At 35.5% G+C, this 144179-nt stretch overlaps 14 protein-coding genes across 23 annotated transcripts in view; 6 read left to right on the forward strand and 8 right to left on the reverse strand.

Moving 5' to 3' along the window:
- The first annotated feature begins 5934 nt into the window (after window positions 1-5934).
- Window positions 5935-8665, forward strand: LOC110723479. The gene is made up of 4 exons (XM_021902834.1): window positions 5935-6487; window positions 6639-7154; window positions 7319-7942; window positions 8055-8665. Exons 1-4 carry the CDS (start codon window positions 5935-5937, stop codon window positions 8663-8665), a joined length of 2304 nt encoding a protein of 767 aa, XP_021758526.1.
- Window positions 8666-8876: 211 nt separating this feature from the next.
- LOC110723480 (protein MAIN-LIKE 1-like) lies at window positions 8877-10211 on the reverse strand. The gene has a single exon (XM_021902836.1). The coding sequence runs from the start codon at window positions 10209-10211 to the stop codon at window positions 8877-8879; it is 1335 nt and encodes a 444-aa protein (XP_021758528.1).
- Window positions 10212-11724: 1513 nt separating this feature from the next.
- Window positions 11725-16290, forward strand: LOC110723708 (PAP-specific phosphatase HAL2-like). The gene is made up of 4 exons (XM_021903056.1): window positions 11725-12389; window positions 13729-14398; window positions 14932-15264; window positions 15923-16290. The coding sequence occupies exons 1-3, from the start codon at window positions 12230-12232 to the stop codon at window positions 15233-15235; spliced, it is 1134 nt and encodes a 377-aa protein (XP_021758748.1). The 5' UTR covers window positions 11725-12229; the 3' UTR covers window positions 15236-15264; window positions 15923-16290.
- Window positions 16291-16606: 316 nt separating this feature from the next.
- On the reverse strand, window positions 16607-18320 carry LOC110723481 (probable disease resistance protein At1g15890). Its single transcript, XM_021902837.1, has 2 exons — window positions 18251-18320; window positions 16607-17772 (listed from the first exon to the last, which is right to left on the reverse strand). Exons 1-2 carry the CDS (start codon window positions 18318-18320, stop codon window positions 16607-16609), a joined length of 1236 nt encoding a protein of 411 aa, XP_021758529.1.
- Window positions 18321-22287: 3967 nt separating this feature from the next.
- Window positions 22288-25315, reverse strand: LOC110723547. Its single transcript, XM_021902896.1, has 2 exons — window positions 25172-25315; window positions 22288-23582 (listed from the first exon to the last, which is right to left on the reverse strand). Exons 1-2 carry the CDS (start codon window positions 25182-25184, stop codon window positions 22480-22482), a joined length of 1116 nt encoding a protein of 371 aa, XP_021758588.1. The 5' UTR covers window positions 25185-25315; the 3' UTR covers window positions 22288-22479.
- Window positions 25316-25502: 187 nt separating this feature from the next.
- LOC110723709 (probable disease resistance protein At4g14610) lies at window positions 25503-28711 on the reverse strand. 2 transcript variants are annotated; one of them, XM_021903057.1, is made up of 3 exons: window positions 28313-28711; window positions 26505-27651; window positions 25503-26057 (listed from the first exon to the last, which is right to left on the reverse strand). In XM_021903057.1, the coding sequence occupies exons 1-3, from the start codon at window positions 28323-28325 to the stop codon at window positions 26015-26017; spliced, it is 1203 nt and encodes a 400-aa protein (XP_021758749.1). In that variant the 5' UTR covers window positions 28326-28711; the 3' UTR covers window positions 25503-26014. The 2 variants fall into 2 exon arrangements, with proteins under 2 accessions (XP_021758749.1, XP_021758750.1); XM_021903058.1 differs by lacking the exon at window positions 25503-26057 and adding an exon at window positions 26066-26208 and having other exon boundaries at window positions 28313-28710.
- Window positions 28712-33609: 4898 nt separating this feature from the next.
- Window positions 33610-37149, forward strand: LOC110723710 (putative disease resistance protein At3g15700). Its single transcript, XM_021903060.1, has 2 exons — window positions 33610-34716; window positions 35397-37149. The coding sequence occupies exons 1-2, from the start codon at window positions 34659-34661 to the stop codon at window positions 36887-36889; spliced, it is 1551 nt and encodes a 516-aa protein (XP_021758752.1). The 5' UTR covers window positions 33610-34658; the 3' UTR covers window positions 36890-37149.
- A 156-nt stretch (window positions 37150-37305) lies between these two features.
- LOC110723711 (probable disease resistance protein At1g12290) lies at window positions 37306-40049 on the reverse strand. Of its 6 annotated transcripts, none has more exons than XM_021903062.1 (3): window positions 39690-40049; window positions 39326-39388; window positions 37306-38687 (listed from the first exon to the last, which is right to left on the reverse strand). In XM_021903062.1, exon 3 carries the CDS (start codon window positions 38677-38679, stop codon window positions 37525-37527), a length of 1155 nt encoding a protein of 384 aa, XP_021758754.1. In that variant the 5' UTR covers window positions 38680-38687; window positions 39326-39388; window positions 39690-40049; the 3' UTR covers window positions 37306-37524. The 6 variants fall into 6 exon arrangements, with proteins under 6 accessions (XP_021758754.1, XP_021758753.1, XP_021758757.1 ...); XM_021903061.1 differs by having other exon boundaries at window positions 37306-38699; window positions 39690-40048; XM_021903065.1 differs by having other exon boundaries at window positions 39812-39826.
- A 308-nt stretch (window positions 40050-40357) lies between these two features.
- Window positions 40358-43246, reverse strand: LOC110723712 (upstream activation factor subunit UAF30-like). 2 transcript variants are annotated; one of them, XM_021903068.1, is made up of 3 exons: window positions 43133-43246; window positions 42775-43051; window positions 40358-40770 (listed from the first exon to the last, which is right to left on the reverse strand). In XM_021903068.1, exons 2-3 carry the CDS (start codon window positions 43039-43041, stop codon window positions 40645-40647), a joined length of 393 nt encoding a protein of 130 aa, XP_021758760.1. In that variant the 5' UTR covers window positions 43042-43051; window positions 43133-43246; the 3' UTR covers window positions 40358-40644. The 2 variants fall into 2 exon arrangements, with proteins under 2 accessions (XP_021758760.1, XP_021758759.1); XM_021903067.1 differs by having other exon boundaries at window positions 42775-43246.
- Window positions 43247-66258: 23012 nt separating this feature from the next.
- LOC110723714 lies at window positions 66259-68835 on the forward strand. The gene is made up of 2 exons (XM_021903069.1): window positions 66259-67030; window positions 67842-68835. The coding sequence occupies exons 1-2, from the start codon at window positions 66655-66657 to the stop codon at window positions 68354-68356; spliced, it is 891 nt and encodes a 296-aa protein (XP_021758761.1). The 5' UTR covers window positions 66259-66654; the 3' UTR covers window positions 68357-68835.
- Window positions 68836-77113: 8278 nt separating this feature from the next.
- Window positions 77114-98494, reverse strand: LOC110723715 (trafficking protein particle complex II-specific subunit 130 homolog). Of its 2 annotated transcripts, none has more exons than XM_021903071.1 (21): window positions 98125-98494; window positions 96675-96904; window positions 95332-95513; window positions 93629-93812; window positions 93175-93265; window positions 92309-92469; window positions 89684-89773; window positions 89435-89596; window positions 89036-89097; window positions 88841-88931; window positions 87829-87992; window positions 87472-87679; window positions 83954-84499; window positions 83660-83872; window positions 83158-83533; window positions 82859-82949; window positions 82710-82794; window positions 80609-80798; window positions 79155-79450; window positions 77633-77723; window positions 77114-77532 (listed from the first exon to the last, which is right to left on the reverse strand). In XM_021903071.1, exons 1-21 carry the CDS (start codon window positions 98186-98188, stop codon window positions 77357-77359), a joined length of 3753 nt encoding a protein of 1250 aa, XP_021758763.1. In that variant the 5' UTR covers window positions 98189-98494; the 3' UTR covers window positions 77114-77356. The 2 variants fall into 2 exon arrangements, with proteins under 2 accessions (XP_021758763.1, XP_021758762.1); XM_021903070.1 differs by having other exon boundaries at window positions 77633-77726.
- A 1107-nt stretch (window positions 98495-99601) lies between these two features.
- On the forward strand, window positions 99602-102624 carry LOC110723482 (protein FAR1-RELATED SEQUENCE 6-like). The gene is made up of 5 exons (XM_021902838.1): window positions 99602-100144; window positions 100347-100861; window positions 101041-102226; window positions 102333-102398; window positions 102484-102624. Exons 1-5 carry the CDS (start codon window positions 99602-99604, stop codon window positions 102622-102624), a joined length of 2451 nt encoding a protein of 816 aa, XP_021758530.1.
- Window positions 102625-133550: 30926 nt separating this feature from the next.
- LOC110723716 (peptidyl-prolyl cis-trans isomerase CYP37, chloroplastic-like) lies at window positions 133551-143085 on the forward strand. 2 transcript variants are annotated; one of them, XM_021903072.1, is made up of 12 exons: window positions 133551-133847; window positions 134769-135017; window positions 135118-135207; window positions 136923-137018; window positions 138577-138684; window positions 139399-139448; window positions 139662-139764; window positions 140298-140351; window positions 141421-141579; window positions 141666-141788; window positions 142509-142558; window positions 142672-143085. In XM_021903072.1, exons 1-12 carry the CDS (start codon window positions 133683-133685, stop codon window positions 142790-142792), a joined length of 1368 nt encoding a protein of 455 aa, XP_021758764.1. In that variant the 5' UTR covers window positions 133551-133682; the 3' UTR covers window positions 142793-143085. The 2 variants fall into 2 exon arrangements, with proteins under 2 accessions (XP_021758764.1, XP_021758766.1); XM_021903074.1 differs by having other exon boundaries at window positions 133764-133847; window positions 134761-135017.
- Window positions 143086-143866: 781 nt separating this feature from the next.
- Window positions 143867-144179, reverse strand: part of LOC110723548 — a 1295-nt gene continuing 982 nt past the window's right edge. The window contains exon 2 of the mRNA XM_021902897.1: window positions 143867-144133. Coding sequence (XP_021758589.1) covers window positions 144117-144133 — 17 coding nt within the window. The 3' untranslated portion in view covers window positions 143867-144116. The remainder of the gene's footprint in view (window positions 144134-144179) is intronic.

The following is a 144179-nucleotide window of genomic DNA, read 5'->3' on the forward strand; positions in this document are numbered from 1 at the left end:
CTAAAACATGTTTAAGAGTTAATAAAAGCTGATCGAGTATTCAAGGTTTGGAGAAATTGGAGGCATATGTGCGGTTAAAATTGGAAATTTGACTACTCAACACCTAAAGAGATCATATACTCCCTTAGTCCCATAATATAGTTTTTGTTTTTCTATTTTGGAAAACCAAAATATTATTCATTGTTTTTATTTTTGGATAGCATAGAAAGACCATTATACTTGGCCCTCACTTTTTTGACTTTATTTATTATACTTCCTATTTTACCCTTTAATTGTGCACATATTTTGTACTACTTTTTTTCCACTTTCTTTCTCTAACTTTTGTTTATTATTGTACTTTTCGCTTTTATTGATGTACTTTATCCACTTTCTCTCCTCTTTCTTAAACATGAACTATATTATGGGACAGTGGCGGATTCAAGAATTCTAAATAGGGGTAGCATAGAATAGTAAGGGGAAAAAAATTAGAAAAAAGTTCTATATTATATATTAGTATTATCGTTTAATAATTAGCCTTTAAATTTTAAAAATTCATTTTGGTCGATAGATTCTATTACTTTATAATTTTTATAAATGAGAGTCCTTCAAAAACGAAAACTTATGTACAAATATAAGTAAAAGTAATCAATAATAAAAAAAAATTAAATAAGTAAGAAAATAAAATTAAGATAAGAGACCTGTTTTATGTATAACTGGTCTCTTTTCTTTTAAAATAGAAAGTATGTTAAAGGAAGAATCTAAGAGACCTGTTTATATATAACATATCTCTTTTGTTTTAGTATGGAAAACAGGCGGGTTTGTTGCTACTTTTTATAGCAGCCTCAAAGAGACCAGTTATTTACGATAACAGGTCTCTTTGAACTCTTTTTTTTTTCCCAAAATTTTTATGGGTAGCATGTGCTACCCCTTGTGCCTTAGTGGATCCGCCACTGTTATGGGACGAAGGGAGTAGTTACAACAGAGTTCTTTCTCTCTCTCTCTTTTTTTTTTAAGGAAATCACAAAGTTATTAAAGATTTCATAAAAGAATACTTCGTAAATTTCAGTTTTTTTTTTTTTTTTTTTTTTTTTACACTACAAAACGAAAGATGAGCAATAAGCTAGGAGTATGATATAGTCTAGTATCTTTCCTTCCAAGATATCATGAAAAAGTAAAAGTTCAATTGCAAATCTTTAACAAGGTATATTTTTTTTTGAGACAAAAGATGCTATTAAAGAAAAGCAGTATTGCAACCTAAACACTAAAAGACACACACCAAGTACTATTACAGGAAGAACGATGAGAACAAAATACTGGCATGATCTTGCAGCAAACCACACTACAAAAAAATAAATGAGAATACGCAACCCTTGAGATTGCAACACTTACAGAAATGTTACTTTTAATAATCTAACGCAACAATATTTATTTGTTACCTTAAACTAAAGTAACAGAAAAAAAAAGTGTTGCTCTAGACTATATAAGGCAACAATCACTTAAAGTGTTACCTTTTTCTTGTCTAAGACAACAAACATAATAATTGTTGCATGAAAAGGTAACAGTAACAAACCTATTGTTTGAAAATGTAACATTAATATCTATGTTTCCATCTATTGCAACATTTATATTAAAAAGACAACATAATTTAAGATGTATATGTGTGTGTGTGTGCGCGCGTGCGTGTGTGTGTGTGTGTATTTGTTGTCTTTGTAAAAGTGTTGCCTTACATATCATTTTACCTTGGCTTTCAAAATTGTTACCTTTGAATAAAAATGTAGCCTTAGCTACATGGCAACACTTTTTTTATATTAGGCAATGGTTTTACACTGTTACCTTTGCTTTATTTTGTTGTAGTGCCAATAACTGCGGAGCCCGAACAACCAAGAAAACCGAATCACTTCCAAACTGTGGACCAAGAGAAGCCAAATGAACTGAAACAATCGAGATGGACTAAGAGCGCAAATCACAAACATTGAAAAGAACCCAAAGTGGTAGATAGAAACTGTTAGGAGACGAAAGACCCTGAAATATACACCCTTTTGCTGTGTGACACCATTCCACTCCTAGGGATCGAAAAGCATAACTGCATCCTAGGAGTCTGGTAATAAAACCTAAAGAGTCATATAATGTAACGACTCTATGAGAAACCGTGCATCCAAATGCAGGTTCTCCTCTTGCAACTCCACCAACAGAGAATGCAAGAAAATGGAGGACTTTGCTTAACCCAAACATCAAAGATGGGTAGCCTCCTTCAAGATATTGATTAACAACGATAACCGACCTTGTCATCACCCAAACTAACAAAGGGATGATTGAAATTGCCTGAATGCCCATATCATCCCACAACCTAGCAACAAGACCTGCAAACCAAACTCTTCCCTTAAAACCACACTCCTCCTGCAAACTCCATATGCAGGGAAAACCATCCACCTGCGCAAATAACTTTCCCCCTGGAAATCTGTTTTAACTACCAGGGGAACACATCCACACCCAAAACAAGGCTACAACCCGGACCACCAACCCAACTAATAAGGGATTGTTTAATCTTACAACCCTCAAAACCCACCAACAAGGCTCCGAAGACTATTGTCGCAACAAAGATTACATATAAAATTTTCAAAATAGTCTAATATTAACTTTATGGAAAAATTTTGAATCTTTCATATAGGTTATAATTATTAATTGTAAAGTTACATTATATATATATATATATATATATATATATATATATATATATATATATATATATATATATATATAAAATTAAGTCATATTAAAAAGAGTTAACCATGAATTTTAAATATTTAATGTTCACTTATGCATGTATACCTCTAATACAATCACACATTAGGATATATTCCCTCCGCCCTTTTTATTAGAGTCCACTAGTCCTTTTCCCATTGTTAGAATCTTTCCTTTTTTAGTAAGTGCTTTTTTTTTTTTTTTTTTTTACAATTTTAACCTCATTATCCTAATTTAATCCCCAAATTATCCTCAATTTTTACTATTTTTTTGTGCCAAATATTTTTGGCATTTATTAATCCACCAACATATGTTCTCCCTCCTCATTCTTCTTCTTCTTCTTCTTCTTCTTCTTCTTCTTCTTCTTCTTCTTCTTCTTCTTCTTCTTCTTCTTTCTTGGTACTTTTTCTTCTTCTTTTTGGCAATTATTAACCTCTTTTTTTTTTTCTTTCTCTCACTTGTTATTTAATTGCACTTAGGCCTTGTTCTTTTGAGCTTATAGGCAGAGCAGAGCAGGGGTCAGCAGAGCAAAGCAAATTAAATTTCAGCAAAACAGAGCAGAGCGGATTTCAGGATAGCAGAGCAAAACAAAGCAGATTTCAACATTATTATTATTATTATTATTATTATTATTTATTTATTTATTTATTTATTTATTTATTTTTTTGAAAGAATTGTTATAATTATTAGAAATTATTAATTAATAATATTATTAAATATTAATTCTTAATAGTTTGAATTATTAAATATTATTATTGATAATTATTATTAATAATTATTATTATTATTATTAATTATTAAAATTATTTTTAATATTAATAATTATTATAATTATTCAAAATAATAAATTATTATCATCAATACAATATTAATTATTATTATTAAATATAAATTATTTTTGTTGTTATTATTAATTATTATTTGAAAATAGAGAGCATAGCAGAACCGAACAGAGCAGATTTCTTTTGAGCAGAGCAGAGCAAAGCAGGGCTCAGCAGAGCAGAGCAGCTTTAAAGAAAGGGGCCTTAATGTACTTTGATACTTCCAATCACATGGTTTAAGAAAACTAGCTACAAAAACCTTAATTCCAGTGAAAAATAAGAAATGAGATGACGAAGGGAGTAACTAACTATTTATTACTCCCTTTATATATTTAAATAAGTGAAATATTTCTCTTGTAAAGTATGTTAATGAAAAATATTGATTGATAATATATTTAATTATCAATAAATAAAACTTATAACAATTTAATATTAATAAAATATTAAATGAGACGATTCCAACAAGTACTCACAAGACTATATTTATTCTTATGTATGTATAAGGGCCTATTCTCTTTAGATTATTTTCAGTTCAGTAGTTCAGCTCTAATAAGTTCAGTTCAGTTCTTAATTCCTTCTCTCATAAATATTCAGTTCAGTTTAGTTTAATTCGGCCCAGTTTAGTCAATCAGAACATGCCCTAAATCACAAACATTAGTCAAAGTCAATTAGATGAATAATGCAAAAAGGTAAAACGTTTCACTTATTTAAATACGGAGGGAGTATATGCATCCTAAATAGTAGTATACTCGTAGCTTATTATTAGAGAAACACTTATTTATGTTATTATTTATAATAATTTGAGCTATAAAGAACTCTAATAACACGCATTAGTATTAAATTATACTTTAGATGGTATCATCATTATACCAAAATACTTTTTCTTTAATATCAATAGATGTAAAAATGTTTTTGTTGGTATCGATAGAAGATACTATCGGAATACCAATATCGTGTTATTAAAATCATACATAACTCAAGTTATGGGAGAATAAATACTACTTCCTCTGTTTTTTTCACTTGTCCTGTTTCTTTTATCACAATAGCCAATACACAACTTTAACCATCAATAACTTTATTTTTATAAGTAAAAATTATAAAATTTGCATATTGTGATAATACTTATTGAGACGATTCTAATAAACCCTACACATATATGTTTTCCTTGCATACTCCGCATTATTCACAAAATACGGTGGGATATAGAACTGAACTGCTATTCGTCGCTCCCATTTTACGGGGTAACGCTCCCATTTTGACTTGAATGGACAATTATGCCCTTTATGCAATTTGTGTTATAAAAAGGACCTTGTTCCCCATTTGGACACATTACATGAAACGGTCCCCTCACATTACGACCTTGCTATCCCGAGCCTCCCAAAATCGGTCCCCACGACCTTAAAACCGAATCGGTCCCCACGACCTCCTTAATTTCTTTTATTTAAAAAAAATAATTAGTCGTAAAATTTTTCGACGGGTCTTGGGTCATGAACGGCAAGTGGAACATTCGTACGCCGGAGAATGCGTCGGAACATTCTGTAAGTTTTCTGTTTTTTTTTATTTTCTGCAAATAGGATATCCGCCTAAAATTTCCGAATGTCCTAGGTACATGCGCCTAAAATTTCCGGATGTACCATGGAACATCCGGAAATTTCAAGCGGAAGTAGAGATCCGCCTGAAAAATCCGGATCTTCCATGGTAGATCCGGAAATTTAAGGCGGATCTACCTAGGGACATCCGGATATTTTAGGCGGATGTCCCTTTTTATTTTTATTTTTTTAAAAAATGTTAAGTACGTTTAATTTTTTTTTAATGTTAATTAAGTTTGTTTTTTTTTGTTTTTTTTCGTGGTCTTGTGATTATTGTTGTGATTTAGTATTTGATAATTAATGTAATTTTTTTGTATTAATATGATTATTATTAATAATATGATTATTTTTTGTAACATTATTATTATTATTATTTATATTATTATTATTATTATTTAAAATATTATTATTATTATTATTATTATAGTTGTTGTTGTTGTTATTATTATTGTTGTTGTTGTAGTTGTTATTATTATTATTATTGTTGTTGTTGTTGTTGTTATTGTTGTTGTTGTTGTTGTTGTTGTTGTTGTTGTTGTTGTTGTTGATATTGTTATTATTAATTAGTAGAAATATAATTTTAATACTATTATTATTATTATTATATTATTATTATTATTATTTAGTAATTATGTTATGGTATTATTGTTTTGTATTTGTTGTTATAATTGTTTATTATTATTTTTAATATTATTATTAATATTGTTATTGTTTTGTTATTATTATTATTATTATTATTATTATTATTATTATTATTATTATTATTTTGACATAAACCATGTTTTGTTTAATTTGTATAGGATATGGAATCTGAGGAAGGCGGTGACGGTGTGAATTATAGTGGGAATTTTGTCACGGATACGTTTTTCCTTACATTTGACGATGCAGTTACATGGGCTGATGGTGTTTCCATAAAATTGGGATTTATATTGGTGAAATCGTCTTATAACAAAACCAGAGATGGTCGGCCGTTTTGGTATTTGCGATGTGATCGGTCACGAAGGAGCAAGCCGAGAGATTTGGAGAACGCGATACGGAAGGACACCAAAACCAAAGCTAATGGTTGTCCATTCTACATCAAGATATATTATGAAGTCAACACCGACAGTTGGAAGATCATTGCGAAAAATGATCACACCGGGACACGTAACCACCCATTGATTGTGTACCAAGAGGGTCACCGTAAAGTGAGCGGATTGAGTCTGGGTGCAAAACAGGTTGTGCGGGACATGACAAAGTCCAAGGTTGCTCCCCGTAACATCATGTCCACTATTGCCGAGCAATTTCCTGATGATCATCCAAACATCCAACACATTTACAATTGTCGAAATGACTTCAGGATGGAGATGTCCGAAGGTAAGAGGAGTTGTTCAACAATTTCTTCATCTGGCGAGAGAGAGTAAATACATTTACTGGGTCACGAACGATGATCACAACGTTTTGCAACATGCATTTATGGTGCACCCGATCATGGTCAACATACTCCGCACATACCCACATGTCATAGGTATGGATTCTACTTACAAGACCAATCCATATAACATGCCTTTCTTTGAGGTAGTAGGTGTGACACCGACAAACCAAAATTTTCTAGTTGGATATGTTTTCATGCGCGACGAGTGCACGGCTAGCTATCGGTGGGTGTTGCAGAGATTAAGGGAGTTGATTGGGTTTGATAAAGAGCCATCTGAATTTATTTCAGACCGTGATCTTGGGCTATGTGCGTCTTTGAGAGAAGTCTTTCCAAGGATGTCACATTTACTCTGTCTATGGCACATCAACAGATATGTGCAGGATAAGGTGACGAAGATGTTCGGAAACAAGAAGGTTGGTGTTAGTTTTAGAGCTGGCAAATGGTTCAAAACCGTGAATGCAACAACACAGGCGGAGTATGATCATGCTCTAGCTGCCATGCAAGTGAGGTGTGGAAAATATCCGGCAGTCATTCAGTATGTTCAGAGAACATGGCTTTGTCATAAGGAGAAATTTGTGAAATTTTGGACGAACCAGGTTCTTCACTTTGGTAACACCACCAACTGAAGAGTTGAGAGCCAACATTCAGCAGTGAAAAGTTGGTTTGAATCATCCACAGGTTAGTTGTATTATTTTATTAGTTGTTCTCGTTGTTACATAATTGTAATTATAATAAAAAATTTAAATGTATTTACTAATTTGAATCATTGGCAGCTTCTTTGGATAACGTATGGGCCCGAGTCCATTTTGATATCGGTAATCACATCATACAAATTCGTAATGACTTGGAGGCATCAAGGTCTAAAATTGGTCAGATGTACAGACAGTTGCCACTGTCACGTATAAATGGCAAAGTGTCTCAACATTGCTTGAAAGAACTGGACAACGAGACGAAAAGGATGCGGGATTTGAGTTACCAGGTCCATGAACGGTGTGGATGTGCTATGCGTGTGACCCATATTCTTCCATGTGCTTGCCAGATACATGATTCGATAATTGCACAGACAGGATTGTATAGCAACCAAATTCATTCTTTCTGGAAGACACTGGTTATTGGTGATGGTGTTAACATTCCTGAAGTTGTTAATGATTCGACCGAGGAGGCTACACATTTTCGGTCCCTAATTGATGAAGTCATGGAAAGTGACCCGGCCGTACGTCGAAATGTAACGCGAATCATTGAAGAGGAGCTACATCCGGATCATACACACCTTGAAGAACCACATGTCAACCTTAACACTCGTGGTCGACCGAGGAACAATGACACCATGCGTGATCGTAGTTATTTTGAGCATGTGGACCGTCAACACACTCAACGTGGTGGTGACCCAGAACCAGGTAATATAAAATTTCTATATGTAATATTAAAATTTCTATATGTAATATTAAAATATGTAAACTTAATACTTGTAGCTTTACTAATAATTTATCTTTTAATTTTGTGTTGTAGATCTGAGTGACATTAGTCAATGCAGGTATTTGAACTTGCTTCCAGGCCCAATGTTGTCGTACATTTCGTCTTGGAAGGATGTCATTGGTGATGGGAACTGTGGCTTTCGTTGTGTTGCCGACTTCTTCTTTGGCGATCAGGCGCTGTGGTTTGACGCTCGGGAAACAATAGCAAACGAGATCGCTGGTTATCCTGATTTGTACGAACGGATTTACGGGCTTGGGCGACTTTGGATGAACGTAGAGCGTATTCGATGGGATGGTGGGGCTGTCGGGGAGCGGCATTGGATGGTTACAATTCAAGATTTATTTCCTATTGCTACGTGGTTCAACGCAAGGGTGATTTGTCTAAGGGTAGGCCTAGTACCAACTTGCTACTACCCATGCATCACAGTCTTATCGCTGAGGGCACACAACGGGGTTCGGTCACCGACTCGAGAGTTTGTGATTGCTACAGTTGGTGGATCACATTTCATCCGTCTTGACCTTGTACCTGATTCACCTCTTCCACCGATCGTCGTTTGGTGGACTGAACACCACGAGGATAGTGTTAATGGATGGGATCAACAATATCAATTGAGAAGGGACATGTGGGATGCATTAGTTAGGTAGTTTGTATTGTACATTCACTAACTTTGAACATTTGTAAGAAAATTAGAATTATGAAATTAATTTTAAATGTATTTGCTTTTAATCTAACATGATATGCAACAAAACATAAAATATAAAAATAAATAAGTGTCTAGTTTATACATTACATTTAAAAAAAAAAAAAGTTCATAACATAATTAAAACCACTAACACAACTTCTAATAAAAATAATCTAAAGTCCCATTTTTGACTTCCAATCAAATACAAGCTGCTCAGTCATTGTTCGAGTCTCACTCGACATTTCAGGATACTGCATGTAACCAGGCGCAACCGAAGGAGCTGCAGCACTAAGCCTGGTGAGGGCACCTAAAACTACACTCTGAGATACCCCAGGGACAAACCTCTTCCACATCACATCTGTCATCTCGGTCGGGAAGTCTACCCGATACATCTTCAAGTTAGTCGGCCTCTTGGCCTTCTCTGGCCTGATGATCTCGCGGGGAATGCCTTGCACGAAACCAAGCTGGCGCACCACTCTATCAGGCATGTACGGTTCAATGATGTTACGGTACTGGATGCAGCCAATGAATAAAGTGGGGGGCACTCGTAATGCAGGATCAGCTCCGTACGGTAGCCAGTTCACCTCACGGTCAGTAAGCGCATCAATTCTAGTACGAAAAGATAACAGGCGCTCCAGGTTCTTGCTATGACATCCCGCTCCAACATCCCAAGTAGACGCACGAGGCATTTGAAGGTCCCGGGTCAAGGTACCCTGCTGTGGCCGAAAGCACGGAAAATACTCGTAAATCCACGCTTGTAGAAGCGTGAGACAACCAGCAATCGAATCAACACCTTTCCGTGATGTCGTGCCCAATTGCCGATACAAGTAGGCCAGTGCAGCTGTTCCCCAAACATACTCGTTAATAGGGACATCCATGTAACATAGCTCGTGGAGGAAGGAAGGATGCGTACGGTTACCACTCTTGTCTACAAACAGTCTACCTCCAAGCACTAACCACAAGTATCCATTAAGCTGATCACTAAACTCCCGGTCAACCGCCAATGTCGACTCAAAAATCTTATCAGTCAACACCCCACTACCCTGCCAAATGGTCTTTGTGCCGCAAATCTCAGACAAATCATCTGGAGTCATATCCATGGTGATCGAGCACGCGTCCCGTAACACGTCCGTGCTAGGAGTAATGGTGACCATATTGCCTGCGACACGTAACCCAAGTATGTTGTACACGTCGTGCAACAAGATCGTAATCTCCCCAAATGGCATGTGAAAGGTGTTCGTATCTGGCTGCCACCTCTCAACAAAAGCAGAAATCAACGGCCAATCAAGTCTTTTAAACATCAGGCCGGGCAAGTGAGACAACCAGCTAGCATCAATTGCCGCGAGGTCCTTCACAGATTGACGACCTCGCCAAGTGAACAAGTCAGAACATAACTTTGTCCTACTCAAACAGCGCAAAACACTATGCTCCTGCTCGATCCAGATATATCGTGCCACGTGACCGCCAAAACTAGGGATAACAGACCCATCCTCAGGCCCACCCGACATCGGTTACTGCACTAACCATGCCTTTGCAGAGCTGGTAGTAGGCTGACTCGATCCACTACCAACAAATCTCCCAAACTGACCCCTATATACCATATGGTAATCTTGAGGGTCCTGTTCTTCATCCCGTTCACCAGCATGACTAGCCGAGCATTCGTCTTCCTCGTCAGATATGGGTGCTCCACTTGTAGAGTACAAGGGCCGACTACTACGTACCAGACTGTTGGCCTCCCGACCAACCACTAGTAGACCCGTATTGCTGCTGCTCGGGCTGAAGCGGTGCTGAACGAGATGTCTGTCTCCTAACAGACGCATTCAGACGTCGTGATATTGCATGTCGAGCACCAGAACCCTCGATCTACATAAAATAAATACAAAATCCGATCTTAGTAATAATAATAATAATAATAATAACAAAAAAAATTAAAATTAACAACAACAACAACAATAACCATAGAAGGCCAAGAATAACAACAACAACAACAACAACAACAACAACAACAAATAAAATTAACAACAACAACAATAACCATAATAACAATAACAACAACAACAACAACAACAACAACAACAACAACAACAACAATAACCATAATAACAATAATAATAACACTAATATCAACAACAATAATACTAATCATAATTAAAAATATTAATAATAGTACTACTAATAACAATAATAATATTATTATAACAACAACAACAAAAAAAAATAAATTTAACAACAACAATAACCATAATAACAATAATAATAAAAACCCTAATATCAACAACAATAATAATAATACTAATCATATTTTTAAAAATAATAACACTACAAAATATGCTAACCATAATAATAACAATAATAATAATAATATCAACAATAATAATAACAATAATAATAATAATAATACTAACCATAACACTTCAAAATAACAACAAAAATAACAAAATCCAAAAAAAAAAAAAAATTAACAACAACAACAATAACCATAATAACAATAATAATAAAAATCCTAATATCAACAAAATAATAATACTAATCATATTTTTAAAAATAACAACACTACAAAATATACTAACCATAATAACAACAACAACAATAATAATAATACTAACAATAACACTTCAAAATAACAACAAAGATAACAAAATCCATAAAAAAAAAAAAAATAAATTAACAATAAAAAAATTAAAAAACCATATTATTAACGGGGAAAAAAAAATTTGGAACTTCCGCCCAGAATTTCCGGAAGTTCCAAGGAGGATTCGGAAATTCCAGGCGGATCCTCCTTGGAACTTCCGGATTTTTTGGACGGAAGTTCCAGGTTCCGTAATTAAAAAAAATCACCTGCTCGCCTCCGTCGCCGCCACCTCCGCCGCTGCCTCCACCGCCGCCAAAACTCCTCCCTCCGAATGTCAGCCTTATTCTCCTCGAATCACCCATCTTTTTTGTGTTTTTGATGATTGTTGTTTTTTTTAAAAATGAACAAAAAAATTTGGAAGAATTTTTTTTTCAGAATTAGAGTGTTTTAGAGAGTTAGAGAGAGAAGTAAGAAAGTGAGAAATGTTGGTCGGGAAGTGGAAAAAACCGTATTTAAATGTTAGGGGTTAAATTGAAAATTCAAGTCAAAATGGGAGCGTTACCCGGTAAAATGGGAGCGACGAATAACAACCCCTAAAGCGGATCAAGTAAAAAAGAACGGAGTATTACAATCTTATGCCAAAAGAGTTAGGCCACTTTGCCACACTCACAAACAAACGGAAGGTGCATATGAAATCATTCTTTTCAATTTTCAATAATACTGTATAATTTACGAATGAAAAACCAACCAAAAAACGCAAAAACTCTGTTACAAATTCCTTTCTTATGGAAGAGAGATTAATGGACCAGGAACTTCCACCCTCTCAAAAGCTCTAAAATCCCTTCAATTTTATTTTTTTTATTATTATTATAATTATACCATGTAATTCCAATTCCCATCTCCCAATTTCCCTCATTTTCTCTCTCCTCGATTTTGAATGAACCTGGACAAAAAATGGCGGAAGGTGAGTTTTTGTTTTCCAAGGAATTGGATGTTGCTGTTCGAGTTGTTCATTTGGCTTGCGCTTTATGTCAGAGAGTTCAGAATAGCTTGCTTTCTGCTAATGCTTCCCAGGTCAATTCTAAAGATGATGATTCTCTTGTCACCGTTGCGGGTAATTCTCTTTTCTTATTCATATTTGTATTTTTTTGGTTTTTATGATTTGGGTTTCATGAATTTTGGCATGAATTTGGTGTTTTGTTTGATGGGTATGCTTCAATTGTATGAATGTTTTCTGGGGATTTTTGTATTGTTTTGGTTTAATGATTTTAATGGCAATGTGGGTTGATTATGAATTTTTGTATGATGCTGTTATGTTTTAATAATTTACATTTTTGATAATTCTGGGTCCCCTTTAATGGAGTGTTTGATTAAATAATTTTGATAATGTTGCATTAGTATTGATTGTTTGATAATGGTGTATAAATGATTAAATGTGGATACCTTTACACTTCTTTAGTGGAGAATTTGGTTAGATTTTTCTTACAACTTTGATAATCTTGCATTTAGTATTGATTATTTGATAATGGTGTTTCAATGAGAATACCGTTAGATTGAATGTCTGTTGTACATTATACATACAATCTGAGTGTACTTAAGAAATGATTATGGTTTGAAGTGTTAATTTTATAAAGGTTTATACTTTGAAGGCTGTTATGAATTTCTTTCAAATTCACCAATGTAAAGAAGTAAAGTATTCTTTCCATGATAAATTTTGCATGATTAGCCAATTAGTGAAATTCAATCTGCCGAAGAAAGTGATGTAATGGAGTGTAAGACTCACAATTGTTATTGAAGTATCTCTAGAGGGCTTTTCAGAGAAGTCCTATATATGTCTCTGGAGGTTACTTTCTAACGAAAAGAACAGAATGGCAACTCATAAAATGACTATGGTTGATGCTGTGTATGCCCTGTCGTGCAGTCGTATCAAGTTGTGAATCAGAATTAGAAGTTTTCTGGTCTAATTATAGCTTGGTAAAAAAAAACATAAATTATAGTGCAAGGTGCACCTAAGGGATTTTTTTTGCTCATTAAAATCTTGAAATGAGAAAAATATAATATCAAATGAGCAAAAAAACCACCCCTCGGTACACCTACCTCTATGGCTCTATGTGCGCATGGATGTATATAAAAGGTGTTCCTTAGTGAATTAGAAAGATGTTCTGCCACTAGCTTTTTTAAACACTAAATCATACGTAGTAGGAGTTTTATTTATTTATTTTTTTGAAGATTGTCTTACCTTTGCTTGAACAGCATTGGTGTATCAATGTCAGTAGTTTCTTTTTTTTTTTTTTTTTTTGGTTATGTTTTTGCAATCAACTATGAAGTTAGTTTGGTTTTGTAAATTAATGGATAACCTTCACACTTGTGTATTCATTCAAATTTGACTTTATATTCGTGTTATGCTTTGGGCACATGAATTTGATGACAGATCGGCATTACTGCATGAACAGATTATAGTGTACAAGCTGTTGTTAGCCAAATACTGTCAGAATCTTTCGGAAGCCAAAATTTGTCCATTGTTGCTGAGGAAGATGCACAGACTCTCTCAAAGTCTGACTTATTGCAAGCAGTGGTGAATACGGTGAACGAAAGTTTCTCAGAAGCTCCTAGATTTGGTCTTAAAGTGTCAAACATTCCTCTTGCCCCCAACCAAGTGCTTGAAGCCATTGGTCGATGCAACTCTTCTGGTGGTCCTAAAGGAAGACATTGGGTTTTGGACCCTGTTGATGGAACCCTGGGTTTTGTACGTGGCAATCAGTATGCTGTTGCCCTAGCATTGATCGAGGAGGGAAGAGTAATACTTGGAGTCCTGGGGTGCCCCAACTACCCTGTGAAGAAGGGTCTAGTGAACCACCATCATCAACTCACACCAGAAATGTCCTCCGCCTCTCCTGATATGTGGGAGAAAGGCTGTGTAATGTATGCAAAGAGAGGCACTGGTAAAGCATGGATGCAGCCATTAATTCATGGAGAATTGAAGCTTAACTTGTTTGACTCTGCGAGAAAAATTAAAGTTTCCTCTGTTAAGGATCCAGCTCTTGCAACATTTTGTGAACCAGTGGAAAAAACCAATACCAGTCATTCTTTCACAGAAGGGGTTGCTCACAGTGCTGGACTTAGGTGGGTGTATTTGAGTGTTTGTGTGTGTTTGACTACCAAAATAACATTCTATTTTCACTGATGTTCTCATTGTTTAAGCCTTGAGGTGAAGTTTATCTCATATCAATCATGAAATGTGAAGTCATGAATATAGTAAGACCTCTTTCTAGATTGCATGTCCATATATAATATGAAGTATGCAATTAGGCATGTTCTCAACCTGCTCGCACATTTAACTTAGTATTTCAAGGATTGGTTTGTATTCTCTTTTGTGTTATCTCGTTTGTCCTGTGGTTATATGCACCTCCTTTCTTCTGCTAGATATGAGAATAATTTTCCAAAACTTGATGCTGTAAAGTGTCAGTTTGGCTTTAGTGGCAATGTTATCAATGCAGTTAAATCATACACATGTAAAATCTTAACTTGGCTCATACATGAAAGGCTTGATACCTCTCTGATAACTGTAATGTGACTAATGTCATCATTGTTTATTCTTCAAGTTCTACAGTTTGTATTTGAACCTTACAGCTCCAATTTAAATAAATTGTTTTCAGGAAGAAGCCTTTGCGTGTATATAGTATGGTGAAGTATGCAGCCATAGCTAGAGGAGATGCCGAAATTTATATGAGGTTTGCTACAGCTGGTTATAAAGAGAAGATATGGGATCATGCTGCTGGTGTGCTTATCGTACAAGAGGCTGGTGGTGTGGTAACTGATGCCGGAGGACGCCCACTGGACTTTTCAAGGGGAGTGTATTTGGAAGGTCTTGATCGTGGAATAATTGCTTGTTCTGGAGCTGTATTACATGAGAAAATTATAGGTGCTGTTGATACTAGTTGGGAATGCTCTCTCCTCTGAAGCCTGTGGGAGTATCATCATTTAAGAAGGTAATATGTCGTAGTTAAATCCTTCTCTTTGATTTCTTGCTACTTTGGTTCATCTTTTAGCCTCAGCAAGTGGATTATGGCTATTTTTTATATAATCAGGGATTTTATGTCAGTGAGGCCGAGGCATTCATTTTACTATATGTTGGAGTGTTGAGAATGTGATAGTCCCTTACCTTTCGTATTGACCATAAGAATTACCAACCCTTGTGAGTGGGTAAAAAAGAGAAACTACAAAATAAATTCTTAGCACACTTGTGACTAATCATAGTTTTAACATTGATGTAATAATACATTACATTGTACTTTGTTCATTCTTATTAAGCACAATTTTATAGTTCATTTGTCTATATATTGTCAGCAATCTTCTTGGCAAGGATTTGGAGGGGGGAATGAGTTGCTTCTTTTATGGATAGTGTATTCATTGAGTCTGCCCTAGAGGTTGGATAGTGTATTAATTGAGTCTGCCCTAATGCCTATGAGTCGGTAGTTTGGTCACTGTTGAGGCTGGATACCAAGGCAATGGTGTAGATAGGCTTCAATTCCACTTCCTTTGCTTGATTATCGCCTCCTAGAATTATTCATGCACATTTCAGTTCCTATAGTTTCTATTGTAATGGGTGTTAGCAGCTGAGACCATCTTTCAATGCCTTTCTTACAGCTGAACTGCAATTTTGAAGTTTCTGCCGCTGCTTCTTCCAGTGAACTCAGGAAGGATGCCCATGAAGAAAAAAAAAAAAAAAAAAACTTCCTGCAAAGACCGGCCCAGCAACTAGTGCACTTGCTTTTCCATTTTTTCGCTTCAAACAGGCGTCTATATTTGTGGAACTGCTCTATATTTTTTCCTTGGCATCGAGTTGCACCTGTTGAATTTTGTTGGCTAAAAGAACAGATTTATTACAGTTAATACATTAATTCTCTTTGCTGTTGTTACCTGTTCTAGACCAATGTTCTAATTGGGGATGTATTAAGATGGCATACATTGAATAAGAAAACTCAATTTCAAAGAAAGTTTGAGAAATTCCTTCACGACTAATTTCTAGTTGGGATTTTTACTGCAACGGAGCGAACATAGACAAAGAAGTGAACATGAGATAGAGATACTCAATATAACTGCAACCTCAGCCCCTTTATATTTCATAAACTTTGTCAGGCTCTTAAATTAGATATGAACGTGTAAAACACCTACTTCAGAGAATCAGAGTTCAGTGTTTTTACTATCAACATAAGCATGAACTTTCCTTTCAACTTAACATACAATTTCATTAACTTATCGTCATTCTTCATATGTTACTGCATACCAAAGGGGTTGTTAGGGTATAAACTAGAACAAATCTTCGATACATTATCCTTTTAACATCTCATTGAGACTATTCTCCCAGGCGCCAATGTCATCTTCTCCTCTCAAATTTGTTGCCTGTTCGACAATTTTGAGAGGCACACCCATACATTGCTTGACAATTCTATGGGCTACTTTTTCTATTGGAGGCTTAAGCTCGAGTGCTTGTTGCACCTGCTTAAATAGATACAAAGCTTCATCATCCGGAAGTGGATCTATTGCTATTATATTGTTCTGGCACCCAATTTTTCGACACACATCAGGAGACCGTGAAGTGATGATCATTTTCCCTGTTCCTGCACCAAGAGGAATTCCTACCTTATCTTCCGAGAAATATTTCTTCAAGCCGTCTAATATCAGCACAAAGTTCCTTTGTCGCAATGCTCGATGCAAAAAAGCTGCCCTTTTTGGCAAGTCCTCTTCCTTCAAATCAATTCCTAAATCTTTTGCTATAGCACCCTGCAAATCATATTCATTTTGGTCTTCAGTTACTGTAATGAAGTAAACATGTTCATAATATCTTAACAGCTGATTATGAATGTTTTTCATTACAACAGTTTTTCCTATTCCTTTGATTCCATGCACCCCAATTCTAGTAGCTCCATTTCGTCGTAACCACGTAATAATTCTCCTGCTATTCTCATTCGCAGCCTTGCCCACCAGCTGTGTTTCCACGAATTCCACTCGTTCTCTAACAGGAGACAGTACCTCTTCAAAGACTCCCGAACAGTAAAGATCATCCACCTCTCGAATCAGTCTCTCAACAAGATTACCTAACCAAGCTCGATATAAGAATTTCCAGAAATAACTAGTTTCTCTCAACATATCTTGTAGCAACAACGTTTCTAACTCATTGCATTTGGTTCCAGCAGAAGATATCCAATTATCAACTTCTCTTTTTCTCCGCCTTCCTGTCTGAAACTCTTGATCTTCAACCTGCATTATCATATCATCTAGTCTTACATGCAACCTGTCCCTTCTTTCATGGAGTGTTTGCACGTTGACGTTGAGATTGTTGTAGAAGTGGATCCACCGTGGTAAACTGCCAATGAAGTCCAATGCATCCTTAAACGAATCAATCCCATCTAAGATCTTTGTCAAGTCCAAGCGTTCTGTTCTTAGCAAACAGACTACTGTAATTAACAGCAGCAGCGCCGTATATACTACATTCACTGCAGAAGAAAGGAGCACACATTAAAAATTCCCTAGTCTATTCTCTGAATTTGCCTGTTCATAATTACTTCATCCAGAATCGATCAGATTTCATAATCCCAAAATTAGAGAAATCCTCACGATTCTTTTCATATAATGGCGTATAGAGAAATCCAAATACTATCTTAGGAGATGTGACAACTATAAACGTTACAAATTTACAACTATCCCGGAAATTTGATAGTATACGTGACTAATACTTGTGTTTAGATAAGTGACCACCCCCTAATGTTTTAAATTGCAGTTACTTTTATTGAATTTTAATTTCATATTTCACAATCAACTAAATTAAAGACAATCAATGTATTAACTTCCAAAAACCAGCATCTTGTAAACTATAAATCTAGATAGGTTTAGCCTCATCAGATATATTTCTGTAAGACTCGGGTAATTTATTACTCCGTACTAATATTATGAGAAAATCTCCGAAAACTTTACCAACTAAACTAGCTATATCGGCTATCTCATAACATTTTGCTTTCACTACAACTGTTGCAACAATCAACATTTGGTCAAGTTGCAAAATTTATTGCTGTTAAAGTTTTACCGATAGAAAGTTTTATAAAGGAGTAAGAGAAGATGGAGAAATTGATTATGTATATTGCTCCGGTAACATGGCTTATATAGCCAAGAGTTTTACATATAATGCCACACAAGTTCACAAGTCTTTGGACTTGTGTGAACATTGTGAAATCAAATCAAATAATTATAGGCATTCATATTTATCTTCTAACACTCCCCCTTGAATGCCCATACTTATTATACAGAAAGGTATTTGTTGCCTCATTAAAAACCTTGCTAGGTAAAACTCTTATGGGGTAAATACCATAGCTAGGGAAAAAGAGTACAACGATATAGTATTATATGCTTTGGTATACTGCCTCGTTAAAAACCTTGTCAGGAAAAACCCGGTGGGATAAAAACCTGATCGAAGGGAAAAAGAGTGCAGTACATATAATACTCCCCCTGATCTCAGCATAGTTCACGAAGATGTCGCATTCCGATTTTGTGAACTAACTGTTCAAATTTCTTCGAAGGAAGTGATTTGGTGAAAAGGTCGGCAAGATTTTCACAAGACTGAATTTGCTGGATATTTATTTCCTCGTCCTTTTGCAGATCTTGTGTGAAGAACAGTTTTGGGGCAATATGTTTCGTATTATCTCCCTTAATATATCCTTCAGTTACTTGGGCGATACATGTTGTATTGTCTTCAAAGATGATGGTTGGGTCTTCTGTTATTGCGTTCATCCCACACTCCTTTTGGATATTACTGATCATCGACCTCAGCCACACACATTCCCGTCCTGCTTCATAGAGGGCTATCAACTCTGCATGATTTGATGATGTCGCGGTCAATGTCTGCTTTGTTGATTTCCATGATATTGCAGTGCCGCCATAAGTGAATACATATCCATTTTGTGACTTGGCATTTTGAGGATCTGATAAGTATCCAGCGTCTGCATACCCAATGAGAGCAGCATCTTGTTTTGGTTGGTAATATAAACCAAGGTCTTGTGTCCCTCGTAGGTACCGGAGTAAGTGTCGAACTCCCTTCCAATGCCTATATGTTGGTGCATTGTTGTGCCTGGCTAACAAATTCACAGAGAAAGCTATGTCGGGTCTAGTATTGTTAGCTAAGTACATTAAGGCTCCAATTGCACTTAAGTATGGTACTTCTGGACCCAGAACCTCTTCATTTTCTTCTCGGGGTCTGAATGGATCATTTTTCATATTCAAAGAACGAACAACCATTGGGAAGTTGGTTGGGGTTGCTTTGTCCATGAAGAAACGTTTCAAAACTCTTTCTGTATAGTTTGATTGATGGACAAAAATGCCATGACTCAAGTGCTCAATTTGTAGTCCAAGGCAAAATTTAGTTTTCCCAAGGTCTTTCATCTCAAATTCTTTCATCAAGTATTTTGCAGTTTTCTCGAGTTCATTTGGGGTTCCGATGATATTTAAATTATCAACATAAACTGCAATGATAGCGAATCCTGATTGTGATCGCTTTATGAAAACACATGGACTAACTTGGTTGTTTTTGAATCCTTCTCTCATAAGATATTCACTCTGACGGTTGTACCACATCCTTCCAGATTGTTTCAATCCATAAAGTGACCTTTTTAGTTTTATGGAAAGCAGTTGTCTAGGCTTGTGGTTTTCTAGTAGTTTTAGTCCTTCAGGGACTTTCATGTAAATGTCCGTATCGAGTGACCCATACAAATACGCAGTCACTACATCCATTAATCGCATTTACAGTCCTTTTGTGACTGTCAAACTTACCAGAAATCTTAATGTAGTTGCATCAACCAGTGGAGAATATGTTTCTTCATAATCAATCCCTGGAATTTGAGAAAATCCTTGGGCTACAAGTCTTGCCTTGTATCTAACTATTTCATTTTTCTCATTACGTTTTCTTACAAATACCCATTTGTATCCAACGGGTTTTACACCTGCTGGTGTAAGGGTTATTTTCCCAAAAACTTCTCGTTTTTCAAGTGACTTTAACTCAGCCAGCATTGCCTCCTTCCACTTTGGCCAATCACTCCTACGTCGACATTCTTCTACAGTTCTTGGTTCAACATCATTTTCATCAGACACGATGTCGATTGCGATGGAATTTGCAAATGTTTCATTAACGATAACATCTTTCCTATTCCACTGAGTCTTTGTAGAGACATAATTCATTGAGATTTCATTGTTATCGATGTTTTGAACATCTTGTTCATTCCCCGTAGGGTTGTCTTCTTGTTCGTCCCCTTTTGGATTATCATCATTTTCTTTACTTTCATCCACATTTGGTTTTTCTTGACCTTCTGACGGGGGAACATCATTAGTCTCATTTTCTATTCCATCCAATCTTTTCAATTTTCTTAGCTTAGAATCTTTTGAACCAAGTGGTCTTCCACGCTTTCTGCGTGCCTGAGATTCATTTTCTATGGCCTTATTACCAGTTGGGATTTCAATACGTGCAGGGGCATTTTCTGCTGGTATATGTGATTTTGTCACCTTCTTTGTGTCTACAAATGCATCAGGCAATTGATTTGCAACACTTTGTAAATGAAAAATTTTCTTAACTTCTTGTTCACACATATTTGTTCGTGGGTCTAACATCAACAGTTGTGTTGCATTCCAAATGAGTTCAATTTCTTTCTTATGTGGGTCCACTTTCTCTCCCCCTAAGGCTGGGAATACTGTTTCATTAAAGTGACAGTCCGCAAATCTAGCCGTAAATAAGTCACCAGTCAATGGTTCAAGGTATTTAATTATAGAGGGGGATTCAAACCCGACATAAATTCCCAGCCTTCTTTGTGGACCCATTTTTGTTCGTTGGGGTGGAGCAATGGGAACATATACAGCACAACCAAAGATTTTTAGATGTGAGATACTTGGTTTCTCGACCACAAACAAGTTGTAGTGGTGAGAATTTATGATAAGCTGTAGGTCTCAATCTAATTAGCGCTGCTGCATGTATTATAACATGTCCCCAAGCAGATGATGGAAATCTTGACCTCATTAATAATGGTCTTGCAATCAATTGTAATCTCTTAATTAGTGATTCAGCTAGACCATTTTGTGTATGAACATGAGCTACTGGGTGTTCAACATCAATTCCAATTGACATACAATAATCATTAAATGTTTGGGATGTAAATTCCCCAGCATTGTCAAGTCTTATTTTCTTTATTGTATGATCTGGGAATTGTGCTCTTAATTTGATGATTTGGGCAAGTAATTTTGCTAAGGCAACATTTCTACTTGAAAGTAGACTAACATGTGACCATCGTGTAGAGGCATCAATTAAAACCATGAAATATCGAAATGGTCCACATGCTGGATTAATTGGCCCACATATGTCTCCCTGAATTCTTTCCAAGAATTTGGGAGATTCAGTAGCAATTTTGTTCATAGATGGCCTTATTATTAATTTTCCAAGTGAACATGCAGAGCATGTTAATTCATCTGATCGGGGAATTTTGACATTTCTTATTGAATGTCCAACTGAATGTGCTATTATTCTTTGCATCATCCCAGTTGTTGGATGTCCTAAACGATCATGCCATAAAATAATCAAATGTTTGTCATCTAACTTCTGGTTAGATACCATATTGATTTCCACGGGTCGTATGTTTATACGATATAACCCCGAAGAGTATGCTGGCAATTTCTCATATATATGTTTCTTGCCATGTTTTTCTGCCGTGAGGCATATATACTCTTTTTGACCTGTTGTCATTGTTTCTAGATGATAGCCATTTTGGCGTACATCTTTAAAGCTTATGAGATTTCTTCGAGATTTACTCGAATATAAAGCATTATTGATTATTAATTTTGTTCCATTTGGAAGCATTATACAAGCCTTTCCAGATCCTTCAATTAATTTAGCTGACCCGGAAATGGTGTTTACATTTGCTTGAAATGTGAAAAATATTTTCTATCTTTTAAGATAGTATGTGTTGTTCCACTGTCCAAAAGGCATTGATATTCGGAACTAACTTCAGGTAGATCCATATCTTCATAAAATAAATTTGAGATTAGTTTAGAATAATATCATACAAACTTTTATTGATGATAGAGATTTAAAGTACATGACTAGAAATTTAAAATACAGGGAACTAAGAAAATACATTAAAATATAGCATATGTTACATTAGTAAATGAGAAACCTAAGTATTGTTGTTTTCTCCAAGAATGAAATCATTTCCAATTTCAGCATTATCCATGAAATAATCAGACACATCAAGGCTGGGACAAGGAGCATTTTCCTCATTAACATAATTTGCTTCTGCATTTTTCTCTTTGCCTTTTACAGAAGCATGGTAAAGGTCTACCAAATGTTTGGCCGTTCGATAAGTACGTCCCCAATGTCCTGTCATGCCACATCTGTAACATGTGTCTTTTCCTTTCGAAGGAGTTTGTTTGTGGCTTCCAGATGACTGCCCCTTCTGTTTTTCAAAATTTTTGAAATTACTATTTCTTTGATAATTATTTCTACCACGACCACGGCCGCGTCCGCGATAATTTCCACGGCATCTTCCACGACCATTGTAATTTCTACGTCCACCTCTTCTTGTAGCATTTGACTCGGGTGGATAGGAATTTGTTGCATTTGCCTCATGATGAGTGGCCAAAGACCCAGTTGGTCTCAGGTTATGATTTTTCAACAAAAGTTCACTATTTTGTTCCGCAACAAGCAATATACTCATTAATTCATTGAACTTTTTAAAACCTCTTTCACGATACTGTTCTTGCAACAGTATGTTACTTGCATGAAAGGTAGTGAGTGTTTTTTCAATCATCTGTTCATCTGTAACCGGATGATCACAGTATCTCAATATAGACACTATCTCATGTATGGTTGAATTATAATCAATTACAGATTTGAAATCCTGGAACCGTAAATTTGTCCAATCAAATAATGCCTTAGGCAGGAGCACCCTTTTGTGGTGTCCAAATCTTTCATTAAGGCAATCCCATAATTTTTTGGGATCTTCAACCATCATGTACTCAGTTTTAAGGTCTTCATGTAAATGATGCCTTAACAACACTAAGGCTTTTGCCTTATCTTGTTCAGTGATAGGTTTTTCAACCGTCATTGCAGAAGAGGTAGCATCAGTTGTTTGACCAGAGGGACTTTTATTTTCTTTAACAGTGTGCTCCAAACCTTGAGCTTTCAAATTCATCATTGCATCCACTTTCCATTCCAGAAATTTCTTTCTAGATAAATCTAAGATGCTGAACTGTCTTTTCATAAGGTCTCCCATTTTAGCTACAACAAATTTCGTGATAATTAGATTATAATAACAAATTATATGTACAACTCACATGTTTAGTTCTTCCATATTTATAATTAAGTTAATAAGACACGTGATAATTAAATTTAATAATAATAAACCATAAATAATATAGTCTTTTCTCCCCCTTGGTTTATTATTGTGAGTAATTATATGATTAGACAAAAATTAATCATGTTAGTTGCAAAAAAAACAGCAAAACGACAACAATGACAGTAGTAACAATAATTATAATGATAACGGTAATATTATACAATGATGATTAATAACAACAAACAACATAATAAAACAAAAACAAGCTTTTAATATACTAAAACGACAAAATAAGTGAGTTTTACTTATACATAATGACAAAAATTAATATTGCTACTAATAGAACTACAAGTGTCGTAATTAGAAGGAAATATTGTTTTATTTTCCTTAAATCTTCTTCAAAAGTGAAGTTGTGGGTGTTTTGGTTGCCGTCGTCGGGGAACATATCGGAGAAGAAGGGGGTGAAAAAAAAAATTAGGTAATTTTTGGATAAAAAGTGGGAAGAGATAAAGGATTTGTGGTGAAATTGGGGGAAAAATCCGTCTTTTATAGAGGTAGGTTTATCCGTTGCTGTTCTGTACAACTGTAAAAATATCATATAATAGTCTAACGTAGTGGCATAAAATTATGGTCCATATATTTATAATTGTAAAAGGTTATCACACTGGGAATGCAAGCCATAGTGGTCCGAGAGCCCTAATATCTATAAAATATCATGGGTTCGAAAACGGAAAGAAACACAAAAAAGTATGTAAAAGTAAGAAAAATAATAAGTATAAAAAAGCTGCATCTTTTTGTTAATCTAGTTAATAATAATATGCATGCAAAGCTACTACTTAGCAATTATAATAACTAAGATAAAAATTTACGTAAAATGAGTATGTAATATCAACATGGATCAAACAAAGAAACATCAACATGAATAAACAAAAGATGATAGTAGTAAATTCACAAGTAAGAGAACTTTCACCGTTGTTTTTTGAGGTATATATAGTAAATGTTTGAGTTTCTGTTATAGAGGATCCCAAATATGGGCAACTATAGAGCATACTCCTCGAAACAGTTGAAAGTAGATAGTATTATTTTGTTATAAATTTTTATAAGTAGGTATAAATATACCTGACTGAAAACTCGTGCTGATAACGTGTTAAAGTTTTACCGATAGAAAGTTTTATAAAGGAGTAAAAGAAGATGGAGAAATTAATTATGTATATTGCTCCGGTAACATGGCTTATATAGCCAAGAGTTTTACATATAATGCCACACAAGTTCACAAGTCTTTGGATTTGTGTGAACATTGTGAAATCAAATCAAATAATTATAGACATTTATATTTATCTTCTAACAATTGCCTGTTACTCCTTACAAGACATAAAAAGCAGAGAATTTAAATGGGAAATCAATTGAACCAAATCTCAACTCCAGAAATATAAAATGAACAAAATCAATAATACAATAAATAACTATCAATTAACTAAAACTTTAAATAAGAAAATAAAATGCAAGAAAAATAAATTGGTAAAGTACTTACGATATCCAATCATTGGAAGGAATCTGTTACCTGTATCTTCCCAAAGGGTTGATGAGGAAGAGAGAGAAAGAAGAGAAGCAAAAAAATTGAGTTTGGAGTTAAAAAAATAAAGGTCAAGTGAAGTCGTACACTTTTGGTAGAAGACATGAGTTTAAATTATTAACTTTGTTGGGAGAGTCAACCTTTAAAGTCTCCTGTCCAAACTTGCCTATACTATTTACTAGTACGTATTTCCTGGAAGTTACATCAACAATTTAACTTTAGGGAGATGGGTGGCCAGCGATTAATGGTGACAATCTAGTCGTTTAGATATGGTTGAGTTTTGCATGTTCTAGATGATTTAGCTCTGATTTTATTAAAATAATAAATGTTACTCATCAAAATGAATCCTCTTAGACTTACAATACAATTATGTATCAATTACATTCCATTATTCATCTACATTGTCAAGAGTGAATTCACATATCAGACGATGTGTCCAGCCACTCATTTACATCAGGAGCTCCTCTTAGTCGGACAGCCATACCGATGATTTTCGATGGTATGCCATTACATTCCTGAATTATATCGCGAGCAACATTCCTAATGTCTTCAGAAATAGGAATATCTGCTGCTAGTTTCTCCATGAACAAATTCTCTGAGTCCTCTTGAGACAGGGGTTCCAACACAACAGTTTCTTGACACAACATTCTTTTACAAACATTGAGAAGTCATTATTAATTTCCCTTTGTTTCCTTCCAAAGGGATGCTTACATCCTCGAGAGCAAAGTCTTTGGGTAATCCGTCTAAAATAAGAACAAATTCTTTCATTGAACTGTATGCTTGGCAGCTGCCCTTCTGATTTCACTTCCTTCTGGTCGTGGTAGGTGGTTCGCCTTCATTTCTTCTGCAATGCAACCTTCAAGTCCATAAATACTGAAGTCTTAATTAGGTACATTAACATAAAAAACACGACATAAGATTCCACCAGATTTCATCCTATTTTTGATACAATTGCACCCTTCAACTCCCTTCAACTCAATTGTGACTAGAGGTACCTGGCAACATGAGATAGTGAAGTTGAAGAACACCACTAACTGCGTGTTTAGTTGGCAAAACAAATTATAGTAATCTGCAATGCAACCTCACCCCCCCCCCCCCCAAAGTATTTCATGTATTCTCAGTCACACAATAACTGATGTAAAAATTGGCTATGAACATTTAAATCACATACTTCACAGTATTGCGCTATTGCTGTCAACATTAACACAAACTTTCATGAAAACATTACACACGACTTAGTTAATATTGTTATCATTAAGGTACAATATAGAAAAATTGTTTCTAGTGTTACCCTTTTAACATCTCTTTGAGATTATTTTCCCAGATGCTAATGTCAGCCTCCCCTCTTAGATCTGTTGCCTTGTCGACAATCTTAAGAGGCAAACCCCTACATTGCTCAACAATTCTTTGTGCTACATTTTCTATTGGAGGCTTTAGCTTGAATGCTTGTTGAACCTGCTTAAATAGATTCAAACCATCATCATATGAAAGCAGACCCATTTGTACTACCTCCTGGCACCCAGATCTTCGACACACATCAAGAGATCGTGAAGTGATAATCATTCTCCCTATCCCAACACCAAGCGGAATCCCTATCTTATCCTCTGAGAGAGGTTCCCTCAAATCATCTAATATCAAAACAAAATTTCTTTGTCGCAATGCTCCCAGCAACAAAGCTGCCCTTTTTGGCACGTCTTTTTCCTGCAAGTCAATTCCTAGAACTTTCGCAATAGCACCCTGCAGAGTACATTCCCTATGATCCTTAGGCACTTCAATGAAGTAAACATGATCATAAGACCTTAAAAGCTGATTATAAATGTTCATCATAACTGCAGTTTTTCCTACTCCTTCAATTCCATACACCCCAATATTAGTAACTCCATTTTGTAACAATGTCATAATTTTCTTGATATTCTCTTTTGCAGCATCACCCACCAATTGTGTAGTCACAAATTCTGCTCTTTCTCTAACAGGAGATAGTGCCTCTTCAAATACTCCTGAACTGTGAAGATCATCCATCTCTTGAATCAATCTCTTGACAAGATTTTCTGACCATACTTCATATAGAAATTTCAAATGACAAGTTTCTCTTTTCATTTCTTGCAGTAACTTCTGTACCTCGGCGCATTTGATTCCTGCAGAAGCTAACCAATCATCAGCTTCTCTGGTTCTCCGCCTACCTGTCTGAAACTCTTGGTCTTCAATCCACATTTTCTGATCACTCAATCTTTCCTGCAACCGGTCCCTTTTTTCTTCAAGTGTTTGCATACTGGCATTGAGATTATAGTAGAAGAGAATCCACCCTGGTACATTGTAAATGAAATTCAATTCATCCGTAAATGGCTTCATCCCATTTGTAATCCTTTTCCAGTCCACCCGTTCCCTTATTAGCAAACGGGCTACAATCATCACCAGCAGCACTGAGGCTATGACACTAACTGCAAACGATAGGAACAATTTACTACAACATAATAATTCCGTTCACAACCGATCAGGTTATACTTATAAGCCCTCAGATCAATTAACATACTCCAGCAGCTTGAGCCAATTCTATTGTATATAATACAAAGTATATTGAGAAACCAAATACGACCTCCATTTCATATTATTTGCAACTATGTGAGATACTTGTATAAAATATTCAAATGTTGCAAATAATATGAAACGGATGTATTAATAATCTATGGAGTAGTATTAGAGAATGTAATTACTTCTTTTTGAATATCCAAAAATAACATAAGTGACTTGTCAATTTCAAACTAAGGGATTAAATTTTACCTTAGATTTTATACACAAGCACTAAAGTTCTGGACTTTGTGAAAAAAAAAAAAAAAAACTCAAAAATTAAGTGAACGTTGGACACCTGATTATTCCTTATAATCATAGAAATTTAATTACTTTTTGTTATAGAAATTAAGATAAATCAAAGATCCAACCTTTTAACGAGTTTGTTTGTGAGTAATTAAAGGGTAATTTTAACAAATATAATTGAAGCAAAAGCAAAATCCAAATCAAAACTCCAGAACCTAGCTAGATAAACATTGTAATTAAAAGGAAAGAGAAGTTTAGATGCAAGAAAAAGAGGAGAAAAGAACTTACGATAATCAATCATTGGAAATAAATTTTATCTTCATAAGTGTAAGAGAATTCAGAATTTCAGTTTCATGGAAGCTTGATTTTGACTAGCTTGGTTTTAGTTGACTCAAGTTTGAAGACATCTGTATTATTTTTGCTGCTCATTATATGAACAAATGAACAACTGTTAAGATTTTTTTTTTTTTTTTTTATTTTGGTAGTAAGTGTAAAAAAAAAGTGTTAAAATAACCCCGGTTAGACCCAGTGAGGCTGTAGGGTGGGCAGCAAAATATCCAATTAGGCTGATCCGAATCAATTTTTTTTTTTTTGAAATACCCCGAATCAATCTAATACAGAGTACTATGTATAATTTTTTTAAAATTTTTTTTTTGAGGAAGAGGTAGTATGAACTTTAAAATAAAAAATAAATAAACTTTAGGATAATTGTTTTAATTTTTTATGTTTCAAAAATATTTAATATGGAATAGTTAGTGAGAAAAATATTTTTTAAGTTGGTTTGGTAGGGGGAGTCAAATTACAATAAAATAATGATACAAGTAGAGCTTGTGAAAGAAAAAATAATAATAAAACACTTTTTTTATTTTGTAATAATCTCAATAATGCTTTAAAGGGGAAATTTTATAATTATAGCTAGTGGAGTGAATCATCAAATGTCCCGCCCGATCGACGCAGCCAGAAAAAGTGCGAGCTTGGATGGGATGAATCCGGAATCTCATTGAATTGATGATGGTGGTTAGGATAAGGCTAATTACCAAAAGTCTCATCCTTTACTCTTGGGTCTTTTCTCTCAGATGAAGCAACAGGCATCGGTCCGCAAAATGTTGTGTGAAAGAATCAATTTCTCGGCTTAAAAACATCTATACTAATCTTTTAAAAGGCGTTTATAAAAACGTCCATGCGTAGACTCTTCCCAATTACGCCACGTCACTTCACTTCACTAACAATTCATGATGCCACGTAATTCACAAACACTTGATAAGAGGATTCAAACCTCAAACCACTTACAGCAAAATTGACTATTTAGCCATCTAAGCTAATTATCAAACATGTTATATATATATAGTCCTCTTTGTCACAACAAGATTGACGTTTTTTTGCTGATTCAGGTATAATATTTCATGTTAAGGCTTTAGTCGCCCCGAATTTTTATTATGAAATAAAGAAGTATTGAAATTATTATGAAACTGAAGAAACAGTAAAAAAAGAAGGAAGAGAGATAAGATAATTTGGGGGTATCATAAAATTGTATTAGCTCATCAATTAATCATACAATTGGGCAATACAACAGTGTATTAGAAATTATTACAACTTGTAGCAAACTTTGGAATTTCTAATAGAATGCCTAACAAACTTATATAAAACTTCGTGATAAAATTGATGATCAACGTCAATCAAACAATAAATAGCAGCAAATCAATACTAAAGAAATCGAAAGAAATTTCATTGAATCAAAAACTTCATCATACAATCTTAGGATAGATTTTTACGGAGGATTTTGAGAGAGAAAATCAAGAAGAAGAAGAACATGCTAAACTTGTGTTTCTATTTTTCTGAGAATTACTACAAAATATTTTCTAACAAAATTCGTCCACCTCAGCTTGACTCTAACAAACTTATGCCAACTCAGCAAGAGTTTGTTATGACATTCTTCTGGAAACTTCTCTGCTGCTCTAATTTAACTTCTGCTGATCAGCTAGCTAAGCACAACTACCTTCATTACCCCCTCCAAGCTAGAGGGTGATTGAGAATCAATCATGCTTAGCTTGTTGCTTAAATCATGATGTTGAGGTTGACATAAGGGGCTTAGTAAGGAGATCAACCAATTGATCATAACTCTGAACATAGCTAAGATTAAGAAGACCATCTAGGACCTTCTCCCTTGTAAAGTGACATTCAATCATTATATGCTTGGTCGTCTCATGAAAAACAGGATTTTTAGCTATGTGAGTAGCAGCCTGATTGTCACAATTAAGCTTTACAGGCTTCAAATTATCAACCCCAAGTTCTTATAATAGCCTTACTAGCTAAGTGATTTCAGAAGGTGCAGCTGCCATGGCCCTATATTCAGCCTCATAATATGATTTAGATGTGGTGCCCTACTTCTTAGACTTCCATGAAATAGGTCGGGTGACTGGCCTAGCAGCATGATGTAGCTAGTGATAGATCTTCTGGAGTTGGGACAAGAAGCCCAATTTAAAGCATAATTGCCCTAGAGGGTGAGATGTTGAGTGGCATGTAGCAGAATGCCTTGACCAATAGTTCCAGCAACAAACCTTAGAACATGATGTAAAGCCGAGAGATAAGGCACCCCGGGCTGCTATGGGAACTGACTTAAAGTTTAAAGAACATATGAAATATCAGGCCTGGTATGTGTAAGGAAGTTTAACTTCTCAACTAAGCACTTGTAAAGAGAATGATCATGATAAGAATCACTATCATCTGTCAATAGCTTGAGATGAGCAGGAAGTGGAGTTTTGGCTTTTTTTGAGAGATCCAAACTAGAATCCCGCCCGTAGAAGCTCTTTAGTGAATTTTCTCCAAGTGAGGATAATTCCTTGAGAAACATAGCAAACCACAATGCCAAGAAAAAAGTGAAGTTGCCTTAAATCTTTGATGCTGAAAACATGATGCAGATGAAATTTGAGGTCCAAAATGACGGCAATATTAGAACTAGTCAAGATAATGTCATCAACATATATTGCAGCAATTGTAATCTCATAACCAGACTTGTTGATGAACAAGGAATAGTCATTCTTATATTGTATGAATCCTTTTGAAAGCAGTTCAACATTCAGTCAAGAAAACCACTGTCTAGATGCCTGTTTAAGACCATAAAGCTACCTTTTAATTTTACAGACAAGGTTATCAGGATTTGGGATTCATTCAGGTACTTTCATGGACACTTCTTCTTATAGGTTTCCATGTAAGAAAGCATTATTGATATCCAACTAGTGCAATGCCCGTCCTTTGCTGACAGTAAGAGCCAAAAGACACCTAGCAGTTGTCATTTTCACAATAGGAGAAAAAGTTTGCTCAAAAACTATCCCATACCTCTAAGTTTAAACCTTGGCAACTGGCCTTGCCTTGAACCTTTCAACACTTCCATCAGCCTTTAATTTCACCTTAAACACCCATTTACACCCAATGGCCTTCTTATCCTTTGGTAACGTGCTTGACTAATTCCCATGTGCCATTGGAAACTGAAGCATCAATCTCTTTTCTCATAGATTTAACCCATGCTGGATCTTGAAAAGCTTCTCTCAACTACAAGGAAATCTAGACTGAAAATATAGGCCCTTGTTGTTTCCAACAAGTGTCCATGTGTTTCTCTCAACTATACCATTCTGTTGAGGGGTATTTGTGCAGTTCTTTTGGTTTATAATGCCATGAGAATTATAAAACAAAAGCATGTTACCCTCATTAAATTCCTTAGCATTATTTGATCTGATACACATAATGCTAGTATGAAACTGATTCTGAATAAATAAAGCAAAGTTTTGCATTATTTTAATAGCATCAGACTTATTTTTTATAAAAAAAAGTCCAAGTGTTCCTTGAGAAATCATCAACTACAGTTAAGAACATACTGTAACCATCATGAGTGACCAACCTGAATGGTCCCCAAGTATCTATATGAAGTAATTCAAAACAAGCAGAAGTTTTGCTATTACTCTTTTGAAAAGGTAATCTAGTATGCCTTGCCTTAGGACAAATCTGACAAATGCTATCACAATCAATTTTAGAAAAGAACATACTATTGATGACATGATGCAGCTTATTGAAAGGCATATGGCCCATTCTCAAGTGCCACAACTTAGCTTCCTCTGAACTAGACAAGCATACAACTCCCATATTGTCAGTCTTGTCCTAGCCTGCTACTTAAATGCTTGTGAATCTGCCATAACATATAGTCCTGACTCTAGCTGACCAAGAACCAAGGAAGTGTTCATGATAGGATCCTGGATTATGCATGTGTCATGAGTGAACTTGATATCACAACCAAGATCTCTGCATAGCTTGTGAGTGGATATTAAATTAAATTGAAATCCAAGCACATGTAAGACATTTCTCAATTTAATTTCATTTTGAAAATAGTTCCTATATACTCAACCGTCACTAATTGCTTTCCATCAGCTACTGTAAGTCTGTAATGGAGTTAGGATACTTTATGTATTTGTGATAAGAATAAAAATAATTAAGAGATGAACACATTTGATCAGTGGCTCCACTATCAATAATCCACTTGGTATTGGAGCAGAAGGCAAGTACCTGTCACATGTGCTAAGAAGATCCTGAGATCATCTGATTCTGTGATGACTGTGTTGAGATTTTTGAACCTGAGTTTGCTGCTGTTCCATCTTGATTCATTATCTGCATAAACTGGTTGTATTACCCCACTGGAATATGTGCAGGTTCATATTCATTTCCTAGATCTCCACTATATCATCATCACCATAGACAATGGATGCAATCTTTTGGCCTTTAAATTTGTTTTGACCAAATCTAGATGGAAATCCATGAATCTTAAAGCACTTTTCAACTGTGTGACCAGACACCTACAATGATCACAAAAAAAGTTAGAGTTTCTTTGAACTTCTAGTGCAAAATTGTTCTTCTGGTACTGCCTCAGGTGGCCGAAATTTGTTGAATCCAGCATAATATACAACTGGTTTCCTTAATTCACTTGCTGCAAATGCCATGGTGTTGCTTGCATCAACCATGCTTGCTTGCTTGCCTTTGCTTCAACAGTCTATAGGCCAAAGAAGCAGTAGGAAGAGGTTGCATCATCAAAATATTGGTGCTGTAAGAATTTCTAACTGATATTACTAGTGCATCCAGCACAAATGCATACTAGAATAGGATTAAATCCATTAATCTCATCCCAAAGTGCTTTAATCTTTGTGAAAAATTCAGCCACAGAAGTTGAACCTTGAGACTATTCATTCAAATATTATTGTAATATATATAGCTAAGGTCCTGAACTTTGAGAGTATATATCCTCCAAATCCTTCCAGATCTCCCTAGCTGATGTAAAGTATATACATCAACAGAATGCATAATATAACTAGTAATCATTGTAACGATCCCATGCTTGAACCTCAGAACCAGTTGCTGGTCTAGGTAAACTTCCATCCACAAAAATAATTTAATTCTTAGCAGAAAGAGCTATATCATCATACTTCTCTTCCATTCATTGTAACTTTCTCCATTAAATTTCTCAGTTGTCAGAGAATTAGCAGGATTCTCAGAAAGATGTATGAAATACATACTAGAAGGATCATTTGTTAAGGTAACAGTAGCCATTTCTCAAGATTTTAAAGAAAAAACTCAAGAATTATAAAATTTAAACAACAAAGAACACCAGAAACTGATTGAAAATGCAACAATAATCTTCGGAATCAAACGAAATCAAATCAACAACTCACCAAATGAGGAACAATTCAGGAGGATCTATATATCCCACTTTGATACCATGATAAAATTGATGATCAACATCAATCAAACAGTGAAATAGCACAAATCAATAGCGAAGAAATCAAAAGAAATTTCATTTTATAAAAAACTTCATCATACAATCTTATGATAGATTTTTACAAAGGATTTTGAGAGAGAAAATCTAGAAGAAGAAGAGCATGCTAAACTTGTGTTTCTATTTTTCTGATAATTAAAATGAAAAGGGAAACTATTACAAGTATTTATATTCTGTTACTACAAAATATCTTCGAACATACTTTGTCCACCTCAACTTGATTCTAACAAACTTATGCCAACTCAACAAGAGTTTGTCATGACATTCTTCTGCAAACCTCTTTGAGATTCTGGGATCGATTCTCTTCCCTCGCCCTTGTGACTCTCTAAAAAAAAAAAACTCACTTTACCAACAGAAGGTTAGAAACCAACGTAAAAGAAAATTGGTAAAACATAAGGTTAGAAACCAACTTAAAAAAAATGAACAACAGAAGGTTAGAAAACAACGTAAAAGAAAATTGTTGAAATAATCACAAAATGGAGGGAGTAGTATGTATTTAGGGGCTTAGGCGCTTGCTCCTCTATTTGGGTTTTTTCATAAAAAATTTCATGTCATTATCTCCAGGAAACGAATATGGTCGGTTTCAAAAACAAAAAAAAAGGAAAATATAGTCAAAGGGGGTGATAATAAATAACAAATAAAAAAAAGAAAAAAAGATTGAGACTTAAAAAGTTGACTACTCCCATTTCTCTATTCAACCCAAGTAAACTTGGTTTTTATGAGTTGTACACTTGTACATCAACTTCTTTTGACCAATTTCTCGCTTAAATCTCCTACTCCTCCCCATCAAACTTCATAAATTTGGATTCAGATTGTCCAATGATTCCAATGATTCACTTCACCTTTGTTTTCCTTGCATTTATTTGCATTTTTTTTGGTAAGTAGTTCTTCAGTTTTGGATTTGACTTCAAATAATTTGCCTTATTCTTTGCTCCTTATTTAGCTTACTTAATTTAATTTATGTGATAGATAGTTTGATTATATCATTTGCAACTAATCTGCTAGCTAAGCCACCCGTGTATGTGTTGATTAGGAGTTTGTAATTGGATTATTGCCAAATTTGACTAATGGGGGTGTTTGATTTTGTGACGAATGATCTAACTATTATGAACTATGATTTGTAAAAACTAATTGTATTATCTCCTTCATTTTTTGATTAAGGATCTTCGTGTTTGCATTTGTGCAACGTATTCAATATACACTTTGACTATTAATATATTTAGTTACGCATAAACAAAATTATTGTTTTGAAATAAAGTTCTCATTGAAACGGATTTGACAAGATCTCACAATATTTCTTCTATTCATTAAGATCAAAATTTTTTGAAATCGCAAACGTGCCAAATAAAATCTATGGGATAGAGGAAGTACATCTTAATTACGATGCTAAATTTGATTCTTCATGCTAAAGACATTTAAACCTGCAGCTAGCATACAAGCTAGTCATTAACAAATTTCCTAGAAAATTTAATTTTGTGATCTCATTGTTTTGTTAGTTAACATTTATGAAATGATTATATGATCTTCTTCTGTTTAACTATTGAGCTTCTTCTGCAGTGCTTTTTTTGATGGTATTTTTAGTGCCGCTGTTGCTAGTTACATCAAGGTTATTCAGAAGGTACTGCTTTGAGTCGCCAAGTATCACAGACGAGACAGAGTCTTTGAAAGATGAATTCGAGTTCCTAATCAATTTAATGGGCTGCGGTTTTTTAGTGCCGCTGTTGCTAGCTACATCAAGTTTATTCAGAAGGTACTGCATTGAGTTGCCAAGTATCACAGACGAGACAGAGTCTTTGAAGGATGTATGGGAGTTCCTAATCAATTTATCGCGGTGGTTTTACTTCTACAAAAACCACAATGCCAACGTGCAAGAACTTAAATACAAAAGGAATATGTTGTGGGGAAGACGGAATGATCTGATAAATCGAGTTGAACATGAAGAGTCTAAGACTGGAAGGACTCGAAAGGAAGAAGTTGATGCTTGGTTAAATCATGCTGACCTTAAAATTACTGATTTGGATCAGTGGCTAGAACACATAAAGAGAGAAACTACGCGTTATAAGTACTGGAAGTTTCTGTATCACGCGTGGTTAGGAAATCTTCTTGAGCTAAAGAATCAAGAGGTGGAAGAGCTTCACGATAGAGGAGATTTCAAAGAGGTGCTGGTTCGTGTTAGCAAAAAAGTGGAATATGCAACAACACCATTGGTTGGTATTGCAGTAAACTTACATATCAATACAGTTTTGGAATGGTTAGCAAGGGGATCCTCTCATATCGGGTTGTATGGTATCAAAGGAATAGGAAAAACTGCTGTTATGATGCATATATATAATGAGCTTTTAAGAGGCGAAGCAAATGTATACATGATTCAAGTACATGAGGATGACACAGAATTTGATCTGCAGGGTGAAATTGCGAAAGCTCTAGATATCAATTTTCAGGAAGAAAACAAATTGAAACGGACAGCTTTGTTGTATGATGCATTAATGAAACACAAAAGGAACATTGTGCTGATTTTAGATGGTTTGAGTCAGCCTTTGTGGGAGGAGGAGGTAGGGATACCACTTGATTGGATTAGAGGGCAGCTGATTATCACTTCGCGATCTCTAAGTGTGTGTAGAAGATCAGGTTGTCGAGCCATTATAGAAATGGACCGACTTCAAGAAAATGAAGCATTAGAGTTGTTTAAGCAAAAACTTAAACTTGCATCAGAGCTTGAGCCCCCAGTGCAAGATGTAGCTGGGGAAATTGTTCGTCGATGTTGGGGCGTGCCTGGCAAAATTGTTGATAAGGCCAGAGAACTGAGAGGAGTAGATGATGACATTAGGGTCTGGAAGGAAAATCTCAATGACATGATAGACGCTGTTCGTTGCAGGATACCCAACTCAGACCTCACAGGAATGACCAGGAACCAGCAAGTGATTAGGATGTCCCTTGACCGGACTCGTGTACGTAGTGCACCCTCTATTTCCCTTTCACTACCTAGCCATTCTTCATCAGGTACTCGAGTATTCGGGGTGGGTTCAGCTAGCCGGATTTTTATAAAATAATGTCTGAAATTTTTGTGTTGTACCAACACTGAAGTGTATTCTATAGCATCAAAGTTTCATGCTTTAACAAACAAGTGTTGGCCTAGTAGTAAGGACAAACTAAGACTGTTTTGATTTGAAAGAATTGGTAAGAAATCATGAGAAAAAAGAAAACTACCAATTCGTTCAAATCTTGATTGCAGTCTTCCAAAAACGAAAAAGGGAATTTAAGATGTCTTCCAAAGCTTAATTATGGTTACCAACACTAGAATGAAAAAATTATAAGGAAAAAAAAAATTGTATAGAACAAAATCAATATTCAATTAATCAATTTCAAGAGGGAATTCTGTCTTATGCAATCGAAATTTTGAATGAATTACCAATCCTGCATTTATAACAATAAAGAATTACAAATTCAAAGTATATCATACATTAAATTTTAAAGAGGAAGGTATAGCAGATTAGCAGCATAGGAGATAGTATATTAACAAATACAATACTGTCAAAAAAGTTATTATTTGAACTATAATCAACCAATATTAGTAGTTTTAATACGTAGTACAATAAGACACACTTGTATTAGAGTTGATATCCATATGTTAGACAAACACATCGCGTGTTTATAGGGCTAATACATCTTTATGGCAAGAGTGAATTCACATATCAGATGATGTGTCCAGCCATTCATTCACATCAGGAGCTCCTCTTAGTCGGACAGCCATATCGATAATTTTCGATGGTATGCCATTACATTTCTGAATTATATCGCGAGCAATATTCCTAATATCTTCAGAAATAGGAATATCTGATGCTAATTTCTCCATGAACAAATTCTCTGAGTCCTCTTGAGACAGGGATTCCAACACAACAGTTTCTTGACACAACATTCTTTTACAGACATTGAGACATTGAGATGTCACAATTATTTTCCCTTTGTTTCCTTCCAAAGGGATGCCTACATCCTCGATAGCAAAGTCTTTGGGTAAACCGTCTAATATAAGAACAAATTCTTTCATTGATTTGAATGCTTGGCATAGCCTAGCTGCCCTCCTGATTTCACTTCCTTCTGTTTGTGGTAGGTGGTCAACCTTCAATTCTTCCGCAATGCTAGCTTGAAGGCTATAAATACTGAAGTCTTGAGGTACATTAACATAAAAAACACGACAAGATGAGCATAATCGGTTAAAGATATGAGCCATGACAGCAGTTTTCCCAATTCCTGCAGGTCCCTGAACACCAATCCTTACAGTTAAAGGGCTGATGAGATGCTCCCAAATTTCATCCAACTTTTGAGCCACAACTACCCCCTTTAAGTCACTTGTGACTAAAGGTCCTCCACAATCTCGGGGTGCATCAAGTAGAAGTCCCGTAGTAAATGAACCTTGCTGTACAAGATCGTTTACTTGATCGATTTCCTTTCCTATACAACTCCCTAACCATGCACGAAAGAGAAATCTTGGCAAATAACTCACCGTGTTAATATCATCTTCAACTTTTTTTACATCAGTAACTTTAGTCCTTACCCTCCTCAACCAATGGTTAACTTCCCCTTTTCGCTTCCTGCCACTCTGATGCTCAGTGTTTTCAAGCTCTATTACAACATCAGCTTCTCTACTCTCTAAGCAATCCGTTTTCCTCTTAAGAAGTCGGAGATGATTTTCAAGGTTCTGATTATAGTTAATCCACTCCGGAACTTCACCAATAAATTCTATTATTTTCTTCCCAGCTTTGATTCCGTTCCATACAGTCACAGGCTGTATTGTCCCAGTAGCAGTTCCTGCTAATAACAATGTGGACAACTCTCTTACCATTGCAGCACCTACAAGTCAGTCTGTCAAAATTCAGGACGATAAGTCTACATGGACTAAATTTTGATATTCATCGAATTTTTTGTTCTTATAATCATGTAAACTTTACACTATAGTTATCCATATTCAAGCAAACAACTTGTGGAATGACTTGAAGTAAATTCAAAACCTAAAATTTGGCCCAACTACAGAAATTTAAGACATAGCATTACAGAAATTTCTATACTTCTTCCTTCCTTAATAATCATTGAAGATTACATTAAGTATAGAATATCGACTGATATTATTTTAGACAAAAATCCAAGTATAATTTCCTCTTAACTCCATGCCTCAAAGTCTCAAACCCTTCATTATCGAAAACCAGTATATAACAACCAATTAACTCAGCTATACTACAGCAACAGCAGTCTCGATCTCTCAGAGACCAATCAGACCATATCCTCAGTCATCTATATTCTAGGTTGTTTATCAAATAAATATTCACAACTTTTTTTACCAATATAATTGGGGATTAGAAATACACAAGCTGATACAATCAAATTTGGTTCTTATTTCATAAAGATGAACCTATTAACTAGTTTATGTATGTAATGAACTACACAAAATGATAATAAAGTGTAAAAGCAAGAAATATAACTTATTAAATTACCAGATTAACCAAATAATTTGATGAAGAGAATTCCCAAAAGCCTTTGCTAAATGAAGAAAGCAACTGTAGAAGATCACATAAATTTTTTTTAGCATAATTATTAGTTAAGCAAAAATACATCATTTTTACAAGAACAACCAAATCTTAGAGAAATTCAATCCACAAAATATAAAAATAAAGAAAGTCCTCTGTAATAATTTCCAATACTTAAATGTTATTAAATAATTAACAGAAACAAAAATTCATCAAGTATAAGCATTAAAATGTAAAGTAAAAGCCATAGATTATATTTATTACATTAGAAAATGATAAATGAGCAGAAGATAAAATTAAAATACAATCAAAGTAAATATAATATGCTTACAAGATCTAGTGTTGAGAGTGAGGGATAGCTCAAGTGGTTAGAGCTTCCCTCCCGATTCTAGGAGGTCTTGGGATCGATTCTCACCCCCCCGCCCTTGTGGCTCTCTAAACACCAAAAAAAACAAGATCTAGTGTTGAAGTTAAGAAGGGAAGTAGCTTGGCAAAAGAACAAAAACCATTTCTGGGTAAGATTCAGAAGTAATGAAGTTTTCTCTTGTTGAAGTTGACTTGAAAGTCTTCGAAGCTATTCTTTGTGTTGGGTGGAAATTTCGTCCCAATTACTAGTGGGCTTCCCCAGCCACTTAGAAATTTCAAGTAGTGTTACTTTTTAGTTTATCCCATGCCTACAATTTGGGGGGTGGGGTGGGGGGAGGGGAAAAAGAAAAACGTTTGAGCGGATTTTATAAAAATGTATATTGAACACGTGTTTTGTATACAAAAAATTTATTCGTTTCATTTTATATAGTATACCATATAAAGTCAATTTCATAAAAGACAAAAGACAAGTCTTTACAAGATTTGGAATGACTAAACTTATTGTATACAATACACCCGTTGCATACAAGACGTACCATGATTTTTGTTAATGAGCTTTAGTTTGTTAAGTAACTCTTGTAAAGCCATACATCTACTTTATGCTAAACTCATTGTCAAATAATTTGATCTAGATTTAGCAAACACATAGTAGTATTTAATATACACCCAGACTTGCATACATTCAAGAGGATTTCCAAAGGCGATCAAGTTGCTTAAGCTTGCATATTACACAATTCATTCAAAAGTTAAGCCATTTGGATTGAAATGTGGAATAAAAGCGCAATCTAGTACATCAAACTGGACAACTAAAGCGATGCACAAAAACCTACATTACAGGCTCCATTATCAACCCCCTAAAACTTAAAAACCTAGCATATTTCATCAATGTCTTTCCTCCATCCGTAGGCATGGTCAAGCAGTCAAGCGGTCTTAACAAAGTGCACAGACAGCAATTTTGCAATCTCCAGGAAACCGACTCTATCCTTCCCGCTAAACAACACTTTCAGCTTCTCATCACATATTATTTCCTTCTTATTCTCAGGATTCTGCGAAAAAGCAATTTAACAATATAAGCCCGTGTAAAGCAAAGGCCATGAAAAGATCAAGTACAGACTACGAGATACTCAAATCTTAATTTTAATAAACCTTTCTGAAACCAATAATCATAAAGAAAGAGGGTTGCCCTGTGGCAGTAACATTGAAGAAAATAAACATCAATTTTCGCTGACAATGACAAGGAGAGTTCCTAAGACAGACATTCACCTCCTACAATCAATCAATAGCAGCAAAATAACATGCATTTCAAGTGATATCATTAACCTACTAATCAGAGAAAATGCAAAAGCAGATGACGATCAAGCAAACAGGGCACAAGAAGTCAAAGGGAAACACAAGCCTCAATACATTCCAAACAAGTAACTACATGGATTATTCTGAAGATTATAATATGTCTAAAAGAAGACAACTTTATTTTCAGACTTTAGTAATACATAAATGATAATTGATACATATTATCAGAAAAACACATTCACAAGCCAGACTGAAATGCAAAAGAGAAGGCTGAAAAGAGAAGTCAAGTTCCAAATCTGTACATGTTCAAACTTAAGAATGCATCAAATTGGTCAGCTATATGAAATTATATCCACACAAAATCTTGATAAACATTTTCACATGGCAGAAAATAGCAATGGTAGACAACAAAACAACTTCAAGCCTAAAATTACTATTGTTAATTGAACTATATTTGCATCAGAATCCTAAATTTGAAGAACCAAGCTACGTCCTCCATCAACAATTAACTTAGCTAATTGTATCATACGCACATAGATCATGTAAAAGTAAAATATATACTACTAATTGATTCAACATGAATTTGTTTGAATGAATTTTCAATCAGCAATCACAAACAGCAGAGAGTGTTTCAATCCTTCAGAGAGCTATATTGACGCTATAAGCATAGGCCATATTTAAAAAAAAAAAAAAAAAAAAAAAAAAAAAAAAAAAAAAAAAACTTATATTCAAATAATTTCAATATGCTGATACACCTGATACTTCCAACAGGGATAAGAGGAAGTTACACCAGATTGTCAAATAAATTGTATGATTCCAATAAATTTCCTAATGGTTATCATGAAAATACATCCACACAAAGCATGTCAATCAGCCAATCCCTCAAATAACTCTACAGTCACCATTTCCATCGACATTAATTCAAAATTGAAATAATGAAATACATAGAGATTATCTAAAATGCCTACAACATTGTTTGTTTGGTTGAAAATCTACCGATGTGAGACACAGCTCTCTTTCCCATCAACCTTCCAATCAACTATCATATGGTTGCATATACGTAGTAAATCTTATGTAATTTAAGAGGAAACGAGCGATTAAAGGCATTCTATGTATAGGAAGGTTCTGTTTCACAACAAGCTTAGGCTTTAAATAAGCAAATATACTGAATTATGCCCATGCTGTTTGCTACTCACATTATCAATCCAGTCAGCTACTATATTTTCATATTATGTACATGATGATGAAGTAATAATTCGATATTACTCGCCAGTTTTCAACATCGACGCAACTGCTAGTATTCATGAGGATGACAGCCTTAAATCCATTCATCTTTGAATGGAGTACTATATATACATATCTAATGAAGAATATCACAAAACACAATCAAAAGCAGCTAAAAAACACCTCCACACTTCTCCCACTAAACTAAACTATAAACCCTCACATTCTCCTCAATTAACAAATTAATACTTAAATATACCAACAAACAATTTCAAAGTAACATCCAAAAACCCTAATTATCAAACATCACGACCAGAACAACAAATGGCATCCATTATGTAATCATAAACAAGACATAATGCATAATCTTCCTAATCAACATATTTAACCATCAAAAGAAAACCCTAAAACCAATTAATCATCAAAGATCAAACAAATTAATCAAAATGTGACTAATTTTAAGACAAGCAGCCCTAAAACCCTAATCCTTAAACCCTAAACCCTAAACAAAACTTAATCAAAAAAAATGAAAATACCTGAAGATTGTGAAGCTTGATGTAATCCCAAATCTTCTTAACAACTTCAGTTCTAGAAGCTTCGTTAGAACCAATGAATTGACTGAGAGTAGGAGAAACAGGAACAGGCTTCAAAATACCCCTAGTAGCGTTAGCAGCAGAAACGGGCTTCGATTTTTTAGCAGCAGTAGTCTTGGTAGCTGAAGATTCAACGGAAGCAGCAGTGGAGGCCTTTGCGGCCGCCATTAAAGCTCTGCATTTGCCTCCGATTGTCCTCAAAGTCGCCATTGATGAAGAGCTATAAAAATGGTGGGAAATGATGAAATGAGAGATGAGTTTAGAAAGGAAGAAGGAAAATGGAGGAGAGAGAAAATGGTACCTTTGATTTGAGAAGAATAAGCAAGAAAAGAAAACGGCAGAGTTGTAGAAATGGAAACTGGGTAGCCAAGAACTGAATGAAATGAGGGGTTTAAGTTTAACAGTTTGAGTTTCAAAAAAAAAAAAAAAATACAAGTACTAGCGTTGATTGTAACGGTAATGGATTTAATGTGGGCTAATGGCCCATTATGATATGTGACTTAGAATTCCTTTCTTACAAATACTTATGATTTGGCCTATTATTTGATTTTTTACCGTTTCTCAAACACAATTTTAAATATACTCCATTCGTTAAATATTAATCGCAACAGTAGGTTGTTCACAAAGTTTAAGAAATTATATAGGGTATGTGTAGATACCCATTTGTGTCTCCCCAAAACCAAACCCGGTGATGAGTACCTTTCACGTCGAAACATAGTCGAATGAAACGAAAGTGTGGAAAGCTCTAGTGTTGCGGAAAGTTTTATTTCTTTTCTCTTCTCCCTGTTTTGGAAAACTTTATTTTAAGAAAATAGCCAATCCAATTTGGTTGGTCCATGATATGGGTCCAATAGTGATGTAGTTGGAAGGGGCTTGCAAAGACCTTTCCAACGATATATTATAAGCCCAATTCCGATGAATATTGAGGAAGTTATGGCCAATTTACTAAACTGGGCCCGGTTTGAGCTTTATGTACGGCTCAATGATCTAGGGGAGGGCCTAATATGATTTATCATTCCTAATGCAATTAGGAATGGTTTTAGTCTTCTAGAATCTTCTAGAAGGTTCTTTTCATTCCTAATTCAATTAGCATTGATAAATTGACTTTGTTGACTTTTCAGAGTTTTAATCAAGATCAAATAGCATTTTCGAAGAAATCATATTATTTTATCTTCTAGTACGGTAAATTTATCAGATTTTTGAAAACGCGTTGAAATCCAGTTTGGCGTCCAACCCCAGGCCTTGGCGCCAGGCGCTAGCCACTTGTGCCTGGCGCCAGCTAGCCAGGGTTGGCGCCAATCCTGTTTTGCAATCGTCAGACTCTGTTTTGTTAAATTATCTTTTTTGGCTGATTTTCTCTATAAATATCGTATTAAAAACTCCGTTTTCATTCATCATTCATCATCTACATCTACCAATTCATCAATTCTCAACAAACATTAGTTCTTTAGAATTCAATTCTTTCTTGTTTTTTCATACAAAATTCCGCATTCACAAGATCTAGAAACACCTAGCCATATTCGAAGTTGCCTTCGCCCTAGGCGTGAAACGTTTTAATTTCTGAGGGTTTGGTCCCAAATCTCTATTTCAATTAGTTAATTTAATTGTTTTGTTTATTATTTACCTTGAAGTTACTAACGTGTGTATTTTGTTATTAGAAAGAGGTACGAGGCATCAAAGTAAGTACTTCAATTGATTTATTGATAATATGATGTAGATATCATGTTTACATTGTTATTATGATATTCCTAGTATCATGTCTAGGATATTTTTAATATTAAATATGATTGCTATGATGCCTTTTATGTTCTTCCTAATATTTATGATTGTTAGTATCATGTTAGGGTTAAAGCTTTGATTTTTATTGCTTAGTAACATGTTAGGGTTTGTTATTAATCTTGTTAGTATCATGCCTAGGATCTTGCTACTATTATGCTTTAATATTAACATGAACATGATTATGATTATAATTGTTATAATTTATGATGATTATGAATATTATTATTATTATTATTATTATTATTATTATTATTATTATTATTTTGATAATGATTATTTTATTTATGATTATTATTATGATTATTATAATAATTATTATTATTGATTATGTTGCTTGATACATTATTTATTCTTTATTGCTTGATCACGCCTTTTATTGCATGTTTAAAGGGAATTTGGTACTTGTAATCACGCTTAATAAGATAATTGATAATCTTGTTTAGGGTTAATGTGATTATAATTCAAGTGATCGCCAATAATAGTATATTTGTGCATTAATATTCAACCAACATAGATTAAACAGGTTTAGGGTTATCCTATTGATTGCATGTTAATCAGAAAGCGCACATGAATACGAGCAGAATAAAGTAGAGGTCTATTATTAGGGCAGGTTCAATCTCTTTTAGGTTGGATTTGTACCTTCATCCCCGAACCCTTATTTGGTTCATGACCTTATGGAGTTGACGATCTCTTGGATCGTTTAGGGGTGTAACCTTCACCTCGTGAATGGTTTACAAGTTCCTAAAAAAACTTGTTGGCGACTCTTTTCTCTATTTTCTTCCCTTTTGGACGCCACCGTACTTTAGTGTATGATCACAGCGGGGTTCGAGCTAGTGGGATTTAAAGGATTGAAATTATTCCCTACAGTTTTTGGCGACTCCACTGGGGAGGATTTCTATTTTAATTCCTGAATTTGTTTCGACAATGATTTAGAATGAGTGTATGAGACTTGAAAAGTTCTAAGTATTTCATGTGCGTAATTTTGATTAACATTATTGTCATATGCATAAAAAGGTTCTCATTGGAAAGACCATCCGTAATGAGTCAAAAATATAGGATTTTACACGTAGGAAATTTGAGGAATGTCTTTCACAACTAGGACTGAAATAACACCGCGCGAAACTGGAAGATTTTATCGAGCACAGAAAGCTGCTGAGGCATGTGGGAAGTAGCGTCAGGGGCTAGAGCTTGGCGCCAAACTTTTAGCCGTAGTGCCAGACGCCAGTATTGGCGCCAGGTGCTACAGTTAAAAGTTGGCGCCAGTCTCTGTTTGCTGGCGCCAATTTCCCCCAATACCGAGCCAGAAATATGCGTTCTAATTTCGACCGGTTTTTCGTATTGTTTGCTCGATCCTACTTCCTGATTGAATTTTTTCTCACTTTTCTGAAACCCATATGTGTTCTACATATGGACATAACCCTCTGGGAATTCATGCTCCATCTACCCGATTGAACGCTCCTGGCAACAAAGGGTACATCCGAGATGTTGAATTCACCAAACCATGGAAGTGAGTTTTTTCTAAAACTCGCGGTGTCCCATCCACTTGCGCCAACCCTTCACGGTTAGGCTTCCGCGCGGTGCATCCGGACAATTAACCATGGACCCTCTATTGACTAAACCATATCCCGAACTTTAGAGAGCTAGAGCCATGGTTAGGTTACAAACTCATTGCATCATATTGTGCCTACTTGACTAATTGTGCATTATTTGTTGTGCATATACATTCTATGTTTCTCTTAACCATTTGTTGATTTGTGTTGAGACTAAAATTAATGACTTAAAGAACTTTGCCTATTTAATTAATTAATTTGAGTCAATAAAGTTTTTTTTTTTTAATCGGAATTGACCTAGTACGACTTTAGGCATACCCCAGTTGACTAATAATACCGAAAACAGTCCCAGGCCGAAGCTCCAATATTGGCGCCAAAGTCTGAGCTGCAGCGCCACATTATAGTGTGTAGCGCCAGATATTTACTAAATTTTCTGGCGCCAATCACCATAATGCGACACCAGTCCTGTCGCTTGGCCGACAGTTCGGATTTTTGGTCGAGTCATCACCTAGGGTCTAATTAACCAGTTTGCTAATTAATTCGGTTAATTTTCGCTGTCAATAACACCTTGTTGAGTCATTAATCGAGTCTTAGTCACATAGTCTAGCCACATGGTCATGACACGAGTCTCAACATGTCACCTACACTCACTAGTCTTAGCACACACTTTGAGTACACATCACCATGACCATGTCCTAGGTTCATGCATGAGTCGGTCTTTTTCTGTCATTTGAGTTGGGGGTACATTCTATTCCTAATTCTTCATATCCCTCCATCTAAATCTTCTTTCACATTCTATTCCAATCTTTCTTCACTTCTTCCATCCATTTGTGTTGAATCGAGTTTGAGTCATATGATTGACAAACAAAAAATGAGGGTGATGATGAAGCGAATGACACAAGACAAGAGGCGAGTTGCAACGACAAGATTTCATGGCCTCTTTTTTCTATTTCTTTTTCATTTTTTCCTTTCCCCAATAAGTCTAGCATAGGCACCTTTCTTTTCCCTTAGGTTAATTTTGTAGATTCTTTATTTTCTTCTAATAAAATGAGCATCTATTTCCTTGCACATGATCATCACATTGCATTGCATCAATAAAAAAAATAAATAAAAAAAATAAAAAAAAAAAAATCCATGTCGAGCTAAACACAAGGTATACCAATGATTTGAGGCACCCCTTGTAGCCACATCATATCTCCTTTCGCCTTTCTAATTTACAAATCCTTTCTTCATAAACCACTTTGAGCCTCGTCTAACGATAGACCTTTCTTTTTTTCAACCTACATTTACCTAACCTTGGGATGGGATGGTGTGTAACTTATGCAATTCTAAGCTTGAGTGAATTCAAAAAAATTAAATATAAGCAAAAGCAAATATAAATAAAAGTGTACAAAAGGGCAAGTGTTCCAATGTCTTTGATATGAAAATATCTTCGATAAGAACACGTCTCATATTGCGTCTCTTATCGAGTGCTCGGTACCGTGCCTGAGAAACATGAATGCCAAGTGAGTGATAGACCGCATGATCGAGATTGCTCACACTTATAAAAATGAAATAAATGCTAAAGCAAAAGAAAGAGCTAAAAAAAAGAGTAGAAACTCAAGCATAAAATTATAAAGATTCAAAAGCGAGGTTGCACACCTTGGGGGCTTATCTAGGGTCTTGAGCCTTTATCCCCTTTTTCTTTAAACCTTTAGCCTAACCACGTTACAACCCTTAAAAAGACCTTTTTGAGGTATACACACTTGTGCGAGGTTCGGCTAGAGCTACGTTCGGCCTGATTCCTAATGGATACGTAGGCAACCTCACATCGAGGTGCGGCCATAATAAACATGCATTCATATTCACATTCACACACTTGCACCATGATCATATCAAGGAATCTCCAATGCTCATCCCTATTCATTTAGAGCTAGACTTGGGGGCTTGATCCCTACATCATTAGCTTACCTAGCCTAAGAGTCACCATCATGTAACTCTTCTACAAATAATATTCTTTCCACACATTTAGCTCTTGCGGCCTAGCTTTAGTGTCACTATCACACATCACAGATACATGACCAAATATATTTCCTTTAGGAACCCCTTTGTCATGAAATCTTAATACAACGCTGAAGCATGCCTTGTCACATCACTCATCACTCATAATTGTCATTACATAGAAGTATGAAGTGCTTAGCCTCCGTGCCTAAGTTACCCAAATGCTTTCATCATTGAGTCAACAGTTGAGATAGCCTAGGATGGGTTAATCCTTGCACTTTGAGAGATAGTATCAAATGACATTTGACTAAGCTCATTCAACATGCACCTTCACACTTCGATTCTGTTTTCGCGTCTTTCTTTTTCGGGAGAAAGTCGGTACCCTCCATAAAATTGACAGAAAATTTAGTGGGAGAGAGAAATTATAAAATATTATTGGGTCCTTTTCCTAATGTCAAAGTGTTGCAATTAATATGAAACGCGTGTAATAAGAAAGTGTTGCGATTAATACGAAATTATAAAAATTAAAAAAAATGTGATTTTAATATAATATTCAATAATACAAATTAAACAAGATCGCACATGATTATATTATTTCTTATATATTAACGGTAATTTATAATCAAAGTTTTCAAATCTATATTTTTTTTTAATTTTTTTTGGAGAAAACAAATCTATAGTCATATTATCATGGCAAAAGCTAACGAAGGCTCCGAGGGCGTTGGATGGATAAGCTAGCTAAAAGAAGAAATATTGGATTAAAATGAACATTAATTACAACGATCGACGCATGATTTTGTCATACTTTCCCAAATTAATACCATTTTAAATAATATTTTAAATGTTTATCCAACATTCCGGGGACATTCGTTACCAAAATCCTATTATCATTGTAAGTTTGTAAATGTTGAGTGACTAATTATTAGTGATATTATCGCAAATTAGTAATGTTATACCATCTAGAAGGACCGAAAGTCCAGAACAAGGTAAGTAATTTCAGGTAGGGAGTAAATTGTGTTGGTGAGGAGTGAATTGTGTTGTATCGTGGGCTGATGAGGACGGTCCATATAAAATAGCGTATGTTTGTGTGGGTAGCTGGGCTTATAAAGATTGCGGCCCAGAAGATTATAAGTTGAACTGGGTTGTCAATTCTTTGGATCCATTATGGCTGATTAGAAGGACAATAGTAGAGGTGATCAAAATTGGTTTGGGCCCGATTTGGCCCGAAATAGAACGGGTTTGAGCAAGCTTTAAAGCGCTTCTAAATTAAAAAGCTCGAAATCGGCTCGAAAAGCCTGCTATTTTTTGTGGGTTGGGCATGAGAAAATGTCTTAAGGCCCGGGTTGTAATTAATTTGATCACCTCTAGTCTCTAGACAATAGCTTACAAACAATCATCGAACAATGATAGGAATTGTTTGTCAAAAAGAAAGGGAAGAAAAAAAATCAATTGACAGGAAATGGTAGAGGGTGTTGGAATAAAGAAAGGGAATTCAAGGCGTTACTTCCCATTCTTAATTTCTTGAATAATTTTCATAACACCTCTTTTATGTGGAAGTTTAAGGAGATTAATCACCTCCGTTATACTCTTTTTGTAACTCTTATAACCCCTCCCTTTTATGAGAATGTTAAAGGAGATTAATTATCACCATCAATTTGATTATTCATCTCCCTTGACGTTTGATGGGATTCTTCTTCTATGTTTTTCTATAAATAGAAGAAGTCTTTATTATGTTACATATATTAAAAAATACATATAAAACACAAGCTAAACACATACTCTATATTGGGCATAAGTTACTTGTCTCCAACCTTCCACCCAAAAGTGCCTTTGAGTGGAAGTGGTGTGTTAACCTTAGGGAACGTGCCGACGAATACAATAAAGCACCCCGGTTGCGTCGGAATTTCGTTTTCAAGCCAGTGAATTTGCTTCACAACACACCGTACTCTTCCTACTTTTGTGAGATCAATTTTTCGGTCTTGCTTAATATTTTTATACTATTTGTAATAGACTACTCCTTTATTTACAACAATTTGAAAACGAAATTATGTCTATTGCTAATAGTATTGTAAAGTCTCTTCCCGACCTCTCTAAGTTGGAACCTCTTGATGGTAACAACTGCAAGAGGTGGTCACAAAAGCTACTAATCTTTTTTGAACAAGTGGAAATATATTATGTCTTGAATGAAGATGTCATTGAAATATTGGAGAAGGCGGAAGAAGCTGCCATAACCGCAACGGATCCCATTCCGGCGGCCATCACGGAAGCTTTAAAGAAAAAGGAAAAGGACAACAAGCTTGTTCGTGGTCATCTCCTCAACCATATGAACAATACTTTGTTTGATTTGTTTGTCAATTTCAGGTCAAGCAAGGCCATTTGGGACTCTTTGGAGAAAAAATATGGAGCAGATGATGCCGAGAAAAAGAAGTACGCAGTGGGAAAATGGCTCAATTTCAAGATGGATGATGAGAAACCTATCATGTCTCAAGTCCATGAATATGAGAACATGGTGACCAAAATTCTTGGTGAAGGCATGAAGATGTGTGAGACTCTTCAAGCCAATGTCCTCTTGGAGAAATTCCCTCCCTCTTGGAATGACTACCGGAATTCTTTAAAGCATAAGAAGAAGGATATGACTCTTCAAGAGCTTATTAGTCACATGAGAACCGAAGAGGCTAATCGCCTTAAGGATAAGTTTGAGAATTTATCTCTTAATTCTTCTAAAGCTAATCTTGTTGAGTCTTCTTTGAATGTGTCTAAAAACAGGAAAAATTCTAAGAAGAAGGGAAACAACAAATCCAAAAACAACTTGACTCCAAACAATAACATCCAAAAGCCAAAAGGTGCTTGCTATGTATGTGGAATCATTGGAAACAAAGCATACCAATGCAACCGAAGGCATGGAGCAAAGAAAAATGACCACACCTCCCAAGTCAATGTTGTTGAAAAGGAAGAAATCATTGCGGCGGTGGTGGTGGAATCCAACTTGATAGAGAACAAAGTGGAGTGGATTTTGGACACCGGAGCATCTAGGCACTTTTGTGCTAATAAGGCCTTGATGACCGAGTTTGAAGATGTTACTGACGGTGATCATGTCTACATGGGAAATAGTAGTACCGCCGGAGTCCTTGGCAAAGGAAAGGTCCATCTCAAACTTACCTCCGGAAAAACTTTATTTTTAAATAATGTGTTGTATGTCCCTTCTCTTAGGAGGAATCTTATTTCGGGAGGCCTTCTTAACAAAGCCGGCCTAAAACTTGTCTTTGAGGCCGACAAGATTATATTGACTAAGAATGGAGACTTTATTGGGAAACGTTACCTCAATAATGGCTTGTTTGTTTTGAATGTTATGAATGAGAATGAGAGTACTTCTTTTGCTTATATTGTTGAGTCTTTGGATGTTTGGCATAATTGTTTGGGTCACCTAAATTCCTCTTATTTGAAAATGTTAAAGGACATGAATTTGATTAATTTTTCAACGGATGACGAACTTGACAAATGCCAAATTTGTGTTGAGGCCAAACATACTAAGAAACCATTTAAGCAAGTAGTCTCAAGAAGTACAACATTACTTGAATTGATTCATTCGGATTTAAAGGACTTTAAAAAATGCACTAGTAGGGGTGGAAAAAATTATTATATTACTTTTGTTGATGATTTTTCTCGTTATACTAAGGTGTATTTGCTTAAAACAAAGGATGAAGCCGAAAGTGCATTTTTAAAGTATAAAGCCGAAGTTGAAAATCAATTGGACCTTAAAATCAAAAGAGTTAGAACCGATAGAGGTGGTGAATATGGAAAAGATTCTTTAAAAGATTTTTGTGAGGCCAATGGCATCATACATGAAACTAGTTCACCTTACACACCCCAATCAAATGGTATTGCCAAAAGGAAAAACAAATCTTTGAAAGAGACTATGAATGTCATGCTTCTTAGTTCAGGTTTATCCGATAACTTATGGGGAGAGGCGGTTATTTCCGCTTGTTATGTACTCAATAGAGTGCCCCATAAGAAGTTGGATAAAACCCCCTATGAACTTTGGAAGGGATATAGTCCAAATTTTAAAATTTTAAAAGTGTGGGGGTGTTTGGCTAAGGTGCCTTTTCCGGATTTTAAAAAATCCACTATCGGGTCTAAAACTATTGATTGTGTGTTCATTGGATATGCTCATAATAGTGCAGCCTATAGGTTCATGTTATTAAGTGATAGAACAATTTGTGAAGCTAGAGATGCGGTATTTTTTTAGCATATTTTTCCTATGAATAAGTCCTTGTCTTCTAATGTTAATATGCATGCTAGTAAGTCAAGTATGAATGTGCCCCTTGTTGATTCTATGTCTATTTCTAGTCTCCCCTCTTCCTCTACCAAAGTGGTAGAAGTTGAACCTAGGAGAAGTAAGAGACCTAGAGTAGAGTCTTCCTTTGGACCGGATTTCTTGACTTCTTTTGTTGTAGAAGACTTTGATGTGGATTCTTTAAGTGAACATGTTGTATCTTTGTTTCTTTTAGAAGAAGACCCTAAGACTTATGATGAGGCAATGAGGTCCTTAGATGCTAGTTTTTGGAAAGAGGCCATTAAAAGTGAACTTGATTCAATCATGACCAATCATACTTGGGATCTTTGTGACTTGCCTAAGGGTTCTAAACCTATAAGTTGTAAGTGGATTTTCAAGAAGAAACTTAGACCGGATGGGACCATAGAAAAATTCAAGGCTAGACTTGCCATTAGAGGTTTCACCCAAAAGGAAGGTATAGATTTCTTTGACACCTATTCACCCGTGACTAAGATTGCCACCATTAGAACCTTGGTAGCCCTTGCGGCAATTCATGACTTAGTGGTTCATCAAATGGATGTCAAAACGGCTTTTCTTAATGGAGACCTTGATAAAGAAATTTATATGACTCAACCGGAGGGTTTTGTGGTGAAGGGACAAGAACACAAAGTGTGTAAGCTTAGAAAGTCTCTTTATGGTCTTAAGAAAGCTCCTAAGCAATGGTTTGAAAAGTTTGATAGTACTCTTAGGAGTTGTGGCTATGTGGCTAATTCTTCAGATTCTTGTTTATACTCTAAGGAGTTTGAAACATCTTGTGTTATAATATGTTTATATGTTGATGATATGCTTATTGTTGGTACTAACCTTGATGTGGTGAATAATTCTAAGGCTATGCTTTCTACTAAGTTTGAAATGAAGGACATGGGAGAAGCCGATGTAATCCTTGGAATACGTCTAAGGAAAACAGGAAATGGTTTTGCCATGAGCCAATCTCTCTATGTGGAAAAAATTCTCAAGAAATTTGATTCTTTTGATGTGGTGCCTTGCAATACCCCATATGATCCCAACATGAAGCTTTAGAAAAACAAGGGTCCTAGTGTATCTCAAGAGCTCTATGCAAAGGTAATTGGTTGTGTGATGTTTCTAATGAATTACAAACGACCTGACATTGCTTATGCGGTAAGTAGACTTAGTAGATATACTCACAATCCAAGTGAAAGTCATTGGGTTGCACTTCGTCGGTTACTAAGGTACCTTAAGGGTACTATGAATGAATGTTTGCATTTTTATCGCTTTCCTAATGTTTTAGAAGGACATTGTGATGCAAATTGGGTAACCGATAATGATGAAATATCCTCAACTAGTGGTTATGTTTTTATTTTGGGTGGAGGTGCTATTTCATGGAAGTCCTCAAAACAACCATGTTTAGCTCGCTCCACCATGGAATCTGAGCTTATTGCTCTTGAGTTGGCAGGTCATGAAGCGAAATGGCTTAGGAACCTCCTAGCTGACATACCATTGTGGGAGAAGAGTTCATCACCGGTGTCTATACATTGTGACTCTCAAGCGGCAATTGGAGTGGCCAATAATAGCAACTACAATGGCAAAAAGAGACATATTCGTATGAGACACAAAGTGTTGAAGAAATTTCTCAAGAATGGAGTGATTGCATTGGACTATGTGAGGTTCGAAAAGAACTTGGCGGATCCTTTGACGAAAGGATTAGCAAGAAAACAAGTTGGTGAATCATTGAGGGGAATAGGACTTAAGCCACATGATACATTACATTTGTCCTAATTCCTATGGTGATAATGCTTGTAATGTTTGACTTTGTTTGTGAGGTTGAGTTGTTTAACTCTTAATGGGTTCTTGTGCTATTGAGACGCACACTAAAGAACTCACCTATGTGGTTGTGAAGATTAGCCATCTTCCATGAAAACTTTGGCCGGTTTTCTAGAGCCTCCACTATACCTAAGGTGAATGTGCTTGGCTATAAATAAGCACATCTCTTTGCGGAGTTCAAGTAAATTTTGGAGTGATGTATGTGATGTGAGGGTCTTGGATTAAATCTTAGAGTTTCAAGGATAGTCCACTCTTTGATTAAGAGTCTAAGGGTTTCAAGGTTAGTCCACCCTTATACTTGTAATCCATTGCCTCATCTCACTAAGCACTAGATTTCAAATTACTCATGTAATATCTAAGTGTTAAGTATTGATCTCATCTTATGCCCAATATATTGCTTATCTTCTTCTTTGGTTTTTCTTCCCTTCTTTTAGTGGGGGATTGTTGGAATAAAGAAAGGGAATTCAAGGCGTTACTTCCCATTCTTAATTTCTTGAATAATTTTCATAACACCTCTTTTATGTGGAAGTTTAAGGAGATTAATCACCTCTGTTATACTCTTTTTGTAACTCTTATAACCCCTCCCTTTTATGAGAATGTTAAAGGAGATTAATTACCACCATCAATTTGATTATTCATCTCCCTTGACGTTTGATGGGATTCTTCTTCTATGTTTTTCTATAAATAGAAGAAGTCTTTATTATGTTACATATATTAAAAAATACATATAAAACACAAGCTAAACACATACTCTATATTGGGCATAAGTTACTTGTCTCCAACCTTCCACCCAAAAGTGCCTTTGAGTGGAAGTGGTGTGTTAACCTTAGGGAACGTGCCGACGAATACAATTGAGCACCCCGGTTGCGTCGGAATTTCGTTTTCAAGCCAGTGAATTTGTTTCACGACACACGGGGGCGCCCCAATTGCTCTTCTTGAGAAACAAGAAAGTTTCTCTAGTGGCAATTGTGTAATAAAAATGATTTGGTAATTGTAAACAATTGGTATTTTAAGAAGTTAACCATGTTGTTCAACCTTCCTCTTTCATCTTTCACCTCCACCTCCACCTCCACCTCCACCGACAACAAACACCAACACCTTCCTCTTTCGGCACCGGCAACAACCACCGACACCATCTTCTTCCTCTATCGTCTAAATCGTCTCCACCTACGACAACCACCACTATAGGTGGCGAACACAGGCGGCTTCGCCGCCAATTCAAAATCAAATTAAAAACCCTATAAGAAAGGGTAAAATTTATGGCATGGTCAACCCAAAGGGTAAAGGTGACCATCCTCCATTGAAGCTTCGCCACCAAAGCTCGAATTCCTCCATTCAAACTTGAATGCCTCCATTGAATGGCGGCTTCGCCGCCGGAGTTTAACGAAAACCCCTAAAGAAAATAGTGAAATTAAGGGTATGTTTAACCCCTAATGGATAGGTGTTTGACGCTTGTGAACCTCTCTCCTCCATTGAAGCTGCTATATACACCACAACCGCCGCAAACAGTACTGCTCTGGGTTGTCTTTGTTTTGAGAAAAACAAAACTGGATCTCTATTCTCTATTCCAAGTTAAAACAGTTTACTTTCCGTCATAACAACAGTTGCCAGGGATAATATGCAGTCATAAGAAAAAGTCACTTATACCCTCATATTCCTGCAAAAATAGACCAATTTACCCCCTTGAGAAACGCTCCTTGTTTCTCAAGAAGAGAAACTGGGAATTACCCCCGTACTCTTCCTACTTTTGTGAGATCAATTTTTCGGTCTTGCTTAATATTTTTATACTATTTGTAATAGACTACTCCTTTATTTACAACAGAGGGTGTATTATATTTTGAAAAAGAAATGGGCTTTTATCTTTCTTCGTATAATAAGTTCAAAAATTATTCTTCCGTTTTATAAGGATGTTCATATTTACGTAAATTTAAGCAAATTGTTGATTGAAAATATCTTTAATCGCACACTATTAAATAGTTAAAAGATTCCAAATGAGAACATCATTGTAACATGGAAGACATAATATAATGGTTGTAATTATTTCAATGGTTGTAGGTAGGGACTCGCTTGCAATTTTCAAGTCTCTAGGTATTAGCCTGACCATTTGAACTAAAAAAAATACAATTAGGTTGGCCAATTAAGCAAATTGAATGGTTCAATTAATGAGGGAAAAGAACAATGTCTAATTCTTGCTACCTACTCCATGTATAAAGTTTTCCATAATGATTTTAAAGGTTAAATCATATAAGCAAGTTGTAACATAAGTTGGCCAAAAAGAAAATTTCACAGTAGTGACAAATATAGCAATAATGTCCTAAAGTTTTCCATCAACAAATGGGATAGGCTTTGGTAATTTAGTGTTTTATCTTTTGTTAGGACTTTCTATGTTTCTATAGGTGACTTGGTTGCCAATTTGTTAAATTTGTCGCTACATTTTTAGTCTCATGAATCTATTCAAACTTTTGGAACTTAGTGACAACATGTACCGAGTACTTGTATAATTTCAAAAAAAAGTCAAACCTGAAGATGAATGAAACTATATAAAAATAAAAAATAACACCCCATTCCACTAATCTTATTTTGAAATTGAATAAATCAACTTACATTTAAACTATTATTTTTTAAATGTACTTCATCTTCCGCTTTTTTTTAATAAAGTATTTTGACTTTTAACATTATTTACTTAATTAAATAAATATCATAAGTAAGAAATTTATTTTCTAAGGCATTTGAACCTGACCATGAAAAATAATATTTAGTAGATTATTAATTTCAATTCTGTTGTGATATTATAATCTATTGGCTGTATATATAGAATTATAGATTAGTACTTTAGAGCTCAATTTTATTATAACTAAAATAGATTGAAGAACGGCTAATGAAATGTATTAGTAATCTAAATAATGCTTTAAGCTTGGAATTTTGTGAGTTAGGTATACACCAAGTAGGTACACTTTCAATACTTTTAAGCCTTAAGAATTAGAATACAACGGATGATTGATTTATTATTATTATTATTCAATCAAAGTTAGGCAAACCAGCAGGAAATTACAATTTACAGTCAAATGTTGACTTTGAATAAAGAAAAAAAAAAAGATAAAGTTCAATTTTTGTACGAAGTAATACAGGTTTGGTTTAATTATGTTCATGCCGCCAGAAGGAGGAGATGAATTATGCTAATCATACTGAAAAACTTACATCATAAGACTACATCCCAAACTAATTGGTTGTAAGTTACCGTTAGAATAACTATGATAACTAATTTGTTGCTCGGGTGATGCTCCAGTTTGTTAATAACTTTGAACACAAAATAGAGGAATTTCGATAAAAGTAAACATAGTTGAGTTAGGATTATTCCAAGCATAATATAATTGAAATATAATAGATAAGATGGTAAGATTTTTCTACATGTAACTTAGTATGTTTATGAGTTTAAACTCTATAATAAGCTTTTTTATCTCATAAAAAATGTATGTACTTGAGAGGAAAGTGTGACATGTTTATAGTACATATATGAGAAGGGTGTTATGTGACAAATATACTTACGAACGTTTATCATAGATAAGTTAGATATAATATCTATTAAAAAAAAAGTTAGATATAATATAGTTTCCTCGCTGTTCAATTGTGTTGATGTATGAGGCACAGAAATATTGATGTAAACATACCATCATTTTAATTATTACTGTACTACTTAATACGAGTAACATTTTTATTATTGCAATACAATAATGGCAATAACAATTCATTCTTGCTGCGTTTATTAGCATTAAATAGTTTACATTATTGATACGTTATATATCGGAATAACAAAAAGAACACATGTAATAGAGTCCAATAACAACTTATCAGATCAGTACCTAATAGGCGCATATAAAAGAACAAACAACAAATTAAATACGTTATAATATGTAGATTCAATAAAAAAATAATAATAAATGTAGTTTAATGAAAATCTAAACAAATTAGAGAAAGTCAATTAATAGCTAACCTAAGATTGTCCAATTCAAGAAATTAAACTAACCCTAATGAGAGAATAAATATAGGGAGAAGAGAAGTTCTAGCACAATACATTCTTCTAAAAGTTCTTACTATAATGCAAAAAATAGAGTAATAATACGAATTAGTTATACATTATTCCGTCGTAGATGAAATTGAAAATATCCCGTCGTAAATGAAAATTAAAAATGGTGGAGCTGAACATACATACACTCAAAGTTGAGGATTAAAAGATACTACAATGAAAGTACTCCAAACAGTATGAAAAGAATCAAAGATAATGGAGGCAAAACTAAAAGCAGCAAATACACTAGTGAATTGTTACTATATTAGTGTACTTTTTAGAATCCAACTAACAATTTAAAAGCAAGAATAATATAAATGTACTCTATTATCTAAACAGTTGATAAATATCTTCCTTTTTTTTTGGTGCCAGATAATTTTATTTACTTTTGGTAAATTATTTACAACCTGCTTCCCTTTACTCACCCTTAAGTTGCAAACTTTAAAGCCTATTACCGCGTTTTTTGGCCATTTATATGACCCACCTTTTATATGTATGTGATTAATGTGAATGCAACACTATTTCCAAAAGGCTTTTAACTAATAACGGTCCATTGACGTTGATTATCCATATTATTTCTTTATTTGCGTTTTTTTTTTAAAAAAAAAAAAAGAAAAAAAGAAAAAAAAAGTGGTGTTTATAAAATGAAGAAGCAAAAGAAATTAAACAAATGTTGATTGAGTTCAATTTAGCTAAGGTTGTATGAAACGTTGATCTTTCTCAGATGGATATAGTAGTGGGATTGGTATAAAAATAAAAATTGATCTTTATCGATGATGGTTATGTAGTAGGATTGGTACAAATTAAATAGATGTTGATCTTTATCGATTGGTTGGGTCATGAATTCGTGGCTATCTAGTAATCTAGTTTAATTTAGATTGAGAAGCAATAATCCCCCATTTATATCATATAATCATTTAACAAAATCTTAAAATATCAATGCACTACTTATCTAGATTTGAAGAGCAGTTGAATTAATTATTTAGTGCCTCCTAAAGGCCGAACAATATAATTAGAGGCACTAAGCTAGCTAGCTATTTAATCACTAAATTGGGAATGTCATGAGCTTTTACTGCTACATATGTAGCGTAGTAGATTGAAGTTAAATCTTTATGCTTCACAATTAAAGTGCTTAAATTGCACAAGGTTTGTATAGGAGATATCAAATTTATGTATTACAATTTACAAATGCATTAAGTTGACACATATGAAGTATATACTTAGATTAAAAGATTATCTAAATTATTGCATTAATTGTACTCAAATGCCATGTTAAACTTGGCCTAATCTAGTACCCTAGCTAGAAGTAATAAGGTTTACATACATCTCCTAACCTACAGGCCAAAAGACCGAGTTTCACTAAACTCACTTGAAGGATATAAACCTTCACAAAGTATTGACTGAGTTTGCTTCACCATAAGTCCACTCATCTACGTGGCATATTACATTTGTAATATGTCTGGTAATTTATACAAAATGTCCAAAAACTTGTATCTAAATTTTATAATTTGAGATGTGTAAAAACCTATATAAAATGTCCAATAGCTTATATATTGTCTCACCGTGAGTTCAGGCTCACCAATACCTTCTCTTAAATCTTTTACCCCAAATGGCCTTGCCTGTGGGTTAGATCGACTCATGAATGATCGATATGGCAGCTCTTCTTACCTACCAAAATGAAAATAATCTACTTTGTACTTTATCTAATATTGAAGGATAGACTACAAGGGGTATTATTGGCATAGACATTGAGGCACAATGCTTATACTTCGTATAGGAGAAAATGTGGCTTCCATATAGTTTCACATGATGATTGGACTAGGTGTAACACTGATTTGAAAATTTTAGTGATTAATAACAAGATATTAATTAAATCGAATTGAACCACATATTTATATCCTCACGAAGTCACGATCATTATTGCAAGTACTTAAGTCATCAACCTTGCTACATGGTAGGGGCATCTAAATCTTTAGACACAAGCGACTTAACAGCAGTGACGATGACTAAGCACCAACAATTAGTAACCTCATCAATCAGTTAATCAGTCTATAAATAAAATTAGGATCTTGCTAACAAACACCCTCGGGGCATTGAATAAGCATTTAAAATATTGCCTAAAATGATATTAATTTGGGAAAGCATGACAAAATCACGCGTCGATCGGTGTAATTGATGTTCATTTTAATTTAATCTTTCTACTTTTAGCTAGCTTATCCAATGCTCCCAAGGGCGTTTGTTAGCTTTTGCAATAAAATTATTACTCAACTATACTGGTCCAATAAGTAGGATATCCATTCTAAAACCAATTCTAATAATAATAATAAAAGTAGTACCTCGATCACCAGTCTTATATGTTAGTCATCCTTTTTTCTGGCTAGTCTTATTACTTGGCCGTTCTTTTTTCGGTTTATTTAGTATGAGAAGACTAAGCTTAACTCACATATTTGTTCTTTTCCTAACAACTATCCAACCTGATTTAATATGATTAGACTTAAACCAAATTATATAGGACTAATTGATTATACATCATAAAATTTTATTCAGCAACATATCCAATCAATCAAAATAATACGAAGTATTTTTTTGTTTTTATTAGGACTAAATACTTATCTCTGATCAAACTTGATCTATACTAAATTTATCATTCTAAAACATGTATAGTTGGTGCTATGGCAATTTTCACTTAAGTTTAGCTAAACCTTATTTAATAAATAACTTTTTTATTGGCTTTTGACTTTTTCATTTGATTACACTATGTATCCGAAAATTTAGTTTGATAATTGGCTATTTCAACCAGTTCAAAAGCGGACTTTAAAGCTAAATAAAAATGTTTATGAGTAGCTTTTGGCTTATAACTTTTCAAACCTAAATTGTACTATTACGAGTACTTCATAATTACTCGTGTATCCCATTATCAATAATTTTCACCGATCATGCTCATACAAATCAAAAGACAAACCATCAACAAAAACCAGTCAATTAAATAATTAATCAAATCAATCAATCAAATCAACTAATATGGAACATACAACAACCATCAATAGGTGACAATGCCATAGTCGAAACTCATGTACTTACACTAACTCGTAGTAAACTAGTAAGCCCACTAGTTTGTTTTGTTCATTCTTTAAAAAAAAGTCAAGGGTAGTTAGGTGAATGTACGATAGATTTTTTTGGAATCAAGTAAAGTGGCCATGCAATTGTACAAATATGTGAATAGTACGTAGTATTTAATTTAGTTAGAGAAACGTCCACTTCTATTTGAAGGCAACCGATTTAAACTCGTAACTATTGAATTAAAGACACTCATAACTCAATCTTTATTTATTTTTATATAATAAAGTGTATATATTTATTTATTAGATGTGATTTGATTCCTTAGGCTTTAATTGTGGTATCTGTCTCACAAAAAATAAAATAGAGCTTAACAATCACACTTAATTGATCTATACTAGAATTCTTCAACACTTCTCTTATTATAGTACTAACTACTTCATTTCCTTGAGCATAATGCATATTTCTAATTATGCGAAAGTTCTCTTTTAATGGAACGTACATCAATTAGCTTTATAATTAGGCTAAATGTTAATTCTAGATCTGGCTTCTTGTTGAAGAATTGGTGATTTACTGGTATCATACAATTCCTTGATTTGTCTGCCTTTCTCTATGTGTGGTGATTGATGTGCATCCATCCTTTTAATGTGTTTGATTCGTATTTTGTCGGTTTCTAGCTAGCCTAGATCGGCTTAAAATATAATAACACGTTTCAATTTTTAGTGAGTTTGATCTCGAAGTTTATTGGTTGACTTTTATGCTGAATATCTAGGCATTGTTCTAATTAATCACCTTATTTTTCCATGATTAAGTAAATTAAGGGTCTACTCACATTTACTGAAATTAGCTGAATTGAACTGAACTGAATTGGTTGGAGCTGAACTGAACTGAATTGAGCTGAAATGAATATTTTATGAGAGAGGGAAATTAGAAGCTGAACTGAACTGATTGGAGCTGAGCTGAACTAAACTGAAATAAAGTAAATGTGAACAAGCCCTAAGTTTACAAAAGATAAGTTCATATTAGCGTTCTCAAGTACTAATCAAATTCATAAAATAGGCTCTAATGGGTTCAAATGATTTCAATAACAAAAAGGTAAATAAAATGCACCCTCAAACTCTTGTACATACAATGTTTTTTTTTGTTTAGTTTTGTTTTGTTTTTTTTTAATTAATTTATATATATATATATATATATATATATATATATATATATATATATATATATATATATATACGGGGAGGTTCCGCTAAAAACAGAGCTTATGGTGAAAACTAAAAACAAGCAATCTTAGCCATTGAAAGTTCACTAGATGATCTGATGGTGTGAAACAACCCAGAGGTCACTATATATAAAAATAAGGTAATTATATCAAGTTATATTAATTTTGATGACATTTACACCGAGGCCACTATATATAGAAATAAGGTAACTATATCAGTTTTTACAATATTTACTTAGAGGTCACTATATACAAAAATAGGGTAATTATATCAATTTTGACCACATTTACATAAAGGTCACTATATACAAAAATAAGGTAACTATATCAATTTTGACCACATTTATACAAAGCCACTATATATAAAAATAACGAAGGTCACTATATATAATAATAAGGTAATTATATCAATTTTGACAACATTGACCACATTTATATAGAAGTCGCTATTTACAAAAATAAGGTAACTATCATCAGATTACTTCTCCTGCTCCTCCTTGTCATCAGATAACTTCTGCGCTCATTAACAAATGATGCTTTCTCCTGCTGTTCCTTGTCATCTGAACCTTTCTCCTGTTGTCCTTTATCCTCTGATTGTCCCTTCTCCTAATTCATTGAAATAATACAGCACGTCAGCACCATAATCCTAATCAACAGCATTCACAGCAACAATATAGCATAATACAAAAAGTAAAAGAAAATCGAAACAAATTCACACAAATTCTTGCAGAAAATCCAAACAAAAATTTCATTTCAACTCTCAAGATCTTCCATTGAGTGTACATTTCTCCAACTACTTCAGATTAACAGTAAACGCAAACCAAATTCGATAAACAAAGTAAAAAATACACGAAAAATCGCAACGAAAACTCAACCAAATAACAATTAAACTACTAACAATAACAATAACAATAATAATAATAATACTTAAAATCGAAGTATAATTTCACGAATTTTTCGAAATTTAGTTACATAAGCAGTCATCTTTGGCCATGGTCCTTCATCGAATGCTTTCCGAGCAGCAGATACTGCTCTGTTCACATCTTCGGCATCTCCTTCAGCAACATCAACAATCACTTTCCTAGTCCGATTAACAACTAAAACAAAATATCGTTCAAATCTACTCCTATGAAAATGTACTGAAGTCGAAACTCAAAAATACAAATCAAATCGATAATTTCCACCAGAATAAAAACGAGCAAATTTACGATAAAAAAAAATAAAAAAATTCAGAAACGAAGAACTCAAAAAATACACAAATCAGAAACGAAAAACAAAAGCAAAAGCAACACATCATAGTAGCAAGATCTCAAACTAAAATCAAGCTAAAACCTAATTTACACAAAATACAATAAATTACACAAATGAATCTCAAAGAATGTTATACGAAGAAATTAAGTTAAATTTGAACATAAGTACCCAAACCTAGGCCTGCTAATCTCTCTCCTCCTCCTATACTCAACAGTTAACCCAAACCCAAACAATATGCAATATACACTGGAATTCATATCCAACAAGCCACAACCTCAACAAAACCTTCGTTTTCTCTTCGTCGCTTAAGTTCATAACAATAATGTCAACAAATACAAAATTAGAATCGTGAAATTCAAATGGAACAAGCCACAACTAAAATTAAAATCGAAACTCAAAAAATTTGAATTGAAAAATTAGTTTGATTTTAATAAAACTTAGAAAATACAAAATTAAACATAATATAGAACCACAAAATAACATTATAGCTAAAAAAACAACAATATGAAGAAATTAATTTGAATTTAAAAATAAATTCACGCTAAAATAAAGAAAATTAATCGGATAATGTAAAAATGATATAATTAGCGAAATCAAAATCGATTTACTTACTTGATACTAGATCGTAGACGATAATGATAACGAATTTGATGAAGAATCGAAGCTATTACATCATTGTGATTTTGAAGTAGCATGAAATTAGAAGAAGAATCGAGAAATTTGAAGTAATGGAGCTTTGAACAAGAGAGAGAAAGGAATAAAGTATATAGAGAAAGTTACGGATAAAGGCAATAAAAAGGACGAACATCGCGTGTTTTTTTCCTCTAATCTCAGCCATTGATTTTTGTGGACGGTGGAGATTATATGTTTTCAGTTTTTAATTTAAGCCTTGTTTTTACATGATCCACTCCCTATATATATATATATATATATATGGCTAGTCACACAAAACTTTAAACAACAAATAAATCATATTAAAAGTTTTTGCTTAATTTTAAACTAAAAGCCATTCCCCTATATCAAAAACTACAAATTTTTATATGTGGTTGGTCACACGTCATAATATTATTATAGGAGTTACTCGATAGTACTACAAAGGTTATCGCGTCATTATTATTTTGTCTTTTACAACTAGCCAACCATTCAGGCTGATTCAAAACTGTTTTTAAGAAGGTTTAGAAGCAAATACTATAAGACTATTTCAGTTTGATACAATCCATTTTACAGGTCTAAATCATTATTAGAACACTCCCTAAATTTTAGGCCAATTATCTTAGATAAATTTAGGTGAAGATATTAGATATAACTATTTATATTAAGAAAATATTAAAATAAAGTCCCTAAATTAAATTTAAAAAACAATTAGGGGCAACATATTGTCGGCGCAGCAGCATCAAGTATAGTAATTACTGGGAGAGTGATAATGCGAAATTACCGGAACTCAGATTTATTCCACACACTTCCACTTCATTTTAATTGACTTTCTGCCCCACCACTCTAACAAACTCTTCCCTCTAATTTTTTTCAATTACTGATAACATAGGCAAGGTTAGAAAATGCAATGAGTACTCAGTAATGACAATTATTTTGTGCAACATTTTTAAATTATACCTTTAATTTATTAAATAAGAGCAACTCTAATGATTGTATCTAGAGATTTGCTTGCAATTTCGAATAACTCTAGCTAACAGGTTGATCATTGGAGCTAGAACATAGAGCTAGAATATGCAATTGGGTTGGCCAAGCTAACTTGCTTGAAAAAACTAGTCAAAAAGAAATTACTAAAAGTAAATTATTAATTATGATGAAAAAAAGATAAATTAATAAGGTTTAATAAGTTTAGATAAGTTTTAATAAAATAAGATAAATTCAAATAAGTTCAGTTAAGGGAAAATAAGTTCTTATAAGAGTTATCTAGTATAAATTACAACTAAAATAAGGTTTAATAAGTTCAAATAGGTGTGTTCTATTCCCCCGATTTTCACGTATCTGAACTTACCTAAACTTATTATACCTTATTAAAACTTATTTTAGTTGTAATTTATATTTGGATAACTTATTTGAACTTTTCTGAATTTATCTAAATTTATTACACTTGAAATAAGTGAAAATAAAATAAATATAATACTATCTTTATTTGATTCAATTATATTGATTACATTTGAATATACTTATTTTACGATAAAGATAAACTATTATTTAAAATTAAAAGTACACCATAAACCCAACTACAGTATCTAAACACTAATCCACATTCAACAATATTTTTTTTTGTTTAATTTCCAAATTTTGAAACCCTTATTTTCGTAGGTCCTCCTTTTGCAATCTCTCCTTTTGCACGTACTTGAGAGTTGAAACCACCCTTAACTCTTACGGAGTAACACTTAAAAAAAAACTCCAATAAAAAAAATAAAAAAAAAAAATAACCAAAAAAAATCCGAACCTATTTTCCCGGTAACCCTTGGAAACAATCCCCTCATAAATTGCAGCCTCTTTAACACGTATATAATCCTTCCCTCCCATCAATCACTTCTATTTCACACACCCTTTCCTCACTTCCATTATTCCCTCTCTCTCTCTCTCTCTCTTCAATCCTCCTAAAAACAACCGAAACGCGTCGTCTTACGTCCTTTCCCCATATCACCCGCTTTTAATTCTGCGCAAAAGCTGTCTTCCAGAATCATCATATTTTGAACCCCCACCTCCTTACTTACTTATTGCTCCGAACTTTGGACTCTTTTTATCCGATAGCTTGGACCATAAAATAAAATTATTTACTAATTAACAAATTACGTAGCAATCGACAATGGGTAAAGGAAGCAGAGATTGGTCACAGATCTATGCAATCTACGGCATGGATGAATGGCAAACATTCTTGTTTCTATTCTTCCATGCCTTGATCTTCGCTTCATTCTCCGTGTTCATCCTTCACTTCTTCGCTCCATTTACGAGCGTCCTCTCTGCTCTTCGGGTGTTCGCTCTGCTGCCCCCGGGATCTGCGAGGTTTGTCGCCGGCTTGATCGGGTCGGTGACGGCTTTGATCGCGGTGTGCTTGCTGTTTGCGGCGGCGAATTTCTTGTACTCGGCTGTGCCGTTGCGGTGGGAGATCTCTCAGCGGATGATCTCCGCTGTTACTGATTGGTCTAATGTTAAGACTGCTCTTGATGTTGGTTGTGGAAGAGGTAGGCTCATTCTTATATGTCACTCTTTTATTACTCCTTCCGTCCCTTAATTAGATTATGGACGCTAATTGTTATGTCATGGAGTCTTAAAATGTATTTAAGGTTTATATAACTTTTGATTATATGTAAAGTGATGGAACTCATAATCATATAATTTTTGCTTATAATGGTATGGTTTATGGTAACAAATTAACTATAATCTAGTGAGTGCCTTTCTATAAAAATAGAAAATACTGGAATTTTTTTATTTTTTTTATTTTTTTTATTTACAGTAATCTTATTTGAAATATAGAAAAAATAAAATTTACTTTTATCTTTTGTAACAGTATACAATGTTAAATTCAAATAATTCAGAAAATCATTTACTGTATTATTTTCTTATCTTTATTCAATCATTAAATGTAGTACTAGTATATGAATAGTACCTTCGTATTAAAGTCAAATATGTGACGGATGAAAACAAAAGGTAAAAAACTAAAAATGGATTATTTAATCTCAATTTCCGAAATACTTTTTTTTTTTTTGAATTTTGATGTTACCTACTAATTAAATATATCATTTGTTTGTCTTTTATTTTTAATTTTAAGTACTTCGTTGTCAATAGTGAAATTTAAACTTTAACAATAGAAATGGCGTGATTATAATTTATAAAGGTAAAAAAAAAAGTCATTAATTCTAGGTAGAAAGGGTTACGCTAGAACCATAATTATGGGACAAAAGGAGATTAATTTATTTAATTAATGCATACAAATTCCCTTTTACTTTTTTTAATGAGAACAAAAGTCACGGAAAAAAGTTTAAATTTTTACAGGTATTCTCCTAAACGCGGTCGCTTTACAACTAAAGAAGCAAGGATCATCAGGCCGAGTAGTAGGACTAGACCAAAAGCGGTCCATAACGTTACGAACGTTACGGACCGCTAGTCTAGAAGGGGTCCAAGAATACGTCACCTGTCGAGAAGGTGACGTAAGGAGACTGCCCTTCCGAGATGACTACTTTGACGTGGTCGTCTCGGGGGCAGCGATAAGGCGGGCCGGGGGAAAGGAGGAGCGTGAGAGGGTGGTAGGGGAGATGGTAAGGGTGTTGAAGCCAGGTGGGGTAGGAGTAGTGTGGGACCTACAGCACGTGCCAGAGTACGTGAGAAAATTGCAAGAATTACGGATGGAAGAGATTCGGGTATCGGAACGCGTCACTGCATACATGGTTAGTAGTCATATAGTGTCGTTTCGGAAGCCTTGTTATCAGCAATTACAGAATATGGTGGGCCCTGTTTATTCTTATGCTGGGGAAGTCAGACTTGACTGGAGATGCCACAATTTGTGTTAATCTTTCCTTAATGAAGTATTAGTACTTCCGTCATTCACTTTTAGTTGCATCAGTTTGATGAGAAACTATTACGGAGTTTTTTTTTTTTTTTTTACTTCTTTTAGGATTTTGGGGAGGCGAAGCCAATCCAAGATTATTAAGTGAGAATTTAGGGTGAGTGAGAAATAGGGGAGAATATATTATGATGCTCTCAATAGAAGGGATTGTGAATATTGAAACTTGAAAGTATATATACTATTAGTATTAGTATTGATATTAGTCTAGTACTAATTAATCTCCCAAATAAAATAAGTCCTACTTGTGTGTAGATGAGTTCTCTTGGAGAAGATGGTAATTCTACTAGAGTGGATGTCTTTAATTACTGGAGCTCATGTATACTTTTGATACAGTACTAATGTTTTGACTTTTACATTTGTAACATATCGTTTGAGTTAATGTATACTTTTGATATAATACCCATATTTTGACTTGTTGTATCATTTTATTTGCCACACTTAATTTATGCATTATTAACCTGTTTAATGTTGAATAATTTGAGGATAAAAACATGATCACGTAATTCAACTAATCTATTACATCCGTTACACATTATTTGCAACGAAAGTAAATGTTATTGTAAAAAGTTGTGATCTGCGTTTTACAATTATGAGGATAAATGAAGAAGTTCCCATACTCCAAATATAGAATGTAATTATTTATGGTCATCCTTTGATACAAGCTTTTATACAAGTAAATTTAGTAGAAAACTCATTTTGTAACTTAGAAATCATGAGATTGAGCCTCATCTACAATATTTGTATAGGAATAGAGGGATTTTGTTATTACCACCCTTTGTATCTCAAACGTTGATTAGTATATGTAGATTAGTTTAACATATGGAGGAGGTAGCTTAGTGTTGGTTCAATATGATTCTATCTACTTAAAAAAAGCTTTACATAACGTCATTCACTTCAGCTTAATTTCAGTTCAGTCTAGCTTCAATCAGTTCACTTCCGCTCCTAATTTCCTTCTCTCATAAAATATTCATTTCAACTCAGTTCTGTTCAGCTCCAATTAGTTCAGCTCCTATCAGTTCAGTTTATTTCAGCTCAGTGCTGTAAATTTGAACAAGTCTTATAGTCAACTCTTTGCAAAATTTAATTTTTTTTTTTTGAATAGCAAAAATATTTCATTAATTAAAAGTCATACGACATCTACAATAGAGATTCGACGTTAACAAATACATAAGATATTGAATCAAATAGAATTTTCCTTCATAAAAAACTACGATCGTCGAGTAGATCTTGCACTGCGGAGCATCTCCCGCTTATATCGCTGAAAATTACAGCCTTGTTGGAGAGACAATCTAACGATCCTTTGTAGCCGTGAGGATGATTTCCTTATGATTCATTTGTTCGTATTCGAAAACTTGATAACTTTTTCACCAACGAAATAATTTCTCGACAATTCATTAGATCTGCTACCATGGATTCAAACTAAGAAATTTCTTCCTCAAAAAGAGGAGATAAACCTTGTCTTTCGAAGGAGGTCGAAAAACCCTTGTCTTTCGAAGGAGATCGGAAACCCTTTCTTTCGAGGGAGAAAAGTTCCTCCCAAAAGGAGGAAGTATTATTATAAACCTAAAAAAACAATAAAGAAACAAGAATTGGGGCTTTCCACCGATTAAAATCGATGGAAGCCCCTTCAAAATTCAACAATGGAGGCTAGGGTTTTGAAGAGAGAAAGGATTGCAAAATTTAATTTTATGTGATTATAATATGGAATACTTTTTATTTATCTATTTTTTGTTTAATTTTTTTTGTTATATAATTTCTTTTTTTTTAATGTATAAATAAGAATAAAAATCATTAAGGTCATATCATTTCTCATGACAAATACATTATTTGACAATCTACATAATCAATTGTTAAAACTATTTAAGAAAGATCACCGACAACGACTTTGAACAAATAGTATATAAATATTTATCATCACTCGAATCTCCGAGTAATATAAATTTGTTAGATAAGTTAATTTTACTCTTAGAACTTGCACAATACATTAATTTATAAGATCAATTATACAATTTTGCATGATTGGATGCTAACTTCAAAACCTCGTTGCGTTTTCCGACCAATGATTCAATGAACATGTATTGTATAATAAACAAATCAAGCAAAATAGCACATGATGTTGCACCTATAAAAATATTAGTTTTGCTCCAATAATCTTTCCAATCAATTGTACCAATAACTTGGGAAGTATTACTTATTTATGTTAGTTTAACTAGTTTAATCTTTCACTCATCTACAAGGTGACATAGCTAGACGATTTGAGCACCATATATAATACACTAGACATGTACAAAAACACTTGTTTCTTTAAAAGTGTGCAACTCTGGTCTTATAATAGATACTTGGAAAAGAATGAAAACTACGAAGCATGCATGTAATTTGTTATAAGAAAGAGATAGACAAACGTTCATCTTTGTTTTCACACTTAATATTTCAAGTTTAAAGTTTAATAACATCTAATAAAATAATTTCACGGCTAATAAGGATGATGATAAATACAAAGCTATTAAGATCACGAAAAACAGCCTTGTATAAGATCGGGAAAAAATAGTTTTGTATTAAGATCAGGAAAAAATTGAGATATGTATAATAAGATCAGGATTATAGTTTAGTTAGTACTAAATGGACTAGCTCTAAATTTCTCAAGACAATATTTATCACACACGTCTTTTTTGAAAAAAAAAACTATTGGTCAATAATATAATTATCCCTTTCAATAATTCATAGGTTTTGTTACTTGGATAGCACCTTCATACAATCCTTGGTTTAGAATTCTTTGATTGACACTGATTAAAATTGACATGATTGAGCATGTCTTATTGATGACTTTTATATTGCTTTAATCAAAATTACAATTATCATTGAATTTATAGATCTCATAGGTTGGCTATGAATTTCAATCAAAAACACAAATCACAATGAAAAAAACATTTCTAAATTTTATGAAAAAGTTACTCCTTATTTTAATTTTATTTTATTATGTGTCACAAAAGGGTAATATTTCTTTTGTTGCTCATAATAAGAAACAGAAGTAACACACTAAGGGCCTGTTCTCATTGACTGAACTGAGCTGAACTGAACTGAGCTGAACTGAACTGAACTGAAATGAATATTTTATAAGAGAAGGTAATTAGGAGTTGAACTGAACAGAGCTGAACTGAACTGAATTTCAACGTAAGACAACATGCCCTAATTTTCTAATTATTATGGAAATAAAAATACAACCCAAATAGTTGGCACAATATATATGTTGGAAGTCTTGGCCTTAATTTGTGGGGGAATAGAATGAAAAAAAAAAAAAAAAAAGATTTGTCGACCCAAATTTTGGAGCAGTTCAATACTTCAATATATGTGTTGCAAAATAGACTTTTTCATGGGATATCTTTGATGACTTTGAAACTAGATTTAGATAAATTGTTTGACATGGTCGAGTTAAAGATTATTTGAAAGAATGATCACGTACAATATACGAATTAAAGAATATTTATAGAGTTTGTTTGAATTTTAATTTGAAATATTTCACACGCACTCGTAATATACTTTAGTGTCACTTTACTTTCAAATTCTGAATCAACCATATTATATAAACAAACAATATCCCTTGATAATATTAATAAATGGTAAAAAAGAGGCTTGTTTTGAATACCTTTAATAAATTTCAAATATTAATGTTGGACTTTTGGGGGTTTAAATGGATGTAAATTAGTACTGTAAGACTTAAGAGGCCTTAATATAATGACATTAATGGAGTTGGGTTGACTAAATCTATGAGAGGTGCCGGTTTAGTAAGGTCGTTCATCTTAATAATATATATATATATATAATGATATTTTGATTGGTGTGGGGTATTGATAATTTGATAGTGAAGTCGTTATCCAAACTGTGTTTATTTGAATGTGGAAAATAAAATTAGAAAATTGTTGGTTTCAGCATTTAATATTTAGTGGTGAGACTGGTGACCATTCTTCTCTTGTTACTAGAGTGTCATTGTTAGCAAGAACTACTTGTCTATGTTATGTCTTTCACCGGTCATCCAAACCCGTAAATTATGGCACAAACTAATCCTACTTTATCAATGTCATTTTCATTAATAACTTGCCTTAAGTAAGTGTGTTACACTTTAATTATTAGACTAGTGACATAAGTCACTCTCAAACAATATATCTCGACGTTCAAAATATGGTAAGATTCATTGGTCATGCTAAAATGTTATGCTTAGATCACTCACTAATCACTATTACATAACTTTGATTGCCTTTTACAAGTATGATTTATGACAAGAGGTAATTAGTTCATGAAAATCAATTTCTCCAAAGAAAAAAAAAAAAAAGTCCATCATGGAATTAACTAAGGCAAATGTTAAACATAGCCCAAACCATTAATACATGTCTAGATTCTCTTATATTTTCAATAAAAATAATAATCTATAGATTTAATATTTATTGGGAAGAATAAAAAACAACAACCCAATAAATAACACATACCCACACAAATATGTTTATTGGATATTGCATTGTGATAATCTTATTGCCCACAACCTGTTTGATGAATTGTCTTTTTTTTTTTTTTTTTTTTTTTCCTGTTAATGAAGTAGTGTGTATAGTGGTTTGATGAATTGTCTCTTTTTTTTTTTTTTTTTTTTTTTTTTAATGAAGTAAATTACGATCATGCTAGTTGTTTTAATACTTGTGATTCTACCCTAACCATATCGTCCATGTGTTTGTATACATTGAGCTAGAAGAAGAAGCTAATAGTATGAATAATGCACCGAGAGACGACATTGAGCTAGAAGATAATGTAGTGTATTTACCCCCTAAATCCAAAACGAAAGGGCGACCGAAAACGATACGTGAGAAGGGTGGAAAAGAATTGGGGAAGAAGACTAAATGTTGTTCCATATGCAAACAACCTGGTCACACTAAGCCCACTTGTCCTAACAAGGAAAATATTTTCGGCTTAAAGGAAACGGATGCATCAAGTATAAGAGCAAGGAAAGCAGTAGATGAATTAGGGATAAATCCTGTATTTACTTTGAAGTTTTAGTAATACTTCAGTTTTTATCTTTTTTTTTTTTTTTTTATTATTTTTTATGTTTTGAGGACCAATCTCTGTTGTTGATTCAAACTTTGTCAAACTTTTGTAAGCCTTAAAATAATCGTGTGCTTTTTTTATTTTTCCCTTTCTTAAAAAAAAATATATATTTTAATATGATTTACTGAATTGCTTAGTTGCAGTACAATGAATGTATTTTATTTCCTAAAACAATGTGCATAATAATAGTAAGTGGGTAGGAAATAATAATTTAAATACATTTAATGAGAATTGAATGATGGTCTAATTACCAATAATAAATTTGTCATAGATTCCATTGGAATAAGATATTTACCATTAATTGGAGGAATTTGCTAGTTTTTATGCATAGCCCTTAGGGCTATGTATAACAAAATCAATTAACTAATAATTAAGAAAATAAAAATAATTTTTCTAAATTGATCAATGCGTTAATACTCTCTGACTTTGACAAAACAGAATAATACAAAAGCATATTAATTATTTCTTGCTAGGTTATACTGTAATTAATTTCACTTTTTCTTTTTAGGGTCTGTTCTCATTGACTGAACTCAACTGAACTGAATTGAGCTGAGCTGAACTGAATATTTTATAAGAGAAGGAAATTATGAGCTGAACTGAACTGAACTGAATTTCAACGTATGAAAACAGGCCCTTAGTCCATTTTATTTGTCTTATATATTCCACTACAAACAAATTTGTTTTGTCACAAACCCTCACAATACAATAAAATAGTATTGTGAAAATGTGAAAGATATGAATCGAATCATATGAGTAACTTTTACGAAAATAACTTGCATACTTTGTAAAAACAGATTCTTTGTACGAAGTAATTTAAGTTTTATACCAAGAATAATCTATATATAATAGAATCTCAAATAATATTTTATTTTATGGGAAAGTTTTTTTTTTTTTTTTTTTTTTTTTTTGAAGATTTGACACTTATATTCCGTAGTAAAATAGTACTGTATTTTGTCATAAATGAAACTTTTGTAAAGACTCAACATGGGTTATAAAGAAACTACATATATTATTTAGATACATAAACTTAACGATTATTAATACAACTTATTACACAAACTTAATACTTGATACATTGATTTATAATGATACAAACTTACAATGTCTACAAATAGCAACGTAACACAACGATTTTCTTAATTTGTTTTTAAAAATACTAAATATAATGATTCTCGGAGCCTTGTAAAGTTATTATATTCATACATGGATAACCTTTTCTAATTTATCATCTAATCAAAATGATCATTTTGTGTAATACATGGGTTAACAAAACATCATACTAATTATCAATTATGTAAAGAAAGTATACGTCAAAGAATCAAAGGCATACGAAATAATGTAGAAGTAAAGGCAAATAAATAGAAGTCGTTGGTAGAAGCTTTAAAAAGAACAACACCTAACGTCTAGCAAGTTATAATAAATGAGGACCATCATCGCTAACATGGGTGACTATTTTATACAGCCACAATTATTCCACGCATGAATTCACATGAAAATTTCTAGGGAACCCGCCAAATTTTGCCATCTGCCCTTTGCTTTAATCACTCCAAAAATCTTGTTTCAAAAAAATAAAATAAAAAATAACTCCAAAAATCTCTATCAAACAAAACAAATAAAAATAGAATATTGAAGAGACCTTTTCATTTTCCTTTTTTAATACGATCATGTGAACATGGGACATCAAATAATGTCTATCCAATGCATTCATCAAATCTAGGACTGCTACGTTGCAAATTCTTTGGAGGGAAACTATTTTGTTTTCTTGTTTTGGAAGGCAAGAAGAATAAATTATTAGGAATCCATCTTTTATGGAAAGTATATAAATTAGAGTTATTACAAACATTAATAACTTAATATTATACAAAGTGTGAAGTTAAATAGCTATTATTATGAAGTTTAATTTTTTATTCGTATTTAATTATATACTAGTATTCCGTATATATTAATGACTTAATGTAGATAGTTTGGAACAAAGAGAATAGATAGATGGAAAAAAAGACTCCTTTGAGGAAAGCCGGAAGATGAGAAGAGGGGATGGATTTTATCCTAAGACCATAACAATGAGCGCCAAAAAAAAAAAAAAAAGAGTATTTCATTTATTCTTTTAATATTGAACCATATTGACTTTTACACTATTTACATGCTCTCCTTTAACTACAAGTTGCGATTTATAAGTAATTAATAATATAATCTATTATCATGTGAAATCTTGTTTAAATTGTCTTTGAATCAATTTTTTTTTAAATTATAATTTTTACGTATTACTCCCTCCGTTTTTAAATACTTGCTCCATTTCTCTTGGACACGCATGCCGATGTTAATTTTTGATCACTAATATCTTTAATTATCAATAAGTATAAATTCTAACAATTGAAAATTAGTAATCTATTTATTGAGATGATTCCAACAAATACCCACAAGACTATATTTTTTCTTATGTATAAATCACAAACATTAGTTAAAAGTATGACAAATGAATAGTGCAAAAAATAAAAATGGAGCAAGTATTTAAAAACGAAGGGAGTAAAAGTTAAACATATTATCGATCAAAGTTGTGGGATATTAGTGATTGTAGCAAAAAAGGCGTGGGATATTAGCGATTAAAGTTGTGGGTTGACATACATGAAAGTCAACATGATACAATTTTAAAAGAATGAAAGTACTAAGATTTTTCCACCTCCAACTTATATCAATATATATACTATGAGTCTGTTCACTTCAACTCCTAACTAGTTTTATCCCCGTGCAAATGCACGGATTTATAATAATAATTAAAAATTAAAATAAATTAATTAATTAATAAAATTCAATTAAAATGGAGTTAGTTTAAATGAAATGGCTTATATGCAACATTTTTTATTTTTGAATTTGAATTCATATCATGTCTATCCTTAAAATTCTCATGTTAGATACATTATTTAAAATATTTTATAAATTATTGTAAGTTTTTTTTCATTAATTTTTTTTATCATGATATTTTAATAAGGGAAAAAAAGAAATTTTAAAAAAAAAGCTAAAAAATATTTGGGCGGGAAAATTTTTGTTGTGAATGTGACATGTGTACTTAAGGGATAACGTGATTACTTTAGTATATAGTGTAGATTTTCTTATCTTATAAAATATTAATTTAAACTCAGTTCAATTCAACTCCAATCAGTTTAGTTCAGATCCTAATTTCCTTCTCTTATAAAACATTCATTTTAGCTCAATTCAATTCAGCTCCAATCAACTCAATGCAGTTTAGTTTAACTCCTAATTTCCTTATCTCATAAAATATTCATTTTAGCTCGGTAAATGTGAATAGGCCCTATCTCAAGTATTTCGTATCTAGAAGAGTAACAAGACTCCATTATTGATAAATACTTAAAGAGTATAGTTTTCACATCATTTAAATAGACATTGTATTTTAAAAATATGTTTTTAATTCAGGACCTATCTGTCATTTATGCATATACTGATATACTCTACTCGTACATTCTGCAATATTGAATAACGGCAATTTTTTACTCTTTATGTAGTACCTTTTGAATGTCACACAATCATTCAAAAATTGCAAAGTTATACATCAAGAGATTTCAGGCATACAATAACAAAATATATACTGAAATACGTAAAAAAAAATAAAAATATCCCCTTGCTTCTTTAAAACTGACTTAAAGAGAGATTACAATGCAAGTTACAAAAATGTTCCTCATCCTAGTATGTGGTGGTAATTACAGATTGTACAGACAGGGTACTCACAATGCTGAAAATTTTCTAGTGCCTAGTGATCAATACTGCTGTGAAAGAATTACAATCTACTGATTTAAACTACAAAAATCAATCAATAGTACAAAGATAAACACCCTTTGAATAGTTACGCTGGGATACAGTATGAGGAGCTTAGAGCAGGAGGGAAGACACAGACCAAATGCGGTGCAGGTGGATTACTACTTATATTTGCCTCGTCAATATCTGGCAACCCAAGATGAGGGGGGCGTACATACCCAGCCACTAAGGGTATGCACAAGATTGAGATGATAATTCTTGAGCCTGTATATATTACAAGCATATTAGTTCCTAATAAAAATGTCGAATCCAAATTATATCGAGTTCACTTAAGCATAGAGTTTGAACTTTTGACTGCCATTACCTTGCTTAGTAGAGAGAGAGATATGCCCACGCTTTCTGCCAGCAATCATCCAGTTTTCTGAATTCGCATCAACTTCGTATAATACTTCCTCCTGCTGAAGACAAGAATGATTACACTGCTTATTTAACAAACAGAACCTAAAATAACAAATTTGACAGCCTCTATTCACACAAATTTCAGTAACATGTGCGAAGAAAAGACAAGCCAACAATTACAGTTGCAGTATCAATTACCTAAGCTATTCATAGCCAGCTAAATTCGAGAAAATGAGCCTAGGCAAATCCAGAGAGGAGACTCAAGCAACTTAAAAGTCTAAGGGAGGTATTATTGCAATACCACTTGGCAATAACAGTTACTCCCTACACAAATACAGTGGTTATTTATCTCCTCTTCTTCACATGCGCTTCAACTCATTACTACATAAGGTCACAACACCCTTCCTTTGGACAAACTAATAAGGTTTATAGCTTTCATCATTTGGACATCCATTAGCAGCTAACATTCTCACTCAACAGCATGATTACGGGATTAGAATAAAACAAGCCACTAGCTTTGATAAACTCTACTACCCAAGCCAACTCTAGGAGTTTGATGTCCACTTGAGATTATCTAAATCACCCTTTATATTTGCGTACTCTTTTAAAAAGGTGGTTGTACATTTTTTTTTTGAAATTTATAGCATGCATTCTGTGCATATAAAATTATAAAGCTATTAATTAATCAATCAAAGCCTTGAAATTATAAAGCTATTAAGAGGTAAGAAAATGGGCCAGGGTTGCCCCTAGAAAAGGAGGGTTGTGAAACTTGCAATACAAACCCCCCCCCCCCTCCCCCCCGAAAAAAGTAATAAGTAAAAATTAAAAAAGATGGAGTAACTTCCTGGACTTCAAAAGATGATTAGATCTATCTCATTTTCTCTAATGTGAAAACTGTATATAAGTATAAATGTCCCTTCAATCACCTAGGTAAAACTAGTAAAGATCTAGACTAACAAGGTTGCTAAGTAAGTGAAACAGAGGGGAAAGCTTTGTGTGGAAAAACTTCCCAGTAGTTTAGTTAGAGAAAGCTAAAAACTAAATATCAGCAGATCAAGACACCAATCACACAGGAATAGGCGTATGTTTTATCACAAAAGGGACAATACTTTTTATCACAAAAAAAAAATAAAAAAAAATAAAAATTAGAAAAGTGACTATCAATCCATCCATACTTCATGTGGTGATGTGGGCACTACTGGCACAGAGCTAGAGAATACAATTGAGTGCTATAAACTAGTTTGAACTAGAGAAAATAAGTCACAAAAGCATGCATGGTGACAGTGGGGAAGCAGACACTAGAATAGTGCTGACATAAAAAGTTGATGGCAGGTGCAGTTGGCTCTCATAGAGAAACTTTCCAAAATATGGAAAACGTGATGTATTATCCAGGGAAATATGGAAAAAGTGATGTATTATCCTGAATTGTATACTACTACTATGTTATGTAAGATACAACATTACCAACAAAGCACTTAATGACTCACATTGCTTTTAGGAACCATGTCTTCTGCATCCTTTAACCTCTCAATCCTCCAATTCACAGTAACAAGCTGGCCAACCCTAAGGCTATCTGATGGAAATGGGAGAAAGCCAACTGCCAGGCATGGGTCCAACACAGGTCTTTGTAAAACAAGAGCACTTTTAAAGATCAAATCCTGTCCTACACTGTCAGTTGCGGAAGACTTGATTATGACAGGCATGTGTGCTCCCATGGTTCTATCTCCATTAATTTTATAACTAATATTTAATATACTTTCTGCACCGGATGCCCCAGTATCACCTGCAGCAAGAGAAAATAACAAACAATTTACCGAAGAATTAGATGAAGCACATGAAATATTAAGAAAGCAGTCAACTGTATATCGATGGTTAAAAAGTAATCCAATTAAGTGATTAACTGTGTTTGCAAATGCTGTTCTTCAATGCAAGCAGAAAAGGCCAGGTGGGGACTGCCCAATGCCCATTTTTGAAGCATATTTCCAATTGCAGACATAAGTTTTTATAATGAACAAAAAAGAGATGTGATAGGGAAAAAAAAACACCAAGAACGAGGGCTAAGAACAAAAAATACGTGCCCCAAAGCTATCATGAAACAGTTTATCTACAAACACAAGTATCACTTAGAACCAAATAAAAGACTCTAGTTATACAGAAACATAATTTATTTATTTTTTAAACTTGTAACCTAAACGAGAGGAAGCTACAACCTCTATTGGTTTATTCCTTTCCATAAGCACTGCCAAATGGCCAATGGAACCATCTTCAACACTTCAACAAGCCTACCTTTCTCATCCCTTATTTCTCCAAGCCATAAGAACATTCTTCTCAAAATAAGGCTGGACCTAGCTTAATGATTAGTGCCAAAGAAAAGAACTCAAGGATAGAAGAGTAAAAGATGATTAAAAAAATCTTCCTCCTTAGGACACAAACTACAATGGAATGAAAGAAATCCCTTGATTCCCTTCCCTAAATTAAAACTTTGATTATCCCGATATTCTCCAATCAATCAATCAAAGCCTTAAACACATAAGTGGGGTCGGCTACATGAACCAAAAGTGATTATTCTGTGTAGTCATCAACTCTCAGCATATGTAGGCACAAATTATTAGTTTTAACTCTTTCATCCACTCTCCTCAGTTTGAGAAAAGTAAAAGGTGGATGTCAAACAGTCTGTTAGTCACTTTGTGTATCTGTTTGTGAAAACCTGTATGCTAGCTTTTTCCCTTTGATAGACACGTATACCCAAAGATTAGCCTTTTTTAACCACTTCCACCTACTCCTTGAAAAGGATAAATCAAAACATCCTAACAAGTGGACAAAAGCACCAATTGAAGAGTTTGAACTCAAGCAGTCAAGCCCTTGATATAGATTGTGTAGTATAGCCAAGTAACAAGTCATGCATTACCATCAATATCAAGCATAAAAATTCTCATAATACCTTCGACATTCACGGAACCAAAGCATATGCTGAACAACATGCTAGCTTTTGAAGAAGGAGAAACAGTGAGAGGAAAGAAAGCTGAAGCTGGTCGCCCATTATTCTGACAGTTGTGGACGAATCCATCTTGAAGATCCAGCCAAGCATCATGAACACTCAAAGTAGCCTTAACTTGTGAGTGCAGAGTAACCTGAATAGATACAGAAGCAGTGTAAAATATTTATCTATTTGTCAACTACATGCATAATTTAATCAAAGCTTAATTAAAAAAACAAAATGTGCTACTGAAGTGGAATATGAATGTCTTCCATTGCCTGGAAATTTTTTCTCCGTCAAGTCAAACTTAACAACAATAACCTAAAAAAGAGCTCAATATCATTGGCCCTTGAATGCAAGTCGAATAGTCTTCTTATGGATAAGTTGGAAGGATAAAAAAAGAAGAGTTGATCTATATCTTGAAAATTAAGTATAATAGATACTCCTCCCTCCCTTCAAAAATATAAGACACCAAACTTTCCACAGCTCAAATTTTGACCATTATTTTTGCTGAAATTGTATGATACAATAATATCTATTTTATAATAAAAGTAATTTTTTTTATTCAAAGCTACCGTCAATCAGTGTTTCATTAGGCAATGATACTAATGTAGCACTATTATCATTAATTTCACTATCTTTTTAAGCAAAATATACTCAAGAGAATTAGATAAAACAGCCCACCCCTCCCTACCAAACCTTCCATGTTACAAAGCACTATCCTTGCTTGGCAAAAGCATTCTACTAAGAACAAAGTCAACAGTCAACAAGAAAGGAGATGTAAAGGTACCTTGAGTAAGGCCCTGCAATGCCCCAAACCAAACAAACCAACTTCTAAGCATACCATAAATAAACACGTAGAAAATACTCAATAATCCCTGTGATAATAGACCAATCTTCAGAGGAACAAAAGAGACGAAGTTAAATTCAAACTCTTTCTAACTATCAATCTCAAAGAAGCCCTTAAACAATCTCAGATGATCTTTTAAAGAAATCCAAAACTTATTAATTATACCCATACCAAACACTACTTTCTTAATCTGTTCCCTAAAAGGGTGCTCTAAACACTTACTATCAGCATGAGATACATGACTCCACATCAAAGCTAAAATTATTGGATGATCTTCTGATAGATATTCAGAATTTTAAAGAGCAATAGCCTGGTGGATCCTCACAGACTATAGCTTTTGACCCTTCTCACTAGTACATATAAATACAACTTTTAATATTCACCACCTTAAAAACCAAATTCCACTCTTCAGCCTTCATTTTCTCAAACAATATCACCTACTCCTTTTCCAACCACATCCATACCTCCAAAACCTTCCACTATGCATTCCTCCACAGCTTCTCCTCCACGAGACCATCAACACTATCCTGCATATCTGATGTTTCCATCTAATCAAGAATCCCTCCATCACAACATCACCAAAAATAAAAAATTGCACATTCCAACTTTTCAACATCTTATACATAGCACAAGTCACTCATTAACACAAAAGCATAGAGGAATAGTCACAGTTTCAATTGACTAATTATGAAAGTTCACTTCATTATTCTGATACCTGAGTTTAAACACTATCATCAAAGAATTAAAAACCGAAAGTACCAAAGTTAGGCATCCACCATGCACTACAACACTCCTTTCCTTACTCTCAGGTACACCAGGGCAGCTCATCTTTGTAATTTTTTGTTGTGTTATAATGTGACAAATCGCTCGTCAATTCTGAGTGAAACATCATATTTACTCTTTTAGAAATATAGAAAATAATATTGGTCAACATTGAGTCATTGACAATATTTAAAGTAAAAATTTAAATGTCGGAACAAAATAGAAAATTTACTTTAGCACAAATAACAACAATATGGCAATACATTCATATACATTTATTTGTAGCTTGTCATTAGAATGATTGAAAGTACCCCATTGCTAATGTAGCATCAAAACTATTCGAAACCACTTAACTACATAAACAATATGCACTTTTCAGCAACAACATTTTCAACAATTCATGAATAAGATTAGCGATTTGTCTAGAGATAGATTAATATCAACAGTAAATACCTGGAGAAGCAGAGTACCATCATTGCATTTGTCAATGACACGTGTGCTCACATGAAAGGGATCAGTAAAATGGACAGCCAGAGTCCTACATAAAACAATTTTGTTAAGTATTGTATCACAAAAAGATGCAACAACACCTACAACAGTACCTATCAAACGTTTGGTTGTGGGACATTCCGAATTCAAGTTTAAGAGCCATTGTCCTCATCATATCCACAATGCTCAGCCTCTGCGATGCCGCTGAACAATTAATTAAGAAGGAAAGTTAAATATAGCAGAAATAAGAAAAAAAAGTATTCAACAGTACTTCAATTTTCTGGCTCCGCATTAAACATGCAGGGTTTATTCCCTCAGTCTCATTTTACTTCCCCATTTGGCCCAAAAGTTCCACAAAAATTGGTCAAATGGAGCAAGTAAATTACGGTAGAAGGAGTAGTTAACATCATACCTCTGGTAATTCCATCACTTACAGCACGAACTGGAATCCACAAGACAGAAGTTAGATCACTTGCCCAGTCAGGCAACTGAATCTTGCCATCCTGCAGGTTTAATTGTGTAACATCTTTGACAAGAGAGGATGGAGAATTTTGTTCCCCAGAGTATCCCATGTCAGGTATACTTTTATGAGCAGTTGTGTATCTATCCATTTCAATAACATGAGATTCTTCAACTTCTAAACCTGGGCCAGTGTCAATGTGCAAGACACCCCCTTTAAGGGGGTAATCTATTGGTCTTACTATTATTCCAACCCACTGTACTTCATTTATCAGCAGAGGTGATGAAACAGCAGGAGTAAGATCAACCAGAGCTCTGGGTTTGAATACCTACATGATAAAAGAACTCGTCAGAATGCTCAAATATATTCATGATCAGAGCTGAGTCAATGGTCAGCATAAGTTAGGAGCATGAAGCAGAATTATCTTGAGACCCATATCAACTGAGGTGTATACCTTTAAGATAGGTCTAGTTGGCTTTTCATAACTCATGAAATCATCACTATCTGCAGGAGCACCTTTGGAGAAACTATGAGATCTAAATCTCAAGTGTCCAATCTGACCAGTAAGGACTCCTAAGACATATGAACCTGGTTTTTGTGGCGGCAGGGTAAGTGTAATAGTGTTCCTTCCAGGCTTCAATATTGTCTCGGAAGAGATACTTGTAGCCTGAAAATTCATAAAACTAACAAGTGAATCCTTCACTATATAAATTCACTTAGTGCTACAAGAAGAGTTGACCAAGCCTACCTTAGCACCTTCATCAGCATTGTGAGTTTCCATCAGAGTAAGATTTAGTGATTCTAGGGTAATGTCATCTGGAAAGCCACTCCACACAGTCACCGACAAAGTACCAGGATCACCATCACATAGCTGCAATGGTCTCCCAGCATTCCCAGAAAACGTAATTAAAGATGACACATCAAGTGGAACTGGGTGCTTCATTTCACTATGTGCAAGGCCAATGACTTCTGCCTGAAATGCTTGTCTTTCTTTGGTTGAGAAGAGGCTTTTATCCAGAGACAATAGCCTTATACAAGATTGCAAATAACCAGCTTCATCCTTGAGAATCTTTTGACACTCGGCCAAGTTTGGAAGCACTTCAGCCAAAAGATCTTGCCAACCTTCACCGGCATAAAGAGCACAAACCTTCTCATATGAATTTGCGGCTAGGTCATACTTTCCATGTTTATGACACACAGCAGCAATTTCACCATCAAGGACAACTCCATGTCTTCTCCACCAGGAAAGATGGTAATTTTCGGCAGCTCCCTTTGTTAGTTCCAAGTACTTTTGCTGCCATGAATGAAAAATGGATGAATTTGTACTCAGTATATAGAGAAATACTCAAATTGGCAGTCTCAACTCTTTAGGGTTTCTATTAAGCCAAAACTAGAGTCCTTTTTAAAAATTAAATGCAGATTCTCACGAACTAATCTTACCGATTTTCATGAAATGTGTATTAAATACTAAAGTAATCAATTATTATAAGTTATATGTGTTAAAGTTGACCTTTCTCTCAATGTCCGTAATTAAAGTTTCTTGGGGCCTTGGGAGTCACCTGGAATGGGAGATGGGTGGGAAAGTTTTAAGGAACAGCAATTCTGATTTTTTTTTTTTTGTCAATTTGAATTGAGGCTATAAGTTAATGGAGTAATAATGTACTCCTCAAAAGGGAGGGTAATAATTACCCACTAGCTCTAAGGCCCCTCCCTCCCTTTCTCCATTATCTCTTCTCTATCATCACCCTTTTCTCTAATTTGTCAGTCCCAAGGCGAAGCCACACATTATTTCTTGGAGGGAAGGGGGCAACAATAGGAAATCTCCATGTACCCAAATCATAAATAAATGCTGACAAAAATAAAAAATCATTTTCAAAAAAAGTTACTAAGATTTGAACCATGACTTATAGTCATCAATAACCACTTGTTCATACAGACGATTCGACAACCATCATGCCAAGAGTTATGCCAAATGTAAAATTTTAGAAAGGAGAGGTCAAGGCCCTCTTCTTCTCCTGTTTGTCACACTATATTCTTCCCCACTAATGCTGCTATAAATCTACCTAGATTATTATGAGAACTGAGAGATTAAGGGCAAAAAAGAGTTTGCAACACAGGATTGATACCACCAAAAAAAAAAAGAGTACATATTTAAAGTCATGACATGTCCTCGACGTATATCTTCTCTCCACTCCGCTCTATCAAATGCCATATTTTCCTCAATCTCCAAAAGACTCATATCACTCTCAATCACCCTCCAAGTTTTCTTAGGTCTTCCCCTAACCCTTACTGCCCCTATCAATTTGTCACTCTTCAAGCCTCCTTACTGTCAAAGTGTCAATCAATCTTCAACTTAAATGGTCAAACCACCTTAAGCGATTCTCCCTCATCTAGTTCTCAAGTATCTCAACAGATGTAACCCCTACTTTCGTCCTAATCACTTCATTACCCAATCGATCCTTTCTTGTAATGTATAGCCAGTTAGCCACAGATCAAACCCACTATATGCATCTTCACCACATTCATTTTATGACTTTGACAATGCTTCATAACCTAACATTCCTTACCATATAATAATGCTAGCCTAATTGTCTTGGCAGTAGAATTTTCCCTTTAATATGGGGCAGGATCACATAAAAACATTGTAGCACTCTTCCACTTCAACCAACCAGCTTTGTTTCTATGAGCATCATTTCTATTCAATTTCCCATGCTTTTGAATAATGGATCCTAAAATCAGAAGATATTAGAACCCTACACAAATATCCCATACAAGGTGACCGATCCTACCAAGTACCAATCTATTTCTAATTTCGCAAAACTTACATTTCAAATTTCTGTCTAACAGCAGCACATTAAGCCTACTTTCATTCTTGTACTTTTTTACCTTTTTCTTACATCGATTCACCACATCAACACTCTCTTCAATTGTCTTAATTTATGGGCAAATAATAATCATAAAGGACTTTTTGGAACGAAGGTAGTATGTAGCAAACACAGCAAGAAAAATCAACAACTCCAATGCCAAATTAATGTTTTTCATGATTATTAAGCCTTTTCAAACAAGCCATCCACACACAAAGGCCCTTTTACTTTCCCAAAACCTAAGATCTCCAAATAAAAATATCAAAAATTGAAGGAGAGGAATAAGATTACTCTAGAGGATTCATGATTTAAATAATTATAAAATACAGCTAAAAAACTTGGAAATGTATACAATTCAACAATTCCCATACCCCTAGGCCCTACCTATTCCAACCCATAATATTGGGTATCCATTTTAAAGCAAATTTTAAAAGCCACATAATTCCCATTAATCATAAACATACTAGGGTTCTTATATGGAGGGGGGGGGGACTAGGGTTCTTTTCCAAATGCCAAAATTTCCAAAATGGACCAAGAATTGTCCTAAGCAGGAACAAAGCCAATATTTGGGACAAAAGGGCATCTGTAATAGTGATTCCTTCTCTGAAAATCATTCATTGCCACGGGTAATTAGGTCAAAGAGGAAATCACCAATATTTTTCCCACCAAGAATATGATTCTGGCCAACAGTGGCAATAAATCCCTGAAACCAAAGGCCCCCTACTTTTCAAGTCCATGGACTAAAAAATTCTTCGGAGTAGGATGTACTCTATTCTTTTCATGCAAACAAGAAAAAGAAAAGTCCCTCATAATTTTCTCCAACTTTTAGCAAGACCCCAAGAAATCCTATAGAGAGTTTCATGTTTTTTTTCTCTTCTTTTTATATTTAATTTAATCTCATTACAGCAGCACATGTCCCAGTTGTCGGGGCAAATGATGAATCCCTAGAAAGACCCGGGTCAGAGCTCACCTAAGGAGGGGGAAGAGGGTGGGTGGGCCATACTAAATTGTGTCAACGGAGGAAACAAGTATATAATCTCGCTGTCCTATAATTTTTAATTTTGGTCAAACCCTATTTTTTATAAACCCCAAAATGTTTGTGCATTTCTAATATTAATGTCAATTTTTTAATTAATGAGATCGCGTTGAATAAATTTTTAGTAGAGAAAAATGAGAGAACTCATAGATTAATAAGGGTAAAATTGGAAACTCATAAACGTCAGCAATATCTAATTGAAGTCTTGCTCAAATAGTTGGATTTTCTATACAAAGGATGGGGCAGATGATAATAGAAAGTGATTCAGTTCATAACACTACAAGATAGGATATTTTGCTATCTTCAATAATAAAACAGAACTAAACCAATAACAGTTGCAATGACGTGAAGTATGTAATATGATACCTCAAAATCCTCAATAGATGATAGAGATTTCCATAGATCGGGATCAGAGATTGTTTTTCGCAAGGCATGTTCAGCAGCAACATGGATTTCTGCCAACCTCATAGGTCTATCAATAGAGCCTTCAAAGTTTCCTGGAGTCAAATAATTACGTGACATGGATGGTGCAGGTGTTTTGCTAGGAGGGCTTGCACCTCCTGAAACATCTAAGCTGTAGATATGCGTAAGGTTTTACTTAGAGAAACAAGAAAAATAAAAAAGACTTCAGCAGATAGATAAGAACGTTAACTAAAGCTATACATATAGTTCAATAAGGTAACAAGTAAGGTAGACAAAATTTAACTGCACTCATTTACCCACCCTTCATTCAAATTAAGCTGTGTGCCAAACATTTCAAACATATTTCCAGCAGATAGAGAAGCCCTCCTTCTATTAGCTTCACGGAGAAGAACACAGGGCTCAATAGGCAATTGCTTCCTTTGAATACCAAAATGCTTCACTTTTTGACCTGATTGAAGAATCATCTGAACACACCAAAAAATAAGTCAAATATTCTTTTCAATTCTATCTCAACAAATAACAAAGAAGACCTTCAAGAAAGTATTTTCTTTCAGAATAGACCAAAAAAATTCACTAAAAATGATTCAGACAAATAGAAATTATAAGCATAACAAAAAGAACATTAACAACATTTTTTTTAAAAAAAATAAGGAAAAAAGAAACAGCAACTACAAATAAACAGGCAAATGCTATATAGAGCCATTCATTGTTTCCCTGGAAACAATAATGACATCACGCGAACATGGATACCCAGCCAACCTGGAAAGAACTCCAGTAAGCTCAGCCATTTCCTGAATCTGCTGTCTAAGGATTACCTTGACTTGTTTCTAATCTTATAAGTTGGCCATTTGCATTTTAGTTTTATTGTACTTTGTTCAGTTACTCTGGACGTCGTAAATTGTTATTGTATAGCCCTGTCGTTATGACATTATCTTACAATAGTTCAACTTATTGAAATTAAAATAATTTTCCTCAAAAAAAAAAAAGTGGTCACGTTTTAGATTTACTTGCTTTTTAAGATTTAAACCTTGAATGCATAATATTAGTCTTCTTTCTATCTACCCCTACATTATTAATAGTTTATTTTTTATTTTATCATCAGCAAAAAGCAATTTTAATTTCCAAAAAGTTGGAAGAAGTGCTTCACTTCATCCAATATGTAATAATTAACCCATTCTTTAGAACTCAAAAGGAGTAGACCATGGGATTGCAGAAGCTCTTCACACAAATAAAATAGGCACTAATAAACCCCTGAGCAATTATAAGTCATAAAATAATAACTGACCGTCAATAGTAGCAACAGAAATATTACCTTTTCTTTCTCTAGAACTTCTGAAGCAGCATCAGGTGGAACCAAAGGCCAAACTGCTGGTTTGGGCCATGGCAGCATGCTGAGGGAAGCACTATTTGGTGGCAACCAAAATAAGTTAAGCAGCAGAAGACAGTTCGAAGGCACTATGCCACCCAGAAATAATTCAAAGTATCTTTTAAAAACCTAGCAATTTACCTATTTGCAGGACTTCTCTCAATATCTGTCCCATATCCTACTAAGTACGCAAGCCTCATAAACTGCCACAATAATTTACCCATGTCAGATAGAGAAGAAATTTCTGTTGGAAAGGGAAAAACTGGTAAGGAGGAATAGATCCACAGACAGACATACATACAGCCACAGGCATATAATTATGCATTTGAATAAGCAAATGAAAAAAAAAAAAAAAATCCAACATACTTTGCAATTTTACATAGGTGATGTGATTTGATAACTCCCTTATCTATTAAACAGTAACTCTTTTATGAAAATAGAGTTTAATCCTCAACCAAATATACTAAGATCATCAGATGATACAACCCCAACAATTTTCCTGATAGAGTAACCATACCCATAAGACTTTAGAATGTCTACCTTGACCCGGCACAATGAAAAGAGATCACCCTGAAGTCGGTAGAACTCCTTTTCTACATCAGGGGCTACTAGTCCATCTTTGTAGTTTGCAGCAGTGGCATTGAGCAAAGCCAAGCAAGCAGTTATTACCCACACCTCACGCAAACAGAATGGCAACATGCTCTGGAAGAAAATAAAAGGTTCAGTAATGAATTGAGAATATTAAGACTTGCTTGAAAGCTTAACAATAAACTAGATGAAACTTTGTACCTCATAGAGTGCCAGTGCCTTAGAGAAGCTTATGATGAATGAATAGCCCCTAGATGCTACCTCGAAAGGACGACTTAACTTGAAGAGAAGCTGCAAAAGTCAGCATAAATCTCTGCATAAGCTATCAATATTGCTTGACAATGACAAAAAGAAAATAAGTAAAAGCCAAAGAATGAATGGTCTTGTGTTAAACAATTTCAAGGATGTGAATTTAAACAGAATCAAAATATATATGGATGATGCCACTCAGCATAGTAGTTGCATGGTATCATAAACACTATCCAGTCACATTCTATAACAGAATGAGAGAATCACGAGTAAGCCCAAAGCATACGCTCAAAAGACAACAATTATACAGTACTACCACGCAAAGAAGCCCAACACCAATTTCTAAATATTCTTTCAATCCCCTCAAGCCATGATACACAAGTCCACAACGCGTTAATTTAAGAGTACCCACAAATAGCCTACCTCTCCTTATTGGCAAACCAGAAAATTTTAAGACCGATACAGCTTTAATTTTCTGATTAAGTTTCAAAACAGCTTGTCCTCTAATGTACACTAATCTACGCTGAAATATATTATCTGTTTCTTAAAATAATGCAGCTTGCAGGCATGTAGAAAGAATTACAAAAAACACCCCAATGGGTTAATATGCCAAACTCTGGTAGTCGGGCGTCCAAGAGACTAAGCAGCGGCAACAAATCCAGAAACTCAAATTTGTGAGCTCACACCTCTTGAATTCTCAATCCTCGGAGGATTTATATTGAATTAACTAAAGAGAATACGTGGTTTTCACAAAAATTGAATAGTTGTCTCATACCAAGGAATCAAATGGGCAACTCTAAGAGAAGCATTAGTTGCTGTCATCTAAATATTTATAAAAGTTGTATTTCACTGCGTCAACAGATACTCTATGATTCACAAACACTATATGGGGGAAAAACAAGTGCATGACATTAACTTATTATAGAGGGAGATAATGTTTCCATATGGGTCATGTTTGTGTTTCGTCTCTTGTTCGTTTCTTGTTCACCAAAAAAAATTCAGAAGCTAATAACTGTGTAATATGACAAAAATGTCAAAATGGGCTGTGTTCATCTTGAGTCAACTTCAGTAAATTTTATATTTATGTCAGTCTTGGATGTGTTGGTATCATGTCAGAGAATGCTACTTCGACTTTCAATGCTTCTTATGGTGTTTTTATGTCATTTATCTTACATTATCTATAAGGCTAAAAACATAAAGGTGCTCATTCTCATGTAAAATTATAAATAACGTTTGTGCTCTATATGAAGTACACACATTACATGCATGAGTTACATCAAGTCTAAGGAATAAATCCAGCTTACTGAGATACTAAAAACTTATCAATTCACCCAAAACACACTTTATAAACAGGAAAAATAAAAGCTCTTGACCCACTTTTTAACATCACTCTCCAACTCTTTGAATTCTATGCATCATAACAGAGCCCCCAACCCTCTCCTTGTGGAGTGAGGAAATGAAATGATACAATGAACGCAAAACTTAAGGGATACGCATTGTGTAAGGGTAAGAAGAGCCTCAATAAATAACAAGTGATAAAAGGCTGATTGAGTATGTATTTATGTATTACTACTAATTGTATTGCTTATATCTTTTACAAAATGACTGGATAGAGAGAAATGGAAGGAAAGGAAGAGAAGAGAAAGTGAGGGAATTGTCATCCCTTATTTGGATAGCATATGGAGAAGGGCAGGGGGAGGGGATTTGAAGGTTCCATTTTTCTTCTCCTTAGATAAATCAAATTCTTCCAATATATGAAAGATTTGGAAAGAAAATAGAAGATCACTCTCTTCCTTTCCTTCCCCGTATTTATACTCTTCTCCCCTCGCTTTCCCTTATAATTGCCATTCAATTATTCAAACATAGTGTTTAACGCCTAGGATTCTTAGCTGATAAATTAACCCCCACCCTCCACCCCCTCTATTTTTGATAGGTAATAAGTTACAATATAATACATTCCTGAAGATTTTTAGGCATCAATACATATTCATAACACAGAAAGGGGCAAAATGCTTTCTTTCTCAGAGCAGATTTACCAAATTTTATGCAGTAGGGCTTCTAGGAGCAGCAGAACAAAAATTTTAAAAAAAATGGTCCTATTCGATTCAATGGAAAGAGGATAGAAAAGGATGCAGAAATGACAACATCCAGCAATATCAATCATTTTATGACCAGAACCTGGACAATCTCAGCCACAATCAGAATAGCTTCAAGACATTTGGCTTAAATGAAGTCCATCACTAAAGGTCTAGATGGCAGCATTAAGCCATCAACTTAGATAACAAACAAAAACAACAAAAATTCAATATATATGCTGCATTGTCATATGCAGCTTTGTTCGGTGAAATCAGGACAGCCTAGCACTAAGCAAAGGGTTCCAAAAACAAAGATATTATGTTACATGGATTATCCAGCCAGGGTATGTGTGACCTAAATATCAGGCCTAGGAAAAATTTTGCCTTTTTTTTTCCTGAATTCAAGTTTCCAAGTATCAAACTCATCTTTCAACAAGGAAATTTTGCTCTATAACAGTGTCCATCTCATACAACTAACAAAATGAATAAATCGCTTTCATACCTTTGCTTGACATGCAAACAGATACTGACGGAATTCAAACTCTCTGAAAGAATCATCCTGTACTATTTGTGCCAGTGGTTTGATTCCAGGATTTAGCAGTGCAGCTCGATCATCACCTTGGTCCATTCCACCAAACTCCTTTCTCTTTCCACTCACATTTACTGCATAAAACTTAGTGTTAGCATAGTATTTTTTTTGTTAAATATGTAGAGCATTATTCCCTAGAATGGGGAAATAGTTGTGTCAACAAACACAAAACTGCATACAGGCAGGAAAACTTTAGCAAATACAGTAGTAATACGAATTTGATCAACAGAGAAAAAAAAACTCTTAACATTGAAGCAGTAAGGTTCTTCATTCTATTATCCAATTCATACAAAATTGCCCTTCCCCATGCAGAGCTTCCCAAGAAAAGTGAAACAATACGCTAAAAAAACTCAAATTTGATAATAAACAAGATTCCTGAAACTTTTCAAAGTCATGAAGCTCGACAATTCAAAGTTCATATAACTATAGCCAAACCTAAGTGAAACGATACACTAAAAAACGCAAATTTGATAATAAACAAGATTCCTGAAACTTTTCAAAGTCATGAAGCTCGACAACTCAAAGTTTATATAACTGTAGCCAAACCTAAGTGAAATGATACACTAAAAAACTCAAAATTTGATAATAAACAAGATTCCTGAAACTTTTCAAAGTCATGAAGTTCGACAATTTAAAGTTTATATAACTATAGCCTAACCAAAACCTAAAGTTTATTTCAAGCTACAAAAAAAACATTATAGTTCTCACTTCTCGAAAGCTAAAAGAATTCTAATTTGCAGATGAAGCCAATTACATAAAGTAAGCAATGAACACATTACCTGTTTCCAAATAACAAAGTTCAAGCTCATCATACTCGCGTAATGAATCTTCATGAAGATGAGCCATCTCAAACATAAAAGCCAAGCTTTCCTAAAGCAAATTTTCAGGCCAAAAGGAGAACAAGTAATAAAGTTATGGATACCAAATTTATTAGATGAAACAAGATTATAAATATCATAATAGTACTTCCGACATCCAACCAAAGAGCCAAAGACAACAGAAAAAAGGTTATAAAGCCAATTCTAATTCAATGTAGTGACTCCACAACAAAAGGCAAACCATAGGCATTAGATAATTAAAAATTCAGGATATACAGTGTCTAGGAAAAAAAAAACACTAATAATGAGGGGTCACCATGAAGATGTAGACTAACAATAAGCAAAAATTATAAGGCACATCTAGCTGAAGCATCTATCAACAGCTGCTATTATGATTAAGACAGAAATTCAAAACCTTTAGTATAAAGAAGTTACAAAAGTTCCAGATTGGCATAAATCGTTGCTCGCTCAGCTTCCGAATCTCTTCCTCGTAAAACTGAACTCGCCTATCCAATGTATTACGAATACACTCCATGATCTTAGACTCAAAGTCCTCCCAAAAATTTGCTTCTGGTCCATGTAAGTCTAGTTTGCAACACCTGAGAGAGAGAAATTCCCAGCTTTAAGCAAAATGCAGCAAAATTTCCAAGAGAGTTCATTTTGGTGTGAAGTGTTCCACTCAACTTATGCCACATTTCTTCTTTTGTAGGGTTGAATCCAACACATTTTAGGCCATTTTATAATCCACACTTGAAGGAGAAAAGGCATGGATAATGAGAATGGAACCAATCAAAAACACTAGGAAATGTTATATTGAATTCGCAGGACACAATCAAACACCACCAGAAACCTAACAGAAATCTTGTATACTCCTTCCTCTGGCTTTTAGACAACATGAACAGCCAAAAAGGTCCCAATTACCTAGCTTACCTGATATTTGACAGTAGACAGTTAAGCACAAACACGCCTAGCTAAAAGTGAGGAGGTCCCCGTTCTTAGAAGGCAACATGACATGACGGTTTAGATATACCACTGCCTAGATCATTGTCAGATATCTAAGGCTGTAATAAAAATCACAGAAATAAAGAATGTATGCACAAACACAAGTATAGATATCCTAATCAAAACCAACTGATCTTCCAAAACATCAGTTGGTTCATATTCATTGGTGACAGGAATGAAAATGATTATATGATTAATACTCACACCACCCAATGTTAAGTATTACACATTAATAAAAACCCTATGTATCAAGAGATACACCAAGAGTTATAAAATAAAAACACCCTTTGTTCTTTTTGTTGGTTAAAATTATTGTAGCAACATAAACCAAAGAGGGTGGGAGAATGAGTAGCAAGTGGGGCATGTAAAAGTAAAACTAGGAGAGAGTGTTTAAAGTGATTTTATGTTTTAAATTAGAATAGAGAGTGTTGTAAGCTTGTAACTTGTAAGCGGCTTTTGTGTAAGAAAAATTAGGAAAGAAACTGTTGCATGTGCGTAAGATGGAAATTATAGTTTGCCATAAATGGATTAAAGAGGATGTAACGAACTGAAGTAGAAAGCGTAACCAGTAGTAAAAAACGGAGGGAGTAGTAAGCAAAAAAATATTATAGGACGGTAGTAACATCATGCCACAAGTCGATGCGACCCTCTTCCAATTTAAATTGCAGTTTACTATTGTTGGAAAAGAGTAGTTTAAACTTTGGAAGTTACACTCAAATAATAATTCAGCATATTATGTGTTGAAGCTATCACATAAAGGTTGTTCATGCTATAAATTTGAGCAGATTCAGACAGATACAACAACAGCTGCTATAAATACTCATGATTAAAGGTTATCAAAGTCTGCCAATAATCCAAAAATGATCTCAGAACACAAATATATCCAAAACACAAGTAATGTGATTCTATACATCCACTCAATACAAGTATTATTGAATTTTTTTTTACTGTAATTGTTAGTTGATCAGTATACTAGACCAAACAAGCTCATTTAATGTGGTGTAAAACTGCACCTTAAGTCAATTCTGTAGGTCACACAAGCTCTAGGAATGACATAAGTATACTATGCAGAATCATAATGCAGGAACCACATGCTCCTTGTTGCACTAAAAGTACCTTTCTCTCTTTTTTGAGCTGAATTCCACTTCCACCTTGGCATATACCCTTTTCGCCATCTTGGTAGCTTGATCATTGGTGGGATGAGCTCTATTCACAAACACAATGAACCACTCCTTCTCATCATTTTGTGTTAACAATTTCACTCTAGGTTTGAGGATGGATTTAAACTCATCAAGGTCCTGCAGCATATATGTCAAGGGATAGAAGCAAGTAAACACAAAGCAAAGGAAAATTGCAACCAAATAATGACAGTAAGGCTAAAAAACAACATTAAGTATGCCTGTAATTCACTCATAATTATGCTCAATAACCTCTCCCCCCCCCCCCCAAACCAAAAAATAAAATAACTACCAAAATTTTGGAAACCTATACAAATGATAACTTCCACACCAAATTCCAAGAAACATTAATCATAATTTCATATCAGCAAAGAAATGAGAGTATAAAAGTAAGAAAGGGAAGCAAAGCAAGTTACTTTATTCCAAATCACGTAATGATGTGGCTCTCAAGAAAATATCAGTAATATATTCTAATCAAATACATTCAAGAGAGGTTACAGTTTTAATTTGGGTTTAGGTAGGGTGAAAAAGACAATGCTTTGGCACAATTCAGGGATGGCATGGCAATATTGTGGTGTGCTTGGCTAGAAAGAAATAGTTGAACTTTGAAGCATGAGTCTATCCTGAGTGATTTGATATTGGACAATGCAACTTCACTAGCCTCTTTAGGTGCTATAGCAGCTGAGCCTTTCCCAAATTATTCTCTAGGAAAGATGAAGAGAAATTGGACAAATTTGTAGTTTTTAAGAGTTTCTTTGTAAGGACACCTTGTCCTCCTTTTGTATTACCATTGCTAATACTCACTCGGCCCTCTTTTCATGATCAATCTTTAAAGACTTTGACCAAAATATATCATAAATACATACAAAAAACACTCTTGTGATATACTGTTGGAATCCTTTCGGTGCATAACTTTTTATAATTATTTGTAATTAAGTAATTAGACACTAATGGTCAAAGATACATCTTGAAGACCGTGCAAATGAAAATGTAAAATAAATAATGACCAAGAAGGCTGCAAAACACTTTGGCAACCAATCATTAAGAAAATGTAAAACCTAGAACTTAATAATTCAATAAGGATATGTATCAATTTCAGAACAGCCATGGCCTTTGGGAACACAAAAGGAGAGACTTTATAGGGTGCATGATTAAAAATGGAAAAAACTATACAAGAAGAATTTTATCAATTTTAACAGAAAATGCATGAGAAACACTTGTAATTTTAAATTGAAGGAATAAGGAGAAAGGTAGAAAGTGATAGAAGATTTAATTTTTTACCTCACATGTAACAAGTACCACAGTAGCATACTGCTCCCGAAACCAAAATAGTGACTGCTCCTGTGGGAAGCGGCTGCGAAGCCTTGAATCTGTGGTCAATATATATTCAGCTGGCAGTTTCTCCAGAAACACAGGATTTCGAGTCTTGTTATTTAGACAAGCCTTTTTGAATGGAAGCCGCTCTTCAAATAAATTTTTGACATTTGGCCACAAATCACTCACGTCTTCGACTGAAACATATGTGCATTAGCAATCAATGTTGACAAATAAACAAATGTAAATGCAGCATAAAAGAACAAGAACAATTGGATCAATATAGATACGCATGAACATAAGAGCTCAAATAGAGAAAAAGGTATAATTAAAAAAAATAAAAAAAGACCTTGCCTATACCTCCCCTTGTTGAGGCTTCTAATATTGGTAACTGTTATGTCTTCCAGGCTGAAGTCGTGACATGGTATTACAACTTTACACGTATCCATCTCACAATACTAGAACATAGTTTACTCAAATGGCCAATGATCGATAACCATTTTTTAATTTTTTGTGGATTAATGTATGCTGACGTTGATTGTATATTTTTCAATTAATGAGTTTATGTGTTAGTTAAATGTGAGGAGCTTTTCTATGTTTATCTCAAGAAGTACCCCCTCTCCCCACTCCCCACTCCCCCCCCCCACCCCCCACCCCCCTTATCTGTAATCAATCCTACCATCGAATCCCCCTCTCCAATTTTTTCTTGCTTCTACTCCATAAATTCACTCTTCCTTAAAAATAGAAAAGTAGATAACAGCTTCACTAAACCTTACACCTTGCCTACAAATATTTACTTGTCCTAGTATGACTTGTGCTTTCTAAAACTCATAGTGCAACCTATTTGGAAAAAGACTCCCCTATGTCTCACTTAAAGCGACTATCTCAATAAAAAAAAAAAAAGTACGAGGTATGATATCATCTATACCTTGGATAAGGTCATCTAGTAAGTGAGCATCAACTTTTAATATAGTCCAAAATCAATTGCTTAGTAGATTCCTATAATCCTATGTGAAAGATTGATACCCTAGTCCTCAAATTACTAACTTACTAGCGAGCCAATAGCTCGATTGAATCAGCACAATTATCGGTTTACCAAATACTCTATATTACCCACATTATAGAAAATCAAGTTATATGATATCTCAATAGTTTCATATCATTGCTTGCACCCTAGAACTAACATTCTGCATTGTAGTAGTAATCTTACACTCTCAAACATCACAAAACTAAATCAAACAATGTAATTGCGAAATCAAATCAATGCAAATCAAGCGACAAGCAGTTTGACATTGGATCAATCAAACAGCAAATCAAAAAATTATAAATGAAATCAAAATGCCAATCTTCTGAATTGTGCAATTAATCAGCAAAACACAATAATGGAAGTTTACGAGAAGAGAGAGAAAGAGAGTACCAGCAATGACGAGATGATCGCAGGTGTTTTTGATAGCTTGGAACTGCGCTAAGTAATTCGCCATGATTGATCTGAGGATGAAGAAGAAGGAATCATGCGGTGATCGCGCAAGATTTAATCAGGAAGAAGAAGAAAATCCAGGGTTTTGGATTGAATGTGAATTGAAATTATGGTAGATGTTTTCAGTGTTTAAGGGAGTAGGAAAATGGAGCAAAGAAGCATCAACTTTGCTGGTGTTGGTTCAAATGTTGTTGTTCATCCTTCTTACTTCTCCCACCTTTGAGGCTTCTCCTTCTCTCTCCTCTTCTTCTTTGGTGTAGTGAGATCGTTTAGTGTGTGTGTTGTTCTGGTATAGGTAACATTGGTACTCGGTAGAAGAATTGTCTAATCAATTCGGTTTAAAATCTCTCACATGTCAACCTGACTCGAATGAGTTGGTTTAATCAAAAATTGAAAATTGTTCGAATAAATTTATTTAGAGTACTTGTTTCTTAGACTGAAGAAAGTATTGTCCGTTATCCGGTATTGGACTGTCCAATACCTGAATAAAAAAAAATAATATTTGTGAATAAAAAAAGCCAAAATAAAAGAGGAGGCCCCCATTTATATATTTGATAAACATATAACGTTTATATAATCAACTTGGCATCTGACTTGTCCCTGACATTTGCGGCTGACTTGTCTCTACGGATGATTTGTTTTGTCGTGGAAGCCACGTATATTAACGTCTCCTTCCTTATAGGCCTTGTAAATCTACAGGACGTTAGGACATCGTTAAGTAACGTTGACTATAACAATGTTGGAAGTTATTAATCAGTTGGTTGTAAAGGAAAATTTGTCGGCACGCTTTACAGTCGCTCCGGAGATGCTCGAATTGGGCTTGAAGTGACGGAGTGCGAGTTCAGGGGAGCGCTTCGCCGTACTGGTTCAAATCCAATCTGCTGTAAGTCTGTTAATCAAATTATTGAGTTGAGTAATTATATTCCAAACTATTATCCCGAGTCCTTAGTAAATTGGTAGGATTACAGATGAAGTGATGTATTGTATTCAGCAAATGTGGATTTGTGGGCTTAAAATTGTGAATTGTTGAGTGTTTGTGGATTATATAATCGCCTCTTAATTAATTGGGTGTTGTATAAGTTGAATTATGAGTATTTGAGCAAAATTACAAGTTATCACGAAAATGCAATGTCCTAATTTAGATTAATACGCATCATTAAGCCGTTTTGATGCTGACAAATCTCAAAAATTGCTGGTTATGGTGTAGAATTGAACTGTGTTCTTTGTATGCCAAAATGAAGAAGGAATTTGTATGTTTTATGTGTGGAAATATTAATGTTTGTGATTGAATTTGAATTGGGTGTTGCTGTTGACCATTGTTGTAGTGCTGATGGTTTTACAATTTTGCTTGAAATGTTTGTAATGGTTATATTTTGGGTATGTATGTGTTGTAGGTGTACTCATTTTTAGACAATAAATGGAGGTAGGTGGTGTTGAAGTAGGTGTTGGGGGTGGTGGTGTGTTTGATAATGCTGTTGGAAATGGTTCAAATGTTCACGAGGAACCTATGACTGATGATGTGTTTCGAACACCGGTTGTCGATATACCTGTTGAGACTGTGCAGACTGGAGTGGGAAGCAATTATATTGGTGAAGTAACACCCTATGTGGAGGCACCTAGGGTGGGAATGGTGTTCAAGACTTGGTTAGATGTAGAGCAATATTACAAAGAGTATGCAGAACAACAAGGCTTTGGGGTTAGTAGGGTTGCTGGAGTGAAATCTAAGTGTGGTGTTAGAGATAGGATTGCAACAACATGGAGGTGTGAGTGCTATGGTGCGCCAAATATGAGGGCTTTAAGGGAAGCCAAAAAAAGGCCAAAAGGTATGGAAGTTGCAGGTTCAGTTGGGAAAGTATGGGATAGAGTTTGTGAAGATGAAATAAGTAGGCGGAAGAGAAAGTCTAAGAAGTGTGAGTGTAAAGCTATGATCTATGCAGGACGTTCTAGTCAAGGTGATTGGGTAATTAGGAGAGTGGAATTGGAAATCATTCACCTAAACCAGAGGACGCACAACTTGTGAAGGAGTACCGAATGAAGAAATTAACGTCGTCGGTATGGAGAAAATTGTTGCATTTCTTTGATCAGGGTGTACCTATATCCCAAATCTATGGGTGTCTAGAGTTAGATGGTGTTGGTGAAATGGGCTGCATTTGACTGTAAAGGACCTGCAGCACGAAGTGTACAAGGCTAGGAGGTTAAGGATGGTAGGGGGAGATTCAACTGCTATGATGGGATATTTTGAAAAAATGCAAGCTGATAACCAAAACTTCTACCACGCGCAGCGTTTGGATGGTTTGGGACGTTTAAAGGACGTGTTTTGGGTTGATGCTCGAAGTCGCATGGCTTATGAGGAGTTTGGCGACGTTGTGTGCTTTGATGCAACATACCTAACTAATGATTATGATCTCCCGTTTGTGAACTTCGTTGGTGTTAACCATCACGGGCAGACAATTTTTCTAGGGTGCGCTCTAGTTTCCCATGAGGATTGTGATACCTTCAGTTGGATATTCAAACAATGGTTGTCATGTATGAACAACCGTGCTCCAAAAGTCATTCTAACAGATCAGGCAACAGCAATGAGGAAGCCTTTGGAGGAAACCATGCCTAACACTCGACATCGCTGGTGCATTTGGCATATTATGAAGAAATTACCAGAGAAACTCTGGAAATGCGAAAGGTATGACACTTAAATTTGCGATATAATTTTTTTCATCTTAATGAATATATTGATAATATAAGTATCATAGTTTCTGATTCCTTTTGTGTGTAAATATTCTAAACTTTAAGTGTGGTTGTTAGTTTACTTTACAACTATACATATCAATAATGTGTTTGATTTGAGTGTTTGTTCCTTAGGTATGAGGATTTGAAGAAGGAGCTTAAGTCAATTGTCTATGAGAGTCTTAACATAGAGGAATTTGAGAACCGCTGGATTGCCTTCATTGAACACTATAAGCTTCAACATAACGAGTGGCTAACTTACTTGTACGCTGAGCGTCACATGTGGGTACCTGCATTCATGAGGGAGTATTTCTGGGCTGGTATGAAGACAACACAACGTGTGGAGAGTATAAATAGCTTTTTTGATGGTTTTTTGAACCGGAATACCAAGTTGTACGAGTTTCCTGAGAAGTATTCAAAGGCAATGAAAAAAAGGGTTTCAGATGAGACAGATGCTGATGCTAATTGCTCCAAGTTCCTTCGTCGTGTTGCAACTGGTTACAAGTTGGAGAAGGTGTTTCAGAAGTTGTACACTGATCGAATTTTCCAGGAAGTGCAAACAGAATGCATTCGGATGAATTATTGCTGCCCTCGTGAAGAAACAAAGATGACAGAAAATGTTAGTCAATATGTGCTTGAGGATAGAGTCTGGATTGTGCTGGAGGGATCTAATGAGGAGATTATCACCGATAGGAAGAGGTACTATTGTGCTATGTTCAACAAGGAAACTAAAGAGGTTTCTTGTGAATGTAGGAAATTTGAGACCAATGGGATTATGTGTAAACATATTATTAGGGTGTTAGACCTAAATCATGTTTACGACATACCTTCTAAGTACATTTTGGACCGTTGGCGTAAGGACATACTTCGAAAACACACTCTAGTTAAGGTGGCCTACCATGACCCTGCAGAGACGGTGGAGGTGAAAAGATACAAAAAGAAGATGACTGCTTTTGAAGCAATATGTGATGTAGCTGCCATGGTAGATGATGAGAGTGTTGAGATTGTGTTAAAGGGCTTAGCAGAGTTGGAGACAAAAATAACAAAGCGGAGGGGAATGAAATTGGCTCAGACATTTGGCATGAACTACCCTGGAGAGGGAAATGCCACGGTACAGACAGTGTCTGATGGGGGTGCTTCAGCCTATGTAGACCAGAACGGAGAGCTCACCGACACTCAGGATGTTGCACCAACCCCTCAGTCGACATTTGTTGATCCAGTTCCCAAAAAAAGAGGGCGTGGGAGACCCAAGGGAAGTCGTAATAAGACTCAACAGGAGATTGGCTACAAGATTCCACCTAAGAAAAAGGGTAGACATCAGGTTTGTGACCTGTGTTTGTAAATACTATTTTTGTAGTAACTGGTTAAAAAATGTGTTGATCCAGTTGGTCTTTAAACTGATGGTGTGTTTTTATATTGTTTTATAGGTGTGTAATAGCGATGCTTCTGATTTGCAACCTGATTATATGGTGCAAGTTTCTAACAAACTTCCTGTAAGTTCCCAAATAAGATCAGGAATATGAATGTTGGTATTGTTGCGCTGCTTCAGCTATTTGATTATATCTTTTTAAGTAACAGGTTACTCGAAGTAGGACAAGTAAGAAGAAAAAGAATTCCACCGCTGCTACTGAATGTGTGGGCTTGGACCATATTCCTGAAGATGACATACTGCTAAACAGCCCGTTGGGATCATCAACAGTTATGTCACAAAGTTTGTAGTTTCCATCGAGCACTTACATTTTGTGTGTTGGCTGAAATATGGTGAGATGATTGTGTATGACTCCATTGTGTACCCTGTTTCTTTATTTTTTTTTTTGGACTCACTTCATGTGAGTAAACTATTTGTTGGGTTGTTTTTATGCATTACCATGCTGACTATAAGTCATTCATGCTTGCTGATATTGGACTTATATATTAGAGTGGTTGTTTATGACTTATGATTGATTTAAGCTAATATAAATTGAGTTTAGACTTATGGCCTCTTTTTTATTTTATTTTTTTTCTTATGAGGAAAATGAGACTTAAGACCTTATATTACATAATGAATACAATTTCAGAATTGAAATTTGAAGTATTACGTAATGCTTGATATTCATTGTTATATGCTCTAGGTATATGTACATAGTTGTTCCTTAGCTCTTAAAAATTGAATTTGCAATACTGGTTCATTGGTTTCTAATAAAACTAGAAAGGCCTTTGCATCTGGCAATGTAGAATATGCAATTGGGCTAATGGAGTAATTGACTGACTTCATGGCATACTTGATAGGACCAAATACTTATTGGCCTTGTATATTGTACTCAATTGCATGTCTTTGAATTTTTGTGTGTTTGCAAAGTGTTAGTTTATTTTGGGTCATGAACTTTTTTTTCGACATATTTGTTCATTACAATATTATTTAAATTATATTTATGTTTTTAATTATTAAAGTACTTTATATTTATTTTTATATTTTTATTTTAATTTGTTACATGTAGCTTGTCAAATTCATTTTAGCTTAAGTTGGTGTGTTACCAGTTTATATGGCTTATCAATATCTTTAAATGGAATTTATGATAAAAATAGATCACATACTATTATGCTATAGGTATATATACATAGTTGTTCATCAGTTGTTAAAATTGAATTTTCAATAGTGGTACATTGGTTTGTAATAAAATAGGGCTGGCCCATTGCAGCTGGCAATCTAGAAAATGCAATTGGGTTAATGTAGTAAGTGGGCTACCTTAGTGGCATACTTGATTGGCCTTATATATAATTTACCAAATTATTGGGCTTATATATATGCAGTGTACATCGTGATAATCAATTGCATGGCTTTTGTTTGCAAATTGTTAGTTAAATTGGCGCTGGAATTTTAATTACGACATATTTGAAAATAACTTTATTATTAAAATTTTCTTAATTATTTTAATTTTAAAACCTTGAATTTATTTATTTTTTTTTGTTTTTTTAATTTTGTAAATTTTAAAATGGGTCACACCCCAATCCCTATTTATTTTGAAATTAAACAAAAAATAATAAAATTAATAAAAAAATAAAAAATTAACGACTTTTTGTTATTTATTTTCATTTTAAAAGCCTTGTATTTTTATTTATTTTGTTGTTATTTTAATTTTGCACCCAAATCTTTTTATTTAAGTAGGAAAAAAACGGCTTTTTCTTATTTATTTTAATTTTAAAGGCTTTGTATTTATTTATTTTGTTGTTATTTTAATTTTGTAAATTTTAAAACGGCTCAAACCACAATCTTTTTTGTTAGGTGGACGAGTTTGCATCGTATATGTTTGAAAATTTAAAATGCACTCAAGACACTAATCATAGGATTGCAACATGAACTTTCATTATTACAACGAAGTGCATACATTGGCTGAGAGCACTACCTAGGCCGAACATACACCTACTAAAACTTGCATAACTAATACTAATTTCACAAACAATAATATTTAGGTACGTGCTGATTAGTTTAGTAAGCACCACTCTAAGATAGAAGTTGTAGCCACACAAATAAACAACATGAGTAAAATACCCTTGACAGACCTAATAGAATATAAAAATATTAACTATTAACTAACTAGTTGGATATCCCTCTAGTAAGGGACACGATTCACCCTTCACTTACATATTATCACTAATTGCTTGTGCTAGGCTTGATACACATCCCAAAGTATTTGTTGATCCACTTTCTTGGCTTTTCCTTCCTAACGATTTTTCCAACACGACCCAAGTTGAGTCTACGAGCAAAACCAGCCTTGGTTCTTTCCTCGTTGGACCAAGGAATCATGTGGGTCTTGAGGGTTCCTAAAAGGGCATTCGGTGAAAATTGGAGAGTAGTTAAACAAATAATCGGGGGGAGATCCGATGTCGTAGTTAAAGAAGTGAATGAGGCACTCTTCAGCATCTTCATTTTCACCTCCATACTCTAGCGCTAGCAGTGCAGCGAGAGGGGGGTTTGGACCTGCTGCAGGGCCTAGAGGGCAGCTGGGTTTGAGCGGATCATATTTGTACAAGTTGGGTACAAGCAACCTGTCCGTTGATGTGTTTTGGAAGATAACTAGCAAGGCTGTATGTGTGTTTTGTGCAAACTATGTGACTTATGAGGCAAGGATATGTTGGAAGGGCATGCAAACTAGTGCTTGCATTTTATACTAGGTAAAAGCTGAGTACTTATCACTCTTTATCTTATTAGTAAATGAATTTGGTAAACATCATCTCAAATGCATCTAATGCATTGTGCCTCCATTTTGTCACTACCCATAAAGGTTCATCAAATCACCTTCCACATGGACAATGCACATTGGTTTTTAATAGTGTCTAGATGGATTAAATGTAGTAACTCCTATTGTCATCATAAACAAATTGGCTACAATTAAAAAAATAGCTATCCATAATCAACATATCTTTATGTTATACAGATAAGTCTTAAAAACTTATAACTAACAAGGTGAGCAATTTTAGTTTAGCCAAACTCACAAATGTTCCTATTTCAGATTTGGTTTAATCATTTGTACTAACAACCTAAACAATTATTTGCAAGGCCTTTTATAATCAATACATTGAATACATAAAACATAAATAAAGGTTTCCTAATGTAACCTAACTGGAATAACTACAAATATAAAAATAACAACAAAAATTAAAATTTAAAATTTCGCATACACAAGAAAATTCAAATCTTAGCATTCACAACAACACAACCTTTATTTATAGTCTAATATCATACAGGCCATATAAGGCTGTTAGTTACATTAAGAAGCATAGTCCATTAGCCTAACTTAGGTTACTAGGAACAAGTTACCATTAGCCAATTAAACCCACAAACCATAAAATAAATCCTACTACCCATGATTATAGCCACACATCACCTAGATATTTAATATTTCCTAATGATGTCAACACATGTACCCCAGTTGTAGCACACATTAAGATCAAAATGTTTACAAAAGTATTGTTGACTTAATTATCAAAAGCATGCATATAATTAGAGCTATTACAAAATGGACTTAATCAGGATATGATCAAGCCACTTAATTCCTTGTACGCCAAACTTAGAGCAGTGTGTAGGGGCGGTTGGGCATTAAGAATAAGTCATACTCATTCTTAATTCCCGCTCCCTTCACGGTTTGCGCAGAGCTGAGATGCTCGTCTTCATACATGACAATGATTTGCTCGCGTGCCAAGCTCCTCTTTATCCCCCAATCCTCAATAATATCCCCGAGAAGCTCGTTTGGATCCACCACAACCTTAACTTTGATCGGGAAGGACACAACACCACGAAGAAAAAACTGCTTGACACGTGTGTCAACGTTGTGTTCGGGGTTCTACAACCAAATTTGAAATTAAACATAGTACATTAGTTCATTATTAAAAATATATCCCTTAATTTTTAATTCAATGTCATTAATATGTAAAGGTCCAATTAAAAAGCAATTTCACGAAAAGACCAAGAACAACATTTTTTTTTTTTTTTTAATTTGACATGTTGACTTACCATCACCAAACATTCCCACATATAGTCTTTTCTATAATTGAAGCACACGTATTAGTGACATCACTTAATATAATTGGCAAAGTCAAACATACAAGCACAAGTACCTTTTTTTTTTATTGAATGCAATTATGGACGACCATATTTTTTAGAATTGATCAAATTAAGGATCTCTTATTTAAACAATGGAAGTTGCTCTTTGCTTTATTTATACAATACACACACTAAGCATGACAACCCTCCATTTTTAATGTACTCAAAATAGAATTTACCCAAATAAGCAAGGCTAATATACTAGTTCATTAAAAAATTCGTTACATAAGTCGTAATGTAGGAATGAAAGTCTAAAACATATCAACGTTAATGCCTAAATAACATAATAATGATAGAATATATAATTAAACATAATAATAACTCTAACAATAATATTAAATTAATAAGAATAATAAATATTAAATTTAACAACAAATTCAAGAGCTAAGAATCATACCACAGGTCGAACGAAGATTTTCATGTCCCTAACACCAGCTAGAAGAGGAGTGCTAGACCTTGAAATCACCATTCCATTATACTTCTGTATAGTGATCTCATCCTTTTTGCGATCAACCCTAGTTGCATAATCGCCATAGATGTGCACAAAAGTCTCGTCTTCCCTTATGTTGTACAACATACCAGGATCCTTAGGATTGAGGCTACAAACTCGAACAATATAGACCGGAACACGGACTAGATTTGCACTGTTTGCACCCGCCAAGATACTTCCACGCCTAGGTGCAACGGGGAGTGTCTCAAACCCATAGTATGGGCGTGAGAATGGCTGCCTGAAAGGGTTTCGTGGGATAGGTGCAACCAAGGTAGGCTGAGCTCCTACCGCCGAGCTCTCACCAGCACACCCAGGTTGGAAGGTAACTCGGAAACAGCCCCGCACCGCTTCAGAAGGGGGGTAGCAACACCACCAGAAGTCAAGGTGGTGGAAGGTGCTTGGGAGATCCCTAAAAAATCATAGCCTCCGTCGGGAAGCTGTGGAAAGGGCTGGTGTTTTACCTCAGGCAACGGCTGCACTTGCACCTTAGGAAAGGGTTGAACCTGAACTTGAGGAAGTGGTTGTTGGATAGCAGCTACCACGGCTTGCTCACGCTCCGCTGCAGCAACCGCTTCAGGTTGAGTAGCCATGGGCGCTTCGCCATCTTCTACATCAACCACGACTGGAGATCCTCCTCGAGCTCCTCTTTGACGGAGGAGGTTGTTCGCAACAGTGTTAATGGACTTACGGCGGCGAGTAGTCTTCTTACGCGCATTTGATCTTGCACACTTGACAGGAACAAAGCTAGAGGATATACCAGCCGTGTACTGTTTAACCCTAGTAGGTGGTGGTGAACTCATGGTGTTTGCTTTTGGGAGGACTCAGTAATAAAAGCTTGTTATAAAGAAGTGAGAGGCTTGTGTAAAGCTCAGACAATTGACCCCCACTTAAATAGAGGTACTAAGAGGTGATATGTGTTTGACGTGAAAGGGGTGTTTTTTGAAGTCAACTGTGCATGTTAATCAAAATTGGGTTTTATTGACTAAATCACCCCTGCCTAAAGATTTATTTTCGAGTTGTCTATTTAGCAGTACAATCCTATCTTTTAATTCATACTTAGTTTATGCTGGTAGTATGTAGAGTTGAGGGTTGTTTGTTTTAAATAAAAATGTTCTTATCCTACCTTAATTGTCTTATAACAATGTGATTAATGATTGCACTCAACCAGGCCCCACGTAAACAAAACTTGCGAAATATATTGATTTACTATAGTATTAATCTTATAACTAGTATCAATCCTAAATTCGATCCAAAAAAATAAAACTAAAGTCCTAATTTTTCACAGTTGTGCAAATAAATCACATAACTGTGCAATGATTTGTCAAACAAATTTTTTTCCAATCAAGTTCAAACTTGTTCACATAAAAAAAGTAAAGGCATGATTATTCGGTATAGGTCAAAACAAGCCCATAACTTTGATCTCTCAACTTAATTTTTTGTGTCAATAGTTCTTTAAATATGTACGAACTTAAAAAAAGTAGCAACCATAATGTCGATCCAATAACATTAAATTAAAGCCCTAATTTATCACAATTGTTCGAATCAATCACATACCTTTGATCACTCAACACTAATTTAATCATAGCAAGACTAGGGGAAGCAGGGTTGAGATTTAAATAAAATTTCTTTATGGATATAAAATGTGAAATAAAAGATCCAACTAAATTAGATACGGGTCATGAATCTAAAATTATTTATCAAACTAATAATCTCGGTCAATAGCTCATTTCATTCAAACAACAAGGATTTTAATTTTCGTACTTTTTATGATTCCTCGTACATTAAATTGATTTTTCATTAAGCTTTTAGTGCTTTATTATGAAAGTTCCAATGACCCGGATGTTAAAAATTTAAGTGAAGATGAGAACACATATACAAATAACATATGTCCATATAATCGTTTTTCTTAATTTTTTTTAAAGATATAATAAAGCTTATGTTTTATCATTTACCAGTTGCCCCTTAAGGAGATTTCTAACGTTGAAAATATGAATTTTATGGTTGGGGTCATTTTAAACTAGGAATAATTAGTTACTTTATTTATGTCGCGTGTTTAAATCCTAGGACTAACACTCTTGGTGAATAATTAGTTACTTTATTTATGTCGCGTGTTCAAATCCTAGGACTAACACTCTTGGTGAATAATTAGTTACTTCTTTTGATCTTTTACTATACATATGAATGTTTTAATTCATTTTCATCTTAATCAAGGCATGTAGTAATTAAATGACTAACTTCTATAACTCTAATTATTACGAGAGTAATTGTATGGTATCCTAAGAGAGTTTATCCTTTACTCTTTCCTTAATCTATACCTACAGCTAATATTCAGCCCAATAATACTTTAATTAAACTAATCCACTTATCCTCACAACTATTCAAATGCAAAATAAATATTATAATAAGGCGAAAAAATGTAAATAACATATAGTGAATCTAGTGACCACGTATTAAAACGCATTAGATACATTTCGTATTGCGTAAAAATACTTCCTCGGTTATCATTTTCTTGCAACACTTCCCCAAAAAGAGTAATTTAACAATACGTGCATACACACCATAAAGGAAAGTTACTTTAAGGAATAACTATACTAGATACCTTTTCATAGCACATGATCCCCTAAAATACAATACTTACAAACACGCATCCTAATTTAGAGTTTAATACATCATCTAAACCCCACTTTTCTTCCCACAACCTTTGGCAAACCCAAAGGAAATGCCCGTCACAATTTTGTAGCACTAACCTACAAAGGAAATGCCACAATTCTTGCAACTAGAGTCAAAGCAAATTTAGCTAACGTATAACTAGACTATATCCCTTTTTTTAAACCGCCTAAAATATAGTCGTCAAATCCAATACTCATCCAATTATATAGTTTGTGATATCATGTTAACCGCACCTTTCTGGATTATCGCGCTACATGGTGTGTTGCATATAAAATACGGAGGAGATATTTAAAGATGTAATAGTGATAAAGTTCATTCCTTCCAAGTAAAAAAAAATGAAAAAAAAGTGATAAAGTGCAAATTGATCTTTTAGGAACCTTACTTTAGATCTTAGACTTAATAATATAGAATCAATGTCATAATCAATCTTCATGTATGCCTTAATTTATCTGAAAATGATATTTTTGGAAAGAAATTTTGCCGGAAATTTTAGTAATAAACAATTGCCAATGATGAATATCAATTAACCTATACTAAAAGCGAATCTAAAATGACATTTGTCACAATATCATTAAAAATTTTCTCGCCCAATTTTACTTTCTATTTTTATGCAGATTATATATTGAAGGAAATCATTTTATTATAATTTAAAATATCTTTCTTCCAATTAAAATTCTTAACAATAATAATTCTCCATATAAACCTAACTAATATATTTTTACATATGCGTAGTGTTTTATATTAGGTATTATTTTTATAAAAAAAAAATGAGGTGAGTATTATTAAACAATATTGCTATACATTATTTTAATTTTCGATAATACTATTAACTTTTTTTCATCCAATTTTTTACTTTTGCAATAATGTTTAATTCAATTAAAAATAAAATAATTTTCTTAAGACATATATACACACTTTATTTTTTACTCTTAAAAGTTGTATTAATAATAACGCAGAACGTGCAGGTACTATATAACCTTAGATTTTTTCAAATAAATAAATAAAGCCTCTTTTTTCTAAGTGTCACTAGCTAATCTAAGACATTGATATAGTTAGGTATAAAAGTTAAAGTTATATTTATTTTTGAATTAATATTATGAGTATAATTTATTTTATAAAAATATACAATAACCTTTTTTAAAAAGTTAATAACAACCGTGCATTGCATGAGACTTAAACTAGTAAATAACTATTGTTGATGTTTTTTTTTGGGAGATTGAAATAACAACATATTTATTTAGTGAATTTTTCACTAAAACATCCTCCACAAATTACAATTCACATCGCGCTATATACAGGATACTCAATCGACAACTTTTTTTTCTCCGGATAATCACTAGAAATTTAGCCTTATAAAATAAATTTTTTCTTTATCAAGTGTCGACTAATAAAATTAAAATTATTTGGATTCATAGGATCATTTCTGTCTTCTAAAATCAAATTTAAGTAACGTAAAAACTTATAAATCGTCCAACCTCGCGTTTTTGGGGTAATTGATTAATTCATCTCAAGAGCATAGTTAAGGCCCAGTTAAATGACGAGCGGCCCAATAATAGCATAGGCCCAACACACTTTTGCATTAGCGCAGAGACTACTACCACTTTACTGTTTGAATTAGGATTCATTGCTACAAACAAAAGTAATCATTGTGGTGGCAAACAATTTGGGAATTCATTTTGCTTGCTACTAGGAGGAAAATGTGACTATATCTTCGGCGTTTTCTGCATCTACCAATACAACATTATGATGTAGATACCTAAGATTATTACATAATAGAAACTCACTATTTTATTACTCATTTATATACTAAACTTGCCCATTCTTTTTTATTACGAATGTATTACTCATTTTAATACTTGTGAGACACATTATTTTTTTTATTGACTGTTTTTTTTTTTAGTTCCCAAATACTATTATACTCTTTGTATTACCAACGATGTGTTTAAATAATAATCATTTGTTCGATTTTTGATAGTTGTTAATAGGCCTTAATAAATCCATTTCCACTTATGGCTTTGTGTCCATATAATGAATGAAATACAACTGACCAAAGTTTACAGTCAAGGCCCAGTATGAAAACGGACCAACATCATAAGTGGGCCATAATTTTCACATTAGAGGCCCACTTCAAACAAGTGTGTATACTGCATTCACCCACATCAAATATGGGCCAAATTTCGACTATCCAAGCTATAAATATTACAAGTAGAATTACAATCACACTTGACAACACCATACTCAGGGATATAACCACACCTCTCAAGCCAATGCCTTACGCTTCCCACGAGCGTATACTACCGAACTGCGCCTTCTGTTCCTACAGGTGTGCACCAAGCTGCCCACATCCTGCACCATACCAAAAAATCAATGTTTTGTAACCCAATGCCACCTCCCAAAACCAACAACCAATCACTAATCTCTAGAACCTGACCCTCACCTGATACAGTACGTTGGATGGAGGGCCTTCGGTGTCCCTAGCTTCACGTGAATGACGTTCACCGTACGCCACATCTACTTGCTAGATTTTACAAAATTAAATTGTTATATTTCATAAGCAGAACAATATGACTAGTGTAGTATTCTACTTATGACTTACCCCCAACTTGCCATAGTCACCACTAGTGAATCTATCCTCCTTTGATGCCTCCGTTATAAGTTTCATGGTCCAAACTTTAACTCTCGGATACACATCCCACCGTACTGGGTCCCTGTCTAGGCGATCCAAATAGTAAATCTGCAACAACATAGATAATAACAACACAAATTACACATACCATTAGCATAACTAAAATAATATGTCAAGAGTTGTCTAACATCATACCACAGCAAAAAAAGCACAACCCCCACACCCATTGGAAAATCCGGTTGCATAAAATCTCCGGCCAAAATTTGCAACACTGTCCATCAGCTTGTTGAGCACTAACTCACACCAATCGTACTCGGAACAGTCCAACGCACAGCTCAAAGCAGGAAGCAAATCTGAAGCCAGTCTCGGACACTGAGTTGGGCACAACACCATTTGCAAAGCAACAAGAAGAAACAACGACTTGAAATCCTCTTCCTCATCAGGGTCAAACTTACCCTCTAACCTCTCAAGCAACTCAGAAGTCACAGGAATCCCAGCAGAGGTATACACACGCCCAGACCTTGTACAAGATTTCGTGTCCCATGTACGCCCATATTTCAACAATAGTTTCTCTATTTTTGACCGCACTTCAGGAGTCATTGTTTTATTAGACGGAACAACACGTGACCCATTTGGAAGAGCAAAAATCCATCTGACTTGGTTCTTAGAAAACCTAAACACACGACCGTCCAACCCAACAAATGTTTTATTAATGGGGTCAATCCTAGTCATTAACCAGTAGGCGAGCTGCCTGGGTAAGTACATGTCTGATACCAAATGGAGAAGTCCACCAAATCCCATCTCTGTCACCCATCTTTTTCTCCTTTCATCAAATTTTTGGCATATGCGACCAAATGTCTCTATTCTACAACTCATGTTGGGGGGCTGCAAGGGAATCACCATTATTTAATATTGCTACCATTAAGACACATAATTCAAAATCAGATAAACACAACAACCATTAAGTTTCAGTCTTACCCGACCACACAACAACGCTTGTTGTTTAAGAACCTCACCCCTGGCCTTCACCATACCACCTTGGCTCATGCTGTCATCCTATCAAGCTAAATTACCATCAAAGGATGCACACAATAACAAAATACAATGTTTTCCCACAATATTCCTCTATTTAAGGCTTACAAGTAAAATGCATCAAATCATGCAGTTTTCCAAAAATTAACAGACACCACATAGCCTTACTTCACATTTTTAAGGAGGAAATTTTACCTTGAACAAGGCAGGGTGTAATTCAATCAACGTCCGGCTAATCACTCCACTGCGACCCTACAAACATTATTACATTTAATTACTAATCTATTAAACAGATTACAGGACACTAAGCTCATGAAGTGTTAATCCTATTACCTCACACTTCTTTGATTTTCCCATTTCGGTTGATTCAGCAACGCTCTGCACTCATTCATTGACATTACATTCATTACTAATTACACGATGGCTCACATTGAAACTATTACTATATTATTTCCATTTAGTTAAGCAATATACCTCATCATTGTTCGAAAGTCTGACTTCAACCATTGCTTCCGGCAGATTTTCCCCCTCTGAAACCATATTAGATGGGGTGCTTAAGTTGATTACTTCTTCCCGATTTGTAGCACTCATACAGAGGTTTCATACATTCATAATTAAATCAATGCATCACAACAGGTTTCACATCAATGTCTCTAAGAAATTCAATGCCGCATTATCACATTTTCGCACTTTAATAAACAATTTAACCAGGAACAATTCATTGCAACAACCAATAAAACATAATACATGTTTAGAAAAACATTAATACATGTTTACACAAACATATACCTCATTACCTGGGATCCTAATTGAACTTCAATGGAATTGATGCTTCACCGCCTATGACTGGAATCTCCAACCGCTATTTCGTGCGCTGCAAATTAAATCAAATAATCAATTCACGCGCAATTCAATTGTGGAAACCCTAAGTATTTCGTTGCCACTTACCTCTTTTCCCCAATTTCCTCATTCAATCCTTAAAGTTCTATTTTTCCCCATCTCTGATACCCTAACGTCGTCCATTTGTCGGTTTACGTTGACATTTTGACTTTTTACAACTCAACTAACACCGTTTTTGCCTTGCGTGACATAGGTATTACATACCTGGAAATTTTTCCTTGTCACCGGGTGTGCTTTGGCCACAATACCCCCATTTAAATGACGTAATTGTCCAAAATGCCCCTGTATATAAACAAATAACGTTTATCAAATATATGAACTTGAATTTTGCGAAAATAAAATAGGGGGTAAAATGAGACGATGGGTGGGTAAAAAAAAAGGAGGAGAGAGAAGTAAATTTCCCCTCTTTGCTGTTGTTTCCCGTGAAAAAACGACCGGCATCGGACCGGAGCAGCAAATTTTGTGGTTGATAAAAGGTAATATAATTGGAGGGCGACGAAGGATTTTCAAGGTCTTTAAACATCTTGTTACTTTGGTCACGAGAGACGATGAATTCACCACCGGTATGCAAATTTACAACTTTCTCCATGAAAAACGGTGAGTTCTTTGTTTGGTGTTGTCGAAATTCGAAACAATTTGGATGTGAAGGAGTTGAAGATGACAACATTAATTGTTTGTCGGTGCTCCGTTATTATTAACGTGTATACTGTTATTTTATTTTGTATACTACTAATTTTTATTTGTATACCGTTATTGTTGAATTGCTTTGTATACTTTTTGGGTATATGATTATTGTGGGTTTGACTATATTGTTGTTATTGATTTTTATACTACTATAGTTGATTTATATACTGTTATCATTTTATATTATTATCGTAGTTCTGGATATTATTATTACATATTCGATAGTGGTGGTGGTGAGGACGATGTAGTAACCCACCGGCATTGTTGTTGATGAAGACGAAGATGGTGATGGTGATGTCTCTCTCCTCTCACTTAAAGGTTTTCAAATTATTTTTCGGTGAAAATTCTGGTCGAAATACAAACTAGCCTTGAGGTCTTTGAATTACAAAGGAAAAGAGGAGAGAATTTTTTTTTTAAAAAAAAAAGGTTTCCAGTGAGAATTTCGGTGGAGAAAGAGGAGAGAGGGGGGGGGGGGGAAGTGGAGAGAGAGGGGGAAAGTGGAGAGAGAGTATTTTTTTTACAGCTAGTAACAAAATAATTATTGTCTAAATATCTACTTGAAAGTATATTTTTGCCCCTAGGTATAGACCAAAGGAGTCCATACCTGGTAGTGGTCCATCATGCCTCCTTAGACTGGCCATGTTTATTTTTACTCGTATTTTAATTTTTACAAAGGCATGTACAAAAAGAAAAAAACAGAAACTAAAAACGAAAGCAAAGAAGCTGACGAAAACGAGTTAAAGTTGGTAGATCATGAGCAAAGACCACTCACTGATGTCTAACTTTCAGTATTTGACAAACAGGAAAGGTTGATGTTTCAAATCTTTTGATAAATCCATCGACTGTAGAAATGTTTGTGACACCACCATCCCATAAAGTAGAAAGAATAAACAGGCTATTGGGCAAAACAAGCCTGGGCACCTCCACCCAAAGATATCATTGGTACCCACGGACGAGAAAATCCAACTTGTACCTAGAGATGGCAATAGATCGGATTTGGATCGAGTGGAGCTTCACCTGCACCCATCCATTATTCTAATCTCTCCATCCATCATCCGCTTCACCCATCATCCATATCCGTATGTCCATCATCCGCGAATGAAACGAATGGAGCAGATGACTAATGGATGAGTAGTGAAAAAAATTCACATAAAAACTCTTATTTTCAGTTATATATACAATATCTTTTATTTTTTTAATAAAAAAAGAAATCCATAACAACATTTTGTTTGAAAAATTAATTTGCAACAAAAAAAAAGTAATCTTGCACATTTCACATTATATTAATAAAATTCATAGATTTATTATTTAATATATGTTAAACGGGTGGGTGGATGGTTAGCGGTTGAAAAAAAAATGTCATCCACATCCGATCCGATCCATCACCCGCTTCTTATCCATTTAATTTGGGCTTTCGTCCATTTATTTAAAGCGGGTGGAGCGGGTTAGAGGATATCCACCTAATATTGCCATCCCTAGTTGTACCTACCTTACAGTCTGTTGAATCCCAAGCATCATCAACGGTAAGATCTATAGAAAGGTAGGTGAAGTCCCTACCTCGAAGAAAATACGAATACAGATGAAAACCAAACCCAGTCAGGTGGAGCTATGATTAGGAATAGGGAACTCCCTAGCTAAAAAGCTCCTCAAAATCTAGGCATTTGCAAGTTGGAAAATTGAACTAGGAGAGCAAGTTGAATCACAGAAATGTATGTTGTTCCTCGATATCCAAATTTCCCTTGCCATTCTAAAAAAGAGTCCAACCTAGACCAATATTTCATAGATGCCAAGGAAGTGAACAAACTATAGTGAACTAAACCTCGAAGGGGAATAAAGATTCATCGGGAATTCGTAGACAACCTAAGGGACCACATACCCATAGAAGACGAACAAAGGGGCAATCTAAGAAAAGATGTTCAACTATTTCAGGAGCTTGGTTGCAAAAACCACGGTTTGGATCAACTGGCATTAGGGATGACAGTGGGTCGGGTTAAGTGGGAGACCCGCCCCATCCCCACCCAAGTGGGGCGGGGATGGAGGGAGGTTTGGCGGGTGATGGGTATAAAATGTGTACCTCCATGGGTGATGGGGCGGGTATGGATTTTAGAGTAGACCCGCCCCATATCCGCCCCGCCCCGTACCCACCTTATACCTGCACCATATTTCTTTTAGAAGAGTTGAGAATTTATGAAACTTGATACCCCTAAGACCCAATAAGGTTGAATGGTGAAAGTTCCAATTTTCTTAACCTAATTTGATATAATCGTCATTAATATGATACAATAGAGCATCATGGCAACGGGTTTGGGACGATTTTGGGGCGGGTATAAGGTGGGTATGAATATCCAAGTGGATGATGGGGTGGGGATGGATCTTATCTTGTACTCGGTGGGGCGGGTATGGATGTGGATATTGTACCCGCCACAGGTGGTGGGGCGGGGATGAGTATAAGATTTTTAGGCGGGTATGGGTATGGAGGTACCATCATCCGCATCCGACCCGCCCCATTGCCATCCCTAACCGGCATACCTTTTATACGTAAAATGGCAGCCGCCGGTAATGCCTTATATAAAATTTTCTACGTTAAAAGTTTTCACTTAGGAAGAATAGGCATACCCTAAAGTTATTTCCATCAATGAGAAGAAGTGCTGATAATTAGAGAGGTCGGTCAATCCAAATGTTTGATCAAATGAGCATAAACTGATTTAGTCAAAATGGATCAATCTCGAGTAAATTTCCAATAAACATAATCATTTATTTTTTGACGAAGATGTTCTAAACCCAGAATACAAACCGCAGTTCGTTAAAGGAGAGAAAAACTTGTGAACTAAAGAATAGTCCCATGTATTCATGCATGGATCAAGTAATGAAGGCACGAGATCAAAAGATCTGATCCAGCAAGTGAATCCTTGAACTACACTAAATCACCAGGCACCCAAGAATCCTATGAAATATGGACCTATGAACCATTTCCCACCTTCTAATAAAAAGGACATGATTCAAGAGATTTAAATTTGAAGCCTTTTACTAAACTCCTATAACCCCAAGAAGGATGAGAAAGTCTAGTGTGGTAATGAACACTAAGTAGGGTAGGATACCTAGCCTTCGAAATACGGGAGACTAGTAACTAAGGATTTTGCAAAAATCTCCAAGATTACTTAGCCAACAAAGTTGAATTAAAACATCCCAAGTGACGAAGACTTGCAAAGAGGAAGCTAATTCTAATGCTTCGTCTCTGTGTAATTTATTTTTTTAATTGAATAGTCAAATAAAGATATGTAAGAAGTGTAAGACTAGATACTTTAAGCAGAATTGCATGAATCATATTCATAAACATCTAATAACCAAGATCAATGCACAACACATAAATAAAATATAATTGTACATTTGAAGCGTAATTGCACGTGTGATCGAGCAAGAACAATAGGAGAACAAGAACCCTAAACGTGATTCCTCTGCGTAGTCCATGGGTACAAATTAAACCTCCACTAATGCTATTGAGTCGTGATTGAACCCTTTCAATCAACCTTCTACGAAGAGGAGGGGAATTAACTAACCATGATCTACCACCACGAACATTATGCGCCATCAAGGGAAGGGGTCGGTCGTACGGATAGGGGAGAGAGAGAGAGAGAGGGGAGGGCGTACGTGAGAGAGAGATAGAGAGATTAGGGTTAGGGAATTTTTGACAGGAGATGGGTGAAAATAAGGTGAGGAGAATAATCCTTACAATTTAGAACCATACCATAACAATCCTTCATAAATCAAGTCTCATGATATATTTCAAGTTTGTTTGTATGATAATCCATCTATTTATACTCTGTATTGTAATTTCTAAGTCAATTATTAAGCATGTTGCACCTAAGAGCAATTTTCCACAATATTTCTAGAATAAAAATAAATTCCCTTTGTGCATCGATTTAGAAATTGATTCCCTAGATACCGTCCATGTAGGATCGGTGTTGAGTAGAGTGATTTCCCTCAATAATGTTAAAACAAAAACAAATTTCCACTATACACCCATTTAAAAACAAATTCCCAAAATACCGTCCATGTAGGATTGACATTTGGTTTGGCTTAAAACCGCTAATGTTGTTAACGATTTTATGTTAAAAACGCTAGCAACATAAGCGGGTTTTTGTTTTTTTTTTTAAAGCAAAGAGACCCATTATTAATGAAATTAGGTCTCTTTGAACTTAACAGTAATAATGTGGGCGCTCTCTTTCCTGTTGTGGGCTAAGACATGGTTTCAAAAAAGAGACCTCCTTTTTTATTGGCAGGTCTCTTTGCCTCCTTACTTTTTTAAAAAAAGGTAAGGGAAGAAAAGAGACCTATTTATTGAAATAGGCGGTCTCTTTTCTAAAACCGCTAATAACAACTGCGGTTTTAAAGCTATAACCGCTATTGTCCTTAGCGGTTTTAAGGTGAAAAAAATATCACACCTAACACCGATCCTACATAGACTGTATCTAGGGAATTAGTTTCCAAATCGACGCAAAAAGGAAATTTATTTTTATTCTAACAATATTGTGGGAAATTGCTCTGTTGAGTATATTTTTCTTATTTGGTTCAACAACTTAAAACCGCTACTGGAAATAGCGGTTATAGCTATAGAAAGACCTATTTCTATTAACATGTCTCTTTTCCTCCTTACCTTTTATAAAAAAGTAAGGAGGCAAATTAAAGAGACTTGTCAATAAAAAGGCGGTCTCTTTTCTGAAACCATGCCTTAGCCAACAGTAGGAAAGAGAGAGCCCACATTATTACTGTTAAGTTCAAAGAGACCCGATTTCAATAATAACATGTCTCTTTGCTTCTTCTAAAAAATATTTAAAAAAACAGCTACTGTTGCTATCGGTTTCATGTGCGATTTTAATATAAAACCGTTAAGAACATTAGCGGTTTTAAGCCAAACTAAATACCAATCCTACATACCAATCCTATATGGACGGTATTTTGGGAATTTGTTTTTAAATAGGTGCATAATGGGAATTTGTTTTTGTTTCAACATTATTGAGGGAAATCACTCTACACCTTAAGTCAAATCCTCAATTATTTTTGTTTTGGGTGTTTTTGTCCCTTGGGAGAGTTACGTCACGAAGTCTGATCTGGCTGGGCTATACCTGCAAAATAACGGAGACTCCGGGTGGGTAGAGCTCCGCTTCCAACGATCAAGTTAGTAACTTGAAAGGGAATAAAGAGAACGGAAATTTAGGTGGGTATCAGCTCGGATTCCAAGCTCAGGTCTTTCTCTGATGTGAGAGAATTCAGGTGTAATCAATGATTTAATGTGTCCCCAAAGTGGGGAAATATCTCCCTATTTATAGGGTCCTTGGAGAGTGTGCCCCTATGTAGGTCACTTGACCTAACTTTCAGTGGGCTGCGCCGTAAAACGACGCTTCTAGGGATTTGGGCCCTTGAAGGCCGCCATTTCAGAAGTGTATCTAAGGGCGCCAAGTGTCAAGAGGATGTTAAGCCACGTGGGCCATCCTAAGCTCGACACGTGGCTTCCTCTCATTGGTCCACGTGTCTAGGGTATTTTTACCCTAGACATTTGCCCCTCACAGGTCGCACGTGCATATCACGTGGGGCCTGTGACACGTGTCCACCTTTCATAGGTGAGCAGTAACGGGTAAAATTTTTGAATTTCAAATCAAAGATCTCCCCCCCCCCCCGCTTTCACTTTCTATAAATAGAAAGTTACCCCCCCTTTTTCTCACCTTACGTTCACATTTGACTTTTTAGAGAGAGAAAAAGAGAGGTTCTTAGAGAGAGATTCTCTGCTTCCGCCTGCATCACAACAAGATCAAGCTTCCGTGTGCTAGCAGTTCAACACCCGGTTTACCGGCTGTAGCAGTTTTCGGATTTTTTAGAGTAAAAACGAGGTAACCGCCTGTACCATTTTAGCTTTCCTCCCTTTCAATTTGTATACCATTTTTCCTCCGCTTGTGTACATAGATTTTTAGAGAATATAAATGAGTTCTCAATCCACTCACTCGGCACTGCCTAGGACACTCAGCCGATCCCCCGGAACGGCTGAGTCTAGAACAGGGGGTGCCTTTTCTGGACTGTCGGAACCAATATGCTCATCTCCGAATTCCTCCCTCTCTGTGTCTGTGCAGAACACAATGGCCAGAACGAAACAAACGGCCAGACGGACTAAGAGCCGGCGCACTATGAGAGTGCCAGCCGATGAGGTTTTCCCAGACGGGGAACAGAGGGATTGGGAGGAGAGCGAATCTGACGAAGAGGCTCCCTCTACTTCCAGGAGCTCCGGGGTACGAGAGGTAGGCGACGAGGGTACCGCCTCCTCTAATGAAGCCGGCAACGCTGAGGTCGGCGGAGAGTCAAGGGCCGAGTCTTCCGGCTCTGACCAGGACAATTTTGCGGCTGACTATCAGCAGCCGCCTAAGGTCGCCGACAACCCCAACCCTAAAAGGACCCGGATGCTGTCCGGTAACATCGCCCTCCTCAATAGCGGATTCAGGGCCTTCAAGGAAAAACACCCCTTTGGAAGGGGTTGGGAGATCATCGTTCCTCCGGCTGACGCCGTAATGGCCTGGGGCCATGATATTGACCATGCAGACGACTACTTCATCTGCTATGAGGCGGTTATCGAAGCCGACCTCCGGTTCCCCCTCCACCCCGGAATTAGGAAAATTCTTAAAGGGTACGATGTAGGGGTTTGGCAGCTCACCCCCAACTCGTGGGTGAATATTCTTAGTTACATTGCCGCCTGCGAGTTTCAAAATATAAACCCCAGTTTTTCCGCCTTCGCTCATATGCACTACTTGAGCAAGGCCCCAGGTGGCCATGGGACATGGTATATTCTGACTACCTTGCCCCAATACTTGATGACTTTGGACAACGTGTCCAAATGGTCCGGGTGGAAGGACAAGTTTTATTTGGTTTCTTCCCCCAACCTTAAGACACAACCGGACACTGCGCCGGTACAATACTGAGCCGACTCTTCTTGGACGTAAATGCCCTCTCCCGGCGCTATCTACTAAGGCCCGGGAGCAAATAATGGAGTCGGGATTTTTTGAAATAACAATTGAGCCCATGGGGGATGGGACACAAATCATAGTACCCAAAAACTGGATTCCCCATCCGGACTTCTTCAAGGACGAGTGCTTCTTGTCCGCCTGCGGGCTGAGTACCATGTTTCTCAGGGGTAGAATACTTCTCATCCGGAATGATTGTTATTTTACTTTTATTGCAGACTTGCCATAATTTCTTCTAATCATAAATTCTTGTTCTCGCAGATGAAGCCTTTAGAATGGTAGACCAGGCAAAGACACCGGCTAAGTCTGCGGCGCTGTTGCGCAAAGAGGCGGCACTTGCCAAGAAGGAAGCCGTCGAGGAAAAAGATTCCAAGAAAGGCGGGGTAAGACCGCCTGACTTTATGCGTTTGCATATTTCCTTTTTCTTTTCTTTCTTTTCTCTCTCTTTTTTTTTATTTTTTTTATAATGTTGCCGATTAGGTATTCTTACCCTCTGTTTATTTCTCAGGAGTCCGTCAAGAAGGTTCCACGATCTTTCTCCAAGCTGCACAAAAGGCAAGGAGACGATCTGGAGAAAACTCCGGCTACGAAAGCCGCCAGGAAGGACCCTCCTCAACCCCAGAAACAATCATCTGCCCAATCCGGTCGTCCAACGACTGGGGGCAAATCCCCTGATGTGCTGAGAAAACTGAGCAAAAGCTCGGAACGCTCACAGCAGAAAGCGCCGGATGTCTCTACGGCATCGAAGGGTGGCGAGCCACCTAATGTTGCAGGCGGTGCGGCAACGCCTAGGGAGGATCAGAAGCCGGAGAGCCATCCGGAAGCCCAAGGTAAGGGACGGATTGAAATACCTTGGCCACTTGGTTTTATGAGTGTCAAGACCAAGGTTGATCCCTCTAAAGAGTCGGTCAGCAACCGGCAGCGGATGAATGCCGACTACGCTGCCTCTATCTCACATAGTATTACTTTTGATGCAGATCTGACTTCTGACAAGTCAGATCTTGCGGGTTTTGCAAAACGGATGGTGAGGACCCTCACCCGGTCTGAGAAGAACTCCATACCTGATCTGCAGGTCGTGGACTTCGACCGGATAATGGGTCAACTGGATGAGATAGTAAATCCCACAACCTTGACATCTTTTATCTTTAATTGTGCTAAGTAACTCATAAGCCGGCTGTTCTTGTCTCAGACAATGCTGAGAGTGGACAGCCTCCGGGGCACCTTCAGGAGGAAACAGGAAGAGGTAAATGACGCCAAATGGAGGGCCCTTGAAAACCTCAACTCTGCTGAATATACTGATTATATGTGTAATTTAAAGATTAAAGCAGTAGAGTTGAAACAGGAGGAGCTGATCCGGAGTTTGACGGCTGCAAACGACGAAGCTAAAAGCCGGGCTGATGACCTTGATAAGCAGCTACAGGATGCCAAATCAGATCTCAAGGCATTAGAAGATGCTGATAAGGATAATTCCCAACTCCGAACAGACGTTAACCGCCTGAGAGTTGAGCTTATCAATCTGCGTAATAAACAGTCGGACGAGCTTGCCCAAGAGCAAAAACGGCTGACAGAGGAGAATGAGCGGAAAAACTTGGCTCGGCTGAAGATCACATGGAGCCTCCTTTACCCAGAAAAAGACTTTGAGGTCTATAAGCTGAGGTATGATTACGCCACTGAGGTGTATGATGCCCAGCTACTGGGTGATGCTCCCCCGCCTCGCTTCAAGGATTGGGCTGCTGAGCAGGGATATGATGTCTCTGATACTGAGGAGCCAGCAGATGAGCATAACGAGGGCCAAACCAGCCAAACTCAGCCGGAGCAGCATCAACCACCTCAGCCTTAGGCGGGCCTCCCCACTTTCTGCCGTGTTATGTTGTATTTTTACCAACCGTGGGATTGGGTTAACAATTTATTTTTTTGTTTCCTCACCGGATGTAACTCCGGTTAACTCAACTTATGGCCTTTGAGCCATTGTTAATATTAATGAAGTATTCCGACTCAGTCGGTTGTTTATACCTGTTTGTGTTTGAGTTTTTTTTTTATTTGAATTTTGCGTATGTTTGCAATTCTTTAATATTTTGCCTAACTTAAAAAAGCATGCGGCAGTTTGCAATCCGAGTGCTCTTGCCCCTTGACGGCTATGTGGTTGGTTTTATTTCAAATTGATTGATTGGCTTGAAAACACTTGATACTAGGAGAAGTATGGAGTGTTTTTAGGCCAATCAATCACAATGGCGATTGCCCCAAACCAAGTGCATAGTCGACCATTAAAACGGGTGCTTTGTGCTTCTTACCCAGGCGGTTGTATTCCGTCTGGGGTTAACGCGTAGCCATTACACAATCTTTTGCCCCAATAGGGGGAGTGAGTGCAACTTTGGAATAAATAACCTAAGAACTTCAGCCGATGACCGACTGATGCCTCAGGGCATCCGGTTTTCGGTAAATTAATTGTTCTTTAGGTTATTCTGGTCAGACGGCTATGAGCTGACCAATTTGGTCTTTCAATTTTCACCATCTGCGTTAGTACATAGAACCCACAAATATTCTGTTCTCTGCGGCGATTGCACCCGGAGGGGTGTCGCCGGACGCCTTTGTCCATGTTGGGACAGGCGGTTTTATAAAATAAGCCACCATCCGGCCATTTTGGCCTTTGGTCTTGTTTGAGACCGGTTGTACAGCCACTAAGCGTTTTTGTGCCTAGTTTTACGCGAACATCGTTGGTTGAACGAATAATCTGTCTGAGTATTACCCAGACGGATAAGCAATTGATAATTTACACCAAGTATCGAACGTAATTAATTAAACAAAGAGTTCGTCTGAGTTTTACCCAGGCGGACAAGCAATTATAATGTTCAACTAAACTAAGTATCAAACTTAGTAAGTTAAACTCAGGGTCCGTATGGACATTGCCCAGGCGGACGAACAATAATAATGGCGCAATAAATCTGCAAACAAATACTGAATTTTCATTAATTGACTTACTGTTTACAAAAAATGTACATTCTCAGAAGTAGTACTTTTTTAGATTATCTACATTCCAAGTTCTAGGCAGGCGGCGACCGTCTAGGGTTTCCAGACGGTATGTGCCATTCCTGACTTCTTCATAGATCCGGTAAGGGCCTTCCCAATTAGGGGTTAGCTTCCCAGCCTCATTGGCCCTACCGGTTGCCTCCAATTTTCGTAACACAAAGTCATCCACTTTCAGAGGGCGCTTGTGCACTTTCTTGTTATAGGCTCTGGTCATTCTTAGATGGTATATCTCATGGCGCAGGGCAGCGTTGCCCCTGTGTTCCGGGAGGGAGTCCAATGCCAGCCGCATGGCCTCCCAATTTGCCTCTTCATCATAGAGCATAACTCTGAGAGTCGGCTCGTAATGCTCAATGGGCAGGACAGCTTCAGCACCGTATACCATAAGAAATGGGGTTTCTCCGGTTGCCCCTTTAGTAGTAGTCCGGATGACCCATAGGACATGAATTAACTCTTCTTCCCATAAACCACCGGCTCTTTCAATTTTCTTTTTTATGTCGTCTGAGATGAGTTTGTTGAAGGCTTCAACCTGGTCGTTTGCTTGGGGTCGGCCGACTGATGCAAAACAGTGTGAGATACCCTGATCTCCCAACCAAGTCTTGAGCTGGGGGGTCTCAAACTGAGGACCATTATCAAACACCATAGACATAGGTACCCCAAACCGGGTGATGATGTTCTTCCAGATGAAAGAGATGATATCCATTGTCTTGATGTTCTTAACCGGCTCAGCTTCTACCCATTTGGTGAAATAATCCACAGCCACCAAAATGTAGCGCTTTCCGCCTGGAGCAGGCGTATAAGGTCCTAAGATATCCATGCCCCATTTGGCGAATGGGACTGGGCTGTGGATTGCCGTCAGATCAGTAGCCGGGCGGCGAATAAGAAGGTCAAACCTTTGGCACTTGTCACATCTTTTGACTAACTCTTTAGCGTCTGCTTCAAGAGTAGGCCAGAAATAATGCCGCCTGACTCTGACGGCTAGGGACCTGCCGCCTATATGAGAGGCGCAGTATCCAGCATGCAATTCTTCGATAACTTCTTTCCCCTTTTCTGGGGTAACGCACTTCAATAGAGGTTTGAGGAAACCCGCCTTGAAGAGTTCTCCGTTTCTCAACTCGAAGTTTGCTGCTCGCTTTTTCATGACGGCTGCCTCCTGCGGTGAATCAGGAAGCTTGCCGTCTGCTAAATATGCCCGGATGCCATCCATCCAGGTAGAGCTTCGGTCTAAGATTCCAATGGTCTCTTCATATATGCTTCTCTTTTCAAGAACTTCCCAAAAGACCGACCGAGGAGTATCACAGCAGGCGGATGAAGCCAATTTGGACAACGCATCCGCCTGGTTGTTATCTGACCTAGGCACTTGATTTAGACGGAATTCCTCAAGTGTCCCAACCTCTTCTTTGACTGCCTGAAGATATTTGATCATAGCCGGATGAGTTGCCTCATATGTTCTCTCATACTGGCTGACGACCAATTGAGAATCAGAATAGGCGTCAATTTTAGTTGCCCCTGCTGCCTTACACATGTGGATTCCGGCTAGCAGGGCTTCATACTCCGCCTCGTTGTTTGAGGCTTGAAATTTAAACCGCAGTGCATATTCAAACTTGTCCCCCTCAGGGGACTCATATATAATTCCTGCACCGCAGCCGTTCTTCGTTGAGCTTCCGTCTACATACACTTTCCAAACCTGGTCAACGTTATCCGGTTGCACCGGTCGAGTAATTTCAACAATGAAGTCGGAAAAAGCCTGACCTTTCACTGCCTTTCTAGGTTCAAAAGTGATTTCAAGTCTTTGAATTTCAATAGCCCATTTCAACATTCTACCGGATGACTCCAAAGTAGACATTGGCCGCTTGAGGGGCTGGTCAGTGTAGATTACAACCGGATGAGCCAGAAAATAAGGTTTTAATTTCTTGAAAGCCATATACAGGGCAAGGCCAAATTTTTCTACCATGGGGTACCGGAGCTCAGCATTTTTTAGAACATGGCTAATGAAATAGATCGGAAGCTGAACACCGTCTCTCTCAGCAAGGAGAATGGCACTGAGGGCATGATCTGAAACGGCTAGGTACTTGTATAACACCTCTCTAGGCAGTGGGCTAACAAGCCTTGGCAAAGAGTGCAAGTGTTCTTTCAGCCGTTGAAAGGCCGCCTCAGCATCATCCCCCTATTCAAATCTGGTCTTCTTCCTGATTGCTTGGAAGAAGTAAAGGCATTTGTCACCTGACCGGCTGAGGAATCTCCCCAAGGCGGCCAGACAATCGGTTAGTCTCTGTGCTTCCTTGACAGTGCGGGGTGACTTCATGTCAATCACCGCATGTATCTTCTCATGGTTAGCCTCTATACCCCTTTGATCAATCAGGAATCCGAGAAACTTCTCAGACTCAACACCAAAGACGCATTTCTTAGGATTTAACATAACCTTATGTTGCCTGAGCGTGGTGAAGGTTTCTCAGAGATCAGCAAGGTGATCCGCCTGCTGCTTGGATTTGACTATCATGTCATCAATGTATGCCTCTACATTCCTCCCAATTTGATTAATAAAGACCGTATTAATCATCCGTTGGAACGTAGCCGACGCATTTTTCAAGCCAAACGGCATCATAGTGTAACAGAATAGCCCCTGATTAGTGACGAAGGCCGTCTTTTCTTGATCTTTCTTCCACAGGGATATCTGATGCACTAGTAGAAAAAAGGCATTTGGCAGCGATTCAAACCCGGTCTAAGGCACCGGTTTGAACCGCTGCCTATGTGAGGGGTGCCAAAAAGGGGGCCAAAAAGGCACCGGTTCAAACCGGTGCCAAAAATCGAAATTGGCACCGGTTAACCGGTGCTGAAAAGGCCCACAAAAAAATATTTCAAAGTTTTTGGCACCGGTTAACCTTGCTGCGAAAAAAGTAAAAAATAAAAACCCCAGAAAATCGAACAAAAAAAAAAAGAAAATCAGTTTAAAACCTAGAAAAAAAACCCAGAACATCAAAATCAAAAAATAAAAATATATAAAAAAAACTCAGAAAAAAAAACCGATTAAAATAAAAATTAAAATCGAAAATCAGAAGAAAAAAAAACCCACAGAATAAAAAAATTTCGAGAGAAAAAACCCAGAAATTAAAAAAAAATCGAATTAAAATAAGTTTAAAAATCGATTAACCAAACCAAAAAATTGAAAATCACTTAAAAAAACAAATTAAAATCGATAAAAATAACAAATAAATCGATTAAAATAAAACAAAATTCGAAAATCAATTAAAAACCCAGAAAATAAAAAATAAATCGAATTAAAATCAAGAAATCCTAACCTTGCTCATGCATGTGTTCGTGGTGGATTAAACAAAAAAAAATTCGAAGAAACCCATAAAAAATTTCGAAGACACTCATAAAATCAATTAAACCCAAAATTAACTTCGAACAAACCCAAATCAACTTGTATTAACCCAAAATAATCAATTTCGAACAAATCCATAAAAAAAACACCCAAAAACGCATACATTAACCCAAAATCGATTATTGTAGCCGAAAATTAACCCAGAAATCAAAAACAAAATCAAAAAGGAAAAAAAAAAACAAACGAAATCGAAAAAAAAAAACCCAGAAATAGAAAAAAAAAATCAAGATCGAAATCAAAAAAATTAACCCAGAATAACCCACAAATCGAAAACACCCAGAATTCAAAATAGTTGAAATCGAAAGAAAAATTGAAATTGAAAGAAAAATCAAAAGCCCAGAAAAAAATTGAAATCTTAAACAAAAAAAAAATAACCGAGAAATCGATAAAAAAAAATGCAATCAAATTTGATGGAAAGAAGGGTTTGAAAGAGAATGATAAAGGGATTGAAAGAGAACGAGAAAGAGATTGAAAGAGGAGATGAGAGGAGATAAAAGAGAAATGGATGAGAGAGAAAGGATGAGCGGCGAAGTTTTTTTGTGAGTGAATTAGCTTTAGGGTTTGAGACTTAATATATATATAAAAATAAAATAAAATAAAAAGCCGTTTTTTTAAAAAAAAAAATGAATGGCACCGGTTCAAACCGGTGCCTTTTTTTATTTTTGGCACCGGTTCAGGGTGAACCGGTGCCTTTTCTCTTTTGGTAAAAACCCGCCCAATTCTAGACCGGTTTTGGGCACCGGTTTAGGCTGAACTGGTGCCATATGGGGGGTGCCTAATGCTTTTTTTCTACTAGTGATGGAAGCCGGAGTAGGCATCCATAAAGCTCATCAAGGCATGCCCGGCTGTCGAATCGACCAGAATGTCGATCTTAGGAAGCGGATAACTGTCCTTGGGACATGCCTTGTTGAGATCTGCGTAATCAACACACATACGCCAAGTACCATTCGGCTTCTTTACAAGCACAACATTCGCCACCTAGTCGAGGAAATTACATGGCCGAATGAACCCAGCATCCAACAGCTTTTTAACTTCGGCAGCTGCCGCCTGACTTCTCTCCTCGCCGTGATTTCTTTTCTTTTTCCGGATGGGCTTATTTTTAGGGTCCACGGCGAGTTTGTGGACAACAAGATCCGGGCTGACGCCTGACATCTCCTCCACTTCAAAGGCAAAAATGTCTTTGAATTCTTTCAGCAGAAGGTGCAAGTCTGCACCCAACTTTGCAAAAAGCAACCGTCCCAACCTTCACGGTACGCTCCAGACGGCTGTCGTCCAGAGGTATATCAATATGTTCACCAGCCGGTTGGGGACGGAGCTCATCTGACTGTTCACCGGTCAGTGATTGCTATTTTTTCTCTTTCTTCACCTCCACCAGCATAGGTGCCTTTCTTTTCTTCCCGGCTGCTGGTGGGGCTGGTACTGGATCAGCATCCTTGACATTGTCAAGGTCTATTGGTTCCTGGCCGTCTTGGTCCACGGTATCTTTGACGGCTGAGAGATAGCACTCCCGGGCCGTCTTCTGATCCCCATTCAAGGAACCAACAGAGTTGTCATCCCTCTCATACTTGATGAGCATGAGGGAAGGGATGATTACAGCCTTGGATTCGTTGAGGGTTGGCCGGCCCAAGATAATGTTGTAGGCGGTCAACTCCTCAACGACCAAAAACTTGACGACTAGGTGTCACCCAGCCGGATGGGTGGATCAACCCTTCCGAATGGGTAAACCATTCCACCCCCAAAGCCAACTAAGGGGTGGGTAACCGGATGCAAGCTGCTGTCATTGTATTTCAGCTTCTGCAAGCACCGGAGACTGATGATGTCTGATGAGCTGCCGGTGTCAATAAGGATCCGTCTAACCAGTTGGTTGGCAACCTTACATTCAATGATGACCGAGTCATCGTGTGGGCGGTGAACACTGCCCCTATCCTTCTCGGTGATCAGAATATCCGGGAAGGAGGAGCTTGCAGACGCCTGCCCATCATCATCTTTGTCCATCTTTTGAAGATAGCTCTTGGTGCCCCGGATGGTAGGGCCACCACATGAGAACTCGCCTGCTATTGTGTAGACCGGCTCCTTGTCGGTATCCGAGCTACTAGCAGGCTGGGGGGTAGTCTTAGAGGACTGACCCTTATTCTTCTTCTTTGCCCCGGCTGGGGACTTAGAAATGTAGGAATTCAGCATTCTCTTGTCAGCCAGACGGTCCAACGCCCGTTGAAGGCTGAAGCAGTCGTTGGTGTCATGGCCAACTTCCTCATGGTATTGACAGAATTTATTTTTGTTCCTTGATTGAATGGAACTTTTCATTGGATTCGGCTTCTCTAGGGACAGCCGGTCCTTAATTTCCATGAGGATGGAATTGCAGTCCTTGTTAAACTCGTAATTGGGGACGTACGGTTTAAACTCTTTCTTCTTCTTCTGGGACGGCTGGTCAGAATCACTAACCGCCCAGATTTCTTTTCTCTTCTCGCTCTTTTCTTTCTTTTTGGCCGGCTGGGCAGGCCGGATGTCTTTCTGCTTGTCGGACCTCTTGGAGTCCGACTGGTTACCAGGCGAGCAGAGGTCAGTAGCTTGAATGTAGCTTTCCGCCTCTCAGAGTCGCCTGTAAGGTAAAAGCCCCTTTTCTGACTAGGTCAAACTTAAAAGTCGACCCGTCTCTTAGACCTTTGAAAAAGTCTGTAAAAGCTACCTCATCAAACAGTCCTTGAATCTGAATTTTAATCAGATTGAACCGCCTGACGTAGGAGCGCAACCCGCAGAAGTATTGTTAAAGTTGTTTGGAAAATTCGACGTAGAAGCCGATTCAGACAACTGTTGATTTCTCTTCCGGTTGATAATCTCCCGGGCATCAAGAGATGATTTTTTACTTCCCACCGACTGTTGAGTCCGGCGGGTGTTATTGGTATTCCTCTTAGGAAGAAGAATCTTGGACCAATCAATGGTCCCGGCTGCCTTCTCCTTTGGATGGGGAGTTGGCTGCCGATCTTTGACTGACTTCCCCTTTTCCAGAGGAGCCTTCTTGGCCGACTGACCTCTACTTGGGCTAGCCCGGCTCTGGGTGATCAGCTCTTTAATTTCACCCTTGAAACTTGTCATGAACCTCATGAGTTCGTCTCGGGTGACAAGTGCTGATCCTGAGGCCGTATGGGTTTCCCCTTCCGGCTGCCCAGGGGGTCGACTTGCACCCGCCTGGGAGGCACCCCGCTCTAGAGTCTCTCTGGGCCGGATGTGCTTGATTCTGAGAGAGCCGTCATCGGTTGTAAAGGTTTCGACCTGGGGATCTTCATCCTCCTGGTTTGTAAAGACTTCTGGGTCATCGCCCAGACGGTTAAGGGGTACAGACTCTTGAACCATCTTCGAGGTACTCTCCCCACAGACGGCGCCAAATGTTTTGGGTTTTTTGTCCCTTGGGTGAGTTACGTCACGAAGTCTGATCCGGCTGGGTTGTACCTGCAAAATAACGGAGACTCCGGGTGGGTGGAGCTCCGCCTCCAACGATCAAGTTAGTAACTTGAAAGGGAATAAAGAGAACGGAAATTTAGGTGGGTATCTGCTCGGATTCCAAGCTCAGGTCTTTCTCTGATGTGAGAGAATGCAGGTGTAATCAATGATTCAATGTGTCCCCAAAGTGGGGAAATATCTCCCTATTTATAGGGCCCTTGGAGAGTGTGCCCCTATCTAGGTCACTTGACCTAACTTTCAGTGGGCTGCGCCGTAAAACGGTGCTTCTAGAATTTGGGCCCTTGAAGGCCGCCATTTTAGAAGTGTATCTGAGGGCGCCAAGTGTCAAGAGGATGTTAAGCCACGTGGGCCATCCTGAGCTCGACACGTGGCTTCCTCTCATTGGTCCACGTATCTAAGGTATTTTTACCCTAAAAATTTTCTTTACAAAAAATTAAATAATAACCACCCTATAGGCTTGTTCACGGATCAGATATCTGATCCGAAATGTGATTTTGGGTCACACATTTCGTAACGGATATCTGAACACTCGAATATCCAAAATTTTCGAATTGGGTGCTTCGGATATCCATTATCCAATATTAAGTAAAATTGTTATGATTACTTTCTAAATTTCACTAATTTTACTTTTTTATCACTAAGTTGTACAATATTTCCTCCGTTCTCTTTTACTTGATCCGCTTTGACTTTTACACTATTCATTACCTCTCTTTTGACTGTCTTTTGTGAATGATATCTAAGGAAAAATATATTCATGTGGGATCTTTTTGAATTCGTCTCAATAAATACTATCATAATGTACAACTTTTATAATTTTTACTTACGGAAAATTAAGATTATTGATCGCTAAAGTTTTGTATTGGCAAGCATGATAAAAGAAACACGTCAAGTAAAAAAGAACAGAGGAAGTATATTTTAACAAATTAGTAGTCCTTTTGTAATAAATATTTTCAAAATATATTAAGAATAATATAATAAGTTAATAATACAGGGTTACTTTTATATGAAACAATTAAAAAAACTATATATATTTCACTATTTTAGGCTTTATATTTCGGATATCTTTTGGATATCGGATATCCAAAATTTTGAAAATTAATATCCAAATCCGCATTCGATATCGGCTTTTTCGGATCGGATGTCCGATCCGAAATGAAAACTCGGATTGGATATCCAAAAATTCGGACCGGTTACAAATCTGATTATCGAATTTTCGGATTCTCGGATAGTTTTGTACAGGCCTACCACCGGCAATAACCATCCATTCTCTCTAACTTCTCCAATATCTACCATTTTTTTCACCAAAGATATATATCGTGCATTAGCATGGGTACTCTATAGAATCCACAAAATCAAAAGTGTATTATCAAATTATACGCAATCTATACTAGATTGATTGTCAAAATAATACAGAGTACTATCTAATATCTAATTTTTTTATGTCTCACAAATAATGTCTATTTTTACACGTACTCCTTCCATTTTTAAATACCTGCTCCATTTCTGTTGGACACGCATGCCGATGCTAATCTTTGATCACTAATATCTTTAATTATCAATAAGTAAAATTCTAACAATTGAAAATTAATAATCTATTCATTGAGATGATTCCAACAAGTACCCAAAAGACTATATTTTTTTTCTTTATGTATAAATTATAAACATTAGTTAAACTAGGATAAATAAATAGTGCAAAAAATAGAAATGGAACGACTAATTAAAAACAGAGGGAGTAATAAGTAATTATCGGAGTTATATTTTTGGCTCCGAGATGGAATGAACAAAAATTATAAAAAATGAATACCCAAACAAGTAAGAAGTAACCCAAGCCGGATGAGTTGATGATGAGATAACGTTGAGTAGATGAGGCTATAGGTAACGCGCCATTATCCCTCCTCTTCTTCCCCCAACTCAGTTCTTCAATGGCGTCCCAATTATCATATTCTCCAATCTTCCTCTCTTCATCTCCCAAAATTTCAATGAATTCCCAATTCACTTCTCCCCTTCACCGCCATTTCCTCTTCCCTCGAATTCAAACAATCCAGCATTCCACTGTTCGACGCGTAACTACCCATTACTCCTTAAAGGTTGGTTCTTTCTGATAATCCCCTTTTTTTTTTACTTCAATTTGTCAATGTACATTCAATTCTCATTTGTATATCTTATTTTCAATTTGTTAATGTTGTTTACTGCACAAATTCATCCGAAGCATGCTGTGCACTATTGAGTTATGCAATTGGGAGTATGATGTGTTGTTTTCTTTTATCTTAATAATCGTTTTGTTAGGTTTGGAGACGCAAATTGATGAATTAAGTATAGTGAGATAAGAGTATGAGAGTAAGAGAGTAAGTATAGGATTCTATTTTACATGGATTTAGTGGTGAACATTCTTTTATAATTGATAAGAAGGTGTTTTTTGGCCATCCTTCAATGGAGTGCGAGAAGATTATTTGTTGACGAAAAGAGTACTAGCTAGACTGCTAGATTATATACAAATTTCTAAATAAGACTCTTACTTTCATAAGATCATGGGTTGGTTGGGCTAAGGGGAGTTAGAATTAGGGATAGGGTTACATGCTTGCTTCGACTCACAAAAGTGGTCTTATGATGGTAAGGCCGTCTTACACAAATGTTTGTCTAGATTATATATGTGGGAGAATGATGTGCATTATGCTATGATCAATGTTCATTTAAGGTTAATTAGCATAGTTGCGCGTTCTTTTATCATATAGCCTAGTTGGTCCGTTTATAGAATTTAGTATGAAATTACATGTTGTGGGTGGTTTTTTTAGTACTATGTGATATATTGTTTGAGCAAGACAGTGCCAATTGCCAATTGTTTGAATGAATGAGTAAGATAATATAATTTGATATAAGTCATATAACTTTGCTGGTTCTGTATATCTTTCATTTAATGCTTTACAGATTCCTATCAACCTTGTATAGTACAATGAGTTCAGTTCTTTTCATGGTTATCCCAATTCATAAATGGAACTTCAGTCATGCAGGAATCAACAGATCAGCATGGTACATCTTATACCCCCATGGTTAAGAATGGGCTGAAAGGACTCCAAAGGACCTTGGCTGCAGTTCTTCTCGTCGCTCAGATTTCAACTCCTTTACCTATTATTGAGTGGGGTTACTCTGTCCCTCCCGCAAAGGCTGTGCTTTATTCTCCAGATACTAAAGTTCCTAGAACTGGGGAACTTGCATTAAGAAGGGCAATACCAGCAAACTCAAACATGAAAACAATACAGGTTGATCTTTACATTGTTTCACATGGTTCTCTGAGAACTATCTTGTTATCTTACTTTGACATGTCTCCCCCCCTTTGTCAAATATTTTTATCTTGTCCAGGAATCTCTAGAGGAGCTCTCATACTTGCTTAGAATCCCTCAAAGAAAACCATACGGAACGATGGAAGGAAATGTAAAAAAAGCATTGAAGGTTTGTTTTCTTATGCTTTGCAGCTATAATATTTATGTAGCGTATCATTTATATTTTACATGCACTGCAGCATAATTACATGAAGCAGAATTATGATTATTTCTGCTCTGTACAGCTGTACTGATCTGTTGTCAGTATCGGCTTACTCAAGGATATAATTCAAACATTCGAATCTGGAATTTCATTTCAGAGTTTTGTAGATAACTGTAGAAGGAAATAAAATTTACTTGAATAGAGAGAAACCTTCAATATCTGTCTTAAATGGATCCATGAACTACGTGCATTACATATTTAAATTTCAGAGTATTACAAGCTAGCTCACTTACTAGTATAACTGATTTTCTATAGTGGCATTTTGCTTTCTGTAACCGAGGCTAACTACTACTCCCTCCGTTTTTAAATACTTGCTCCATTTCTCTTGGGCACGCATGCCGATGCTAATCTTTGATCACTAATATCTTTAATTATCAATAAGTATAAATTCTAACAATTGAAAATTAATAATCTATTCATTGAGATGATTCTAACAGATACCCACAAGATTATATTTTTTCTTATGTATAAATCACAAACATTAGTCAAAGTAGGACAAATGAATAGCGCAAAAAATAGAAATGGAGCAAGTATTTAAAAACGGAGGGAGTATGTTGTAATTTATTATAAGAACAACCCTTATTCTCACTGGATACTAATTGAATCGAACAGTATTCATTGAACTCCATACTTGGTGATGTTTATGTACTCCAACATGACCTCCTCTGTTGAGTAAAACTAGGGTTGAAGTATTTAGATATCTTTCTAAAATTTTCAGGATCAAGTCTTAAATGATGTAAAATTGTAGAATTGTATATGTCAATGTATATATATTATTCATCTTGCTAGCATCCATGGTCTAATCAAAAGATCAAATGTATAAATACAATAGCCAGCAGTGATAACATAACTCAATTTGACAGATGAAACTCTGTGCCTTCTTCATTCAGCCTGAAGTTTAAATATATTTACTTTATTGTAGCATCAGGTAATTAAATGTCCTTAAAAACTGAAGTTTAACTCAATAAGAATTATCCTACCTCCATTTCTTTTTAGTTGACACGTATTCTTTTTTAGGAAGTTTTTTTTAGTTGACACGTTTCATTTTGGTATAAATTTTTTACCTTGCATTTACAAGCTACACCACTTGCTTTTTCATTTTCTCTCACTCTCTCTCCTCTCCTTAATATACGTGCCTAAATCAAATGCGTCAACTAAATAGAAACGGAAGAAGTATATGATGATATTTCTTCATCTATCATGACAAATTACAGTGATTTTTTTCCACTTGGTATTTAATCTATTCAACTCTTGTTAAAAAATAAATTATGCATGTGAATTATTTATTTCTTTAAGTGCTTGTATTGCCCCATTGAACTAGTAGGAAAAGATTTGTCACATCATGCAAAATTCTCTGATATATAACATGATACAGTTTTGGTCTCTGATATTTATGCCTCATTATGTGTATATCTTGTTCCCTTCATAGTGCACTGTACGTTTATGTTTCTGCTTCTCCATTGCAACAACTCTCGGCATCTTTATCAATTAAAATTAGGCTTCTATTCTGAGTATGTTTTTAATTTTGTATGTATACTTGCTTTACCTTCAAATTTATCTCATCTTTGTCAAAGAAATAGAACTGTCTTTGATCTTTTTAGCCTGTTAACCTTTCATGCCAGGTAGCACTAGATGAAAAGGAATCAATTTTGGGTAGTATGCCCGCTGATTCGAAGGAAAAGGGTTCTCTTCTGTATGCATCTTTGATTGACGGGAAGGTATGTCATATATGTTGTGGATATGTTTTCCAATGTTTGTAAGCAGCTTTCTTCTTATTTATTACCTTGAAGCTGGCTCTTTGTTTCTATTGACCTTTGTGCTTGCTTAAGCATAATTTGGCAGCATATTTGGTATGCTATAACACCTCTGTAGTCTGTATGCTATATTAAATCCAATTAAATGCTTTTTCTTTAGTTTTAAATTACGTTATGTTGAAATTCTCATCCTGAGCTCCTAGAAAATTAAAAGATGAGAAAAAAAATGTGTGTGTGTTCAAGGGAATTTATAATCATGAGAGTGATAGGCATGTCTTCAGTCCTCACTCCTATCTAAGAAGCAGAAACCTATCTCGGGCCTCCTAACTAGTATTAGGCTCGTCTTCACTCCTATCTAAGAAGTAGAAACCTATCTCAGGCCTCCTATCTAGTATTAGGCAAGTAAGGAAGGGTTGGATCAACCTATAAGAGTATGAGAGATTATACATCTTATGAGAGTATGAGTTTTTGCTGTCATTTTCACTTTTGGTTGATAGAGCTACGAACGAGATTGTAATAGGATAAATAATATAACAAAAGAGGTCTATGGGCATTGGCTCTCCACTAACATGCTATGACTTGTAAGTTGTAACGACCACCCTTCATTCTTACCTATGACTAATGTGAATAAGTAAGGAAACAACCTAGCCCATTCCTATCCAGGGCCAATGGATTAAAATCTGTAGCGTGGCTTGAAACCCTAATCAACCCCAACTATCATTGTTATTTTAGTATGAGATCTAACCCCCTCGAGCCAAGTGAAGATGCCTAACATATATTCAAATCCTCCGCGGATTGCATCATGGATATTATTAATCAAGTAATAAAGACCAAACCTATGACAAACAAGTCATTGAAACAAGTCTTCCTATTCTACAAAACAATCCTCAGCCACACAAACAAGTTTCACATATCACCCCCCCCCCCTTCTTTTTCCCTTCGAATTGCCTCCTAAAAATTACCTGATTTCTGAGGAAAAACAACCTAGAAAACATGATCGCTAGTAAAAACACTACTAAATATGAAGAACTACTAGACATGAATCTTGTGACGCTAAAAGAAAAAAGAAAGAAGATTATATAATAACAAGAATGTAAGGAATCAATTATGTACACTAACAATAATGGGGAGAGATTAGAAATTATAGTAACCCTTTGAAAGAGGATGCAAAAGAAGAGGTTAATAATTTCCAAGAGTATGTGTACAAGTGTTGAGAATAGACTTAGCAACTTAAAGTACTTGAAAAACTAGATTACAGAGAAGAGAACTTTCTTCTATCTAAAAAGTGGCTACAAAAGATGAAATTATCGAGTAGCTAGTAGTTGTGTTTGGTCAGTATGCACAAAATCAGGGAACGGCTGTTTCTTTGTTGTCCACTGAAATAGAGATTTGTGTTTCTTATCCTCACAGTCCAAACAGGGGTGCACGGCCATGCTCTAGCCATTACTCTGAAGCTGGCTTCTTCTTCTAGTTTATGTCATGTAAATACTATTTTACAACTTTCTTCAGCTTTTTCTTGTAGGGTGGCTTGCGATCACTTCTCGATTGCATAAAAGAAAAGGATGCTGATAGAGTATCAGTGGGCCTTGCATCTTCATTGGATACAGTTGCAGAATTGGAGCTGCTACAGGTATCATTGAATATTGATAACTATTCTATTATATATAAATGAAATTTAAGCAAATGAGTGACATAATGATATAGTAGTTTTTTACATCTGAGAATGCATTTTTAAGTTTTCTCATTTGCTCTTTCATATAATCATAGAACTTTGAAAGTGAGAAATAACAGTGTTTGACTGAAAGGTCACTTCTGTAACTAAAGCTGCTATGTACTCTTGAGTGCATTCCAAAAACTTAGTCATCCTAGGTTCATGAGAGAAATCACAGGGGTCTATTTAATTTGCTGAGATATGTAGAGATCTAAGCTTATGATTAGATGATATAGCTAGAAACAGCTTCTGTTCTATTCTGTTTCTTGGCCCCTTGGAAAATTGCAATTCAAATCAATCATAATATCCAATATTATAATTCCGAATGCTTCAAGATCAAAAGCTTTTAAGATTCAAAGAAGCTCTTCTGCTAGTTGTTACCTTTTTCACTGCTTGGGTTCTAGTACTGACCTTTGTAGTTTCATTGTGCAACAGATGCTATTAAAAGCATGCCATAGCCTTTAGTGAGCGAGGTCTCATCATGCTTTCTTTGCTGTACTCACCTTCACATAAAATGACTGTATTATATATTTCTTCTGAATTTAGTTGATTATTAGCTGTAATTTCTATCCTTCCATGGGGAGGCTTCAACTAGATGGCAAAAATAAATTTAACATGTTTCGATTGCAACAGGCTCCAGGAATATCGTTTTTATTACCTCAGCAATACTCACAGTATCCAAGGCATGTTTTCTTTTTGTCAGCTTTTTGCTCTTTTCATTGTTGGTGGAAGGAAAGAGGAATAATTTTTATTGATTAGTGCTCCTGCTAATTAATTAATGAACTCATTTTGTGACAATTAAATTTGATCTGCTGCTTTTGAAGCAATGGATATAAAGTTGGCCTTTTATGATCTCTTCTGTATTAAACCTGTGCTTGGATATATTTGGTCTTTAGGCTAAATGGGCGAGGAACAGTTGAATTTGTTATTGAAAAAGGTGATGGTTCTACGTTTACTCCTCAAGCTGGAGGTGAAGCCAAAAATACAGCCACCATTCAGGTACTAACTCTGTAATAAATCTCTATTGTAAAGCAAGCACTAATAAGAATCCAATAATTCAACCTGATTATCTAGTTTAATTCGTGTATTCTGCTCATTTAACATTTTTGGACTTGTTTGCGCCTAAAACCCAGACAATTGATCTACCATTCAGTACACTTCAAACTGTTTCCTTTGAGCTTCTTGAAACCCACAATTCTTCGATCAGTGAAAGGAACTATATACTTATATAGGGTGAAAGCATCTATTAAAGTTTGAAACTCCAGGTGCTCTCTGAGGGATCCGATTTATAATGCCTTCTGTATAATTATCTGCCTCTTTTTATGGGGCTATAATCATATGGACATACACAGATCATGTAGCACCTGCACATAAGTACTAAAAAGAATGCTTATAGTTGAATTAGGAACCGTAGGATTTCAATTTGAATAGTTGAGAATTTCACTTCTATGCCATGTAAATAAATTCTTTGCTGGTGAGTTGTTTCTTTTTGTTACTATCATACTTAGCTTATCAATAATGCATGCATTCAGGTTGTAATAGATGGATATTCGGCACCATTGACTGCTGGGAATTTCGCTAAATTGGTAAGGTACTTAAACAAAACTTTTCCTTGATAAATTCCAATTTTGTTATGCACATTGAGTTCATCATCTGTTTAAAATCACTTATTTGAGAAATGGATTCTCAGTGTTCAAGTCTCATTATGACATCACTTATATGTATGCACACAAATTAATTTTACATTTTCTGGAGGAAAGTAGGTCACCTAAAAGTTAGAGAAGTTTAGGTGGAATTTATTTTGGAAGAAGTTCCAGTTAAGGTTCTTGATGTTAGGCTAAATTTTACTTTTGTGCCCTATATTTGTATATTTCCAATTTGGTAACCAAGATTTGCAAAGGATTTTCATTTTGGATACCTTTGTGGCTCCACCAATCTAATTAGTCATTTTTTTTTATTCCACCAAGTTTTTACAATTTGAAGCATGGATGGCACTGCACCATCGTTTAAAATTACTGCACTTAGGCACAGGAGTTCTTCCAACTCAGCACTGAGAAATCTGGATTCCCTCTGGAAACTATGTATCCAATGGTCCGCTGACTTTCTGTACACTTCACCATACCTACATAGTGAAAGTTCTGACAGAGAGAAGCATCAAGGTTTACTTGAAGAGAGCTTGGTCCTGGAGGTTGCCTAGGAAAAGGTTATTTGGGTTAATGTTAGCATGGCTCTGAGCCCCTGAGTATTTTGAAAAAGGCTGGTGAGATGCTTGATTTGCTGAAACCTGAGTTTTCTACCTGAAGAAATTACATGGGATTGTGAGGTGGAAGAACATTTTGATCTTGTGAAATAGTGTGGTTTTGATTACTTATGCTCTTTGTTCTTTGAATGGCTCAAATGGTTTATATGTATCATAGACTGCATTGGCTAACCCTTGATGAGCAATTAACTATTAAGCAATGGCCACATGTATACATAATTATATTGCTGTTATTAAAATACCAATGATTTCCTTATGAAATTATGTGGCAAACTAATAACAATCAAGTGTGTTAATGAATCAAGAGGTTGCCAACTTTTCTTCATTCTATACAAGATCAAGTTATGTTGATTAACTCTTTTGTATAAAATGGCATACTTGCACAAAATTATCAGTTAATGGATGGAACATATGATGGTACAAAGCTAAATTGCACCACTCAAGCTGTTCTCTCTGACAACAAACTTGACGCAAACAAAGGTTATAGTGTTCCTCTAGAATTAATGCCATCTGGGCAATTTGAGCCGCTCTACAAGACAACTTTGAGTGTACAGGTTGGTGTTCATTTTCATTCCCATCTGAGAACTTGCCAAGCCTGCTGATGTCATTTTGCAATGTATAATCTCTCTTTGCATTTCAGGATGGTGAGCTGCCAGTTTTGCCATTATCTGTTTATGGAGCGGTTGTTATGGCTCACAGTGATTCTTCTGAGGAATACTCATCGCCGAATCAGTTTTTCTTTTATTTGTATGACAAGAGAAATGTAAGTCTACCCCAACCTTGTTGAACTTACCTTATTTTTACACTGCTGTATAGCCTGTATTACTAAATGATGGCTACCAGTATTCCAATAATTCCTGTTTAATGTTAATTTGGAACAGTTAATAAAATAATAATGCAAGTAATAATGTCACAGGACTCACAGTAGTTTTCTAAACAAAAGTGGGCATTATCTTAAATTAGCAGAGCATCTTTCTATTTTTCTCAAGATAGCATTTTTGTTTCCAATAAGGCTGAGAAAATATATCATACTTCTATTCTATTGGTGATTTCTACGACACATTGCTGACCCAAAATTACCACTCAGCATTTGAAAAAAGTTCTTTTGTTCCCATTGTAAGATTCAATCTTCAACCATGTGAGGGGAGCTCAGTTGGTTAGAGCTTCCACTCTAGAACTTGAGGCCTCATGCTCAAAGCTCATTCAGGGCAGGGGGTTGGAGGTGGAGTAGGTTGAATTTAGGTGCTTTATTAGAGGGCGCTGTATATACATCACCAAGTAGTTTTGGTGGTAGCATACTAGCATATACCCAAAGTAGGGAACTTTTTCCAAGTAATATAGTGTAGGAATTTTCTTTAGCTCTTTTGATAGGAATTTTCCCTTGTGTCCTCTTGGATATATAACCTATTATTATTCGATAATCATTTAAGTGGTACAGAGAATATGATAATGTGAATACATTATGACCCTTTCACTTTTTCAGGCCGGCTTAGGAGGACTGTCATTTGATGAAGGTCAATTCTCTGTGTTTGGGTATGTCTTTAAAGCTTAATTGTACTCTAATATTTTTCTTTTATATCACTATTTTACATTCAACATTCTCATATGATTGTGATTTTTTTCGTCACCGGTATATCATGGTGTAGTTACACAATAGTGGGGCAAGATATTCTTCCTCAAATCAAAACTGGCGATATCATTAGATCTGCAAAGCTAGTGGAAGGCCAAGATCGCCTCATACTGCCAAGTAACCCAAATTCAACTTGAAAGTGCTCTCATTAGACCCTGCTCTGATTGCATTTCTTAAATTTGCGGCATGCTATTCGTTCTTTTACCTTGATAGAGAACTATAAACGCCTACAAACTTCCTAGCTCATTATTCCAGATCTGTACAATGATATTACCTCAATGTTCAGCTTCAAGATCATATTCCTTCTGGCATTGCTGGTGGAAAACTCATATTTCATACTTCATTAGCAACCTGGCTTATGTATAGTGTCTAGGTTTATTGTTTGAATTATGTATCTAAGATTGTTGAATTGAACATGGTTTTCAGATTCCTAATCCAGGCTCTTATTTGTCAAATATGGCATGGTTCATTTGTAATGCCTAGACCTGGTTATTGGGCGGGTCGGGTGCGGGTCGGTGCGGGTCAGGGTCAAAGAGGGTCACATTTTATAGGGTCGGGACAATTCGGGCCGCGGGTTGATAATGGGCGGGCCTACAAAATATCAATTAAAATAAATATTGGATAAAGCCATTATTAAATACATATGAATACAAATTAATCTATATAATTATTTTTACATTATGTATTTTCTTTATCAACTAAATTGGAAAAACATGTTGCCCCTATATTGACCCTACCCAATAAGGGCCATGTCCATTAATAGCAATGTCCATTAAAAGCCCTATAACCTTGGCCCTAACCCTATTATCATTGGGCTACCCTGTCCAATAACCACCTCTAGTAATGCCGTGCACACTTGGCCTGTGTGAGCTCTTTAGTCAGGTGCAGGCAATTTGTTCATAGCACATTCTGCTGTATCTTCCTTTTAAGTACACTTACAATAGCGACTTGTATCGTCCAAATTTAGGCATGAACGTTTATCACATGGTAATGTAGGTTATGTAGCCAAATTCAAACTTAAGATGATCTTACCAGCTCTTACTAAACCACCCTCATCTGAAAATTCATTGTTAAGAGACTTAAGACACCCGTTGATCCGGATTTGCCTAATCAAACCACTGCACCTATTGTATCCCTTATCATCACACAGTTTAAGTACTCATTTTGTTTAAAGTGCAAAGGAGAATTAATATGCATTTTGGGAAATGACGTTGAAGATGTAATAAAAACCAACTCAATAACACCTGAGATAATTGAAGTTCATACATATGAAGCGACAAACTAATTACACTAACACATAATGCGTTAAAAGAAATTTCCAAAATACTTAGAAAAATTAACTAGGGTAACTACTCAAACTTGCGACAAAAAGTTAAATTTACCATAACAAGCCTAAAACATATGGAAAGATGCTACAACAACAAAATGTCATAGATGAATCAGATGCTCTTCATTTCCTGCTTATGGAACTGTATAACCTGCCAAAAACAAGCCAAAAAAAAAAAAAAACATTAATTAGCACGT

Source organism: Chenopodium quinoa, unplaced genomic scaffold (assembly GCF_001683475.1).
Source record: "Chenopodium quinoa cultivar QQ74 unplaced genomic scaffold, ASM168347v1, whole genome shotgun sequence".
Lineage (NCBI taxonomy): Eukaryota > Viridiplantae > Streptophyta > Magnoliopsida > Caryophyllales > Amaranthaceae > Chenopodium > Chenopodium quinoa.

Bases quoted from the DNA above. Each gene is read 5' to 3' on its own strand.
- LOC110723480 (XM_021902836.1), bottom strand. From the start codon at position 10,211: ATGTCGGGTGGGCCTGAGGATGGGTCTGTTATCCCTAGTTTTGGCGGT.
- LOC110723710 (XM_021903060.1), top strand. From the start codon at position 34,659: ATGATTCCAATGATTCACTTCACCTTTGTTTTCCTTGCATTTATTTGC. The intron at 34,717-35,396 runs GTAAGTAGTTCT...CTTCTTCTGCAG, and splicing joins ATTTATTTGCATTTTTTTTG to TGCTTTTTTTGATGGTATTT.
- LOC110723709 (XM_021903057.1), bottom strand. The intron at 26,058-26,504 runs GTAACACTAGAA...GTTGCATTGCAG, and splicing joins CTCAAAGAGATGTTAAAAGG to AAGAAATGAAGGCGAACCAC.
- LOC110723479 (XM_021902834.1), top strand. From the start codon at position 5,935: ATGGAATCTGAGGAAGGCGGTGACGGTGTGAATTATAGTGGGAATTTT. The intron at 6,488-6,638 runs GTAAGAGGAGTT...CACATGTCATAG, and splicing joins CAGGATGGAGATGTCCGAAG to GTATGGATTCTACTTACAAG. The intron at 7,943-8,054 runs GTAATATAAAAT...TTTGTGTTGTAG, and splicing joins TGGTGGTGACCCAGAACCAG to ATCTGAGTGACATTAGTCAA.
- LOC110723715 (XM_021903070.1), bottom strand. From the start codon at position 98,188: ATGGCGAATTACTTAGCGCAGTTCCAAGCTATCAAAAACACCTGCGAT. The intron at 93,813-95,331 runs GTACTTTTAGTG...TCTCTCTCTCAG, and splicing joins AGCTCAAAAAAGAGAGAAAG to GTGTTGCAAACTAGACTTAC. The intron at 88,932-89,035 runs GTAAATTGCTAG...GCCACCAAATAG, and splicing joins GAGAGAAGTCCTGCAAATAG to TGCTTCCCTCAGCATGCTGC.
- LOC110723712 (XM_021903068.1), bottom strand. From the start codon at position 43,041: ATGGCGACTTTGAGGACAATCGGAGGCAAATGCAGAGCTTTAATGGCG. The intron at 40,771-42,774 runs GTATTTTCATTT...GCTTTTTCGCAG, and splicing joins TCAAGCTTCACAATCTTCAG to AATCCTGAGAATAAGAAGGA.
- LOC110723716 (XM_021903072.1), top strand. From the start codon at position 133,683: ATGGCGTCCCAATTATCATATTCTCCAATCTTCCTCTCTTCATCTCCC. The intron at 133,848-134,768 runs GTTGGTTCTTTC...TCAGTCATGCAG, and splicing joins CTACCCATTACTCCTTAAAG to GAATCAACAGATCAGCATGG. The intron at 137,019-138,576 runs GTATGTCATATA...TTTTTCTTGTAG, and splicing joins CATCTTTGATTGACGGGAAG to GGTGGCTTGCGATCACTTCT.
- LOC110723481 (XM_021902837.1), bottom strand. From the start codon at position 18,320: ATGTTGATTGTTGCAACAGTTGTAGTGAAAGCAAAATGTTATGAGATA. The intron at 17,773-18,250 runs GTAAAGTTTTCG...TTTCTTCTGCAG, and splicing joins CGATATAGCTAGTTTAGTTG to TGAATGTAGTATATACGGCG.
- LOC110723482 (XM_021902838.1), top strand. From the start codon at position 99,602: ATGGAGGTAGGTGGTGTTGAAGTAGGTGTTGGGGGTGGTGGTGTGTTT. The intron at 102,227-102,332 runs GTTTGTGACCTG...ATTGTTTTATAG, and splicing joins AGAAAAAGGGTAGACATCAG to GTGTGTAATAGCGATGCTTC. The intron at 102,399-102,483 runs GTAAGTTCCCAA...TTTAAGTAACAG, and splicing joins AAGTTTCTAACAAACTTCCT to GTTACTCGAAGTAGGACAAG.
- LOC110723711 (XM_021903066.1), bottom strand. From the start codon at position 38,679: ATGGTAAGAGAGTTGTCCACATTGTTATTAGCAGGAACTGCTACTGGG.
- LOC110723714 (XM_021903069.1), top strand. From the start codon at position 66,655: ATGGGTAAAGGAAGCAGAGATTGGTCACAGATCTATGCAATCTACGGC. The intron at 67,031-67,841 runs GTAGGCTCATTC...AAATTTTTACAG, and splicing joins TGATGTTGGTTGTGGAAGAG to GTATTCTCCTAAACGCGGTC.
- LOC110723708 (XM_021903056.1), top strand. From the start codon at position 12,230: ATGGCGGAAGGTGAGTTTTTGTTTTCCAAGGAATTGGATGTTGCTGTT. The intron at 12,390-13,728 runs GTAATTCTCTTT...CTGCATGAACAG, and splicing joins TTCTCTTGTCACCGTTGCGG to ATTATAGTGTACAAGCTGTT. The intron at 14,399-14,931 runs GTGGGTGTATTT...AATTGTTTTCAG, and splicing joins GCTCACAGTGCTGGACTTAG to GAAGAAGCCTTTGCGTGTAT.